Below are 144,179 nucleotides of genomic sequence, written 5' to 3' on the forward strand. Positions count from 1 at the left end.
AAATCAGGCGGTGTAGCGCACGGTTGAAGAAAATTCAACCTGCGGCCCACAGGACGTGGAGTTAAGTAGCACTGCTGTAAAGGATGAAGGCTCTACCCCTTTTGGGCTCATTGAGTTCAGCAGAATGCCCTTCTGGCTATTTAATGGCCCTGGAATATTTCAACAACCGATGGAAAGAATTATCAGAGGCCAGTATCTCCACTCAATGCTACTAGTGATGGATGATATGGTTGTGTTTTCCACTTCCTTTGAGCAACACTTCAGTCTTCAGCTTGTGTTGTCTCAGTTCAGGGAATATAGCCTGAAGGTGAAGTGAAGAAAGCATGTCCCCTTTCAGTGCAGGATATCATGCCTTGGCATCTTTGCAGAGGCAGTTGCCATAAATCCTGAAAAAATCAATGCTGTGTTGAAATGGAAATAGTACGACCTTGTCGAGTAACAGAGTTGCAATTGTTCCTGGGCTTTGCAGGCTTTTGCAGATGATCTGTGATTACTTTCTCTCAGCTAGCTGTTCTCTCTCTTCTCTGGCCTTCCTGAAAGCACATGAATCCTGCCCTTGTCACAGCTCTGGAATCCCCAGACTCTGAAACTGGAGCTCATATCAGCCCCGGTGATTGCGTATGCTGATTTCGCCTTTCTACTTGGTAGTGGGCACCAGCCACCAGGGGCTTGGAGCTGCCTTGTTGCAGCTTGCTGAGATTGGGAGGAGGCTAATTTCCTGTGCAAGCGGAGGAATTGAGGGCATCGTTAACCACAGTACTATGGAGCTGCTGCCGCTGAAGTGGACTTTAACAGAGAAGTTCCTTGAATATTTTTTAGGCCACCGTTTTCAATGACAATAACCCACTGTACTAGCTGAGGACTGCAAAACTGGCCATTTATAAAAGGTGAGTCCTCAGCAGATTTGATTTTGAAATCCAGTACAGACCTATGGCCTGTATGACGAAGCAGGATTTCTGAGTTCGCTGGATAACAGCACTGAGTAAGACACAGAACAGCTCTTTTTATTTCAGTCCATGCTCCAGGTTTGGGAGAGTTACGGGTTTTATTCAGTGCGGTCATCCAGCAACTCAGTAATCCTGCTTTGTGATACAGGCCCCAGAAGGAAAAATTGGAACATGGATGGCATTTCTAGGCAAAGCCAGCCTCCAGCAGATTTTCACAACTCATTCCAGGGTGCCCGCAGATAACCATTCTCAGTGGAAGAATTACGCCACTCACCTTTTGTTAATGAGCTGGGCTCAGCTTCCAGCTGTCCAGTCTATTTCAAGTGCAGCATAGCAGCTGGCAGACCCAGTGATACCAGGGTTGTTTTTTTTTTTTATATTGGAGATGGAGACAGAGGCTGAGTAAAGAGGGCATTGGAAGCTGACAAGACACTGGAGCTGCTATGTCAATGGGACCTATTGGAAGAGGACTAGTGAGAGCTATACTGCCAGCAGGTACACCTGACTCCTGAGTTGCAGAGCCAAACTACTCCCTATCACCCATGGGGAAACGGCCCATGTGAGAGGTTGAACTATACCCTCCCTCCTACCAGCCAAGAAGAGGAGGTGGCCAGAACTTCTAACAAAAGTGGCATTTGCTAGCAACACCATATAAAGTTAAACACTAGTTAAACACCTTATTCAGAACCCCAATCAAATTTATGTTTTGCTGAGTATGGAAGAGGAACAGTGGAAGAGTGGGTTCCGGAAGTTTAAAACTACCCCCATGAGTCTTATCAAAAAACAAGAAGTCAGATATAGCAGGCAGTTGACGCCTGTTGGAAACATCAGGGGGGTCATCCTTCCCATAAAGTGCACTACAGATTAGCCAATTAGCCCATTAGAGGAATACCTTCAGGTGAGGCTGAAGTACCTGCGGATGCCTGTTCCTTTGTGTGTTTTAGCTCAGGCAGTCGGAAGCAAGGCTATCTGCAGTGTAGCACCAATTGATGGGTTTCAGGCACCTGGAATTTACATCACCTGGGATTAAGACCTGGTGGACTTGCATCAGCAAGGCCATCAGCCCATGGGATGTGGGCTGTACTGAGAATGAAGTCCCAATGAGGAAGTAGATTCCATGTGGTTAGTGAGAGAGGCCCCAGAGGAAAGGAATACCTTGGTGAAATCCCCAGAGTCGAGCGATCTCGCTGAAGGAGACCAGCCGGGAGAAAAGCTTGCTCAATCCTAGTGCAGCTGGGTGGATGCTGCAGGCAAATGGCTGGGAGTCGAGCCTGTAGCCAAAGATTGGGAGATAATCCAGCCCCTTCCACTTACTGAGATTGATACAGGGAAGAGATGGAGACTACAGGGCTGAGGATAAGGTAGTGGCACTCACCGATCAGTGTTGTTTCATTGCCCTTAAAGACATTGCCTCCACACTCGTAATTTATTTTACTGAACAGGTTTTCTTCTGTTTCTGCTGTACTCAGGAGGTGGCAGTTCCTGCAACTGCATTCCATTGCTGCAAGCAACGAAAGCACTGTATCACTCTACTCATGTCAGTGTCGTGGCTTTTGCCTTTGTGTGATCGCATACATTAAGTGATTCACCTGCAAGGTTATCCATGTGTGTGGTGTGAAATTGTGCTACATTTAGGAGGCTCTTTATCATTTTTAAATTGTCAATATAATCTTTAATAAATTAAGTCATTCGTATATTGTGCAATGAACGACTATTAATCATTCAATCAAACAGCTAGCATTTTCCAAATAACACATTATGCCCCCTCGGTGCAACAGTGCTAGGTGTAATGGCCATCTCAACAAACCATGAATAAAATCCAGCATACTGTATACAGTATGGTTTTGCATGGCTTATCAGTAAAGAACAGCATTCCTGAACAAAAGCATCCGATGTTCTCTATACCTTAGCTTCCCACTTGGACATTTTTAATCATGTGTTAAATATATTATAATGCTCTTAATTTGGGGTAATCCACTGTTACAAGAGAAAGACTTGCTTTGTTACAGTCACAATGAAATTGACAGGTCTTCCCACCTCTCCATCTCAGACTTCTCATTGTTTATTCCTTTAATTTCCAGTCTATTGTAATCTTTGCATTGCTGTCTGAAGTTCCAAGGAAGTAATACTCTGAAAATATTTCAATTTCTCATCACTTATCTGTTACTAATGAATGACAACCAATTCAAAAGAAACATTTTTCAAAAATCTGGTTTACTTATTTTATTATTTTTCCAGAATGACTTGTCTTCTATCTTCATCTGCATGCAAACAGGTAATAGGTTTAATGTATTGTTATTTTTCAGTGTTTATTTTAGTACATTTCTCGTAAGCATTACTCTATGGTAAGGCCTCTTCAGTCACAGTGGTTTTTACTTCATCATTATAATCAGAGTTGTTGCCCCGACACCCAACATAACTGGGGAAGAGAAGGTTTGCAGTGACTAACAGTAATTCCCAAAGGGGCACAATACTAGACAAGGTCTGCATTATGTACACACATTCTAATACTGCAGATGGTCATGGACACAGTTCTAAGAGTACATTACATTCACAATCCACTCAAACAAAGTTCAGAGCTTCTCAAGGAAACACAAAAGAACAAAAAATACTAATATCTATGTATTAAAAATACAGTTGCATGTATTCATACAGTGTTTTGGATGCAGTTCCATGGCAAACTTAAAATGTGTGTTAATCTTTAAGGGGATGTATTTTTTATTTTTAAAAAGGAGGAACATAACCCTGTCCTACGTAAGTAGTAAAAAAAGAGATTTGTGGAGCTTTTTGTGGCTCGATTAAAATAGTTTATCTGTAAAATGCATAATTATACAGCCAAATATAAGTCACTTCTGCATTTGCATGACTCACAAATGACAAAATCTGAATAGATGGGCTGCTACTAAAATTGAACTACTTTAACAATAGACACAGAAGAAAAAACGCTGCCCTTCAAATTGATTTTATAATCCTGCTGGACTAAAATGAAGTTACTTTTAGCTTTACTGCCAAATATTTAGACTGAAGTATTTACCACAGGACTAAGGTTCTCTATCACTAAATGTTTAGTATAGTGGTATCTTTAGACTTTCATGGTGAAAGGGGGGAAAAGCTCAAAGGACTAATCAAAATCTGGAGTGAGTTTATAGGTTCCAAGCTTTATCTACAAATGTCCTATAATCCACATCTGGGATGTCAACTGTATAGGAACCCACATTTCCCACAATGAAAACCTGCTGGTAAAGTCAGTATATACACAATCACAACACTGGTCTTTCTCAACAAACCCCATTAGCATTAGCAAAAAAAAAAAGTATTTACATTTAGAATTTAAACAACAACAAAAACGAAAAAACGAGAAAAATAGGAATATACAGTATATACCATGTAAATATATATAATGCATATAAAAAATAAACCATAATGCATTCACTCATTCTCTCCACACTGTCTCACCAGACCTACATCCCACACACAGACAGCACAAATAAATAACGTCCACATCATCAGCTCCGTTTCCGTTGAAAGCTTGGAGATTATTGTGTCAGTATATTAGTCCCGATGAAAGGGGGATGGCGAGCCCCTGTTTTAGCGGTGCGAGAAGCAGAGAAAAAGAAATTAGGGATGGCTGGAAATGGAGACTTGAGGAGAGCTCTCCACCTGCTTGAGGGGCCTCCTCCGTGGCCCAGGGGCCCGGGGACTGGCCCCTGACTGTCTGTAAACACCGGCTGCTTTATGGCTCTGCCTGGGAGCGAATGTCCGCCCGGGCCCTATATGTACATCGGAGTCTCCTGGCCAGTTAGGAGTCTGAACATGGCTGCTGGCATGGTCTTCATGTGGATCTGGGTGGGAGAAGGAGGGAGGAGGAAACATCTCTTCAGGGCACCTACACATTCCTTTTGTTCATCAGCCACTGATCTTTCATGTTCTCGATAAATGAACACATTTTTCAACAAATCAAGGCCTAACTGACAATTTTGAAAAAAATGAGTTGGTGTCATAAACATGTTGTTTATAGGGCATTAAATATACACTCAGTGAGCATTTTATTAGGTATTTATTAAACTTATTTAGACTTTTTGGTCTTCTGCTGCTGTAGCCTATCCACGTGTTTGACATGTGTTGAGAGATGCTCTTCTGTATACCACTGTTGTAATGTGTGGCTACTGGGTTACTGTCACCTTCCTGTTAGCTCTGTTTGCTTTGACCAGTCTGGCCTTTCTCCTCTGACCTCTCTCATTAACAACACGTTTTTGCTTGCTGGATGTTTTTTGTTTTTCACACCATTCTCTGCAAACTCCAGACCGTTGTGCGCAAAAATCCCAGGAGATCAGCAGTTTATGAGATACTCAAACCCCCCTGTCTGGCACCAACAATCGTTCCACGGTCAAAGTCACTTTGATCAAATTTTTTCCCCATTCTGATGTTTGGTCTGAAAAACAGCTGAACCTCTTGACAATGTGTGCATGCTTTTATACATTTAGTTGCTGCCACATGATTGGGTGATTAGATATTTGCAGTCACAAGCTGGTGTACAGGTCTACCTAATAAAGTGCTAACAGAGTATATGTGTGAAGTTTTACACAAAAAAATGTTGGAAGTTTGAAAAAAAAAAGCATAATTTCAAAGGTTTTATCTGCGTGTAGCCCATTCACTTTGGTATCTCAAAACCACTCAAAACGCAGATAGAACCTTATAATTCCAAGGTCATGAAATACCAGCCTTATCTTTGCAATTCAGCTGGATCATATTTTGTGGGGTTGCTATGAAGGTTTATAGTCCGCAGAACATTCATGAACATTCTATTGCTGGTCGACGTAGACTGTGGTCATTGCACTTAGCAAAAAAGTGTAAACACTGAATGTATTCAAGACAGCAACTTTGAATACTTATAATCCTCAGTCTATGAGTCTCTAAGTGATAATCAATGCAGGGAATCAACCTATTGTAAGCTTAGTAAGATATGAATATCATACAGCATTTGCAAAACTGAGTGTACAGACTGGCAAACCAAATGCACAGATTGCAAAACTGTGAGAGAACAGATTTTCATGTCGAAGTGTTGTTTTCAACGAGGGTGCTGAGAAGGGGCTCTGTACAAACCTGATTCAAGACCAAAACCCTGTTTTATAGAATCTACAGAATTCCCTTACTTATAAAGAAAAGTATGACAGAATGCAATATTCTCTGACAGTTTGCATTCTGTATCCTTTCGATTCAGTGTGTCTGTCAGAAATAAAGGCATGAAAAGTGCCTAAAAACGTAGAAATGCTTGTTGCTGGGGCAGTACCATATCGGTACATAAAACTGTACCCCTAGCCAGCAATATAAAGTATTATTAATGTATACCTTTTTTTGCTTGGAAAGTGTCCATGTTTGTACCCAAAGAAAACATTACTTTACTTTCAAGGTACATTGGGGAAATTCGAAGAACATGGATCCATGAAGAACAAAAATGTACCTCCACAGTGACTTTATTTCTGAGAGGGTGAGAGCAGGTGTGGAATCCTTCCGTTCCGTAACCCTTCCGTTACCCTTGTATGTGAATGGACACAGTCATACAGCCTGGAGCCATGCTCGTGTGTGTGTTCACTGGTCACCTGGCCCATGCTCACGTGTGTGTGTGTGTGTGTGTGTTCACTGCTCACCTCTCCCACGCTCATGTGTGTGTGTGTTCACTGCTCACCTCTGCCATGCTCATGTGTGTGTGTGTGTTCACTGCTCACCTCTCCCACGCTCATGTGTGTGTGTGTGTGTTCACTTCTCACCTCTCCCATGCTCACGTGTGTGTGTTCACTGTTAACCTCGCCCAAGCTCAAGTGTGTGTGTTCAGTGCTCACCTCGCCCACGGAGTTGGACAGGGCCTGGACGATCTTCTCATGGGCCGTGGCCACCACACTCTGCCCGTTGATCTCGATGATGCGGTGTCCCACACGGACCCCTCCTCGCTCCGCGATGCCACCGCGCATTAGACTGCAGATCTGAGAGAGAGAGGGGGGAGAGAAGAGAGAGACAGAGATTTCATTTCTTTGTCCCCTTTGTTTAAACATTGTAAAGGTATTTACAGAAATAAATAACCTTCAATCCATATCAATGTTTGTCAAATAAATTAAAAAGGGACACCAAAAACGGTTTAAAAGAACCAAATATAACACCCAATAAAATCCTTTTGTAACTAATGATTTTTTTAAATTAGACCTCCAGTAAAACAATGATCAGACCAGTAATACCATAAATAAGTAAAAACACAATAAAACCAACAAAAGTAAAAAAATAAATATATTCAAACTGACTCTTTCCAATTCCACCTGCCTTACCCACGTTTATTTACAAACATAACTTGTAGCCCAAGATAGCCTTGTTAACACAACATATTTTCCGAAAGATACTTAAATTACGAAGCAGAGACAGGGAGTGTGAGAGAGAGAGACAGAGAGAGAGAGATTTTGAGTCTGGGAAAGTTAACAGCTGTCTGCTTTAAATGACTGCCAATTGATGCCCTAATAAGCCCTTACAGTGTTTGAGTGGCTGAGAAACTCTTTCCCAGCCTGTAGCTCTTTTCCAGCCCGTAGCAGACTGGGCCTTTATGGAAGTTTCACAAGTTTCAGAAAATGCCGTTTTTATTGGGACTGCAGCATTAACACATTTCTATTTGCCGCTTTTCCATTTTCTACATTCTAACCAATGTGGTGAATGCAGGGCACTCTTTTATTGTACTTTGTAAAATTGATCACAAGTAAATGTGCAATGAACAGATTTTGTGCAATGTGCAATGAACAGGAACAGGAGAAAGAGAGAGAGAAACAATTAGTTCTGTACTTGACGGGAAATGATTACACAGCACAAAACCAAATGCAATTGCAAGTCTACTATGGACCACAAGGGGGTGAAATGGCCTAGAGAACATCCTGACTGCGATGCTGTGTGTGAGTGGAGTTTAGATACATGTCAGCACAGGACTGAAGGCCTCTCTTCAGACTCACAATGCCGTTCTGCACACTGAAGCCCAGCTGGTACTTCAGGTCCGGACGCTTTATGAGCACGGTGGTGACTGGAGGACAGCTCACGATGTTCAGCTTCACCTGGACCTGGTTCTTCAGGCCCTAACGTGTAAACCCAGACAGGAAACAGTTATAGACCACAGGGCTGCAGCAAAAAACATATATCTCCATTCTTCCCCTTCATTTCTGTCTTATCTCTATTTGAATCATTTATTTGACATGGCCATTGCTTCAAGGCAAAAGGAAACCGACACATAGCAGCATATTTGATGTACACTTTAGCTGTACTGCAGGACTTCCATGTAATTTATGGCATAGTATGCAGGATATCTACCCTGAAAAGATCATTTCTGGGCATGCTGCTCTTTACTGTGTGAGGAAGGGTAGGTGTGGCTACAGAGCCGGTCAGGTGGGATCAGGCTTAGGCTAACTGGATAATGTTGTGATGGAAGTGAAGAAGCGAAAGTACAGCATAGTGAAAAGTTAACGAGTCAACCGTGGAACTGCTTATCCTTGTGGTGACAGCTATTGAAAAAACAGAGATATAAAGGATTTGAAATATAAGAACCAAGATAACTGTGTAGGTAACAGAGGACCACAGCAAGGCGTGAAATCCTGCATAGTATGCTGTTAAATTCCTTATACAGAGTTTCGCTGAAGTACAAGCTGCTGTCTCAATCAAACCAGAAAAAGATAAATAAAAAAACAATAAAACCCAATAAAAAACAATAAACAATAAAACAATAAAATTCATAACAACAATAAATGTCATAGAATCAATAAGAACAAGAACTTCCATGGACTTAAATTCCTTATACTTAGTTTTACTGAAGTACTCGATTCTGTCTCATTTGATGCCACCCAGCCCAGCCCAGCCCAGCCCAACACAACCCAGCCCAACACAACCCAAACCAAACCAAACCCAGCCCAGCCCAGACAACCAACCCAACCCAACCCAACCTAACCTAACCTAACCTAACCTAACCTATCCCAACCAAACCAAACCAAACCAAACCAAACCAAACCAAACCCAGCCCAGCCCAGCCCAGCCCAGCCCAACACAACCCAAACCAAACCCAGCCCAGCCCAGCCCAGCCCAGCCCTGCCCAGACAACCAACCCAACCCAACCTAACCTAACCTAACCTAACCTAACCTAACCTATCCCAATCAAACCAAACCAAACCAAACCCAGCCCAGCCCAATCCAACCCAACCCAGCCCAGCCCAGCCCAGCCCAGCCCAGCCCAATCCAACCCAACCCAACCCAACCCAAACTCCTGCGGCAGCACCTTGATGATGCCCTGGCAGGTGGCGAGGGGCAGCCCCACCAGGCTGGTGTTGTTGATGGACATGATCTGGTCCCCGATGCTCAGCTTGCTGGAGCGGGCTGCGGGGCCTCCGTTCATCATGTTGGCCAGGATGACCGTGGGCAGGATGGAGCCCCAGCCCGACTCCACAATGACCACACCCAAAATCTCCCCCTTCTGCTTCTCAAGCTGCAGCTGTGGGGTAGGGGGAGGGGTTACCATGGAGACCGCAGAGAGAGGGGTGAGTGCTCAGGTCAGAGAGAGAAACATTCATATTGTATTCATATGCCAATTCCTATATCGATGTGTATACTTTGGCAGTATATACCAATGTATTTCATGCCAATAAAGCATTGTTAACTAGATATGGTGCTAGTTCCCCCAAAAGAGGGGTTTACATTGATAGGTTTGAGCAATTAAGGTTAGATTTGTTATAATGTCATTGATCAACTTGTTTTTGGTTTTAACTTAATTCAAATTCACATCCACGCATACACACATACACATACACATACACACAAACACACACACACACACACACACACACACTCACCCACACACACACACGCATGCACACTCTGCAACAGCCCTCCCACTGTTAGGGACAGCTGGCCACATATACGGTTGAACTGTTGTTCATAAGAGTATTACAGGAACAGGAACAGAGTCCCTGGGAAGTCTGAGTCCCATGTATATTCCATCCCGGGAATGTTATTACATTCATTACACCTCTGACCAGGCTACTTAAACCCTCACTTGTGGTTATTGTGCTAAGATTCGGACATAATTAGCATTCCCTCGCGAATCTCCCTTTGCACATCGTAAATAAAGCTTTTCAATTGGAGAGTGGCTGTCGAGTGTGTTACTACGCTGTATCCCCACTTGGTTCCACAAAAGGAGAATACTCCCACCAACATCAACTTCTAATTTGCCCTGGGCCAGAGTGGCATGCGTAAGTGCTCCATCGTTCTGTCTCTGCACAGCATGAAAACAATAAAGGGCTGCTGATTCAGTTCAAGGGGGAGCCCCGTGGTTTGAGGCATGAGGATGCCCACACACACAAAACCAAGTGTGCTGCCCAGTACTGTACAGTTATTCAGCTAATGCTTTCGTACAAAGCAACTTCCAGTTTATTAGACTAAGCAGGAAACCAATGTGGGGTTAAGGGCCTTGCTCAGGGGCCCAACAGCTATCAAGGATCTTAACATTGGAGCTGGAACCGTTACTTTACACTAATGGCATTTGGCAGACGCTCTTATCCAGAGCGACGTACAGTTGATTAGGCTAAGCAGGAGACAATCCTCCCCTGGAGCAATGCAGGGTTAAGTGCCTTGCTCAAGGGCCCAATGGCTGTGCGGATCTTATTGTGGCTACACCGGGGATCGAACCACCGACCTTCCGGGTCCCATGCACAGTGCCTTAGCCACAGGGCTACAGGCTGCCCTGTCACCCATTGGCGCTCACCTCTTTGCAGTTCTCCGAGTTGGAGAAGTGGATGAGGTCGTCGTTGTACATCTCCTGCGTGTTGATGATGTCGCTGTACTCCTTCTGACTCAGGTCCTCAGGGTTGATCCCATTGGCTCTCAGGAACTCTTGGTAGGCCACACTGAATGCCTGTCCGATGGACTGTGCAATAAGCTGTGCCTGTGGGAGAGGAAGCACCGGAATACATCAGTGGCAAAGACAAACAGTCACTGTGCCAGCCATGGAGGGGAAAGTATTCATACATATAGAAGACAAAATGGTGCCACAGGTCAGGTGAAATAATGTGGTAATGTGTTTTCAGTGGACAACAGAAGATCCACCCCGCCAAAAAACAGTAGATATAAAGAAGTTATGATTTAATTGCATTTCCCACCTTGCCCATTCCAAAACAAAGGAAGTATTGAACATTTATTTATTTATGTGTGCAGTTCTGTGCACGATTTGTTCTATCTTCTCCACCAGTGAGTGCTGGCTTTTACCCCTGGCATGACTAACAGTGAAAAGGGAATCTATGAATCCAAAACAGCCCAGCTAAATAAAGTCCCCTTGTCAGTGAAGTCAGAAACCACTGCGTTTCTATAAAGTCCAAGAAGTTTGCACAAAGCAGCCAGGAAATGGGGGGGGGGGGGCAAAGTTCAGTTTAATGTTTCATTGCGACTGTCTCCCTTGGGCACCGTGAACGGAACTAGCTGGGTCTGAAAAGACTTGAATGCAGGCTGAGGAACTGCACTGTTCATAGATTGGTAGTTAAAAGACGGCTTCACACTGATCGCCACAGAGCAGTTCTTGGGCTACAGAAAGCATGGAAATGACCCATCCACGGTCACTGCCAATCAAGGCTCTTTTCTGAGAACATTATGTAAAAAAAGAGATAATCTACTCCCTATTTTTCATCTGGCCCCTGTACCTCAAGTCTAAATCAGACCAAAGTACAGTAAGTCAGTATTCTCATAAGGCAGCACAAAAAATACACTTAAGCCATCTCCCCAATCTGCGGAGACGCATTAAATGATGAATATATAGTTCACAGCAGGCAATTGTTAAAAGTAAATGTAATTTGACCAACGGAACACTCACAAGCATAAAACAGGAGCCTTGGCTAAATGGCTTGCACGCGCAAACACTGACTCATCAGTCTTTAAGTATCGGTCCATCTCATTAAGCCCGGCACAGTCTGAGGAACAACTGCAATGCAGAGGAAGGCTCAGAGGCTCAGCGGAGCCCGGGGACTGGCCAGGGCCAGCCGTCAGCCAATCAGCGCCCGGGTTCCCCAGCCCAGCGCCACATCACCAGGCAGCCTTTGCTTATCACCTGAGGCTAGCGGTAGCGGTAGAGCCCCCTTGTGTGGCTGCTCACTGTTTCCCACTGAGGCTGCTGTTTTTATTAAGCCGTTGCGTTCAGGGCTTAATGTTTTATTGCTGTTACTCAGGGATACTTGGCAATTGCTAGTGTCAGAATGGCAGGTTCCCTACCTAGGGCACAGTAAACAGTACAGCTTGAACACCCTGAAGGCTTCTTTCGTACATTGACAACTGAAATATGCTGCATATTCTTCCTGATATCATAAAGTGATGCTTTCACTTTATTTCTGCTGACAGAAACTGAAACTGAAAAACCTTAGTCTCCTTTTACAAAGCCTGAATAAATTAGGTACCATAGGTCTTACTTTTTAATGTTTACCTTTCATTCCAGGAACTCATTTAGTTGCCCTTTGTACTTTGTAAGAGAGATACAGTACTGTACAACATCAGTACAACATTGGATTTAACCTTTTTGTATATAGTAGATCGTTCCCCTTGAAAAAACACATGTTCAAAGCTACAAGTTCTATTTTTTCAAGAAATAATTATAACGTGTCTGAAATGATACATTCCAGTATTTGATTTTGTAGGTAAATGTAACAGGCCTGTCGTTTCCTTCTTATATTGGAATTTTAGAACCTTGCTTCTAGTCATCTGTTACTTGACCATTTATTAGATATTACAAAGCAAATGGCAATCATTGATTTATAAAAATTATAACGGTGGGTAGCACTGCCGCCTCACAGTAAGGTTGGGTTGGAATCCCGGTCGGCCGGGGCCTCTCTGTGTGGAGTTTGCATGTTCTCCCCGTGTCTGCATGGGTTTCCTCCGGGTACTCCGGTTTCCTCCCACAGTCCAAAGACATGCAGGTTAGGCTGATTGGAGAGTCTAAATTGCCTGTGGGTATGAGTGTGTGAGTGAATGGTGTGTGTGTCCTGTGATGGACTGGCGACCTGTCCAGGGTGTATTCCTGCCTTTCGCCCCAATTTCTGCTGGGATAAGCTCCAGCCCCCCTGCGACCTTGTTCAGGATAAGCAGGCTAAGATAATGGATGGATAGATATCCTTAGTTCTCTGAGCACTCCTGGATATATATGCTAGTGGTTATTGTTATTTTATGATGCTTATATCTATTGTAGGTGCACAGCAAGGGCCGATCTGTTTCAGGATTTTGTGCCAACCTCTGCTCTTAATTATTGAATTAACTGAATCATGTCTAAATCTGATATGTGTTTAAGCACCAGCTACAGTCACAGACTGCATATGTATCCTAAAGATTTTACTGATCCAGTGAAGGAGTGGACCAGTGTAGTCTATAGAGGGCTCAGAAAGCTAAAATTAAGGTAATTGTTTGGAACAAAAACCAGCATGATGATGGGCCCTCCAGGACCGGATTTGGGCACCGCTGCTGTTGGTGTATATTCATATGTGGTAATCGATTACTACTCCAAATTCCAAACTTCCCCGCTCCCCCCTCCCCCATTACACATGCACACACACACCCACAGACATATACTGTACATGCACATACACACACACACACATGTGCACACGCATACACACGCACATGGACATGTACTGCACATGCATGCGCACATACACACACACAAACAAACATACAAAGGCATAGACAGACAAGCATTCTGTGTTCTAATTTTGTAGAGATAACACGCATCAAACGAGAGTGCAACATACAGTACGTTGTCTACAACCTCCTATTTGTTTTGGCCTTTGATGAATTGACAGGCAAGACTCCCTCAGATCGGTCAGATCTAGAACACAGCCAATCGGAAGCGAACAGCAACAGGAAACAGGAAGCACTCACGTCCTCCGACTCGAAGACGTGGCAGATCATCTTGTACTGCTTCTTGCCGTCTGTGGTGCCGGGCGTGGTCTCGATGCAGTCCTGCGAGGCGGTGCGCGGCATGCGGCGGCGGGCCATCAGCACCACGATGTTCCCGATGTCGGCGATGTAGGAGATGGTGCGCAGGGCGTTGTCCATCATGGTCTCCTAGGCAACAACACACAGGATCAACACTCTCAACACGGCCTGCACTGGGGTACAGTGAACACTGATAACACTCCCAACACGGCCTGCACTGGGGTACAGTGAACACTGATAACACTCTCAACACTGCCTGCACTGGGGTACAGTGAACACTGATAACACTCTCAACACTGCCTGCACTGGGGTACAGTGAACACTGATAACACTCTCAACACTGCCTGCACTAAGGTACAGTGAACACTGATAACACTCTCAACACTGCCTGCACTAAGGTACAGTGAACACTGATAACACTCTCAACACTGCCTGCACTAAGGTACAGTGAACACTGATAACACTCTCAACACTGCCTGCACTAAGGTACAGTGAACACTGATAATACTCTCAACACTGCCTGCACTGGGGTACGCCGAATGCTGATAACTGACTGTCCAGCATCCTTGCAAGATGCTGGTCTATGCTCTCCGTGGTTAGTGGAAGACATTTCAACAATGGGACAGGTCAGCAAATACAGTATGATACAAGGATAAAAGCTAAATACTGGATACAATTGAAAATTTTACAATTAAAAATGTGTTGCAAACTAGAATCTAGGTCTTGAAGGAGACGAGACGGATGCCTTCCAGAGACTCTCGCCAGCATGTCCCACAGAGATGACAGTTATTTCGCTTTTATCGAAAGTGACTTACGGTCGTTAAAACCAAACAGGGGCCAATCACCCCTGGAGCAATGTGGGGCTAAAGGCCTTGCTCAAGCTGATCGTATTGAGGCTACACTTGAACCACCAACCTTCCAGGTCTCAGTCAATCATCAACCACTAGGCTATAGCCTGCCCCCGAATGAAAACCAGCAGGATGGTAGATTTCCAGGAACAAGGATTGGACAGCTCTGACTTTCATGAATTTTCAAACATTTGATGTTTGAGCAGATACACACGGGTAGCGTCCTTTTAAAAACATACCATAGGTGAGATGAGCAGCCATAGAGGAAGTAGCGAGAGAACAAGACTGCTCAGTCATCCGACTGGAGCTGAAAGATACATCATTACTTAGACGGGAAAATTAATTAGTCCATTTGTCTGTTCTCACCATGCACAGAGCCTGTAACCTTTACAGCTGCACGCATAGCGGAAATCCCACCATCTGAATATACTGCATACCGGCAGCCACAGATCAGGCGTGGAGATGCCGGTTCTAGGGAAGCCGGTTTTTCAAAAAGCCAAAACAATGGGCTCCGAAATGAAAGGGAAGTGTTGGTGAATCTGCCTTCTGCCTTTCAAATCACATCCCAGGAGACAAATTCCCAGACAAATTATTGTGGTATTACCTCAGTCTCTCGACAGCAGTTTTTATCTATGTGTATAAACCGCCTTGTTCTTTCACCCTCTTATGTCATGCGCTTCTGGCACATTTCCTCCTTCTTCTCTCATTCTTCTCAGTCTCGTTTGTTGTTCATGATGACTGAAGAGGGCATGAGCAAACTGATGCTTACGGCCAGGCACGATTCCACAGTACTTCTTGCCCCAAGACCAAGTTCACATTTTTTCAAGTGAATACAGATCTTTGTGTACACACATAAATACTGTGTATGCTCTTACGTAATTTTTGTGTATTTAATGTTTTTGCTGAAGGCTTCGCCTACTCTGTTTTTCTGTTATAACAGCTCATCTTTCTGGAGCCTTTCTGATGTGTGTGTGCATGTGTGTGTGTGAGAGTGCTTGTATGCGTGTGTGTGTGTGTGAGAGAGAGAGAGTGCTTGTTTGTGTGTATGTGCATGTGTGTTTGTCTGTGTGTGCGTGGATGTTTGTGTTTCAGAAGTCTCACTCTCTTGCTCACATGCCTGTGTATGTGTCAGTGTCTGTGTGCTTGTGTGTATGTGTCTGTATGTGTGTGTCTGCATGCGTGCGTGTGTGTATGGGTCTGTGTGTGCATGCGTGAGTATGTGTCTGCATGCATGTGTGTATGTGTCTGTGTGTGCGTGCGTGTGTGCATGTGTCTGTGTGCGTGTGTGTGCGTGTGCCTGCATGCGTGTGTGCATGTGTCTGTGTGCGTGTGTGTGCGTGTCTGCGTGCGTGTGTGCATGTGTCTGTGTGCGCGCGTGTGTGTCTGCGTGCGTGTGTGCATGTGTCTGTGTGCATGTGTGTGCGTGTGTGTGTCTGCGTGTGTGTGTGCATGTGTCTGTGTGCGCGTGTGTGTTTGCGTGCGTGTGTGCATGTGCCTGTGTGCGCGTGTGTGTCTGCGTGAGTGTGTGCATGTGTCTGTGTGCGCGTGTGTGAGTGCGTGTGTCTGCGTGAGTGTGTGCATGTGTCTGTGTGCGCGTGCGTGTGTCTGTGTGTGCGTGTGTACGTGTCTGTGTGTGCGTGTGTGTGTCTGTGTGTGTGCATGTGTCTGTGTGCGTGTGTGTGCGTGTGTGTGCGTGTGTGTGTCTGCGTGCGTGTGTGCATGTGTCTGTGTGCGCGTGTGTGCGTGTGTGTGTCTGCGTGCGTGTGTGCATGTGTCTGTGTGAGTGTGTGCATGTGTCTGTGTGTGCGTGTGTGCGTGCGTGTGTGCGTGCGTGTGTCTGCGTGAGTGTGTGCATGTGTCTGTGTGCGTGCGTGTGTACGTGTCTGTGTGTGCGTGCGTGTGTCTGCGTGAGTGTGTGCATGTGTCTGTGTGCGTGCGTGTGTACGTGTCTGTGTGTGCGTGTGTGTGTCTGCGCGTGTGTGTGCATGTGTCTGTGTGCGCGTGTGTGTGTCTGCATGCGTGTGTGCATGTGTGTGCGTGTGTGTGTGTGTGTCTGCGTGCGTGTGTGCATGTGTCTGTGTGCGCGTGTGTGTGTCTGCGTGCGTGTGTGCATGTGTCTGTGTGTGCGTGTGTGTGCGTGTGTCTGCATGCGTGTGTGCATGTGTCTGTGTGCGTGCGTGTGTATGTGTCTGTGTGTGCGTGTGTGTGTCTGCGTGCGTGCGTGTGTGCATGTGTCTGTGTGTGCGTGTGTGTGCGTGTGTCTGCATGCGTGTGTGCATGTGTCTGTGTGCGTGCGTGTGTCTGCGTGCGTGCGTGTGTGCATGTGTCTGTGTGCGCGTGTGTGCGCGTGTGTGCGTGTGTGTGTCAGCACTCTCCCTCTCTCTCCTGCCCACTCGCACCAGCTGCCAGAGCCTCACAGTTCATTTTGACAGAAAGAAAGTGCTGAGTGTCAGGCGAGGACTGGGGCAGATCCACACTGCTGCTGAGGGTGCCAGCCATCCCACACACCGATGTTCAGACTCAACACTTCTGTTCAGCCCCGGGAACCAACACGCAGGCTGGCAGCAGCGCGGAACATATACCAGCCCATCATATCTGGGAGAAAATGTCAGCAGTGCTCGGGGAAACACCCGAACCTACACTACCGTATAGCCTGGTCTGGGAAATGCACACTCCAGTTTGTATTTAAGATGCCCTGCCTTACTGCGCTGACATGCTGTAACTGAGGGCACAGCATTTTATAGGGTGTAATATAATTATACCACCCTTATCTTACCTAGGAGTGACTTATGGCTTCCAGTAAGGGTGGAATAATAGTAATAACATTCATCACTTGTCATGTTAAGGGAAGATACTGTGCATCTGCTGTGATGTAATCTACTGACTTCAGTTAGCTTAAAATTGTTCAGTGAAATTGTTCTGTGTTTTACATGACTGGTGTTCCGGGGAAACGTTTGAAATAAAGCTTGTTGACCCTGATGGTGGCTATCAACCACACCCTACATCATGATGAGTCCATTCCCACAGACCATTGTCACAGCTCTCATTTCTTAAATATCACACTCACATGCCGATAGAGGATTTAAGGCCCTAATTAGCAATGCAGCAATGTACATTAGCCCTTAATGAACAATAACAATGTGAGCATCCACATTGATGAACAATAACGTTCTGTATATAGTTCTTGGCTATTTCATTTTGAACATGACGCCCTGAACCCACGATATCGTTCGTCACTGTCCTTGTCATTATAGTTGTAGTGTGAACTTCATCTACTTCAGTGAGAATGATTTTTTAAAATTATATAATGTATGTATAGTTATCGCCATAGTCATAGTTCTTGGTTGTTTACTCACTGTTCTGTACCTAATACACCAGTATCATACCCACATGCTGGTAGAGGGGTTAATCACTGTTCTGTAGCTAGTACACCAGTATCACACCCACATGCTGGTAGAGGGGTTACTCACTGTTCTGTACCTAGTACACCAGTATCACACACACATGCTGGTAGAGGGGTTACTCACTGTTCTGTAGCTAGTACCCCAGTATCACACCCACATGCTGGTAGAGGGGTTACTCACTGTTCTGTACCTAGTACACCAGTATCACATCCACATGCTGGGAGAGGGGTTATTCACTGTTCTGTACCTAGTACACCAGTATCACATCCACATGCTGGGAGAGGGGTTATTCACTGTTCTGTACCTAGTACACCAGTATCACACCCACATGCTGGTAGTGTGGTTACTCAGCGTTCTGTACCTAGTACACCAGCATCACACCCACATGCTGATAGAGGATTTTTCTTGCCGAGTTACAAGCAAAAAAAGAAAATAACAAGCAAAACAAATAAATGACTTGCTTGTTTTCAGCTTCAAAATACGATTGCTCCCTCTGTGTTTTTCCCCCATGATTCATGAATTTGCTCTTACTTCATTGTGTTTTAATAGATTCGTGATGTTCTTTATGTGGTTATTTATTCATAAAAACTGCCCTTGCGGGGAAAGGAACAAGACTGCAGCACAACTGAATACTAAATAGAATTTTCAGTGGTTTACAGTCAAACATCAAATGAGAAAAATGCCTTTACTGTACATGACCTGGATCTGTCTTACTGCTGCAAAGCCGCACTGTGTTACATAAGCAGCAGAATCCGTATCGGAACAAGCAAGTGGTCTGCAGTGAGCTGGGAAAAGCTGTCGGGTCATTGCTGCAGGCTCCACGCAAGAGACAAATCAGTGAAATTCTGTAGCCTCAGGTCAATATCACACAGACGAGCAAGAGCATTCGAGCACAAGCTGCTTCAAAGCCACTACGGTACACAGTGAAATGTTCAGTCTTAACTCTGAGAGAGTACATACGGTCCCTGTAGTTGGACTCATAAGTCCTCGGTTAGAGTTGAATTTACGGTGGACATTTTGCTGCGTAGCGATCCCACAGCACAGCGAAGACAGCAGGCATAGTCATTGGTTTCATATGGATCTGAACTATGCGAGTTCAGGGGATGCATACATCAGAAGGAGCTCAGCTTCTGAAAGGCTCGCCTTCTCGTGAGGAGCGAGTGATGTAACTTCAAGCTCACCAAGCTGAGAGCTTGGGCTCCAGCCAGAGCGGGCTGCTGTTCTCCACTCAAAAGTCTAATCATGGCCCTTCAGTCTGGTGTAACTCTCAGTCTACCCGCAGCAGATGGAGCCTGTGTGCACTGTGGTGCACGCTGGAGACAGGGAAGCCTTCGTGCTCTCGCCGTAATTGGGCTTTCTGAAGATCCCTCAGAGGCCGTTTTTGTCACAAAAAGCACAGAGCCGTGGTGAGGAAAGCGGTTTCAGAGTTCCCGACTTTCATACCAGCTCCTCGGGATGTACTGGCCACCGCTGTTTATTGAGCACCATCTTGTGTTTGCCCTCGGTTTCTCTGAACAGTGCCCGGGATTACGGAGTTAGCTGGGTAACTGCTGTGAGTAAATCCCAAAACACTCCTAAATCTGGAACATGGACCGCAGTAAAAAGAGCTGTTCCGGGTTTTACTCAGCACAGCTATCCAGCTTCCTGAAATACTCCCCAGAATGTGTATTATTCATTTAGGTTCTCCACAGCCTGCTGTGCTGTTGTTGCCCAATTTTCTCCTGTGGAAATGCAGGATTACCCCCTACCATTCCCGGGTGAGGCAGAGCCACTAGGCTGCCTCTGAAATGCGGACCTCTGTGACCTGGTCCCTGTTCCACAAAGCAGGATTACTGACTTAGCCAGATAACGGCAAAAAGAAAACCGAAGAGCTATTTTTACTTCAATCCATGCTCCAGATTTGGGTGGGGTGCAGGTTATTCAGCTAATTCAGTAATCCTGCTTTGTGGAACGAGTGTCTTTACAGCCTGAGCCACTTTCTAAAAAACTGTATGGGAAGTGGGGAGGTGTGTCGGCCATCTTACCTGCGAGTCAGCATTGAGCACTTTGATCCTCTGTGTGGATATGAAGAGGTCCACCTCAGTCAGGGTTTGGGTGTCCCCCTCGGGGCTCTGAGTGGAGATAAAGGGCAGGGAGACCGGTCACAGCGCCTCCTGGTGGAGGCCCAAGGAACCACTCACAATGTCCACATTAAACCTTCATTTAATTTCTTATTGAAAGCATCTTACATGCTCATTCATAAATAATTACACAGGTTAGGTCACATTAGACCGTTGGCAGGAGCATCATCCATATTCAATTTTGTACAGTGGCCAAAATTTCCATACAGAGGAGCCGTATAATTGCATAGATATACATAGCATTTTTACAAAAAATTTAAACCTGATCCAACAACCATTTACCTGATATTTATATAATGCATGCATCCTTGTTAAAACTAAACATATGTCTTTTTTCAAGGGATATTCCATATATAAATGCATCAAATGGAATTCAACCAATTCTGTGATCAGATATAATTTGAGCTTGTGACTCCTCCATACGGTTAGAACTAATTGCAGTTGGCTAATGGATGCTATCTGCTTTTTAACTGAAGTCTCAGCACATACCTTCTGGACATGGAACGTACTGTAGTGGGATGTGATGAAAGGTTTCATAAACTAATTACAGCAACAAAGACAGGGGCTCATAGGAGCTTGCTGCAGCATAAGTACTATTCACTGGAAAGTTACATGGCATAGTCTTCTTTAGAACGGTCCAAATTCACTTTTTCTTCTGAAGGAGGATTTGGCTACAGTAAGCTTGTCCTTCAATAGTCTTCACATTCCCAAATGATGAGTCAATGGAACAATGATTGATTTAAAAATAATCATAATCATAATAATGCTGAAGACCTGAGCAGAAGCAAGCATAGACAGTGGTGGAGACGGCTGCCAGAAGTGAAAAATGGCCACAGGAATACCCAGAAGACACTGGGGCCAAGGTGAGCAGGACTCGGGAGCGTGACTGTACTGGAGAACAGATGGGAAGCAGTGACTGGCGGGGATGACCTCTGAACCCTTAAGAGCCCTCAACGAATCTGGCCACAGAGAAACCTCTGCTTTCACACTGATCAGATTGAGTTCCAAATTCGTCCAATGGTGTTCAAACAAGGTTACTTAATCCAGGCCATAATTTAGCACACAACGCAATCGTTTCGCACAATATACACATGATAATCTGACAATAATAATATTCATAGATATTTTATGTCAGGAACTACAATCTGTGGAACATGATATTTGTAGTATGATATTCAATATTTTGTTGTATTAATTTGCCTATCCTGGCCACACATTCAGCCATTCTACTCACTGGTGCGATACAGGCTGTTTGTGTTGTGATGAGGAGGATCATTTTTGCATACTTTAGCTCAATAGCAGGGCCAATGGTTCAGAGCTCACATAAAACAAGACAGAAAAGAGAGGTAGCATGGTGAGGGTGAAGTCAAGGTAGTCTTTTCTTTTTCATCTTTTCTTTATTTTACACACCGCCTTTTTCTTGATTTTGGCAGCCTTCTGAACCCTCTGCGAAGTGTTGAGGACAGACAGGGTCGTCAGACACAGGAGCAGCAAAGCAGCCAGCGCAGGAATCCAAACAAAGAAAATGAAGATAATAAACACAAAAAAGGAACCAGACACCAGTTCTGACATTGCTGCCCAACAAGTCAGGTGGGGGCGATGGCATAACTGTGTTCTGCATAGACAAATAAAATAAAAACAGCAATTAGTGGCTCATAATTGCTTTTTTTTGCATAAAGCAAACCATAACATGCAAACATGGACTGATACCTTGAGACCAAATTAAAATAGGGGGATTGAATACATGGGTTTTTCTGCAACATCTACAGCTGCCCAACCCTCTTCCCAAGGATCTATGATCCTATAGGCTTTCACTCCAACCACAACAAAGCAAAACCTTGAGAGATGTCGTTGAACTGAATCAGGAGTGTCAAATAAGGGTTTTAAAAAAGCTACTAGAAAGGTAGATCTGCAGGAACCGGTTTGGGTAGCCCTGATCTGCATGCTTTCAGCTACTGGGAAATATGGACAGGGAGAAGCTTAAATTACTAACCCACTCCCATCTGGCTGGACCAAATCTGGACCGATTAGCTACCTACTACCTCATAACAGCCTGAAAATAATAGCACCCATTTAATCCCCACATAGGAATAGATGGAGCTGTTTAGACACCTTCGATATTTATCTAATTTTGCTGATGGTTAATGCATACCATAACCCGATACAGTGTAGCATACATTCATGGGTTTACCATTACAGTCACGTTAAACTCACATACACACCGATGTAGCTGAATGATGCCTACTACTGTAGTAGACAGGAGATATATTCACACTTTACATAACAGCCTGTCTCTCTGCATGGCATCCAGGTCCTTCTACTGGAATAAAGCATTTGGACACGTGAAAACTAGATTTCCTTTTTAGAACACAGAACAGGCTCTTAAACCTCACACCCAGCATGTGTCCTGCCTCACGGGCGATTCCGCACGCGCACAGGGGAACAGTTTGGATGAAAAGAACCGCCATCTGGTAGTCATGCGCGTCACAGGAAAAAAGGAAAATCGGCGGCGGGTTCTGAACCTTTTTCCGACCAACCGGCTCGCGGTGAGCTTTGGTGCGCAACCCCAGTGTGCCAATCCTCACGCGAGCACCCCCAATAAGCCCTCCGCACGCCTGAGTCGGTATGCCCCTCGAAATTAGGCCCAGCGTCCTCCTCCGCTTTCTCCGCAGGGGCCGACCCAGTCCGTCCGCCCTGACGCAGGGTAGGCCGGCGTCCTCGGGCATCCTGCCCCGCTGTGCGTCAAGTGAAATGCATGCCTAGAGCTGAGTAAACACGGCATCGATCCAGGGGAAGGAGTGAGCAACAATAAAAACAAAAAAAAAAGACAATCTGCATAAATAAAGCATAGACGTTGTTGTTCACCTGCCAACATCCTTTTTCCCCTCCAGTTCAGTCGACGGTTCCGGCTGAGCTGAAAGATTCATGGGAGCGTTTAGCGGGGTAATTTATCTGGGCTCAGTGCTGTGGGTGGTGCCGGGAGCCCGTCGCCCACAAACGGGGTGCGTCGGCCTGTCCCCGGAGAGAAAAACGTCCCATTCAGCGCCACACAGGGCCATTATCTACCCCACGTCGTCCGATTCGGGAGACAAAACGAGCGCTGTCCTTTCAGAGGACCTCCTAGACGGCTGACAACGGGACTCAGGAGGACCGGGCCAATAAAAAACAGCCCCAGAAAGGCAGAGAAGAAAAAAAAAAAAGTGACAGTTAAAGCGTTGCCATGGTTTCACCTTGAATGGCTTTTGACTGTGGGGGAGAACAGGGACAGACTGCCTTTAAGGGAGAGGTGAGGAGGCAGATCACAGGAATGACAAGTAGGCCTCACCCCACACCCCCCCCCCCCCAGCTGCTGAAGTGTGAGGGTCACCGGGGCAGTGTGGGGAGTGTGCGTGTGGGGAGTGTGGTCTCAGAGACTCCACACCCCGCACAGCCAAGCGGGAACTCACTCATTGCCATTCCCGCAGCCGTGTCTCTTTTCACGCCCGTGTTCCGTCCTGCAGGTGTTCGCCTCTACAAGCAGACTCCAGCCAAGAGCCCGCAGCACTACACCGCAGCGTTTCAGAGAGCAGCGGGCGGACGCAGAGTCTGACACTTTTACTTTAAAGATGGCGATGAAATACGGTCGATACGTGCGGAAGGGAGCCCGCCGGTCGGCACGGCAGCGCGTGTCGCCATTTCAGAACGATCAGGAGCGTGTCTCCGTTATCACCGCTGGGACGCGCTGTCACAGCGAATCTGTCACAGACCGAACGTATCGCAGGGGTGACTGAGAGTGTCACGCATGACAGCTCACGTGTGCTGTGGTTGAGGGGGGGGTCGATTCAGTGGGTGTAGTCGAAGAACGGCAAAAATAAACACCACCCCGCAATGAACTGAGACTGAGCAATGAACACAGGGACTCAAAATGATAGCAAAATGAATCGAACTAACGGCACGAACGAGGTCACATGTCTTCCCTATAGGAGAGACCATTTAAATCTAATACGTGGCGCATATAGACATCATCATGAATGTCAAATGTATAATTTAATTGAACTTGTTAATATTCGCCACATTTCAAATGGCCACGTGACGAGAAACAGTTTCCTTATAACACACATCAGAGATAGGGTGCGTGAGGCACAAAATTAAATGAAATTCTGACTGTTTTTAAATTAAAGGACTCCTCATTTTTGTGGGGATATGCGTGTGTGTGTGTGTGTGTGCGCCTATGCGTGTGTGTGTGTGTGTGTGTGTGCATATCCATGCGTGCATGTGTGTGTGTGTGCCTATGCGTGTGTGTGTGTGTGCATGCCAATGCGTGTGTGTGTGTGTGTGTGTGTGTGTGTGTGCATGCCTATGCTATGCGTGTGTGTGTGTGTGTGTAACTATGCGTGTGTGTGTGTGTGTGTGTGTGTGTATATGCGTGCGTGTGTGTGTGTGTTTGTGTGTGTGTGTGTGTGTGGGGCCTGGGTTTTCACACCATCAGCATGCACACAGCATACGGATATGAAAAGGAGAAAGCAACAGGAACAGGGGAAGGGCAACGAGCGCACGCGTTGGGCTGCCAGCAATCACATTACCTCCGTCTGTGACACACGCCTCACTGTCCTGTCACAGCGCACTGGGCCTCCAATGCAACCATCACTCATCCAACGCCTAACGCCAGGCCAGGGAGACACAGTGGAAAGGCCCCAGTTGATTTAATGGGACAATCTGGACCAGCCTTTTAATTAAAAGGCCGAGTTAACGGTCAACCGCCAATTATGAAACGCCTTGTGTGTCCCCTGCAAGCTCTCAGGGTGAACTGTACCATTTCATTTTTGAAATGTTATATGCTGTAGGTCTTCAAAGATAAACGATTTGCAGTTGTTTTTCCTCCTGGCTTGCCTGCTGTGTTCTTTGTAGTCACAGGCAGGAACTATTTTCCCAATAAATTTTTCCAGTTGCATTCATAACATTGACAAATGAATGAGCCGCCCTTTTGATACACACAGATCTCAAACGCTAAGATATGGTATCTACAGTTATACTGGTATCCAAATGCACAAATATGAAGAACCATAGTTTCATGTTTTGGCATGCTATCTAGGAAGTGTATGTGTGTGTGTGTGTGTGTGTGTGCGTGTATTTGTTCAGTTCTCATCTTAACAGAAGTGCGCTCTGTCTCTTACCACCCATAGGACCTATTTGTAATTGTAATAGTGGCAAAACAAGCAGAAAATACTGTCACTTCTGGCTCACGAGCTGACAGCTAAAAAGGCCCAAGAGCTACACAGGGGGAACAACACGACTGTCTCCCTCCAGCTCACTGAAATCATCCTGATGCTGATTAGCCTTCAAGCACCCTGATGCATCTCCTACACAAAATCTGTGTCCTCAGACGTCCCCAACAAAGACCGGCAGATAATATCTGCATAATTTGAGCTAGCCAACGGAACGTAGAAAGAGAATTTGGCCAAAGGCGGGCGTACCTTGACCCGGCTGACCGCCTCCTGAGCCTGCATCATGCGGATGTTCTTGGACGGGTTCCTCTCGGACAGCAGCTGGGTGGAGCCCAGGTAGTTGGCGGCGAAGATGATGCCATCGATGAGGTCCTCTGGCTCACAGGGCCCAGGGACTGGGAGGGGGGGAGGGGGGGGGGGGGGGGGGAAGGGATCAGGAGGAAGGGAGAGAGAGTGAGAGAGAGGGGGACGGAGGGGAAGGGGGAGAGAGTGATAAAGAGAGAAGGTTCAATATGAAATTAGACAGAGGAATGTGGTGATTGGCAGAGTAATGGTGAAGACATTGCAAGAGAAGGAAATGAGATTTGAAGAGAGATTTAGAGAGAGAAGAAAGGGCAGGGAGATGAAGAAAGAAGAAGAAAGAGAATGGGGGTGGAGAGTGGGGCTTGCAAAATTGTCTTTATTTTTATTCATATTTTATATCTTACAATAGATACGATTTTTGTGTTAAAACATTGTTACAAGACCATTTCAAATCCCTTCCTATCATTGAAAAAGGCTCACTGACATGTTGACTCACCCTCTGCCTGTGTTTACAGTCCTTAAATTTGGGTTTCAAAATATACAGTTGACGGACCAACACTCCGAAACATTGTATAACTGCACAATAATGAATTACTCATTGGTTGCCACATTGCTAATGGCGTGGGGGGGGTTCAATGTCAGCACATTCACAGAGTTGTGGTTTGAGGGTGTTGCTGCAATTCCTCCTGACCGTTAGAAGTCTGAAATTTGTACCTTTAATACATAGATACAGAAATCCAATAGGAGAAGGTTTTAGTGACTAAACAAACATGCCATTGCATACCCTCTCCCCAATACCAGAATTCTACCCACACCTGGTCACACGGACTCCCCTTTCACTGATACCACACACTTCTTCTGTGGTTTTCTTGCAGACCGTTTTGTTCAATATTTTCCGCTGTGGATGAAAACTAGAAAATGAGCGATCACTTTAAGGTACATCAAACTGCTTTTGTTTTCCTCTCTGCATGAGCAGATGTGCTGTTTAGAGTGACTGGCAGCAGCCCACGTCAGGGCTGAGTCAGCACCATGCAGCAGTGTATATCCTGTAGGCCCAGGCCTAATGAAAACGTTCTTATATTAGCTCCAGTTTCCTAATGCAGTTCTTCCCGCTGTTATTCCGGGGGTATCGCCACGGCTGCCAGATCTGACAGTTTCTGCTTCACGGCTTTCTTTGCTCTAATTCATATTGGGGGTTAGACCAGGACACGGCAGCCCTTGCTCCTGGAGTGCCACAGATGTTTCTGGGGTTTTGTTTTTTTCCCATCCAAGCTTGATTGCACAGTTTCATTGATTACGTACAGTAGTTATGACATTAGATGGGGCTGAAATATCCAGCACTCCAGCACCATGGTTGTCTACCCTTCTATGAGCCAGCAGAGGAACAACAGTGATAAGTCTGTGACCTTAATCTGGAAACTTTACAGAAAGGAAAATATTTAACAAAATGGCGAGCACTCAGACAAAGCTGACAAGATAACCGCAGAAGAAGGAGTGTGTGGTTTCATTCCCCACCATCAGTGCTCTTAAATCCCCATTTCTCTAGATTCTCCAGATTGAAATGTCCAATCAGAAGAATATTGTTCAAAGGTCTTTCGTTGGATTCCTAAGGACGCACATTAGTATCCTCTGAAATACGTATCAAGTATGGATACCTCTTCACTGTGCAATCCGCCAGCTGAGCTGTTGTACTAGAGGACTGCACACCTCATGTACGTTGTTTGCAAAGCAAATCATAGGTGCCCACAAGATCACAGATGTCGCTATTATGTGATGACAAAGAGCAATCTGTTAACCAAAACCCAGGCCCCGCTGGCAACAAAACAGCCTACTGGCTCACTTTCTCACTTGTCCACAGTCTGGTATTGGCAATGTCAGGATTTCGGACACACAACAGATATCGCACTTCTGCACATCACACCTAAGATCCATCACACTACAGTATCAGATGTCCTTTTCTGGTGACCCTCACATAGAAATCAACCCACAATCTACATATTAAAACAACGACATACAACAGTCAGCAAAGCACATTTTGATAACGAAATGCTGTGAAATGGTTTCACAGCTGTATTAACAAGGGGTGTAAAAATGCATTGATGAATCATGATGTTAAGGTGGCAATTCAACTGCATCGATTAGAAATGTTAGAATGGATTATAATCGATTAAAATGACAAAAACACAGTTTAGTGTATTGTTTTTGTCTATATTCCTCTAATATTGAGCACAACAATTTCTCCAGTCTCAATTGTGTATTCAATGTATTTTTCTGAATACTTCTGCAATTAAAAGACTTGAATCACATCAATATAATCAAATCGTGGTGAGATGAGAGATTTCCTGATGCAGTGAATCGTTTGCCAAAGAATGATTAGCAAATCAAATCGTTGTGAGGTCAGAGATTTACACCCATTCTATTAACCCCTTAACATCTCCCTTAACCTGTGCATTACATCTCCCTTAACAGATGGATGTGACCTGCGCATTACATCTCCCTTAACAGACGGATGTGACCTGCGCGTTACATCTCCCTTAACAGATGGATGTGACCTGTGCGTTACATCTCCCTTAACAGATGGATGTGACCTGCACGTTACATCTCCCTTAACAGACGGATGTGACCTGCGTGTTACATCTCCCTTAACAGACGGATGTGACCTGCTCGTTACATCTCCCTTAACAGACGGATGTGACCTGCGTGTTACATCTCCCTTAACAGACGGATGTGACCTGCGCGTTACATCTCCCTTAACAGACGTTGTATTTGATCACAGGTTTTTCAAGACGCATGCCAGTTGAAATGCATTGTGATTCCTAGGCCTTTCTATGGGTTTTCTATAGGGCACCTTAGTCCATAATGGGCTAAAAATGTTTTGTTTTGGGCTGACTTGAAAATTATTCTGGAAAAGAGTAGTTGTTATTTATTCATTTGTTGTTGCGTATGGATTATTTAAACAGAAGTTGAATAGGACTGATTCCATTATATAGATTGAGCAATTTATTAGGAATTGATTACTTATTAAGTCTTATGCTGCTGTAGCCTAACCACTTTAAACACAAGTTTGTGTTCAGAGATGAACCATCATTCCACGGTCAAAGTCACATGTCTTCCCCATCTTCATGGTTGAAGTGAACATCAACTGAAGCTCCTGGCCTGTATCTGCATGGATCTATGCATTGGACTGCTGCCACACATTTGGCTAACTAGATAATTGGATGAATAAGTAGGTGTTCAGGCATTCCCGAGAAAGTGCTCAGTGAGTGTATATCTACAATAGGTTATTCCAACATCCAACATGTATTTTGTATTATCAAAACAAGAGGTTGTGCATTTAACTGCCATCATGACAAGTGTAGCGACAGTAATGTGTCTGTGCGCATAATGGGTTGACAGAGTATGGCGACAGGCTCGGCCGCCATTTCGGCTCTGCGAGCGCATCACAGCGTCGGCGACAGAGGCACTGAGGAGAATCGAGCCGAGAAATGACCGGCACGGAGAGCACGGGCGAACAAAGAGATTAATGCGCTGGTCTGATATGTAGATGCGCACCCTGTGACTCCCTCTGATGGACGGGCAGCGCTGTCACCATTAGACCCTGTGACTCCCTCTGATGGACGGGCAGCGCTGTCACCATTAGACCCTGTGACTCCCTCTGATGGACGGGCAGCGCTGTCACCATTAGACCCTGTGACTCCCTCTGATGGACGGGCAGCGCTGTCACCATTAGACCCTGTGACTCCCTCTGATGGACGGGCAGCGCTGTCACCATTAGACCCTGTGACTCCCTCTGATGGACGGGCAGTGCTGTCACCATTAGACCCTGTGACTCCCTCTGATGGACGGGCAGCGCTGTCACCATTAGACCCTGTGACTCCCTCTGATGGACGGGCAGCGCTGTCACCATTAGACCCTGTGACTCCCTCTGATGGACGGGCAGCGCTGTCACCATTAGACCCTGTGACTCCCTCTGATGGACGGGCAGCGCTGTCACCATTAGACCCTGTGACTCCCTCTGATGGACGGGCGCGCTGTCACCATTAGACCCTGTGACTCCCTCTGATGGACGGGCAGCGCTGTCACCATTAGACCCTGTGACTCCCTCTGATGGACGGGCAGCGCTGTCACCATTAGACCCTGTGACTCCCTCTGATGGACGGGCAGCGCTGTCACCATTAGACCCTGTGACTCCCTCTGATGGACGGGCAGCGCTGTCACCATTAGACCCTGTGACTCCCTCTGATGGACGGGCAGCGCTGTCACCATTAGACCCTGTGACTCCCTCTGATGGACGGGCTGCGCTGTCACCATTAGACCCTGTGACTCCCTCTGATGGACGGGCAGCGCTGTCACCATTAGACCCTGTGACTCCCTCTGATGGACGGGCCGCGCTGTCACCATTAGACCCTGTGACTCCCTCTGATGGACGGGCAGCGCTGTCACCATTAGACCCTGTGACTCCCTCTGATGGACGGGCCGCGCTGTCACCATTAGATAAGGAGGAGGCGATCCGACCTCTGCAGCGCGCCGTCAAACACGCCGAAAACCTTCAGCTCCTGACCGCCAACATCCGCCAACTGCACACTCTCCCGTTACCCTTGGCCTCCCACACACTCACCTCTGCTCAAGGGCAGCATTCATTTTGTCCAGTAATTTATTTTTTTACCAATAATTAATGGTTTTGGTGTACAAAGAATTCCTGCTTTTCACAACGGTGACCTGCAACTCGACCCCCAGAAGTTGGCAGCTCCTTTGGTTTGATTATGAATTGTAGCCAGGGTTTATGTTCTTGCACTTTTATTCAAATGTATTTATATTGTAATTGCCCTGCTGAACTGCATCTGTTGCTTTGCCAGTTGCAATGGATGGAGGGATGTTTTCCAAAAGGCGCATTGAATTAATGTAACAAGCACAAGAATAATACGAATGAACAGCCAGGCAACATTCAGCACTCTTCATGGTCACACTTAAAGCCATGAAGCCTTTCATTACAGACTTGCTTTGATTTACTGTAGATGTGGTCTGAAATACAGGAACTGCGGATGATTTGACCCCTGACTGTTGACCTTCATCATCACAAATTCTTCATTTTCTGCTTCTCAACAGTCACCCGAAGCAGATAATCTGCCTTTGGATAAGGTGTTTCTTCAGCACTGAGCAACATGGCGCTGACATTTCCAACACGGCGGCATTTCCTTTCAGATTTCTCATTAGCGCCGACACTGTGCACTGTCACTCCGCATAACCGCTGTGCAAATCTTCAAGGCGCTTGAAACGGAGATAAAGAAATCCTAATTTCCGCAGAACGACTTCTGGATTACGACACGTCACAGCACCCAACGCATTTTCGTAAAGGCCCCACGACATTGTGAATTTTGCCTATTGCATTTTTTCCCCTCTACTTGAACAGACTACTTTTGTATTTAGGCCTTATTTTCCCAGGAAGTCCCACTGAGATTCAAAGTTACTTTTCCAAGGGAGGTTTGTCCAAAGATGACAGCCAAGTAACACAGTAAACATATAAAACATGCACAACACAGTAGAAATATAAAAGTAGTAAGATTAAGTAAAAGTTATCGGTCACATCTACATCAGTAACAGGAGCACACATCTTGCATAAAGTATTTTGTTTTAACTGATTTAAAGGAATGAATCGATCAAGCTGGAGCTTTGACTGGATATTATTCCAGGACCAGGGCACAAAGCAGCACAAATGCCTTGTTACAGTACCAGAAACAGTTCTGCAGCTGAAACTATCATGTTAGGCATAGGTAAGAGAAGAAAGGGAAACAGACTTACCATCCACAAAGCTGGGGAAAGAAGCGGTCTTCTTTGTTTGCTGAAAAAAAGAAATAAATTATAGTTTATTAATAGTTTATTGATCTCCCCGCCCTCCAGAGTTGATGAGTTTAGGAGAAAATATGCAATCATCCTAACTTCTGATTTTCACAAAAACGATAATGAAAAAACCTCCCAGCATTCAAGACACCCATGTTTTTCACCCCAAGAACCAATTAAAATGCTCAACTAAAATAACAAAAAAGACAAAAATATTAATGAACTTATTCTGAAGGAAACTGATATTGCAGTATGGCTCAGAAACATAATTCTCTCAACCAAGTTTCTTGGTCCTTGATGATATTGAAATAATGATAATGTTTAGTAAAATCTAAATAAATACTATGTGTTGCAATAAAATGCACTTCAAGGAAAGTTCAATTTGTTTCAAAATTGCATCCAGCAGCATACACAGCAGCATACATACGTGTCACTGGTTAGTAGTTGTCAATTGCAGCGGGTGGAAAATCTGTTTCATTTACATATTTTCAACCTCTGTGACAGAAGTTCTGCCCTGAGCATTCCCACCCTAAATAATGGCCACCAACACAATGCCAGCCAAATGAAAAATCCCCCCATCAAGAAAATATTTGTTCTCATGAATTACAGCCAGGAAGGGCTGTCCCAGTTCAGACCGCCTCCATGTTCGACATGGTTTGACCAGCTCAAGCTATGTCCTAGCTGGATTTTACACAACGGTTTATACAGCTGGATATTTACTGAAGAGATTCAGACCAGGTACCATACTCAAAGACAGCAGTGCCTCCCCTGGGAATCAATCCTGCAAACACCCTGGCCTGTGAGTGGATGAGCTGGTGAAGGCACTCCCTGTTCAAGGCCTGTAGCCCACACGCTCCCTGCTACAGCATTCTATGTCCTACAGCCAAAACACTTCCTGCAGAAGCAGTCTATGTCCAATAGCCAAAACACTCCCTGCAGAAGCAGTCTATGTCCAATAGCCAAAACACTCCCTGCCAAATCAGTCTATATCCTATAGCCAAAATATTCCCTGTAAAAGCAGTCTCTCTGCTACAGCCAAACACTCCCTGCAAAAGCAGTTTATTTTCTCCAGCCAAAACGCTCTCCATAAAAGTAGACTATGTCCTATCACCAAAAGTCATTGCAAAAGCTGTCCTATCGTCAAAACACTCCTAGCTAAAGCAGTCTGTGCTCTAATCAGGTTTGAGAGCTGTGCTGGCCCTGGGCTAGGCTAAATCACACTCTAAAAGAGGACAGCACATAAACGAAAACACAATGACTAAAAGGTGAGAATAATTATTTTCTGGAGTGGAGCATATGGCAGAACCCAACGTGTAATCTGGGAAACCCAAGGTGCAGCTCCACAGATGCCCAAGGTGCAGCTCCACAGACTTTCACTAGGCAAACATATAATCGATGGTGCAATCATATTTTTGAATTGTGTGACTGCAAAACCGTTAATCATTTTCCAGAGGATTTTGAGCACACTGGGCATAAGTGAAGCACAATGTGATGCAGTAAAACATTTAAATGTAACCTTACACTTTAGCTTTAGGTTCACGGTGTCTGCCAGGTCAAGCCCAAATACTGTTATCTGCCTTGAAGTTTTGATGTTTACAACACAGGATTTCCCTTCACAACCATGAGGCAGAGGCACAGGTGTGGACAGGTATGTACAGTCCCCTCCAAAAGTATTGCAACAGCAAGGTCAATTCTGTTGCTTTTATACTGAAGACAATTGAGCTTGAGGTCAAAAGATGTACATGAGATGACAGTTCCTAATTTCATTTATTTTCTATTTCCTAGTATTTTGATCTAGATTTGTTAAACAACTTAAAACATATCACTTTTTGTATCAGACCACCCAATTTTTCCGTATTAGTATTAGCAAAAATATTAGAACATGTGAATGACAGGTATTTCCTGTGGCCCAGATTTGACCTGTTAGATTGATTGGCTAAACAGTTAATAATGTCTACTCTTGGTTTTATAGCCTTGGGTTTTCCCTCGTAAGACTGCATTTGTGTTAGAAAAGATCTCTTTGTGAGAAAAGCAAGCCATTTTGAAGCTTAGAAAAATGGAAAAATCTTTGGGGATATCTTGCACAACAACCAACTGAGCATGCATTTCACCTCCTGAAGAGGAGATTGAAGAGAAAACCCCACAAAACAAATAACAACTGAAAGAGGCTGCAGTAAAAGCCTGGAGAAGCATCACAAGAAAAAGAATGCCACAGTTTGGTGATGTCAATGGGTCACAGGCTTGATGCAAGCAAAGGATATGCTACCAAATATTAAGTGTTATTTACATTCATTTACATAAATACTCTCTGTTCCAATACTTTTGCTCACCTCAAAATTGGGTGGTCTGATACCAAAGCATCACATCTAGGAGGTAAAAGGCGAATTGTCACGTTTCATGCTTGTCATGTCACGTTTCATGTTTAATTATTGTCTTAGTTACGTTAGCGTCATGTCACGTATTATGTCAGTCTGGTCTCGCCATGTTTTTATGTTTTATTTCTTGTTACGTTTCATTGTCTTGTCATGTTATGTTTCATGTTTAGTTCTTGTTACCATTTATTCCTTAGTCTTGCCATGTCATGTTATATAGTTTATTGTCATAATTTTGCAAACTTGTTATGTCAGGATTTATGTTAGTTTCATGTTATGTGGTTCTGTTCATTGTTTAGCATACACTTTTTTGTGTCTTTCTGCAAACCTTGCATTCCTGCTTTCTCTCTCTCCCTTTCTGTCACTCACAGCCAAATTGTTTCAATTTCCCTTGTCTTCTCACTAATCTACTAACTTTAGACCAGGATTGGGTAATACTAACATTCTAACCATCATGTTACCTTACGCTTCCTGTTCGTCAGCCATGTAAAGCACCGCTTTAGTGTCATTGTCAAGCCATTACGATCCAAGCCTGTTTATTGACCAAAGATTATTGACTTCTGTTTTGTTGACCATTGCCTGCCTGTACCACGACTTTGCCTGCTGTTTTTGTACTTTTGCCCTGCGGAGCAGACTTCGGTCTTGACTCTTGCGCCGTCATCGACCCTGCCGTCCGCCTGTACTTCTGTCCCGCTTACAGCTTTCCTGGCTACCGGACGTTTTGCATGGTGTACCGATTACGAGACTGCCTTCCCCCTCGGTACTGCACTTTGGTTTTGGCTGGATTTTACGTGTACAAACATTGCTTGTTTTTTGATTACGCTCTCTGGATATTCCCCAAATATTCCTTTGTTACACCCCTGTTTCTGAGTCGTGCATTTTGGGTCCAACCCCCCCACGCACCCGTCTCATGAATGTCTGAACTCTTTTCTCGTGTTCACATTTTTATCTCAACCCCAAATTTATGCCATGTATTGCAAAAACAAAGGAATTGGCCTTGCTGTTCCAACACTGTGTGTGTCTGTGTGTGTGTGTGTGTGTGTGCTTGTGTTGTGCCTGCAAGGTTAATTCTGATTTAACAACAGTCCTGAGCGGTCTAATCTCGGGGTACAGAGCCCCTCCAGGCCCCTCACCTCAGGGACGTTGTTGTTCTCTGCCGGGCCGTTGAGATCGGAGCGGTGCTGCCTCCTGGGCGCCTCCACATGGTCAGACCCCTGCACCAGGAATAAAAACAAAAGGGGTCAAAATCCTTCCTGCTGTAAAATCCAGCAATGCCAGCTTGACCAGCCTGAAAACTGAGCTGGTCAAGTTGGTAATAAGCTGGTGAAGCGGGGTATGTGCTGGTCAACTAGCTAGTGCTGGTAGCTTGTCTGCTCTGGCAGCGGTTTCAAAATATAGGTTGTGCTGATCTGAATTGGTCAACCAGGTACCAGCGGTTTCAAAACCTAGCTTGAGCTGTTTTTTCCAGCAGGGCCCATGCAAATATAGTGGTTAATGTTAAAGAAACCCCATGGCAACACTTTATTTTACAGTATATTAATTCCCTAGTATTTAGGTATTTGAGTAAATACACATCTACCTGTGTAGTTGTTAGGCAAGAACTTTGATTTCAGTGGTAAGTACTATGAAACAAAATCAGCAAACACGCTGAAACAAACTGGTTTGGTACTATGCAAATACATTTCACGGCCCGTTTCATAGCACTTTTGTACCTCTGAATATTTGCCTAATAAGCTCCTGGTCTTTACCCAGTAAATACTAGGTAATTAGCAGGCTGTAAAATAAAGGCTTACCAAACCCATGACAAAGAGCATGAGGGCAAAAAAGCAATGCACTCCTACAACGTACAGGATTTCCACAGAACTACTTAGGAGAACGTAAATACAAAAAAGCAAAAAACTGTGGTCTTACACTTACAGTACATCATAGCAATACCACCATCCAATACATATCCTGTGATTTGAGTGTGTCACTATATATCGCTACATATTACATTTCTTTCATCTACATACATTTAACACGTCTGCTAAAGTGAGGGGTCTGGAAGTACAGTGCAGTGTTCGCCTTCACTCACATCAAACGACTCAGGGACGAAACGACACACACAGCCTCCTTTCTGACTAAGACTCTAAAGGTTCTTCGGCACACGGGCTGGGTCCTGCAGGCTAAGCCTCTATAATTAGAGTCTGCCCATTATCGTTAGCCGGCTATGAAAGGAAGTCCACTGTGGCGGGAAAGAATTGGTTTTGTTCCACCGAGGTTAGAGCGAGCTGCTGTCAGCCAGGGCTGCTCCTTTTAGTGCTGTACAAGGTTTCCACGCTACTCTCCTGTCAAACTATTGTGTGGTTTGTGTTGTGTTGCAGGATGCAAGTCAGTGACTGGAGAGCAGGTGCATCTCCGCACATCCGTGCCCTGTGTGGCTGCAGAGGGCACAGCAGTGATTCAGGGACATCGTATTACACTGCACAAATAACAAATAACAACAATTTTTGTCTTCAAATCCTATTTACTTTTTTTGCTAAATAAGATGAAGATATTGCCAATGAGGTAAGAATGGAATAAGAATATTGCACTCGTCAAGCAAACATTAACTAAAAACAAGCTAATATTTTGTACTTATAAGATCATACATCTTATTACAAGGCTTTTTGCAGTGTAATGGGTATCCTGGAAGAATGAGCAATAAGACCCAGCCTGGCATTTACATCAGACAGAGCCATACATAGGACTGGTGTTCTGCCTGGAGTTGTTCAATTTCACATTTGATTCCATCTCAAAATAGCAGGAGGCTTCTGATGACCCACTGGGATCTGCAGCAGTAGCTGTAGTAGTTACCTTGAGGAGGTCAACAGAAACTCAACATTGCATTTTACTAAATTCTCTCTTTTTCTACATACAGTATGAGCAGTATGTTCATGTACATGTACTGTACATCTAGTAAGTTTGTCTTGCAAGGAGATTTCAAAAAGTAATGTTTCGAGCCCCAGTCTATCACTAAAATGTGGGCTTCAGTCCCACACTCTAACATTACAGCCCTATTCGTCCTTCTGACACTGACAAGAGAAACTCGCTCTTTGTTCGCGGATGTGCTGAGATCAAGGATCGAACGTCCTGGTGTTCCCGTCCAATCAGCCGAATGCAAATCTCAGGAGCGCCATCAGACGGGCAGGAGGTGAGCCGAGGAGCCCTGATGGATTCCCGTCTTCCTGTTTTATTCATGGCCCACTCCTTCAGCTGCTACAGGCTCTTAATTAGACGGCAGGCCTCTCTCCTTCTTCAGCAGATCAATGCTAATGGCATATTTATCGAGTCTGCTGCAGGCAAACAAAGCAGGCGGTTTGCATCTCTTCATCCCCGAGTGTCAATTTACTCACCGGCACTGTATCGCATGTTGAAAAAGATTATTCAAATTTCTTATTTAAATGCACTTTCTATTTGACGGTTGTCATTATTAGACATGCACAATACTGCAAAGCCCACGCTCCTTATCTCAGCGATAATTAATTCCATCTTTTCAGTTACCATTTAATGAACCAGTAGAACATAATTTAGCTGGATAAATTAAATTAATTTCTTTAAATGTAATGAAATACAAATGTTATGTAAAAGTGAAGCTGGAGATAAGAGGCGAGTTACACAGCGCTTACACTGAGTGATGAAGGGGGTGAGTAAATGAGGAAACGCGCTGTAGAAAGGCTTCCCTTCCTTCCAGATGTTTCCGTCTCCAGGGCTTCCGGATTAATATTCGGCGCTTTGACTGCTACTGTACACTCAGCTGAGCAGGAGTCAAACAGCTTTTTGTGAAGTGTTTACCTTCGGAGATCGGTGATGGATACTCTTCGCTTACATGCCCTGAGATGCCAGCAGTCGTGGGGGCTACAGATATATCAGCACCGCTGTCATTCGCTCACTCACTGCATAGTCACACAGTTTCAAAGAAACGCAACAAAGAAAATGACAAAAGAAAAAGGCTAAATTCGAAAAAAGAGCCCATTTGCGTCCCTGCTTTATAGAAGAATACCATCTGTGGCGGGGGCTATTTAAGTGTGACACTTTTGAGAAATTGACTTTTTGAGCTACTTTGTGCTGAGCAGGACATAGAGAGGGCGATGCAATCGTCCCCAGTGTGTCACTGTTGCCATGCCGATCGCACACCTACACCGCAGAGCAGGTGTGGCTCTGTGTGAGAGGCCCTCTCAGGCCATGGGGGAACAGCAAGCCAAACCACCCCCCCACCCCCCCAACCCTACCCCCCTCACCGAACCATCTGTCAGACCAGGAACAGAAGAACAGTGCAGGAGTTAATGACAGGCAGGGGGCAGACAAGGATTTCTACGCTCACAGAATACCAAAGCAGACACAGGGTTCAGCTATGTGTAATGGGTAATAGCTTTTCTCTGGGCATCCTAAAAGCCTACACAGTCACTGAATGGGCTTCTGCAGGTGCTTAATAATTACTAGTAGTGTAAATCTCTGACCTCACAACAAATCGATTCCATTACGATTCTCAATGCATCATGAAATCTCTCATTTCGACACAATTTGATTAGATTATTTTGATATGATTCAATTCATTTCATTACAAACCAATTCCTAAAAATACAATGAATACACCCAAATGAGACTGGATAAATTGATGTGCTCAGTATTAGTGGAATATAGAAAATTAAAACAATATGCTAAATGAAGTTCTCAGCACATTTATTCATTCATATGGCATTCAAGTACCATATTTAAGTTTTTTATTGGAATTGCTATTTTAATCGATTATAATCAATTCAAACATTTCTAATTGATTGGCAGTTTAATTGCCACCTTAAGATTTATCATTTGTACACCTCTAATAATGACGCATTATTAAATAACATAAAATATATCACAATAAATAATATAAAATCTGTAACTAGTGAAAATTCATTTGACTTAATCATGTGAGCTCCAATTATTACAGAAATAATGAGCCTGACCTTAGCCTTGAATTGAGTATGTTTCAATTGGCCACTATTTAAACTGGTTCCGCTTCATTGGTCAATCTCCACCAAACCTGGAAAAGGCAGTGATTTATAGATAAATGTGCATTTTGTGAGGATAAGCTGTCTGTCCAAGTGCAGCCCCCTTCCTTTCAGCCATACACTGCACCAAAGACATATTTTATGCTCACATTGTGTTGCTTTTAAATTAAAAGGATTAAAAGATTGGGCCAAGGTGCCATTTTGGCCCCGCTCCCAGCAGATGCTCAGATAAAAGCAGCTCCCAGCCTGGCTGGGAAAGGCAGGACATGCTCATGCCAGGCCGAAAGGTGAATAGACAGAGGTGGGGGTTGGAAGTGCTGTTGGGGAAGGAATTGGCAGAAAGGCAATTACAAATCTGTCACCGGACCCACAAGCACATAAACATCTCCCCGTCACTAATCTTTTCAAAATCCTTTTCACCAGCTGTGGAGGAAGGCAGGGTCAGAATGTAAAATGGCCAGGATACACATGCTTTTACGGTGCATCAGCAAGAGATCAATGCCTATTACACACACTCAAATACAAGATGACTAGAGGTGGCTGTGCCCTTAATGGCTTGAGATAGCTAGGTTCACTGTTATTGCGATACACTGTAAACTACGATTTCTGAAACACCTTCCAGCCAAGCAGAGACTGGTCAACATTGTTCTCAACAGAGGCAGTTCATAAAATGTTCACAACATGAACAATCCATGCTGTGCTTTAATACACAATACAGGCAGTACCAAGAAAATGTAATTGGAGTGTACATGGCAAGACAACAATAAAATCCCAACAAAGTCAGGGACTTTGAGAAACAAAAGATCAGATACAGTAGATAAAGATTTTAACAGGCATAAAGTAGGAAGGCCCTGAATATACTTAAATATGTCTAATTAATGACAAATATTTGAATTACAAACTGATTATCTAACAGGCTGCCCTAGCCCATAACCCACATTTTCTCTAATTGAGAGAACAAATCTTGTCTTATCACAAGACTAAAAGGCCTGTTAAGACAGTCACTTTCTGCAGTGCACTGTAACTCCTAGCTCAGTCACTTCACTACTGCAGAGGCAGGTATAATGAGCACCTTTCTCTCATCCTTTGAACTGCTGTTTCATTGAAAGTTCAGTCACAGATCCAACCTCACTGATTTGCAATCAGTACTACTACATAGGTCACCCTTCCCCTGAAGATATTATATTGTACTGTGCAGAAGGCACCCTAGACTTCATTATATATATGTACATTGTTTTGTGTGAGTATGTGAGTTAGTATAAAAGAACACATTAGAGATTTCCAAATATTCCAAAAGATTTAATTTTACAGAGACATTGTTGTATTTAATTGAAAAAGTAACATTACTGTGAGGGGGCAGGGGCGGGAGACCAAGAGTGACCGGGAAGGGATCACAAAGTTACCCATGATAAGTTGGATAACCACTGAAATAAGCTAGGAACCCCTCACGAATGTGTGGGGCCACTAGGAGAGGAATATAAAAACCGAAAACGGGAGAGAAACTCCCTGGCGAAATGCCAACTGAAACAAAACCATAAAATCGGTCGAACAGGAGTGCAAACTAGCACGGAATGCCTGAAGAAATGGGCAAGCTTTGTGTGAAAAAATAACTGAAAAAGGGAAGCAAACTCCCCGGTGATTCGCCAACCGAAAATGTGACCTGAACTATAACGGTCAGGAAAAGAACGAGATTCCTGAATGGCAGAGTCTCGAAAGGGCTAAACTCCACCACTCACTCCTCTAAACAGAAGAGGGCTTAAGCAACCAAAATAGGAGAGGTCCACGGGAACCAACCAACCCAAGAGAAACTGAACCGAATGGTGCGAAAAACAAAAAACATCCAGTGAGCCACAGTTCTGTGGGCAAAAACGCCTTATTAATGAGAAAGATCAGAGAAGAAGGGCCAGACTGGTCAAGGCTGACAGCAAGGTGACAAATAAACACATTACAACAGTGGCATGAAGAAGAGCATCTCTGAACACACAACGTGTCAAACCTCTAAGTGGATAGGCTACAGCAGCAGACCAATCAGTGTAAAAGATAAGCCTAATAAATACCTAATAAAGTGATCACTGAGTGTATGTGTGGTAATATAGCAGATAAGAAGACTTTCTGTTTTTAAATATCAGGCTACGTTTACTTGTGGTACTTTTTAAAGAGATATTCTGGTGTAAAATTTAGCTTTGCCAGCTTGAAAATTGATCTGGTCAAGCTGGTCATAAGCTGGTCTTGTACATGATGCACATGATTTCCACCCAACTGTTAAAAGGGTCATTTGTATGTGAAGTCTTGTTGTCACTGTGTCTTGTCGAAACTGGATTCCTCATTTTCTCATTAAGTCATTCAGGACACCATTGATTTGTCTTCATTTTTGTGTAAAAAGCCTTTTCAGGCTTGGATCTCAGTGTTGTGCAGTTGAACTAATTAATGGATTTACAATGGATGTCTCCCTTCATGCCCGTCGTGACTTAAAAGGAATACTTGATAAGGAGTTTTAATAATTCTTTTGTCAGCTAGTCAACCCACATGGCCAAGCGCATCATAAAGCTGGTGTAGCTGGGTATGAGCTGGTCAACCAGCTAGTGCTGCTAGCTTGTCTGAGCTGGTAACCAGCTCAAAACATAGCTTGAGCTGGTTAAACCATGTCGGTTTTAAAACCTAGCTTGAGGCTGTTTTTTCAGCAGGGTTACCTTTTAGTAGATTTTACATTTTGATGCTTTGATTAGCCATTTTTAAAGTATTTCATTAGTTATTTTAAACTCAAGTAGTCATGAGCACATGTCAGGAATGCCTCCAAACCGATCCCATCCTCTCACCTGTTCCTGTGCCCACTTGGACCTCTCGTCGGGGGTGCGAGCCCTCGCCTTGAAGCCCCTTGGCAGGTCGGGGTTGCCGTGGTGGGCGGGGGGGATGTTGAGCGATTTGGGCCGGCCCTCGTGCCGGTGAGGGGGGAAGGGGGCTGGCTCGGGCTTGGCGGGGGGCTCGGGGAAGTCGTCGGGGGGGATGGGGTCGGGGTCGGGGGGCAGCTCCTCGGGGCTGTGGTCCGTCCCGCTGCTCAGACTGCCCATGCTCATGCTCATCTTGATCTCTGCCACGATCTGGTCGATGTCCTCCTCCGTGTCCTCCAGGCCCTCGCCCTCACCTCCCTTGCGGACCCTGTAGGGCGACGCCCGCAGCGAGTTCCCATTGTCCTCGGGGGCATAATAGTCGCCCGTGTAGTCGCCGCCATCACCCCCTTCCTCCTCGTTGGGACAGTACTCCTCACTCTCCTCCTCGTACTCCTCGTCCTGGGGGAGGGCGTCCTCCAGGGGGGAAGGGTGTCGGTCCAGGACGGGTTCGGGGCTACCGCCGTACCGCTGTGCCTCATCGCCCCGCCCCAGGGCCTCGCCCCGCCTGTCTGATTCCGCCCACTCCTCCACCGCCTCCTGGCATTCGTCGGTTTCCGCGGGCGGCTGGGGACGGATGGCTCCGTAGTCGCCCTCGTTGCAGTCCATGCCCTCCAGGTAGCTGTCGTCCTCGGGGCAGTAGCGGATGTAGTAGGTCACCCCCTCGTCCTCCTCGGGCAGGCCCTCATCGTAGTCCTCCTCCTCCGAGGTGTTGTTGACGTAGTCAGAGCTGGAGTCCCCGTCCACGCTGTCGTGGTGGGCCCGGTGGTCTGTGTGCCCGTGGTCGGGGGTGAGGGGTGTGGTCGGCCGGCTGTCCTTCAGCCCGCGCTCCTGGGGGCTGCAGTAGGGCGCCTGCCCACTCCGGGGCTCCAGGTCGCAGTCCTCCACAGGGAAGGGGGGCGGTCCCGGCCGAGCTCTGGGCTCTGACATGATGCCGCTGGTCCCTGGCCTCTTCCTGTGAGCCATGGTGTGCTGCTTACATGCCATGCATCTCCACTCTCCTCAGTCCTGCAAGCACAAAACAACAGGCATATGAACGGCATATAGTCTAAGTTAGCGGCTGTCTAGCGGCTTGACTGAGACTCAGAAGGTTGGTGGTTCAAGCCCCAGTGTAGCCACAGTAAGATCAATGCAGCTTGAGCAAGGCCCTTAACCCCACATTGCGCCAGAAGGGATTCGATTCGCCTATGAGTAACAGCCAAAAGTCTTGTGGAGGGATCATCAAATCAAGGTCCTCAAGGTCTGAGAACTGCTGGTATTCCACTCTCCCTTTACCTGTGAGTCAGGTGTGAAGACAGCCTGGCCAATCAGTAGCACTAATTGTTCAGCTAACTGGGAGACAAGGCCCAGATTTGGTGAATGCTGGTCAAGCAGCTAAATTGCTTGACAGGGACCCATAAGGTTGGTTGTTCAAGCCCCAGTGTAGCCACCATAATATCAGCGCAGCAAGGCCCATAACCCCACATTGCCCCTCCCTAGTCTGATCAACTCTAACTGCTAATCAGCTAAATAACTGTAAGGTAATGGAACAGTACAATCCAAAAACACTGCAAGGCTATATGAAGCAAAATGCTGTTATTATCAAACCAAAATACTTGACAAACAGTACTGTTTATGTTATGTTTATGCTAGATCCCCAAGGTGTCATTGAAAGTGTGCAAAGCCACTACACCATGTTATATTCTGCCAGGGCCTGCAGATGCAATCACACTGACTTTTAACCATTCAGACCGAAAAATTCCAGTTGGGAAAGACAGAAGGGCATCATAAATCATCCTTTCAGCTTTGGATAAAAATGAACTTTGAAGGAACAATGAGAATCTATGAAGGCCATTGCCCTCCACATTACTGTTCTCTTTCAGCTCACTACGATTAACCACAATATCTTTACCATGTCATCAACCTCCAGCAGAAACAACACATCTCCCAGTCTGAACAGGTGTTTCCCAGTGCAGCTGTGCATCAAACCGACACCTCGCTGAACATTTACTTGGTGGGTAACTTTCCAGTTCAACATATTTATTTGGGACTTGAAATTCACTCTACGGTTCCACATAAAGAATTCGATAAGCATTTGAAAACGAACCCTCGGCAAAGTGTGCTTTTAACCACAGGCCAAGTCAACAGCCCATAAAAAGTCTGGTTTGTACAAATAGTACATCTAATCAACAACTTTCCCGAGGTTGTGATTTCAAGCTGAGCCACCCTCTGTGTGTGAGAAGAGGGTTCACGAGGGGCTGTGGTTACATAAGGACTACGCTGCAAAAAAACTCAAAAAGTATTTTAGTCTTATATTGAGACTTCTTTTTTGCTAAATAAGATGAAAACATTGACAAATGAGATAAGACAGTTTGACTCATTTCAAGATTTTCCAGTGGAATAAGAAGATTTCACTTGTCAAGCAAACATTAACTTAAAACAAGCTAATATTTCTACTTGAGAGAAAAAACGAAAGATCATGAAAGCATACTATGCAGGATTTTCACCTTGAAAATATTATAAAACAAACATGCTCAGTCATAACTATGACTGGCAACCTGTCTGTGTTCGCTTCTGCCCAATACCTTGTTTGTCTACTTGTATTTGTCATTCTAAAAACTCCACAGGCCACTTCTGGGCTTGGCCTTTTTTATTTTCGCACTGTCTCTGAAAAGAGACACTGAACTCCAATTTAAGGGGGGGCAAGAGGAGATTCTGTGTATGGATTGAATACTACAGTGGTGAGCTGGGTTTGCCAGAGATTTGCCTTGGTGGCTAACCATTAAGCAAGTGGTTGGTTAACCTTTGTTAACATTACAGTAGGTTGCTGCCGGTATTAGCTAACTAAATCCAGCCTCATATGCCAGCTGCCTGGCTGGCCATGATAGCTGGCTCCCACTGCTCAGTATTGCTGCTTATATTTTCGGGAGATTCTACCAGCTTATTTCCTCTCCTGGGCAGGGACCTCAAGCCTAAATCCAGAAGACTCCCAAACTTTCTGAAAACTTGAGTTGTTTGACAAAAATAAAAGCAGTAGTGAATTCATGTGTTTGTGAGAATGTTTCAGAATTGTGCCATGCTTCCTTCCTGAAAGGTCTGTGAGTCACAGTACCAACCTCACTGTTTTGCAATTATCCGTACATCCGTACTATGCAGTACTGTAGCTCAGAACCTGCATCCTTAGTTCAAACCTTATGCTTACCACAATACTTTCTATTAGTCTGTAAAACATATAAGATATCGAGGGATATGTTCAGTGTTAAATCAACAGAGTACATACTGTATGCCCCCTGATTGGACTCAGGTGTACTGTGTTAGAGTTGAATTAACAAATCAACCAAAACCAAAAAAGAAATAAAATTTAGCCAATGGTGTGAGAAATTTCATTTGTTAAGCAAAGAAAAATGTAAAGCAAGGAAATATTTTCTACATTTATTATTCTATTATTTATCACATCACAAGGTTACATGTTTTTTTGCAGTGTATGCTGCTGTATATACACTCACTGAGCACTTTATTAGGTATTTGAGAATAACCTTTATTATATTAGAGACTGTTGTGAGATTAGCAGTGTCTGAGATACTCAAACCACCCTGTCTGGCACCAACAATCATTCCACGGTCACATTTCCTCCCCATTCTGACATTTGACCACATCTGCATGCTTTAAAGCATTTAGTTGCTGCCACATGATTGGCAGATTAAATATTTGCAGTAACAAGCTGGTGTACAGGTCTGCCTAATAAAGTGACCACTGAGAAGTCGGTTCAAAGGCGAAACGTAAAACACAAGACAGAGTATCACTCTCAGTTAATTAGGCTCCTGCTCAACACAGACAAGCACACGATCAATATTCAAACTGGGAGCTCCCCTGGAGCACAGAGAGGGAGCATTCGACAGAAGACATCTTTATGAGGGCTTCATTCCCAGATTTCTAATCTCTGTGTCAATCAGGGCCATGTATCGATCGTCACACAACACAGCAGACACGGCACTCCCAGGCAATTCTGATCAGCACCTTCAATTCAGATAACTCAGAACCGCTCGTGTGATGAGGAGCTCAGCTGGATCCAGAGGACAAAGGATTAATGGGCGCTCTTTAATTATTAATTATTATTAATTCACACCAGAGAAAACCTTGTGCGTTCGTCACAATATACCAGAGCGATGGAGTGAGATGGATCCTGTCCTGCAGTCCTGGACACACACAGTTACAATAATTCACACACACACACACACACACACGCACACACACACACACACACACACACACACACACACACACAGCACACACACACAGCACACACACACACACATGCACACACGCACACACAGGCACGCACAACCACACACACACACTCACACACACACACACACACACACACACACTCACACACACACACACACACACGCATGCACACACACACACACACACGCACACACAACCACACACACACACACAGCACACAAACACACACAGCACACACACACACACACACACACAGCACACACACACATGCACACACACACACACACACACAGCACACACACACGCACACACACACACAGCACACACACACACACACACACACACAGTACACACAGCACACACACACACACACACAGCACACAAACACACCACACAGCACACACAGCACACACACACACACAGCACACACACACACACACACGTGCACGCACGCACGCACACACACACACACACACACACACAGCACACACACACACACACACACACGCACACACACACGCACACACACACACACACACACACACGCACGCACACACACACACACACACACACGCAGACCCACACATGCTCATTCTGTTCTGTTCAAATAGAACATGTAGCAGATATTAAACACAGTTGAACAAAGAAACACATAGCATGTCAGGAAATACAGTGACACCATTTTGGGAGAGAAAGAAAGAGAGATATAAGCCAGCCAGCACTTCCCCATTCACCATCCGCCCCCCTCCCCACCCCCCACTCAGGCTACCAGGCACTGCTCTCTCTCTGAGGGCCTTTTGTTGTCGCCTTGGCTTTCCCGCTTGGTCCTTTTTCCTTTCCAGTCATACTTTCCGTCGCCAGTGATTTCCGCGGCTAATTACCGCCACGCTGTACAAAGAGCGTCCCTCTTCTTCCACATGGAGCTCGACCCTCTCTCTGCTGGCTGACTGTGCCGGCTGGCCAACCGCGCGTGTGTGTGTGTGTGTGTGTGTTGCCAACCGCAAGCCCAATTAACTGCCAAACAGCAACTGCGAGTGCACAGCGGCTGCCTCGGGTACCTCTCGGGGGCGCAAGGTGGACCCCCAAAGGTCTCCCTAACCCCGTGTTCACAACAGCTCCTAATCAGCCACGTCAGGCTCCTGTAGTTCAGCCGCATGCGCCCACACTGGCCCCCGGGTCATTGTTTTCCCTGCTTGCCTTGCCGTCACAGTGGGTAAATCCATACTCAATCTATTCCTGCCATTTGTGAGCTTTCTTGACTAAAACACAAGAAGGCTGCCTTCGCAATAGCAAGCCAGCAAGCAAACTGCAATGTACGGCGATTAAAATGGGAGAGTGGCCTACCTGCCTTCCCGATGCTGACAGCGGCTGGTGTAAGACAGGCTTCCTGTGGGGTTGTCTGATAGACCTGCTCTCCCCTCCAGCAGCTGCTATACTCTCCTCCCCCCGCTCCATCTCACATCTCCATCCAAACAGCACGCCCCACCCACTTCCCACAGGGAATTATTGGTTACTAAGGGTAACTGCCTCCCATGGGTACCAGTGACCTATGACCCTGTGCTTTATTAGTTTGCAAAGCTGTGTCCCGGCCCCTCCCTCGAGGCGTGGCTTGCGTTGTATCTATGGATACCACATCATGTTTATTGCAGCACAAGCAAGTGGAAGAGCGTAGCTCTTCTCCTCTGTGTGGCCTGGGGACCGAGTGGCGTATTTGCATCGTAAATTCCCCTGCTTGCCGGTGTTTTATTAAATATGAATACATTAGCATGTCAATGACTACTTCATAACAGTAATACAGGAAAACTGCAGCCTGCCCGCTCTGTTCAATTTGACTGAAGTCAACATGTGCCCGAAAACTCAGAGGAGAGGGCTGGAGCCTCAGAGGGGCAATTTCAACAGGTCAAAATTGAAACTGAAATGGCTGTTCTCAAAAACTGCTCTCGCTTTTAGGACAATGTTTTTCATGTTGCGTTAGACAAAGGGGCCTGTCCAGGCCTGTCGAAAAGCAGAGCGGTAATCTGCCCGCAAAATGAGCTGCCAGAAATGACTACGAGGACACAATTGTGAGTAAAATCACTGTGGGCTTCTTCGAATGCTGCCAGAGATGCTGAGGCACTGCAGTTGTTCAAGGGAGAATGGAAAGTGAAATTTACATTTGTACTGTTAATTAAACATGTTCCATTTGCCAGCGTACTCGATTAGGTTTCGTAAAAGCAGCATTTACCAATAAGGCCTAATTAAAAACAATAATCGGGGATGTTTTTTATATGTGGGCCGATGAACGATATTAAGAATGTTTTTGTTCCCTTCCGTTTATTGTGCAACTGATGCAGACAATGCACGGCAGCAATAATGATCTTGTAAACTGAATGTGCACGCGGAGTTAAAAATTAAAAAAGTAAATAGGCACAGTGGCTTACTCTGGAAGACAACCCGCCTGGCTTTAAAATGAATCTGTGGTAATTGCTCTAATTATGTCCTTAACAGCGCATCAGTGCTGGTTAATTTAAACATCCATAAAAAAAGCCACAGGGTTGGTGCCCCTACAGGATGCTTTTATGGCGGTTCCTACAAGGCATGTGACATACAACACATACACAGTCATCTCAGGGTGAAAAGGCCACTCTGAACATACAGTCTTTGCATTCCTATCTGGAGGAAGCAAAATACTGCACTCTGAATGTGTTGGGAACATCTAGGAGAAATTGGATTTGACAAGATTGTCATCTCATGAGCAGAACACAGAAGCCATTGAATTCACGTAAATGAGATGTGCATTGAGTGTGTAAACATTTGCGAGAATCACATGAAAGACAAATGAAAGGATCTGGAAGACCAGCGGCGTTCTGCATGCTGAAGAAGAGGAGGAACATGCTGAAGGTCATACAGGTTCCATCATCCCTCATCCCTCAACTTGGAATTCTCAAGGGGAATCAGTGTCTTGTCATCTCTGAAGCCACTCTGACCAAAACTGGGCATGGTCTCCGGCAGCAACAAACATGGTACTGTAAATGGACTCCTCTCATTCACCCATTCACACATATACTCACATGCCAATGGAGAAAGGGTGCCGTGCAAGTATTGTTCAGGGACCAAAAACAGCAACTCTCTGACAACTCTTGCCTCCTGAACTTATGTCGCCCCCACATATGTACCTATGATGAACTGTTGCAATATGGGGCAGCCCCATTGCCTTATGGGATGGAGATGAACACAAGGGCTGGATTTTCTTCCTATACTCAACACCCTCAACTTACCCATCAAGGCAGCTTTCAGAAACCTTTTAAGAGTGAAAGGCATTACAGCCAGTTTCAAATTATGGAAATTGTGCAATTGTGGCACTTTCAGTAAGAGGTTTCAGTAGCTTGGCTGAAGATTCCACCAATTACAGCCTTTAGGATCAGGAGAAAGGGGTATGAGGCATGGAGTCCCCAAAATGGGAGCCATTATCACACACTCCCCCACCCCACCCAAACTGATCCACCTACAACCATACAGGATATAACCACTCAAATATTTATAAAAGGAAATGATAGTTGGCCTCCGTGATCTACACCGGCTGCATACATTCTGTACATTAAATATAAATGGATCGTAATAAAAAATAGACAAAACCCAATTGGTGAAAATGAGAGACTTATGTTTTTTTTTTTCTCGTAAAGTGTTGCCCATTCCCCAGTGATGACTGTTCTCCCGCTTCCAAACACATTCATCAACACCTGGAAACAAGCGACCCTACATATTAGACCGTAGGAGTGTGATGCATGATTTCAATTTAAAAAGCCAGAGATCCAATAAAATTTAGAGTAGATTTACTGCAGTTCCCTGCCTCTGCTGACAAATGAAAGCAAAAACTCCTCTGAGGGGTGCAGGACTAAGCCTGCTCTGCTCATCCCACGTAGAGAAAGAAAAAGCAATACTCACTCAACAACCAACACCTTTCCCCATACCGAACAAGGTCATTGCCTGCTGGAAAAAACACCTCAAACTAGGTTTTAAAACAGCTAGTAGCTCGTTGACCAGTTCAGGCCAGCTCCATGCTCAACATGGTTTGACCAGCTCAAGCTACTGTATGTTTTGAAACAGCTGGTAGCTGGTAATATCAAACTGGTCATAGCTGGATTTTGTTCATTCATGATAAACCGCTCCAAACTCTCTCTCACTCTGTTCTGAATCTGCTGCATAAACTGTTTGAAGGGCTTGAAGGGTTCGAGTGCCCAACTGTTTAAAAACTTCAAAGAGGATATTTAAATTTCCTGTAAAAGCTGAGGTCAGTGCGTGCTTTACCCCCTGTAAACACCAACCCGCCAAGTTTGTCTAACAGCCGTCACGCTCGATTTTCCCTCTCACGCTACGCGCCAGGCGAGACGTGGTTTCAGCATGCCAGAGCAGATGTCTGCTAAATCCAGGGGGGGTGCGTCACACTGACAGTTTAATCAATCCCTACTCTTTTGTTGCAGGCATCTCAGAGACTCTTTCAGAGATATCAGGACGCATAGATACCTGCCTGAAGAAGCCGTAAGCAAACGGGCTTCGGCCGCATCTTCGTGTTATGACAGAGATGGTCGCAGAATGCTACGCACGGGTGAACCAACCAAGAGAACATCAATAAGAGCTACTCGGAGTGGCTTTGAGCAGTTGGCGGCTCAGTTAATCGCACCCCATGAGTCTTCAACCCAGCAGATTCTACACTTGAGTCTTCAACCCAGCGGATTCTACACCCGAGTCTTCAACCCAGCAGATTCTACACACAAGTTACGTTACATTACATTACATTATTGGCATTTGGCAGACGCTCTTATCCAGTCTTCAACCCAGCGGATTCTACACCCGAGTCTTCAACCCAGCGGATTCTACACACAAGTCTTCAACCCAGCGGATTGTACCCTTCATTCTGGGGCTTCTTCAACAAGAAAAAACTTCAGTTTCTGTCATTTTGTCAGTCAAGGCCCTTCTGCGGTGTAGTAACAGGTGACAAGTGACATCTCGCAATCAGACAATCTCACTCCTGATGGATTCTCTTCCATTTTTACTCTGCAAGCCTCTGTTGCAGCTTTGAGCCAAAAGGCAACATTTCTTTGAGATATACCGAGATCATTGTCACACGCGACAGTTATCTAGACTGAATACAACTTTGGTGACGTCCTGATCAGCAGTAACTGAATGGCAGCTTCGCTTTTCCATCAAAACATGTATCCCGATTTCAAATATCTGCCTGCACTACTGCCATAGAATTATGTATTATATTGGTATATACTGTATAACGCCTACGTACATGGCTATACTTGACAGAACCAACAACATACAGGGATGAGCTTTTTAAAAGTAAATGAACGCTGAAATGATGAGCAGGGGGAAGTACACACAGAGCGGCCATCTTACCAGGGTAAGAATCTATCCTGCATCTCACTGGAGTCATTTCAGGCTCAGCTGGTGACACGGACACTTCCTTGTAAGGAAGACTTATTATCGGGGATGAGTTACAGCTTTGGATTAGTCAGTGACACCTTCCTTGTTGGGTTTGACAATGCCTCTTCACTCCCTGTCCTGTTGTTGGCTGGCTCTGAGGGGGAAATGCATCCCCGTCCTTCCTGGTTCTCAGAATAGGCCTTGCTGGAGCAGAGGCAGAGTAGAGGCACAGCAGAGCAGAGGCAGAGTAGAGGCACAGCAGGGCAGAGGCAGAGTAGAGGCACAGCAGGGCAGAGTAGATCTGTTAAGAGGCACAGCAGGGCAGAGGCAGAGTAGATCTGTTAACTGCTCAGTTAATCGCACCCCATGAGTCTTCAACCCTGCGGATTCTACACCCGAGTCTTCAACCCAGCGGATTCTACACCCGAGTCTTCAACCCAGCGGATTCTACACACAAGTCTTCAACCCAGCAGATTCTACACCCGAGTCTTCAACCCAGCGGATTCTACACACAAGTCTTCAACCCAGCGGATTGTACCCTTCTTTCTGGGGCTTCTTCAACAAGAAAAAACTTCAGTTTCTGTCATTTTGTCAGTCAAGGCCCTTCTGCGGTGTAGTAACAGGTGACAAGTGACATCTCGCAATCAGACAATCTCACTCCTGATGGATTCTCTTCCATTTTTACTCTGCAAGCCTCTGTTTTTTTCAGCAGAGCAGAGGCAGAGTAGAGGCACAGCAGAGCAGAGGCAGAGTAGAGGCACAGCAGAACAGAGGCACAGCAGAGCAGAGGCAGAGTAGAGGCACAGCAGAGCAGAGGCAGAGTAGAGGCACAGCAGAGCAGAGGCAGAGTAGAGGCAGAGCAGGGCAGAGGCAGAGCAGGGCAGAGGCAGAGTAGAGGCACAGCAGGGCAGAGGCAGAGCCCCATCCATCTGCTTGATCAGAAATAAGCTCATGTTGCCAACACCTCAATCTTACAGGAAGCTGTATGTTCTACCCAAGCTTGTTTGCTGTATCCCACATTTTACATATCAAATGAGGATCTGAATTGGCTTTGTGGATATTAAACTGTCAATCCATAATTTTTCATATTGAAAAATAACATTTGATACCTTCTCATGGCATAATGGCATTTTTGTAGCAATATCGATTAAATGTGTTTGCCTTCTTGAATTGCTCATCTATATGTTGTTTTCCACTGCTTGTGCAACATTCCCAGCACGTATTCAAATTCAATAACGTGTCACCAGCTAGTGAGCGAGAGATTTGCTCAAGGTCGCAGGGAATGGAAGAACAGTCAAAGAGCGGTTTTGAAATTAGGTGTGGTATCTTGCTCAATATTACCATGTCGCTAGGCAGTCTTTTCCAAATACCCTACTGCTGGATTATCTTCTACAAACAAACATACAGTGTGTTCCTCGTAGAGATCTTTGTTTCGAACGGATATTAAGAGTGTGAAAACATTTTATGACAACCAGCAGTGACCACAGATCACTAAATCCACCAAAATTATGGATAGACACTTTAAGTTACAGACAGAACATAAAACATATTTTTGAACCCAGTACCCTACGCATTCATTGGATTTTACACTCATTTTTGGAAGGCTGGCGTTTTTTAGGCTTTGAGGTGTCCAAATGTGTCAGCAGGTGAGAGATTTTCCTCCCAATAATAACGGTGAGAAGGCTGAGAGAAGCCCAGAAATGGACAACTCTGACATACCAGTCAGAGTTCTGTCGTATGAACTAGTCTTAACCTGGCAGTGTCAGACAGCATAAAACAGAATGTCAGGAATATGGTAATAAGAGAGGAATAACTGTTGTAAAGTACGTCACCGAGCTCGCTTGACGATGACATTTGTAATAGTGACAACAACGCACATCACAACAAACAGTCTCATTTGCAATGCATCTGAAGCTAGCAAGGATGTGTGAAGACAGAAAGTTTTGAGTTGTGCATGTTTTTAATGATTGGGAGGTCGCTTGTGAAAGTCTTCACTGTTACGTGTGTGGTTCCTGAAACTGGAACGAATGCAGCATCAACAACTAACTTTTCAGAAGTAAAAACAGCCTGTATTAGCAAAGGTCTTAACAGGCCTGCCATTCTGACGTTACTTTATATGCAATGAATACAATATTCAGTAAGTATGATTGTTACAAGGTTCAACAACGTAAAAGAACTGGGCAAAATGAACAAGGGTTATAGTTCCATCTTGAGGCTCTATTAATGGAATATTGGGTGTGTCACACAACAACACTAAAAAAACGGAAGTTCCATGGGTCTACTGAAACCTTGGGTTTTTACAGTCTTCCCATAAAGACATGGTGTGTGTTGTAATGAATAACCACACACAGGTAAATGAGATTAAGTGTAGACTACTGTTCACCATGTCATGCATCATTACTTCTATAATGATCTGTCTACTTCCACCCTTGTACTATTCTCTGTAATCCTGAATGTGAGTGATATAAAATGTCAAAAAATGGAGAAAACTCAAAGCTGCTTTGGAACACAAAGTTATATGCTGGCGTGGTATCTGCTCTGCCGGTTTTTGCTGTCTCTCCATCTGACTGGCCCAATTACCACACACTGAGTTAGAAAGGTACCTCAGCATAGCCACTGTCAGAGCTTCGGGGCCTTTTTGATACTCATTCCTCATTACAGTGTGTGGGTTCTTTTTTCCCCCTTTTTTTCCCAAGCTACTTTTCCTGAAAACTCAGCCACACTCATACTCTAAATAAAGTGTGGGCAAGGTTTGGAATTGTTGGAGGGATGCAGGGCGGAATAAAGAATAAAGATTAATGATTCAATTTCTACTTATCTACACCCCATTCTCTCTCCAGCACTATTTTTTTGTGACAACTGTTTATACAAAATGGTGTTTGGAACCAATAAGTTACTCTTTTTGGGCTTATTGGCTTTTCAACAAGTAATACTTGTGAGAATACCAAAATAAAAAGCCTAAATAGTAGCTTTGACTCTATGTGATGTATCCCAAATATATGTAAAGGTTTCAGCTGGGTGTAATGTGTAGATAGCTCACCAAAGGCTCACTGAAGCCTGAACAGTTGATTTATTTGTTTAGTTTAATGCCGTAAATGGACTTCTTCAACTTGCAGATACTTGAACTTCAATCTGGCAATCCTGTACTCTAGCCAATGTTTTTGACCTCAGAAAACCCTCAGCTACATGTTGCTTTTACATGTTACATGTTGTTTTTGTTGTTGTTGTTGTTGTATTTCTTGCTTTCTAAGAAATACTGCACATAAGTAAGCATTAATTTAAAAGCCTGCAATTAACACAGAGAGCAGATTGCTGGGATAAAAACCGTCTCACCACTCGGCAGCAAGGTTCAGGACGCATTCAAGGTGCCTTCAGCAACTCCACCCCTTGTGGCCTCATGCTGAACATGAGCTGCCAGATGCACGGCCTACAATGACTGGCTTAATCAACCGTAGCTGAATAGTTAAATGGCAAATTAAAGTCGTGAGATGCAGCCAACCGAATTAGAACAACAAGAGAAATTACAGGACAAATAAACGAGGGGAATTTAGTCAGAGAGCTGTAAACGTTTCTAAGCACGTCACAGGTAAGTGGCACCTGGACGAGTAAGCATGTCTGACAGACAAAATTGCTCACGCCAGTTTAAATTTACACACTTAGCCTTTCCTAGGAGAGGTCTTCAAATGATAGTTTTTATCACAACACCCGCACAAAGTCTACTTGTGCTGTGTTTGCCTTTTGAGAACGTAAAATCCCAACACAAACCGCAATACAAAAAGAACTCTTGGCGTCCCCTCTGAGGAGGGAAAAGAGAAAGAAATAATTTGGTGAGATAGGAGAGGTCTTGGGCTGCTCACTGCTCACCCAAGCCTGAAAATTGGCTCACAAAATGAAATCCACAGGAGCGATGATGGTGCCTCTTCACTGACACTCACAGCCTTTTTTTTCCTGACTGCCTCTCTGTTTCACAATCTCTCAATCTCCTTCACATTGTCTGACGTCACGGAAACCTGTGCTGGGCCTCGGACAAGTCCTCTCACACGAATGAGGAGCAGGTCGTTGTCTAAGCCTTATAACAGCCCTCAACTGTCTGACTCGAATCAAGTGCAGGGTTAAAGGCAACGTGACCACTCAGAGACAAGACCCTCCTGTTCTCCTGTCACGGACAGGTTTATGACACACTCCACTTCTTCCTCTGTCCCTAACGAACGAAGGTGTCTCCAAACTATATCTATTATATCTATAATGCATTCATCTATTCATCTTTCCTTTTTTAATTCACAGGTGACCTCAGTATAGAGAACTATAAGCTTGGTTGCACTGCTGGAAATTAAGTTTCTGAAACATTTCATCATTAAAGGTGTTGCAGGTGCGATAAAAACACCGAAAGTATCAAAATGCACAGTCCCCAAATAAATCCCCACAATCCGTATAAACAAACTGTGCATTTAAACAAGCTGTTTGGCCTTCTGTAACTATGACATTAGAAATGTACACTAATAAGCATTCTGTATGTCCGTTTTCATTCCATTCAGTTTGTGTTCATGAACAGAAGTTCATTGATATCAATGCGCCTTGAAGACACAGTCACTAAAGCAGCCTGTTCTTGGTAACGCACATGGAGACTGGACATGTAAAATTGGGTTGAGATTGTTTTTGGTACTTAAAACCACAAAAACATCTTCTTATCGATTCAGGTCCTAAAATAAAACACTGGAAAGCTGTGCTATAAGGGTCCTTTAAAGTGACTGTTCTGATACGATACGAGGGAACAAACTCAGGAGAGCGGGGGGCAGCAGACGTCTGAATGGGGTCTCTGTTGAGCGCGTGAATAAAGCAGCGGTTTCCTCGCATTGAGATTCCGCAGCCGTCGCCATCGCCGCCTCTGCGGGCAGCGGGGGGCGAGAGAGTCAACGAGGGGGCCAGGAGCACACAGCCGTCCGGGCTCCACACAAGCCTCTCCGCGCTGTCGCCCCGGCAACCCCTTTGTTTCCATGGGCGAGGTCAGCCCGCGCTCGGCGAATCAGAGCACGGAGCCCTTCTCCGCAGAGCAGGGCCCAGACACTGTGCTTCAGGCCACATAAATCTCACAAGGACAAAAACCCCACTGGTTGTTATTATGGGCCTCGACAGAAGGACAAACACTGTATATTTGCTGGGTTGTAAACGTCTGACTGAAATGGTAAACGCGTACAAGAGGGACGTGTAGCCTCGTGCACTGACACGGCCGTAACGCCGCCGAAAAGCGTCCATCTCCAGACACCGGGTAAGTGTGAATGCCCCTGCCACATGAGATACGGCTTTCTAATCTGGGCCGTCTTTCATTGTGTGAAAGCCTGCTGTGACATCTGCTTATCTTTCAGAAGAAAATCACACGACCACACAAAATAAAGGTACGAAAAGTGCCAAAAAAGGTTCAAATGCTTTTCTCTGGGGAGGTACCCTATCGGTACATAAAATTACACCCCTGGCCACAATTTGTACCTTTTCTCTTTGGAAAATATACTCATTTGTACCCAAAAATAACATTACTGTAGTTCCAGGGTACATTTGATCCTTGAAGGACAAAAATGTACATCTACTGTCACTTTATTTCTGAGAGTGTGTAGAGATTTCAGTCTAATCTGAACACAGCAATACAGAGGGGCAAATCTGTCAGTAGGAAGAGAATCCAGCTCAGAAACGCATCACCTGTGAGCTATACACAAGGGTTTAGAGGGGGGGTGCATGTTGAAATGCTACAAAATGGCCGCCTATAACCATGACAGTACACTGCCACACAGATATCAGTAGCGGAGCCTTTGCGGCCCCAGCATATGGTACCTGGAGCAGAGGGAGGCATCGCTCTAAAGCAGAAGGGTCTCAGTGCTCTTTACCGGGACGAAGTGTCTGTGTCGGCCCATCTGCTCTGCTGTACTTAGTGACGGATACGATGGCTCCTGAGGCTCTGATCACCGCAAGCCAGCCGGAATCCCTCCACAGAGGTGCAACCTGCGGACTCCTGTTAGCGCCGTTATAGAGATCGATTTAGCTGCTGAGGCTGTCATCAGTGAAGCACAGACAGGGAGTGTTGCACACTAACACTTACACTTGCACACTCACAGGCATGTACATGGTAACGCTAACACTACAGGTAAAAACAGGTAAAGACACTGGCAGTCTTCTCCATCTCTCTCGCACACACACACACACACACACACACACACACACACACAAACACACACACAAACACCTGCTGGGGGAATGACACACTCCTTACCAGCATGGGGGACCTCCAGAGAACAATAACAAACAGGCCCTGACCAATATCCCCTCCTGCAGCCTCTGGGCAGGAGCCAGCGTGGACCACAGATGGTTTTATGACGATAAACAGATCAAAGGGTGGAAAATAAAGGAAGTTAAAAAAAGGAGTGGGGGATTGTTCCAGGTGCGAAATGAAAAATGACCCTTGTGCACATGGGTCCAGGCACCTCAAGATGCCATGTGGGCAGGGATGGGCAAGAATACCTTATTTTAATTTATAAAATAAACTACAGAATACTGAACCAAAAAATTTATAAAAAATAAAATTCAGCACTTTATATATTGGAAATACAATACATTTCCTGGACAGCATTTCATCATTGTTTCACAAACCTCCAATCTGTACACAGTACCCTCCCAAAGTATGGGAATGGTTGAGTGAAATTCTTTATTTTTGCAATATATTTAAGATCAATAGAAAAGTATGAGACAAATTTACAGACAATCAGCTTCTATTTCATGGTACTTACATACGTATACTATGTTCAGCCATTTTACAGAAGCAGTTGAGTTCCTCCATTTTAAGCTGTGCAAAAGTAAGTTACTGTAACAATCGACTAACAGGTGCTAACTGCTGTTCAGGTGTTTGTTTTTGCATGGATTGTTCACACATAAAAGAGCAGTGGGTGTTTAGTCTTGGATTTAGCCTTTGTTTTCATCTATGGAGACTGCACTTAGAGTCAGAAGACCATCGTTCAGGCCAAGAGGCCTAACAACTCATTTGCAAGCTGAGAGGACTGAAGAATTCATAGCCACAGGACAGAACATGGTATATCAACAACAGTTTGGGAAGTCTTGAAGAAGAAAGAGCCACTGGTGAACTCAAACATTACATATCGTACAGGTTGGCCAAGGAAGACAACTGCAGTTGATCACAAAAAAAAATGAGCCGTGAAGACAAATCCTAGTCAGTAAGTCAGTGACCAACAGTCTCCAGAAGGCAGCCACCATACAGTATGTATAAGACTTTGGGAGCAGAATTATAGTCTACACTGCAAGGTGGAAAACTCTCATCTGCCACAAAAATCTAAATAGGCAGATTAAAAGACAGAAGGTCAACGTTTTACGGACAGATGATACTAAAACAAACTGAAAATTATACAAAAATGCTGAGAAGCTGAAAGCTCTGGAAAAGGCACAACCCATGGTGCAAAGCACCCCCCTCATCTGTGACATATGGAGGAGGTAGAGTCTAAGCCCGTTCAGGCAGCGGAGGTGATCTGCAGTGGCACACCGCGTGTACCTGCCACTGGACAAAGCGGCCATCTTGGCCACCTGTCATCTCCTCACAGCTATGTGGCGATTCAGCAGCGGCACAGATTGTGTAGCAACTGAGCCAGAACAGGAGAAAGGTGAGGCAGAAGTTAGGGAATGTACAACGCGGTACATTCATAGACACTGTGTGTGCCTTCAGTTCACAAACCAGATAACAGAAACAAGTCTGTTAGGATGGGATATTTACCATTTATTCAAGTTACCCAGAGCACTACAGTAAATTCCCCAGGGCTTACATGGAACATGGAAAGTAAGACTACTTGTTTTTTATTAGTGTGCTTATTATAATTATTATTATTTTATTACTACAATGGCGTCTTTCAGAAATTGATTGCCGCACTGAGTTTATTTAATTGAGTTTGGGAAGAGGAAAGGTTTTAAGTGGTTAATGAGCACGATGATGAAGTTAAATTAGTCACAGTTGGCTGGCATCACAAGAAATTTGTTCAGAGAGTGGTTTGAACTGATTTAATAAAATAATGAGAACAATCTACCAATTCTGGGTTTTAACTATGCAATATGTTGGGCAGAAGGTAGACTCGTTAAAACTTTAATGTCGGCTAATTGGCTTGGCCATGAGCTGAATGCTGAGAAAGGGGTTGCACTAGTCAGAATGAAATCACCTGAATACTCTGCTCGACTGCTCCTGGCAGTAAAGAGGCTCTGACTGAATGTCAGGCTTTCCTGAAAGGAGACAGTGACCTTTCTCTAGAGCAGGGCGACTCAACTCCAAGGCCACAGTGCCTGCAGGTATTTGCTTCACCCATGTATCACACCACCAGGTTTGTTACAGTTATTTAGCTGATGCTTTTATCCAAAGGGTTAGAGGCCCAGTCCCCCTTGGAGCAATGTGTTAAGGGCCATGCACATGCGGGGCGGCCTGTAGCGTAGTGGTTTAGGTAAATGACTGGGACGTCTGCCAAATGCCAATAATGTAACAAGGGCCCAACAGCTGTACTGATCTTATTGTGGCCACACTGGGGCATGAACCACCAACCTTCCAGGTCCCAGTCAAGCACCTTAGCCACTAGGCTACAGGCTGCACTAATGAGCTTACTTCCTGAACCAAGGAAGTAAAATAATGAGTGAAATGTGGTGGTGTAGTGCATGGTTGGAGCAAACCCCGGCAGGCCTTGTACAGTAGCCTTGCTGTAGACCAGGGATGGGTCAACACCAGTCGTGGAGGGCCGATGTGTATACATAATTTTGCTGCCACCAGATACCCTGGCTCAATCAGCTAATTAGCTATATGCACCAAATGTGCTCAAATTAGACCACAATACAATTCTGCAAGACGCAAACACTTATCGGTTGCTGTTTACAGTATATCACAGAACGTGACTAAAAATGACAGATCATGCAAATGATTTGGCTAATTAGACAATTAAGAGCAGAGGTTGGTCTGAAATCCAGAAACAGATGATGCAGCTCTCCTTGACCATCCCTGCTGTAGACCATCCTGTCCCCTTATCGCCCTGCATTGTTCCGTCTCCATGCTTTGCCTCATAATGCTCCTGCTGATGCATATCAAAGGTAAAGGACACCGATAAAAATGTTATTGTCTTTTTTTATATATATATATGTGTGTAAAAACAAACCAACCTTGGCGACGCATATTGCCCGATGGAGCTACCGGCCAGTCAGTACTGTCACAGTTTGGGTTTGAGTTTGAGAATTCATTGTAAAGAGGGGAATTATTCCATAAGGCACTGTACAAAACCAAACCTTTGCTGGCGTGTCATGGACAGATATTATGCAAATGGACTGTATTTATATACCACTTTTATCCAAAGCATTTTACAATGAATGCCTCTCATTTGCCCATTCACACACACACTCAGACACCAACTGCGATAGACGGCCATGCAAGGCGGCGACCAGCTCATCAGGAGGAATTGCGGGTTAGGTTTCTTGCTTAGGGACACTTCGACACACCCAGGGTGGGGGATTGATCCAGAAACTATCTGACTGCTAGACGACTGCTCTCACTGTAACTGACTGTAATGTTATGCACTGAAAAAAAATGGCTGTTTTAACAAGCGTTTTTAGTCTTGTAATAAGACAAAAAAATGTATCTCAAGTAGAAAATATTTGCTTGTTTTGTTAGGGTTTGCTTGACAAGTGAAATTCTCACCCCATTAGCAAACCTGGTTCAGTCTTTGGCATCTCAGATTATTGTTGTGTTCATATTTATATTATACAACAACTGTGAAAACCGCAAAAGAGCAATGCCAGATTTGCTAGCGAGAACAGCACTTTAGATACTAATTGCAAAGCAGAGCAATAAAACTCTAGCCTCCCACTAGCCATGCTCATGGTTTACAAGCCTCACCACATCACAGACATACAATCTTTGATACCATTTCTTGAAATTAAAAAATCATGTTCCAATATAAGAACAAAATATACAATTCAGAAATTGCATGAATGAACACATTGTTTTGTTTTTTGTTTTTTCTTAATTCACTTGTATTCCATCTCCAGCTGACTTATTTCCAGTTTCGTAGAAATATGTTTGTTTTGTAAATTTGTAAATTTGTAAATTCAGTCCCAGTCAAAAGTTTGGACACACCTTACCCTTTTCTGCTTTCCCTGATTAATGTTTTATTCCCTCTGTTTGTAGTCAAACAATAAATATAAGTGCAGTTTATCAGCTTTTATTAAAGAGTTTTTTATACATTTTGGTTTCATCATGTCATAATTACAGCACTTTTTATAGATAACTCCCCATTTAAATGTTTGTGACAAATTAATAATGTCAAATACAATATTCATGTTTTGTATTTGGTTCCATATACTCTGTATATGTAAACTGTATGTACATACTCTGACATACATTTGTTTTCAAGCCTCATCTTTAATTTAAGTCTTCAACCATGTGTGTACAGTAAATAGTTTTTGAGATATTGATATTTTTATATGACTAGTATGGAAATTGCCATCTAGTGGGGGGAAAGTGGAAAAGGTAAAATGAGACAAACTTTGTCACCTCATTGGCAGGTATTGTTTTGTCTCATTTAGCAAAAAAGGTAATAGAAATAAAAAAAAGTCTAAATATAAGACTTAGATACTTGTTATTTTTTGCAGTGCAACTGCCAGAGCACTGCTCTTACCTCCTGAGCTAGTGTTGCAGCTCGTTATGTGTATTACACACATCCCCTTTTTGTAAATGCACTGTCCTCCCGTGCTGGGCCTCGCGCTGGAATCGATATCAGACATTAAGAGTGTTTCTGTGGGCCTGCAGCCCTGCTGAGAGACTGATGCATGGGGTCCACATCCCTGCAACAGCCAGGCGGAGAGAGAACGGCCACTCCGATTGGCCTTCCATGCACAGTGTTCAAGATAACAGAGCCTAAAACAAGAATAACTCGGAGTGAAAAAGAAGCACAGTAAAGTGGAATTTGAAGCGGTTTTCTTTTGAGGTACAAAGTATTTGTCAAACACCACGCTAAGGACCGTCTGCTTGGTGTGCACACAGCACATCCATACCAACACATTTCCTGGCTGTAAAATTCAACTGCATTTTGTCATGTATGGATATCTTTCCAGACAAGGCAGTACTGTATGTGTCCCGGAAGCTTCACGTGGGCGGTAGAGACAAGGCAGTGTGGGAAAATGTAATGGGCAATAGTGTCACAGTAAATAGTTTTGTGTTATAATAGTGTTATGTTCTCAGGCAATAGTAATGTGATATTGACTGCCTCAATCAAACAAACGAGTCAGTGATCAGTGGGTTTCAACTCCAATAGTAATTCCTTTGGTCACTATTAAAATTTGTATATGGTTACCCCCAGAAAAAGGTAAAAATGTTTAATTAAATTGACTTCACGAGACAAAAGCAACTTTCACACAAGTACAGACATGCATGTGCAAACGCACAAGCATTTATACTGACATCTTTAATGAAGGACGATGAACTGTCTCGGTAGCTGATGTGTCATTTGATGCGTGTCCTGAGGTTTATGTCGTATATTACTGTGGAGAACTGGAGAGTGTGTAGGTTAACTATCCCCCAGCCCAGTCTTTCTGATAGTCTTTGGTGTCAGAGCAAGAGAATAAAGCCAGAATAACATGAACAGAAAATAAAAGAAAAAAGGAAAAGTGAGAAATTGTTGTGTGTGTGTGCGTGTGTGTGTCTGAACGAACACACTGAACTAACTGTCTGAATAGTACAGTATAGTGTAAGGTTGTAAATTCTGTCTGTATGTGTGTGGTCTGTTTAAGTATATATGTTTGTGAATAGTATGGTACAGTATGCAGTCTAAGCTTGTCAGTGTGTATGTTCATGCCAATATCTATGCAAAACCTTCAGTAAATAATTGTGTGTGTGTGTGTGTGTGTGTGAGTGTGTGTACGTGTGTGTGGGGGTGTGTGTGTATGTGTCTGTGTGAGTGTGTTTGTGCCTGTATGTGTGTCTGTGTGTGTGTGAGTGTGTGTATGTGTCTGTGTGTTTGTGTGTGTGTGAGTGTGCGTATGTGTCTGTATGTGTGTATGTCTGTGTGTGTCTGTGCGTGTGTGTAGGGATACATAGGAGTGACAGTTGTGCAGCGGTGCACACTCATGCATACCAATGTGGTTGTGAGTGCAGAGTGAGAATCGATCTCTCTCAGTCCCAGAAAAGATCAGAGCGTGATTTGTGACAGTGTGTGGCAGGTTCTGGAGTATCCGGTGATACTCTGTATCTCTGATACGTGCAAGTGCTCCCTGAGGGGGGGAAGGGGTTCATATGGCGTCCTCTGCCACATGCTGGGGGGGGGGGGATGTGTCACCAGGATAACACCAGATTTCTGGAGCAAATCAGTGCATCCATTCCATAGAGAGAGAGAGAGAGAGAGAGAGAGAGAGAGAGAGAGAGAGAGAGAGAAAAGATCTAGAGCAAATCAGTGCATCCATTCCATAGAGAGAGAGAAGAGAGAGAGAGAGAGAGAGAGAGAGAGAGAGAGAGAGAGAGAGAGAGAGAGAGAGCGCTCCAAAGAAAAGATCTAGAGCAAAAATGCACACAGAACAGATAAGGGAGTGGTTTCAGAAAATGACTTCAGATTTCAACCCAGTTCCCAAATTCGCCAAGGTGGCGCAGTGGGTAGCACTCTTGCCTTGCAATAAGGTCTTTGGTTTGAAAGGCCAGGCCTTTCTGTGTGGAGTTTGCACGTCCTCCCCATGTCTGTGTGGGTATTCTCCGGGTACCTTGGCGTACTCCTGCCATTGGCCTTGACCAAGGCACCGGCCTCAGAACTAGAGGTGGTCCCCGGGAGCTGCACTATGTCTGCCCACTGCTCTTAAGTTACTAGGATGGGTCAAAAGCAGAGGACACATTTCATTGACTTAGAAGGCAATTACAATAATATCTCATCAAAGTCAAAACAGTAAACACCAGACTATAAACTCTGTGGTAAACACAATCTGACAGTGCTGTCGGTCTGAGCACAAATAATGCATGATTAAAGCTCATTTAAGAGGATAGGTCTACTGGTCAGTCCCATTCAATTAAACTCATTAAAGCAAGCACATAAGCCAAAATTACTGAAGGGCGATTTGAATACAAATCCCCAGAGGTCGTTCTGATGGCAGTTTAGAAGTTTTGTCTCAGGGTGTAAGGCATGTACATTGAATAAATAGTTGCAGTCTTCACTCAATGGCTGTGGTGCTGAAGCTGGTCACCAGCTCAGTCCGTGCCATGCGGGGTCATGCGTCGGGCCGTGTGCTACAGAATTAGTCTGGACTGATAGGGCATCGCAGCAGGAAATACTGTTCATCAAACAAATGGTGGCATTACGGAGAAATTAATGTACCGACTGCACACCTGAACGGTGAATATTTGTGCAGACTATGAATGAAGTTGTGTGTGTGAGAGAGAGGCTAAGAGAGAGAGAGAGAGAATTAGAGAGAGAAACAGAAAGAGTGAGAGAGACAGAGAGAGAAAGAGAGAGACATAGAGAGAGAGAGAGAGAGAGAGAGAGAGAGACCTAGCTTCAGCGTACTGCAGCAAACATAATGTAACAAGCACTGGTCAAACACATATCAAAGAGGCAGTGACATGGGCTGAGTTTTCCTTTGACCTTGTACATCAAAAGGGAGCAGAGATGCGATCAGTGTGCATGTACGGTCCCCTGTGGAACAGAGTTATAGCACGATGACGTAAAATGGCTGCCCTTCTGGGAAGAGGTAGCGTGGTCATGTGATTACAGCAGCACAAGCTTTCCGTGACCGCCTCTGACATCACTCATTCCCACCATTTTTTTCCACATAAATCCCCTCTCCCCTGTTCTGCTCATCGCACACGCCACAAACTGTTTATTCACGTGTGATGTTAACTTTACAAAATTACAATAAAAGAGTGCACTGCATCCGCCACATTCCAGCACTTTGGTTAGAACGTAGAAAATGGAAAATGCCAAAAAGAAATGCGTTTAAACTGCAGTCCTAATGAAAAGGCCATTTTACTGAAACTGCCAGAAAGGCCCAGTCTGCTACAGGCTAGAAAAGTGCGGGAGTTTCTCAGCCACTCAAACACTGTAAGGGCTTATTAGGGGATGAATTGGCTTTCAGTTAAAGCAGACAGCTGCTAACTTTCCCAGACTCAAAATCTCTCTCTCCCTCTCTCTCTCTCTCTCTCTGAATAAATGTGATTGCAATTGTTTCAGCTTCCACTGAACAACAAAATGTCCATTTACTCAAATATAAAAATCGCCACTTCTCCCTCTGATCTAATTCATTTGGTATAAAGCAGGACCAGCCTTGGCTGCCTGAAGGGCTTTTAAACAGAGAATACATGGCTTTATGTAAGGCTGCCATTTATAATATACTGTATATACACTACCGTTCAAAAGTTTAGGGTCACCTTGTCTTTTTCTGACTTCATATTTTATTTTCTCTGTTTGTAATCAAACGATTCATACGCGGTCAAAGCACAGCCTTGTATATGTAATCCTCCATGTCAATGTTTGAGACAAAGTAACAATGTCAAATAAGATAGTCATGTTTTGTATTTGGCTGCAATGACTGTAATTACTACATGGTGAAACCAAAACTAGATATAATTTTCTACTGGAGAAAAAAAAGTCTTATTACAAGATTAAACGCTTGTTAAAATAGCAGTTTTTTTGCAGTGGTGGCTGGCCACAGTGCATCAACCAACAGCGAGCACAGGTAAAGAGATGGGTAGACTTCGTGTTGAGAGGTGAGTGGGGAACCGCTTGCGCTGGGAACAGCTGATCTGCATGCAAATAAAAGCATCGCAGTGTACAGTCCCGGGGGGGTGCTACCAGCTTACACAGGGGAGTGCTGACATTTGATAATAAAGTCGCTTTTTTATTGTCCTTCGGAGAGTCATTTAACGCAACGCTTTTCAATCGATGATTAATGACACAGGTCTATAAAAAGAAGACACAGCATTAACATTTACAGACATACAAGACTCAGACGGACAGTGAACACCGCCTTCGACTTCCTCCCTGCGCGGATTCCCAACAACGTTCCTCAACCTGCATGGGCGATAACGCACATGACATTCCCATACTCTATCAGTGACACACAGATGGCAGGGAACTGTCGGGAGAGGCCGGATTTCGGGCTTCCGTATATTAGCTGCCTGTTTGTAGCGTCAATGGCTGGAGGCTATCTGGCTCTGACACGTCCTACTGGGAGTACCATACAGTCATGTTCAACTTGTACTGCACAGCAACTGGAGCCATACAACTGAAACCGCTCATCTTCCAGCTCATAATCCTCTTTAGTGCTCAATCAATCCTTGTCTTTTTTTTGCCCCCAAAGAAAACCCAAATCCACTTTATCCGGGAAAAAAATATTTCTCCCGGAGAAAAGCACACATTCCGGCAGTATTTCATTTGTAAAAAAATAGCTGTTTTTGAATTCCAGAAATACCACCGAATGTGTTTACATTACGAATGCCTCCATTTGCACTTCAAAGGTCATTGATATCGCTCCATATTTCATTGTAGTCTCTCCCGGTGGAGTACGTTCAAAACTCAACTTTATATATACCTGTATACTTCTATGCACATGTGTGCACACACAGATGAAAGGAAACAATTTGAAAGTCATCTCACTAATGAGAGAGTTGAAAATATTGGGAATCATACACAAATGGTTTCCTGTCATATCAGCACAAACGCCAGTTCGTACTTAACAACTATTGCTGCATAGCTAGAACTGACAATGCTCCTATCACCTGCTGCAAAGCCATATTGATCATAGATGACAGTGCCACATCCATGGCTGTGAGCTGCTGGTCACGGAGACGAAGATAAGGGCTTAGAGAGCGCAGCCCTGTGAAGCCGGCACAGGCCTGCTGGACCTGACCTGTGGAGAACAGCCACACTCAAGCGGGTCTGAGCCATGCTGGACAATCTGACAACCGCTGAGCTGTCACCTCTGAGAATTGCTACATGTCAGTGCGGATCAGGGCAATCTCTGGGGATCTGTTCTGCTCTGAGAGGGGGATTGTACGGAGCCCCCCCAGACAGCCTGGGTAAAATTTTAAACGCAGAAATCCATACTCTCGATACTGTAAGCCATGCGCCGTGTTTGGTTTTGCCAACCCTGACTCTCGGTTTTGCAAACAATGCGCTCGGTTTGCCTTTGCAAAGACAGAGGGCGCGGATCAGCAAACCGAGCGCGTGGATTGCAAAACCAAGAGTATGGATTTCAGCATTTTAAAATATTGTTTTAACCGAGGGTGTCGAAAGACACTTCCATTCTGTCACACACAAGTGTCCATTTGCTTCTGTGCTGGTGAAGACCCACCACGCCCTGCCAGGGCCATCATCATGTACACTGTGAGTCTGCTCTTTTGAGATGGATCTTATCTCCACCACCCTGAATGAGTAGGGATGTCTATGCCTGTATGCTTGTGTGTATGTGTATGCAGAGTGTGTCAGACTATTGTGTGCTTGTGTGAGTGTGTAACATGTGTAACATGTGTAACATGAGTTTGTGTGCCTGAGCGTGTGCTTGCTCGCATATGCGGTGTGTGCATTCATGCGCGTGTGTGAGTGTGAGAGTGTGTGTGTGTGAGTGTGAGTGTGAGTGCATGTGTTTCTACCATTCACATCAGTTCCATGACAGTCACTGTCGTTTAGTGACAGGCTGGTACTACTCTTGAGAGCACAGTTCTCTTCCGTCGCCTCAGAGGATGGCACCATATAAATATTCCAGTGAAATATGAATAAGTAATGGGGGGAAAGCTGCATTGCAATTTGGGCCTCTCAGCCCTCATTTTTCCCCTCTTCTTCCCCTTCTTCTGAGACTTTTCCCACAATACCCCATTCTCTCTCAGTCCCCCCTGTCTCCCACCCTTTCCCTGTGTGAGAATAACACAAGTCAATACAGCACCACTCCATTTCCCTGTGTGAGAATAACACAACTCAATACAGAACAACTCCATTTCCCTGTGTGAGAATAACACAACTGAATACAGAACAACTCCCATTTCCCTGTGTGAGAATAACATAACTCAATACAGAACAACTCCCATTTCCCTGTGTGAGAATAACATAACTCAATACAGAACAACTCAATTTCCCTGTTTGAGAATAACACAACTGAATACAGAACAACTCTATGTCCCTGTGTGAGAATAACACAACTGAATACAGAACAACTCCATTTCCCTGTGTGAGAATAACACAACTCAATACAGAACAACTCTATGTCCCTGTGTGAGAATAACACAACTGAATACAGAACAACTCCATTTCCCTGTGTGAGAATAACACAACTGAATACAAAACAACTCCATTTCCCTGTGTGAGAATAACACAACTGAATACAGAACAACTCCATTTCCCTGTGTGAGAATAACACAACTGAATACAGAACAACTCAATTTCCCTGTTTGAGAATAACACAACTCAATACAGAACAACTCTATGTCCCTGTGTGAGAATAACACAACTCAATACAGAACAACTCTATGTCCCTGTGTGAGAATAACACAACTGAATACAGAACAACTCCATTTCCCTGTGTGAGAATAACACAACTGAATACAAAACAACTCCATTTCCCTGTGTGAGAATAACACAACTGAATACAGAACAACTCCATTTCCCTGTGTGAGAATAACACAACTGAATACAGAACAACTCAATTTCCCTGTTTGAGAATAACACAACTCAATACAGAACAACTCTATGTCCCTGTGTGAGAATAACACAACTCAATACAGAACAACTCTATGTCCCTGTGTGAGAATAACACAACTGAATACAGAACAACTCCATTTCCCTGTGTGAGAATAACACAACTGAATACAAAACAACTCCATTTCCCTGTGTGAGAATAACACAACTGAATACAGAACAACTCCATTTCCCTGTGTGAGAATAACACAACTCAATACAGCTCCACATTTCCCTGGAACAAGCTGTATGGGCCACACTGTACCAATCACTCGAAAATGCGCAATGCAACAGCCAGACGATAGCTTCCGGAAAAATGCCTTACGCTAAACGCATTGTCTAACATCTAATCGCCTAAATTTCATTTGTTTAGGGGAGCAAACAGGCTTTGTTTTATTTAATTATCCATCTGCTTGTTGTCACCAGTGTTGTCTCTCCTGCACTCCAACAAATAACCTGAAGCGTCTGGCTTCAAAAAGGCACAAAATGACAGTTTTTATTTAAAAACGTCCATCCCGTGCGCACAAAGGAGCAAGAGTGAGCAGGCAGCTTACCGCTTGCCGAAGGGGGTCGGTAGGATCTGGTGTTCCAGGCGCACATCTCAGCATAACCGAGAACAGAGAGATCAAGCCAACTCAAGGATTCGGATAACCAGGAAAACGTTTCTTATAAAACAGCAAAAGCCTCAGCTTTAGCTTCCTTCCACAACAATAATGTCATGCATACTGCAGCTAAGAATAATGCAATGCACACTGTTTTCAGTCATACTGTAAACCAATTTCTGAGAAAATATTCAGGCACCTAACATTTTGAAGTTGGTTAGCGCTGTAATCAATGTTTATCACTCATGTATACTGGATAATATGTCGGACAGTGGGGCAGGAATGAAAGATTCTTTTACATCGCCAATTTGATGGGCACAAAATACTGATTATATGATACAGTAGGTACAAAAGTGGTCGCGTCATGACTCAATGTTGATTTGTCTTGTAGCCACGACGCAAGTCAACAAATTGTTTGGGGGAGAGAGAACCCTGGTGTAAAATCCAGCTATGACCAGCTTGAAAATACCGGCTATCAGCAGTTTAAAACATAGCTTGAGCTGGTCAAACCATGTTGAATAAGGAGCTGGTCAACCAGCTACCAGCTGTTTCAAAACATAGATCGAGCTGTTTTTCTCAGTAGGGGATACTGCAGTATGTGGAGTGGTCTCAACAGTCTAATGGCCTCGCCCTGGACGTCTGAGTGACAGTGGCATTTGAGCCTTCGGGGACTAACAGGCAAACAGGTCCGTCAGAGCAAAGAGAGGCTGCTAGCGCGCGCTAATTGCAACTTGCTGAGGCAGAGTTTCCTGGACTGAATCATTCAAACCGAATGCTTTCAGGAGAATAAAGAGTTTATCAGCTGGACTTGAGGAGCCTGCAGATCTGTGATTTAACAGGGTCTGATTTCTTTCGAGCTCCTCTCCACCGTCAAAGGGTGGGGGGCACCAGGGGGTGGGGGCAATCGGAGACAAGCAGTGCAGAGAAAGTGTGAAATTGAGCACAGAGGGGACACTGATTGCCCATGTTTATCTCTTCATACCCCTCTCTACTTCCCTCTTTCTCATTTCATTTTCTCTCTCTCATACGAGTCGCCATCCATGAGTCACCATCCGTACATGCATGCAATCATGAAATCGTCCACATGCACACACACACATGCACACACACACATGCACACACACATGCACACACACACATGCACACACACACATGCACACACACGGACACAAATATACTGTGTTTCTTTGGTGTGGACATGTTTTCTATGCACATGTTTTAAAATGTTTTCCCGGATGATAACCCCTGAATGCAGACCAAAGCGATTTGGCAAGACTTCCGGCACCTTCTCTTGCAACTTACTTTATCTCATTGCTTTAGCATGAGCTCTGATAAGGTGTGTGTGTGTGTGTGTGTGTGTGTGCATGTGTGTGTATTTGTCTACTTGAAAGTGCATGTGTGTGTACATGTGTGTGCATGTGTGTGCATGTTTGCACTTGCAAGGGTGTGTGTGCATGTGTAGCATGGTTAGCTCAGCTAGTTCGCTAGTAAGCACGGACGGTGCAGTGAAAGCGAAGGCTGGTAGCAAATTACCTCGACAACACTCCCCGATGACGTAACCCTCAAATTCAAAAGAACGTTGTTGCCCTTGGCTAGGGGCGAGTTCGTCTTTAGCTGACTGGTAACGCGTTCGTTCAACAAATAATTTGGACAAGTGAGAGGCCGGGGTTCAAATCCCACCTCGGACTCAGGCAATTTCTCACCTGTTACACATGTGTGTGTTTGTGTGTGTGTGTGCATGTGTATTTGTGTACTTGCAAGTGCGTGTGTGGGTGTGTATGTATGTGTGTGCATGTGTATTTGTGTACTTGCGAGTGTGTGTGTGTGTATGTGTGTGTGTGCTGGGGCCTGCAGCATCCTCTCTGCAGTGGGCGGGCTGTGAAGGGCAGGTCACCACCAACACCTCTCAGGGGCACACAGAGAGAACAATACAGTAAAAGTCGTGCTTCAGCGGTGGGGGAGTGGAGGAGGGAGAGATATTTCGGGACGGGGGTGAGGTGAAGATCGATGAGCGTGCAGTGAAAGCTACTGCTCCACCCCCTCAGCTCGGTGGAGAATCTGGGGCAGAACTATTGGAGACCCGCAGCACCCAAAAACCTGTGACCGAACCAACCGGAAAAAACCCAGCCACACACACACACCATCCACACGTCAAACAGCTCCATGCTCTGATGTATTGTGTGGTTGCTTAGTTACTGGTGTCACATATGAGACGTTATTATACAAGAAGTCCGGTTTTTGATCAGACACTGCCTACGAAGCCGTACGGGCAATGCTTGGTTCAAATAAACAAACTGCTTCTATACGTTGTTTTTAGATTCACCGACATCTACAGATGCTGAATGTACATGTTCGACATGTTCGCAGCCTATCATAATTTATTTTAAAGTTAGTAGCCATGAAGCTGAAAATGGTTTGTGGTATTGATGGTATATAATGGCCCACAGACCAATTTGTTCGTACAGGCTTTGATGTTGAATTCCTGATCTTCTCGTGCGGTGTTGACAGATACGCGTGTGAAAGTGTGTCCATGAAAAGCCTTGGCAGAGAGTGGTCACAGCGTGTAAGAGCAGTGGAGGAGAGTGGGAAGGCGGAGACGGCGCAGACGACAGTGACATGGCGGCCGATGGGGCAGGTGACAGAGGCCGTGATTACGGTGTGGCAGAGGTGGCCCCTGTCAGCCGCCAGTCGAGCACAGGGGCCATTATCACACACGGCCGCCGCGTGAGGTGACAGGTCCGCTCTCCTCCCCAGCCTCCCGGCCCACGGGGCTGTGTGTTTAATGCCGCTCTCCCTGGCAGACCGCTAAATTATGCATCACAATCTGTCCTGGCTGGATGTTTACTTCAGCTCCTCGGCACAACTTATTTTGTTAAAGATATAGGGCTTGAAAACTATTGTCAGCCTCTCCGAACAACCAAAACAAGAGCAACCGCCACAATAAAAATGTGAATGATAATAATGGTGGGCAGAGAGCGATTGCATTTTTTTTTTTATAATTCAGTCTCACCATCGGCCGCCCGGAAAAGCCCACGGATCCCTACTCCTTTGCGGTGAGCGTATGGAGAACGCGTCTCCTTAACCAGCCACACCGCAATTTCCCTGTGATCTCGCACTGCGAATAAACTGCACGTCGTTTCTGTTACAGGAGGGCAATGCACTGTAAATATGCAAACAAATAGCGCTTCGATTTTTCCTTCCCAAACGGGGGCCTGCCAGTCAGGCCGGCAGTGGAGAACGGGTTTTCTGAGCGGCTGAAAAGCGCTCCAGGAGCCGGGGTCCCCCGGGAGCGCGCTTCTGCGGAGGAGGATGGAGAAGAAGCCTCACGGCAAACGTGCAACCGCCCAGGAAAAATCCATCACAGCCGTCTTCTCTCACCGCCGTCTTCTCTCGCGTGTGGCTTCTCCCGCACGCAGCTTCTCCCCGTGTGTTACGGACACAGACACACACACACACACACTCATACACACACGCACACACACGAGGCAGGGTGGCCGTGTGTCATTCAACTTTGACGCCAGAGCAGTCGAACTGCCGCCAAATTTGACAACCTGCTCTTAAACATCTTTAATTGCTCTGCCTTTGTGAGTGATTTCGTCTCAGGTTGTCAATTTTACTTTTTGTGGGTACTTAAATCTCATCAGCAGTGCTGTTATGGGGCACTGCCACTGTATGATTACTGTACACAAGGGTTAACTTGAATCACACCTGTAGTATTGACAAGTAGCTAACAGCTAACATTATTAATAACTCTACTCAAATGGAGCAATTAGCCTACACCAGATCAGACCGGGTCAAATGCATAATTTCTATGGATGCAAACTACACTTTGCTAAACTTGTCTGGTGTATGGAACCTAGTCCCCCCTAGTCCCCACCTAGTCCTCTAGGCTGGCCAATTGCACCAGCCAAGATCAATCAAACACAGAAAAGTGAATCCAAAGCAATTACATATTTGACCCAGGTCTGCACCAGATTGCACTCAACATCAACCAGGCCATAGTGCACCTACACTGGGTAATCATAGTCGCCATGGTGCAAAATGTGGAGCTACCACTTCTGGATGAGTCCCATCCCAGTTTTCCCAGTCATTCCAATGCAGTGCCTGTATCCCACCTGAATTCCCAAAGCTCCTCATCCTAGATCAGTGGTCCTCACTCCTGGTCCTGGAGAGCCGCAGGGTGGGCTGGCTCTTGTTGTTACTCAGCTCTTATTTTATCAACTATAGTAGTCAATTCCAGTTAATTCAACTCACCTGGCATCTTGGGTCTGAATTGGATTGAATTGAATAATTGAATCGGACATGAAGGGGAAAACACAACCTAGCACACCCTGCGGGTCTCCAGGACCAGGAGTGAGGCCCACTGCCCTAGAACACTTACCATGAACATCTCGGGGGATGGGAACGGGAACATTTTTAAGGAACATTTTATTTTCAGACACGAAAAAGGCTGGTTAGATCTGCTTTTAAATGCCATCTGCACAATCAGGCTTACAACTAGTCAGAAGCTAACGGAGGAAATATTCACATGGACTCATTTGCATACTGCGGGCGCACTGTATTTCTCAAAAGGCCGATGCAGAAAGAGTGCTATCAGCACAATGTCGCCGCTAACTCCGCAACGGTCATACAGAGAAAGGTCAGGACGCAATAAGTAACACAGATTTAATTCCCTTTGACGCTTCTGCCACCGAATCTGCATTATCAGTGGGGAGGTTGGGACAGACCTCTCTGTGAGGAGATGCAGCTGATGATGCAGCACCGCCGTCGATATCCCTCTCATCAGCATGAGCGGGGTTAGCGGGAGCAGGCGCTGACACCGAATAAATCACCCTTTCCATACACCTCTGTCCCCACTGCGCCACACAGGGCCGAACAGTCAATTTCATTAGAACCCCCTTTCTCTGAATCAGTACAGTACAGCTGTCTGCCATTTGCAATCTGGGAAACGGTGTTTTCAGTAGGAGAGGGGGAGGCAGCGAGGGAGATAGCGTTGCCTGGAGGAGCCCGGCTCCTGTAGCCTGGTGGCTAAGTTGCTAGGCTGCGACCCAGATGGTAGGTGGTTCAAACTCCAGTGTAGCCTCAATTACGTCTGTGCAGCTGTGGGCTCAAAGAAGAAAGGCCCTTAACCCTACATTGCTCCAGGGGGGGATAGTCAAATTAACTGCATGTGTGTTGCTTTGGATAAAAGCATAAGCTAAATAACTGTAATGTAATGTGTGTGGTGAGAAGTAAGGGTTTCTCCAGGCCAGGTGAGAGCAGTCTCAGGACCAGGAGTCTCTGTGTAAGTAAAGGTCACAGGGTCATACTGTAATTTATGTAAGTTATCATCAAAGAGCTGGATCTCACAGGAAAACGGTGGTCTGTGCATGCCTGAAAGACTCTTGAGAGACTGACAGCTGATATTTGATATTAATCCCAAAGGAAATTTGTTTTCCACTCAGTGTGTGATTTCCTTCTTTCTCTTTTAATGATTGTTATTTAGGCACTTACAAAATAAGTCTTACCAATCGCAAGAAATAATATCCACAATCTACAAAGCAGGGAAAATCTGATTGCCAAATTGCAATTGCTGAACAGAAAAATGATAAGAGGCATTTTGGGATGCCTGAAACTCTTCTCTCTTACATCGACTGTAGCAGCAGTCAGAAGACATTTCTCTCCATTACAAACACAGGCGGTGGTGTCGGTGGATTGGAGATTAGAGTGAAACTGCGAGTCTAGCAATAAACAGGCAGCGATTAGTCAAGATGGTGCGCATTGACCAACAGCAATTTGGCTTCAGTGGAGTCCAGTGTAGAGAATCTGCCCTGCAGGAGTGTTCCCATCTCCCTCTGCACCTTAATGAGTCAAAATGGCCGCCGTACGAGAGAACTACTGTCCCTAGCCACCCAAGTCTGGGGCCTCTGAAATTTGTGGGTAGAGCTGCGCAACATGAAGTATCCCATAAGTCATACAATTTACTGCTTGTTTATCTTGTTAAGGGAACACCAATATTTTCTCCCCAAACACGTCGCATCGACGCAGACACCAAAGATAGCCCGGACAAAGGGACACATTCCCCTGGCCAACATCTGATCTCGGACCTCCGTTAAGAGAAGGCTATCCATTAAAATGTCCCCGCTCCTCAATTCGACGATAACTGGAGTAAACCGAGGGTGACAAGCGGCAGATTCGGCCCGGCACCCTGGCGCTGACACAAGCACTTCTATTATTTTGAACTCATTAACTCCTAACTTCAAATTGCCTCTCTTAATTCCCTCATTAGAATGCATGAGCCGCTCCAGTGTGGCTGGAGCAACGCGAGGGCAGGAGTCTCCGCAGGACGTTCCGACGGAGTCAGACTCGCCCAGTCGATCGCTATTCCTCGCAGGGCTCGCGAAAAGATAAAAGGACACTATGTTGTTTTGGTTTTTGGTTTTTTGAGGTTGATTGGTTAGCTGGATCGTTCCCTCCGCCGGGTGCTAGGATGTAACGTTATCAGCTCCCAAAGAAAATCCCCGTCAGATTCACTTTCATCTCCCTCCAGCCCGCCGAGACATCAGGAGGCAGCAGCTCACCGTACCGTGTTTCTCTAGTCTTTTTTGGGTTGTATAATTTTTGATTCCTTACCTCAGATGCACTTGAATTCTGTTGGAGGCTGTCACGCACGCCGGAGGAACAAAAGTGTTTGCGGTGGTGCTGTTGACATCCACTTAACACCCGGCCCCCTTGCCACATTCCCGGGCGCATTTGATGGTTCCTCCCCGCATCATTAAAACAATCGCTTCTGCGGTGTGACAATGCGGGGCACACACCTGTCAGCTAGCATCGTGTTTTGTTGTGAAAAGATGAAATGCTCCTCTTGAACCACAGGCACTACACACGCTTTCCTGCATGGAGAGAGACCTTTAGCAGCACAGATGAGCTTCACCCATTTCATTTGCTATAAAGTGTGTTTTATTTGATCATTTTTAGCCCTGTGACTGAGCAGAATAAAATATCAGCTTCAGCCGTGCTTCAAGATCCAGTCCATTAATCCTCCTCACAGAACCAACATACACTGCCCTTTCTTTCCATTTCCACAACCTACCACCATTTTCCTCCAGATCTGTAGGTTTCTCCAACCGTAATATGGCACACCTGGCTCTACTAATTAGCAGCTCAACAGGATCTTGAGCTGTTGAATGAGTTGTGCTCAGTTGGGGTTGGAGTGAAAACCTACAGGGTGGTAGATCGACAGGAACAGGGTTGGGCAGCCCTGCTCTAGCTGTTCAACTGGGTGGGCTTAGTTGGTGTTAGAGTGAAAACCTACAGGATCCTGCTGATCTCCAGGAACAGGGTTGATTATCACTGCCTCAAAATCACCATCACCTTACACTGCTCCCTCCAATCACTACTGCCTATACTATACTGGCACAGATAACTGGGCCCTACTCCTCCCACAGATGACCAGTGCATCTCCCACTCTAATCATATCATCACACTCCCAGCAGCCTTCTTCCTCACTGTAATCCATCAGCTCCCCACCCCTCCCATCAGCTCCCCACCCCCCCATCAGTTACAAAGCACCAGCACAGGATCTATATCTGTATTCATTTAAACCAAGCAGCCTGGAGTCTGGCCTTCTGAGACATGGGAGTGTGAAACGCACACACACACACACACACACACTCACACGCACACACACACACACACAGACAAACACACACACACACTCACACGCACACACACACATACACACACACAGACAAACACACACACACACACTCACACACACACTCACACACACTGCACACACACTCACACGCACACGCACACACGCACGCACGCACGCACGCACACACACACACTCACACGCACACGCACACGCACTCGCACAAGCACACGCACACACACACACACACACACACACATACTCACACTCACACACAGCACACGCACACGCACACACTCACACACACATACTCACACACACACACAGCACACGCACACACACATACTCACACACACACACAGCACACGCACACGCACACACTCACACACACACACAGCACACGCACACACTCACACACACTCACACACACACTCACACACACACACACACATACACAGCACACGCACACGCACACACACACAAAACGGATAAACATATGCTTGACACATGCACATGAAACACAGACAAACACAGATAAACATGATAAACATTTCAGGGAAGCGAGGATTAAGTATAATAAATTTATTTAGCACTCTAAAAACCAAACACAAGTGGTGCTAGAACCTCACGTACCCTCCATATGAAATATACTTGTTGTGATTTAAATTAATAATTATTTTTAAGAATGACAATTATCAATTAAATCACCACATTCTTAGGTCAGTCTGCAGTAAACCAATCAACCAACAAGTCAAAACAAACTCTATATCGGATCTTAAGATTAAATTCATTAAGAAGCCAAGAATGTAAATATTGAATGTTCTTTATTGATGTGGGCTCACTACTTCTAAGAAAACAGGAGACATTAGAAAAGACATTACATTTCATATACCAGAAAGTCAAGAGAGAGAGAAACAGATAAGCCACAGGAACAAAGTAAATAAACTGGAAAACTCACAGCCAAGGAACCACCACCAAAATAGAAAGGAAAATCCTTATTCTCCAAAAATCCAAATTCTAACACACAAACTTGTTCCTGTGCCATTCTTCTACTGCTGTAGCCTATCCACTTGTCCAGTTGTGATGCCTTTTGTGTTCAGAGATGCTCTTCTGCATGCCATTGTTGTAATGTGTGGTTATTTGTGTTACTGTCACCTTCCTGTCAGCATTGACCAGTCTGGCCATTCTTCGCTGACGTCTCTCATTAACAAGGTGTTTGTCTGCAGAACTGCTGCTCACTGGATTTTTGCACCATTCTTTACAAACTCTAGAGACTGCTGTGTGTGAAAATCCCAGGAAATCAGCCATTTCTGAGATATTCAAACCACCCTGTCTGCCACCACCAATCATTCCATGGTCAAAGTCACTTAGATCACATTTTCCCCCCATTCTCATGGTTGATGTGACTTAACTGAAGCTCCTGACCCATATCTGCATGATTTTATGCATGGAACTGCAATGTGACACATGCACATATATAAACATACACACCCAGACACACATCTTATCTTATGCAAGACACATGCACACATACAAACACACACACACACACACACACACACACACATCTTATCTTATGCAAGACACATGCACACATACAAACACACACACACACACACACACACACACACACACACACCCAGACACACATCTTATCTTATGCAAGACACATGCACACATACAAACACACACACACACACACACACACACACGCACACAGACAAACATATGCATGAGACAAATGCACAAATACACACACAGGCACATGCATACAAACACACACACTGGTACACACAGATAAACATATGCATGACACTTACAGTAACAAAGCTCTGGAAAGTGCATCTAGCAGATATAACTGGAATTGGACTTTTCAGAAATTGAGAGAACACAACAGCTGGAAACAACGGCAATAATGTGGAAGTGATTTAGGTTAATATTCACAGCAGGCTAGTATAGTATTTGTGAGACAATACAAACACAAAAAGTGTGCACTGTTTATAGTTTTAAAAATGAATTATGTTTTCACCGTGGAGCCATTAAAGCCTGGTGGTGCTATGGCATGTGTATATAATTACTTCAGAGTAATGCAATTATGTTTGTAAAACGTTGTTTGCTAATAACGGCCTCCCTGCTTTGCAGACCGTCCCATATAAAAGAAAAATCCAGAAGGGCCGTTCTATTATACTGGTTGTCAGGCAGCCAGGAGTTTACAATGGACTGTCCATGGTGCTGAGTAGTTCATTCAACACTAGTCACAGGTCATGAACAAGTTATAACTGTAACAATCTTATAATGAAAAGCCAAGAGGAAAATAGGTGTCCACCGCTTACTATGAACAGAAATATTATGGAACAAATCGTGTCTGCATCATTCAGGGTAAAACAATCCAACTCAAAAACATAGTGTGCAGTAGTAGGAAAGCATATTCTTCTGAGCTTTGTAGATCAAAGACTGTGTGAATATATTGACAGTTTGCTGCCTTGTAAAGACGCCTTGTAAAGGTGCCAAACAAAAGCGGATTTAATTTTTGAAGGAAAACCGCAATTCTCTATCGCCTTTTTCTTCTTCCCCGTCTTCAGTCGCCTGAAAATCAATATCTGTTTTACACCAAACCCGCTGGCTTCAAAAGCAGGCAAAGGCAGAGTGATATCTCAAACTCACAGCATCAAAATTCAGAGGGTGTCGGAGCTTTGGAGTGGGAGAGGAAAGAAGGGGCATTTAAATGCGAGGCGCTCTCCTCGTGGGTCTTGAGGAAACCGCTGCTGCTCTTACTGAACGCGCTATAGGTCACATCCAGGCTGGCCCTCAACCACTAAATCATTCATTTATTTACAGCGTTAATTCACACAAACCCGAATACCTCGTAACAGAGAGTAAACAGGAAGCCATAATGCAACGTCGTGCCCTCCAAAACCAAGTCCACATCTGTTACCATTAAACTTCTAGAAATGCTATAAAAAAAAATAATAAATAATAATAATAATAAATCTTACAAGAAAAGGGTGAGTGGAGGGAGAACTGAGGCTTTTAATGACTGCAAAAAGCATCGCACAAAATGTAAAAGTTTACTCAGCAAGGCGTGAAGGGAAAGAGCAATACGACCGCAGGCTCACCTTCTTTCAATCATTATAATGGATTGAAGACACTAAGTAGATTATGAGAACTGGGAAGTTAAAAGAAGCCTGTTCTTTGTGACTGTCTGTATTTTGATCGTGTCCCCTCGTTAAATCACACAGGGCTTTACCGTACTATCAACCCCCTGACATTTCATTCTCAGCTTTGCTGGAGCTCAAAGCCGAAAGAGATTTATGTGCATAATTTTGTATTACCGGAGAGGGGCTTGTTGAAATATGCAGTCAGCGGGTCAGGGGTCGAGAAAGGGAGCGATCGCGAGCGGCCGTGTGGCGTGTGTGCAGTCCTGTGATCTTTCCCCCTCCCCGGTCACTCCCCCTCTCCGCCCTCCTGTCGGAAGTCTTTTCAAAAAGCAGAAAACCAGTGGTCAGCTTTGAAAGCGCGTCGCGTTCGACGCGAGAAGAAGGGAACGCCCCGAGAGAACCGGCTCCACACCTGAAAACAGCCGTTAAACCCACCATTGGGGATTTTTTTTTTGCTAAAAGCCCACATGCAACAGAACATTACAGTGGAAAATTGCCTAAAATCAGCGGCGGGTTCTCTGATGACTCACAAATACAAAGTTGCACTTTCGCAGGCAGTGCGCTAACCCTGGTAATGCGTCTTTATTAGGCGCGTAAAGGGCCGGCGGAGCGGGTATCTCTCAGCGGCGCGCCCGAGGAAGTACAGTAGCACATCTCAGCAGGGACGCACGGCTTCATCTAAATGCTAATGCGATGCGCCTCCTCGCCGCGGCCCGGCGCCTAACGAGCGAGCCCGCTGAATAAATTGAAAGCCTAAGTAGTAATAATGACATAACGGAGACGCTCAGAAGAGGAAGGTGTAATCTCCTGACCTGGCGCGCGAAAACCACGCTACACAAACGATACATCAAGGTCACGCGCGCGTACAGGAACACGATCGCGCAAGGACGCCCGTACGGGAACACAATCACCTACGGATGCGCGAACAGGAACACAATCACATACGGACACACGCGCAGGAACACAATCACGTACGGAGGCACGTACATGAACACAATCACCTACGGATGCGCAAACAGGAACACAATCACATACGGACACGCACACAGGAACACAATCACGTACGGACACACGTACATGAACACAATCACCTACGGACTCCCACACAGGAACACAATCACGTACAGATGCGCACACAGGAACACAATCGCATGTGGCAGCATGCACAGGAACACGATCTCGCACAGACGCGAGTACAGGAATACAATCACATAGGGAAACCGGTACAGGAACACAAGTGCCTGCATAGGAACACAATCGCCTACAGACACACTTTCAGGAACACAATCTCATACAGACATGTGTACTGGAACACAATCACATGCGGACAAGGGGACGTACAGACAGGTGTTTACAAACAACAAACAGCTGTGTCGTGAGAGCTGTGAGTTTTTTGACAGGGCGGCTGATGACCCAGAACTTGGAGGTCACATACCTTGGTGAGCTACCTCAGGAGGACATACGTTTGAATTCTGTCTCTGTCCTTGAATCGCCTGCCTATCGAGGCTTCACAGTGCTCTCTCTCTCTCGTTTATACAAAATGCTTAATTATCTGGACACAATCGCAAACCAATGCAAATAATTGGCACTCAAAGCACTTAGGTTTTGGAATGAATGAGAACATTTATTCCAAAACCTAAGTGCATGTGTCGTGACAACTTTTCCTGCTTTTTAAATTAACCAGCCACCATGATTTTCAGCAAACAATATTTCAACAATTAAGCTAATTTTAAATGACTTCATTCCAAACCCTCTGCCCAACGGCTCCTGTCAGCTCCTGTAATAAAAATGCGCATTGTACCTGAGCCTTACACTAATTTCAAATATTTATTCTTAATTTAGCAGGCTCACATGCATTTTTTGACACTGAAATGTTTTTTTAGTTTCTGCAGTCATATACTAATTACCTTTTGTGAAAACAAGTGGATGATCATTATTATTTTTTAAAAGGTTATAAAATTCTATAAATGTGCCATATCTAGAAACCCTGTGCTCAGCTAGGCATTGTTTTTCAGCCTCAGAGAAGCTCACGCTTGGAATGCCAGTCTACTTGTTTCTTTTTTCTAGTCCATTCATAATTTATGCAGGCGTGAATGAAATTCTTTATATACAAGCACAGGAATCTGATTTGCTTCAGTGTTTTCACCTCTTTTTCTCTCCAAAGCCTGATTCATTCAACAAGATTCAAAAGCCCACCCCCATCCCAAACTTGGCCAAATGGAGCAACTTCATTTAAATGCTAATGCGCCGCGTTCTAACGTAACAAGCGGCTATCGCACCACGGACCCTGAAAGCGGCCGGGCACTGCACATCACACAAGGCATCTGAATTCTGGATTACTTAAAGCCGGGGAAATTCAATCACAGCGTTCCTCCCACCTAAATTGCGCTGAAATGCCGCAGAATGAATCTGCTCATAAGAAGGAAATTACGCGGCTACAGTGAACAAGGGCAGCAGGATGGTGCAGAGATGAGGTTTAGCCATGGAGATAGAGTTGGGTGAGCACGGGAGACAGAAGGAAGTGTTCCCTTAAGCCTGCAGCTACAGCTTGAGCAGGCAGCCATATTCCATCATGAGCTCTAGCTCCACTGGAGCACCTCTTACACGTCATAGAGCAATGGTAACCAACCCTGTTCCTGTAGGTTTTCACTCTAACCCTAACAGCACACCTCACTCAACAGCTACAAATCTTGTTGAGCTCTTCATTTCAAGAGCCAAGTATGCTAAATTTGCGTTGGTGTGAAAACAATAGGATGGTAGATCTCCAGGAACAGGGTTGCTTACCACTGCCTTACAGGAATCTAGTTGCCACCAATGTTTGAGAAACATGACCCCATCCCCACTGTTCCCCACCTATTTTCTGAATTTGCTGGCTTATCAAGGTTAACTGTGACACTGTTTAGATGACATGTAGGAAAAATGACCCCCACCACCCACCCCCCATCCAATGTCACTGTCAGGTGTGATCCAACAACATTTAGATGAGCAGGGTGGAATCTGACCCCACTTTAATGCTGGCAATGCCTTGGAAGTGAAGTCTTGCCCTGCACTCTCAGAAATAAAGTGACTGTCCACTGTGGAGGTACATTTCTGTTCTGCAAGGATCACATTTCCCAAATGTACCCTGAAAGTACAGTAACGTTCTCTTTTGGTATTGTTGGTTATATATTTGTGAAATATTGATGGCTAGTTTCACGTACCTACAGGGCACTGCCCTAGCGACAAGCATTTGGACCGTTTTAGGCACTTTTTGCACCTTTGTTTCTGAGATTGTACGGCTCCACAATGCGTGAAATGAGCCTGCATCCTGCGTGTGTCTCACATAACACTAGTCAACCAAACAGGCATAATTACATTTCTTCCAAGCTGGGGAAAAAAGAGGCTGGATTTTTTCCCCTTCATTTGAATCTCTAAGTTGGGGGAAGGGAGATGTTCCTCGGTTGAAAGCAACAGAGAAAAAAAAGGAAGTAAATTGTGGGAGTAAATCACACGTGAGGGTCTGCGTTTATCCTGCTTCTGAAAATAGCTCACATCAAAAGACGTCCTCCGCTTATAAGATCAGCACCAAAGACTGTATTGCAGGTTTTCCCCCAGTCCTTCATCCTCACAAGCAAACAGCATGTTTCAAAATGAGTAAGAAGAGGGTTTGTCTTAAATACAGGAGGTTAACCAGAATACTGTACCAGCAACAAAAATATCATATTCCAACAAGGAGAATAGGCATTTCATGTCAGGATATTCTGTTCATTTTCAGTCCCACCATCAAAGCTTTCTCCCATCAAAATGGCCTCACTTACATGCATATTAGCTGTTGAGAGGGAAATGCCATTTGGTTTGAACAATAAGCTGTGACTGCAGGCCCTTCATTAGCACATACGTCGGGTCACTGTTGATTAAACAGCAAGTCTTTGCTGCAGTACTTTAAAATGTCCGCTATTTGCTTAATAGATAAAACCTCACTGCTCACAGAAATATAGGAGTTCCCTCACAACGCTGAAGGAAATGTGTCTTGTTTGCAAACACATCGCAGAACACAAGCCCTTATTTATTCGCATTTGCAATAACATACTGATGACAAATCTGACTGTGACGATTCAACTGATGCCAAAATCCTGCCAAAATTCCATCTTGATACTCCTTCAATTCAGTTACGCTTAACGTCTTTTAGATCAGGCACAGGGAAAAAGGAGAGGAAAAATGAGGAAAAAACTATTCTCTACGCAGTTTTTAGACAGAATAAGCCAAAAGTGGAAGGAAAAACAATTTTGACTTGAGGATTTGAGTCATCTCTTGCTGGACCATCCACTGCAAGGGCACTTGGTGAGTAATGTCTGCTTAGAAATCCTCCACAAGAAGGGGAAGATCAAATTAGCAGATCTTTCTGGCAGTGCACGATTGTGGCTGAAGACTTTAATTGCTGCAATTCAACGGCTTGACACGCCAGCACGTTTCATTTTATCTTTCTTTCTTGCCATGACAAAAGCCCTAACTCTCAACTGAAAATACACACAGCAGTGTGCCTGTGCGCTTTGTTTGGAAAGCCATCTCTATCTGTGGATAGAACAGTCCGATGGTCAGCAAATAGAAAAGGCAGAGAACTAGCCTGACATAACAAGATTCAGTTACAGCATAATCACATCTGCATGATGAAAACTGGTGTGAAGTACACAGAAAAACATTACAATGCCACAAAAAGACACAATTTTTAAGGAAAAAGGAGTCTTCTCATTAGTGATCCTTAGTTTGAATTAAACTGCCAAGCTTATTCATAATGAAAAACAGATCAAAAGCAGTTCTAAGACTTGGTAAGGTGCCTGTCTTCACTGTCTCTTGTTAAAGGGCATCCACTCTCAATAAGCACTGTTTGATTCAAGTGTTTGATTCTCATTATATTCACATATTTTTCATCTTCTGCTGTTCTAGGTTGTCATGAAGAAAGCATCATGACATCTCTGGCTATCAGAGGAGCAGAAAAGCCCAGTTCATCCTGGAGGAATATTCCATATGCAGACCCTGGACAGTCGGAGGAGGGAGAGAAAAGAAGGAAAAAGAGGGAGCCTAACATTTCTCCCAAACTGAAAAGGTGAATATTTGAATTACTGCTTCTTGCTTTCAGTCTCAAAGGTGAGGGTATCTTACCAGGTGAGGTGCTCCGGTCCTGTGTGTAAGCCTGATTTTGGGTCGCTGTAAAAAGTCCTTTATTTGCTCTATTTAAGAACCACATATCCCTGTGCAATATTATACCACAAAAAATTAGACTTCCACCATAAAAGTCAAGAGGCTTTTAACTGTATACAATCCACAGTAGAGCTAGTGTTCAAAGTGGCCCCCTGGTTTTTGCCCAGCGTTATTATGGAGCCGAATAAATTAGTTCATATAAGCTGGCATATTTAATACTGGAAAATAAAAAAGCTGATCCCAGGCGATAGCTTCAAAGAGGATATTCAATAGGCCACTGATTATAATTTGAGCCCAAATACTTTTCGGCAACTCTCCTGTGGCACAGTAGAAGCACACAGCAGATATTTCCTGCAGGTTTAACGTCCCCTACTAGTTCCTACTTAAACTTCAGCCAAGCTAGAACTGAAATTTAACCATTTGAGAAATGTACAAGGAAGAAAATGCAATCTCTAACACATACAACAGCACGTGCCTTTGGCAATGCAAATCACTACATCCACACATACTGACTGCTGTGGTATTTGTAATTTAGCATATTATGCTTTAATTCTAACATTTCTGTTATTTTTAATCTTCCTTCTGTGTTACACAAAACCATTGAGTATACAACATTAGGCACTACTGTGTTAGAACACTGCAAAAAGTCTGTAACCCTGCTTCACATTCACCGATTCATAAACACACTCACACATCAACAGAGATTGGCTGCTATGCAAGGCACCATCAGGAGAATTTGGGAGTTAGGTGTCTTGCTCAGGGACACTTCAACCCAGGGCGGGATCGCACCAGCTCTTGCCGCCAGAGCCAATGTCGCAAAAGTAGAAAATATTAGCTTGCATTAAGTTAACGTTTTCTTACTCCATTGGCAAATCTTGAAATGAGTCAAACTGTCTTGCCTCATTGGTAATATTTGCATCTTATTTAGTAAAAAAAAAAAAAAAATGTCAATAAGATTTTCAGTCTAAATATAAGACTATATTTTTTGTTGCCCTTTTGCAGTGAAAACAGCAGGCCAGACCCAGCATCGCTTCACCCAGTCCCATTACTCATGTCAAGCATGGGGAGTGTTTTGGTAATGGGCCCATCGGTCCCCACAGTGTGCGTGCAGCAGCCCCCGGTGCTCTCCGGCTCCTCCCGGCCAGAGCGCACCCTCCTCAGCCAGAGAGCCGGCGGACTCCTGCCTGAGCGACCGTCACAGAGTGGAGCTCTGCTGCACCCAGACCGCTGAAGAGGGACAACGTGAATAAATACATCACAGGCCTACGTGTGAGGGCAGTTTAAGACACCCAGAGAAGAAAGGAAACGAAAGCTAAAGCCCGCCCGAAAGAAGACCAGCATGCTTAACGCCACCCGGCAGTGTACTGTATGAGGCTATCAGAGCACCACCATCTCAATCTACTGTACACTAGAACCGAACGTCTTAATCCCAGCTTCTGCCATGTCACCAACGGATTATTGGCAATATGTATCTAATATCCCTCCTTTCCTCTCCCGTCCTGGATTGTAGTGACACCTCGACCGAATACAGGTGAGCCGTTTGCTCGTCTGTTCGTAACTGTCGTTGTCACCTTCGTCATCCTGCGAGGAAGAGGCTCAAACTGCACTCGGAGCAGTGACCTCCCCTGACATCCCCCGTGTCTCTGCCCGGCTCTGATTTAGGGTAGTGCTGCTGGTGCATGAAGAACAGCCCGGAATGCTCCGGTAGCATCAGCTCTGTCCTTCACACGCAGGACCGTAACGAGCGTCCTCTGTGTGTGTGTGTGTGTGTGTGTGTGTCTGTACAGTACGCCTTCACACCACAGCCTCCTGGGGTGCCCGCTTTAAACCATGTCTGCAAAACACAGGCAGCACAGTGCATCTCGCCTCTCCTGCTGTGCCCACTCGTGCTGTTGCCTTGGTGCCAGTGAAAGCACTTTTGAGCTTAGACGCAGCAGTCTGACATGTAAACAAAGACACAATCCAAAAGAGTAAAGCGTCCTTTTGGAATTTCTACATTTGACCTCATTTAAGTGTTATTGTTAGCTGGTATTGTTTGGCAGTGGAACAGCTAAAGTATGTACTTTGTAAATTAGGCTAGGTTTTTTATATCAAACCATTGTTATAAAACAAATTATGAAATGATTATATATACACTCAGTTGAAAAATCCTGTTGAAAAAAGTGCTGTACTGCAGTGGAGTTCTTAATGTTACATATAACGGGATTGTCTGCTGGAAGCTTTGTTTCTGCAAGTCAGCTCTAAAATTTAATGTTATAAGTGTCAGGGCAAAACAAGGAATTTGCATTTGGTTTATTGCAGCAGACACTTCAAAGAGAAGAGAAAAATACTGCAGGGAAAAAATGTTAAGATTATTTTTCACTGACAATCTGCTTCCCTTATTGGTCAAGACACAATACTGTATTCATATGAACAAATAATGTACAACCTACAAAGTCTTGTAAATATGCGACTGAGGATGAAATATACACTTACTCCTGTGAGTAAAATATAGATTATAGATGTATAGATTACGCTCCAATTGTTCCTTTCGCCTCATTCTTCAATACAATTCTATGGGATAATGCATATTTGAATGTAAATATCAAACCTATATAATAGACCAAATTTAAGAGATATACTGGTAAATTTAAAGATGCAGACACGTGATAAATTATCTGGGTCTCACAATTATTGTAAAGCTCAGCGAATGCAACCTATGCGCCTTCTTGCAAGCCTGCCTGTTTATGGTTTCATTTTCTCTGACATGCGCGTTTGAAGTATAATTGACTACTATAATAAACGCGCTATGCAGTTTGAGGTTTCATTCGGATGACCTTGCATCAGAAGGCTTGGTCAATTATATTCGGAACAGAGGCTGGGTGAGACCTTGCCACAATGAAGGATGGACCTTTTTACAGCAGGCATAGCAAAAAATATATAAATAAAACCGTCTCCGCGAAAAGGGACGTTGTAGATGGTTGGGTGGTAAGCGCAGCAGTTCAGTCATGTAATGTTGCGTAAATGTGATCCGTGATCCCGTATAGTCTACTTAAACATCACATAATTTCAAAATAACCAAATTTTGCCGCGAAACGTTATATATCTTCATACAACAGCGATTTAAACTCGAAAATATATCAAGCAAAACTTTAAAACACGGTGTTGTAGTTCGGATGACGTTTACAGGTTTACACTGACTACGATGCAAAAATGTGCCAGAGAAAGAGATAAGTGCAGTGTAGAATTGAGTATATTTAAACGAAGACTTCGATCGAGATCTTGTTATGCGAAATAGCCAAGAAGAACACTAAACACGGGCATTCACTATCTCCTCAACGTGCTACCATGGGCTATTTCATTTAAGTACAGCTCGCTTTAACACGTAGCCTAATTGCTAAAATTAAATCGTAAACTAACGCGCGCACGCATACACATGCGCGCACGCACTCACACACACACACACACACACACACACACTATTGCCTCTTGAAGGGAGGCAATATTGAACGATTAACATTCTTTTAAAGTTGACAGCACAATTGGATTGGTCAGAGAATCCCGACTCCTGGAACTTCAGTAAAAGGACATTTTTTTCTGTTTTCACGTATCAAATCCAAGTCCAAGTGTTAGCATCAATTATAAATCACATCTTATTTCCCTTGCCTCCCTTGCCTTCTCACGTAGCCTACTCCAAGGATGATCGCAACGGTCCATGTGCAATTCGGCAGTTTCCTTATTTCATCATTATCAGCTTTTCAAATGACGAACTTCATGGACCGAGAAAATACTCTTCAGGTGCAGTATTCGTCTTGAAAAAACGCTCTGGCCACGGGTTAAAGTGGCCGGTTCATGTAGCAATATTTCATTAATTAGCAAGATGCTTATCTAAATAAAATCAGCCTATCATGCGCTACGATTATTAGCAGCAATGACTTCTCAAAAACATTACTATGTAGGGCTACTTTTTTTCTCTAGCAGGACGGGAAAAACCATGTAGATAATTAACGCGATGATTAAAATATTTTCAATTTCTGGTTTATTAATCACGTTGCTTTCTGGGACACGGGCAAGCCACATACTGGCATCGGAGATGGTATAAGCTCGATTTCAATTTATTCAGGATTTACTTCACATTTAACCACGACACACTAAAAAGGAAATCGTATCAAGCGACTTACCTGCAAAAATTAAGAACGCAGATTTTTTAACAGAGCAATGTTCCTTTTGCGAGTAGTGAAAGTAATTGCTGCCTAACACACTTGCCGATGTACCCAGGATCACATCAAGATCGCTAATGGACCCCGGAATCTGAAGAGGATAAAGAAAGGCCAGTAGGAATCAGCCCGGAAACGTGTGTAAAATAATATCCGCAACGCTGCGGTTCCCTGGCAGATCGTGGTTGAGCAGAAACAGACTTCTCCGCCAACGAGCCGCGTTGGAGACACGGGAACGTGTTGTATAAGCTTCTAAAAATATCAACCATTGCTTAAATCTCTCAAAAGCCCTTAGTTTTTTATTTTGTGTGACCAAATACTGTTTTGCTTTGCAAAGTAAAAAAAATCCGACGCTGAATATGTAGTTAGCCTATAGTTAGAAATACAGGGTTGTGCATATAAACCAAATCATTATTGGTATGATTTATATATATATATATATGTATATATATATATATATATATATATATATATATGTTGCATTCATTCATTATTTTGGTGGCGATTTAAGCACTGCAGATTTTCAGTTTTCAGTCATAGGATCCACATATCTGTTTTAAATCCACCCAATCAAGAACTCCCCCACAGAGGAGGAATTAAACTCTAAGCCTCTAATTCCACCTAATGTACCGCTGTTTCCAAAGCTAAATAAATGTTTTATTTTAAATTGATGTTATACAACAAAACAAGTGTCATGTTTATCCCATTTTATACAAAAAAAACTACCATTTCAGTCCCTCACATTTGGCTCTCCTCTGATGCTGCATGACACAGTTAATATCCATACTGTTCATAGGGGTGAATGTAACTAAAGAAAACATGCCCAAGCATAATATATCTAAAGACTGCTACCAAGGTTGTCAAAACATTCTGAGCACTGTCTTATTGTGCCTTCACAGCATATCATTGCAGTACATAATTGCAGGACATAATTTCACAGAAACATAATTGTTATTAAATAATTGGAGTCTGAAATTAATTTGAAGCCTTGTCAGGAAAGTAAACACCCATTTAAAAAGATTAGTGAGACAAAACCAGGAAAACTGCTTTTCAGACCATGTCCGGCCAAAGACTTCCCTTTGGTGTTGTTTTTTCATAAATCAACCATTAACCTTTATGTTATGTTGATACTAAATATTTTTCCATCTCTCTCCAAATTTGGAGAACCCAGTTGTACCCGTAAGCAGTCATACCCCATCACCGTGATAAAACTCTTTCAATTCAAGAGAGTGCAGATGCACTTGTATTCTCTGAGGTTCTTCCTGGCCGTGAAAGCTTTCCACTCTGCCATCCACCGGTTGAGTCATTGCATCAGAGGACTACACTGGACTTCATGCTCTGCTGGCAAAGGAAAACCACAGGTGCTCGGTGAACACGATAACTGCACTTGTGTGACGAGATGGGAGAGACCTAGGTGACTACATCCATACTGTCAACACTTAATGCAGCTAATGCACATATTTAAATTAGCTAATCAACTAAATGCATACAAGCAAGACATAGTGGTTCAGATATTTTTCAGCCCAAATGACAGAATGGGGAAGAAATATTATCTAAGTGACTATGGAATAATTGTTGGTACCAGACAGGGTGGTTTTGGTATCTCAGAAACTGCTGATCTCTAGAGTTTGTCTGCAGAGATTGCAGAGAACTGTGTGGAAAAACAAAAAACTTCCAGTGAGCAGAGATTCTGTGGGCAAAAACACATTGTTAATGAGAGGTCAGAGGAGAAGGGCCAGATTGAGTATGCGGAAGAGCATCTCTGAACTCACAATGCCTCAAACCTTTAAGTGGATAGGCTACAGCAGTAAAAGACCAATAAGTACAACAAAATGGCTGCCCTTTGTCTCAATTTGCCATCTGTGAATAATCTGTAATTCTCTACCATGAGAGTGAACCTGCAGGAAGACAGAGTTGTCAAATTAAGCAGCCATTGTTTAAATGGCCTCCTTTAGCAGATATTTACAAAATCCTTGTTGGTGGCCTCCAGTCCTGAGCATGGAGCTATCGATCTGCTCTCCGATAAAACATAGATACATAAGGTTTTGTATTTATTTAAGCCGCTATGACATTGACTTATTATTAAAGGTAAATGTTTTCAGTAAAATGTTGAGTGTTAAATCAACATTTACTGAGTATACATGGCCCTTGAAGAACACAAATGTACCTTCACTGTCACTTGCACTGAGAGTGTGAGTTATAGAAACCATTGGGCAGGTTGACTATCTCAACAAGGGCATTTATACAAATTGGCAAACATCCATCCATCCATTATCTTAACCTGCTTATCCTGAACATGGTCGCAGGGGGGCTGGAGCCTATCCCAGCATACATTGGGTGAAAGGCAGGAATACACCCTGGACAGGTCGCCAGTCCATCACAGGGCACACACACCATTCACTCACACACTAATACCCACAGGAAATTTAGACTCTCCAATCAGCCTAACCTGCATGTCTTTGGACTGTGGGAGGAAACCGGAGTACTCGGAGGAAACCTACACAAACACGGGGAGAACATGCAAACTCCACACAGAGAGGCCCTGGTTGACCGGGATTCAAACCCAGGATCTCCTTGCTGCACACCGTTATGCCTTTCCACCAGGAGGAACACATTGTCAATGCTCAGTGGGATGCTAAATCTGAAGCTGAGTAAAGTCCCCTAAACTTCATCTACTCATTTATTATATAAAGATATAAAGCAATACATACTGGAAGTGCAACCACAATTTAAGAGTGAATGTTCTCTTCACTAAGCAAAAAAACATGAGTGGTGGATGCGAGAAATCATGCACAATCTCTTCAGCCCTGGTGGGAATTTGTCACAAAAACCCATCAGAAGCAACAGCATTCTGTTGTCAAGGTAACATCAACTGGAAAGATTCACCAAAAAATGCTTCATTTGATCTGGGTTTCAAAATGAACTGCATTTTTGTAATTAACTTTAAAAATCTTTATATACAAACATGCATAACATTATAACACAATTGAGCAATGTACAGTGGGATTGCTTGCTCTCTGGCTCCAAATTCATAATTTTAGAAGGAGTGTTGACTGTTCTCCATTAATGTATTCATGTTCAACAAAATGCCTTGGTTTCAAATCAAATGAGTGACTGTTAAACCACATCCTGGGTTACTAAGAATAGTCAACTGCCCTTTTAAAACTCGGGGACTGTGGATCCAGTGAGCCTCCACCATGTTTGCAACAAATGTCTCGTTGCTTTTTAAAGGCAAATATTAAAACCAATTTTAAAACAGGAACCAAAATGAGATATCCATAATTTACTTTTTGTTGTAGTGGCATTTGTTCTTTTCCTGTGGAGGTGCCCAATAAGAATTAGCTTTTTTTTTTTTACTCAACTCCAAAGTAATAAATGATAAGAAAAGAAATAGGAAAAGAAAGTTTCTTTCTTTTCAGTTTTCGCACAACAAGATGAGTTTGGTTAATTCTGAAATTAATAATAACATTTGTGCACCACAGGAAAAATGCATTGGGATGCTTGCTTACATTTATTGTGCCAAATGAATAATGAAACATATGCAAACATATTCCTGTAAAAGTTCTTGCAATAACAAAATTACTGCAATGTGAAATCCAGTAGTTATATATTTGATTTTACTAAACTTGGTTTTTTATCCTCCCAAGATTTTGCAGGAACATCTCTCCCTCATGCTAGTATCAGACAAATGCCCGATGGGTACAGAAGTAATAAAGTGTCATTTCTTATTCATTATTTGGTGCAGTTATTTTATTTGTATTTTTATTTTTTTTTACAAATATGCGCTTATCTCACATAATACAAAATGAAAACAATCTCAGCTGCTCTTGGCAGCATGCAGGCTGTCGGCTGAGACGGAATTAGAACTCACCGTCTGCCTTTGTTTGAGAGTCTCTTAGCTGCAGTACTTGTGGGTATCTTTGAATCAGAATGGCTAACAGATCTGAATGGTTGTGAGTGATTTCTGGTGGATCTTTCATGCCGTGCTGCCGGTGGCTACTGTCTGACAATGTGACACATCACAGGTCTGGCGCAACTCTCTAAAACTTGGCCACACAGGGGCTACTAAACCAATGAAAAACCTTCTTCTTCTCTCTATTGGAAGGGAAAATGGCGAAATAAGGTCAAAGACATCTTACAAACATGGGCAAGCTCACTGGATATAAATGAAATAACACAATCCATTAGAAAGCTCATTTCTTACCACTTTCACGTTGGTCACACAGGGGTGACCAAAAGACATGAACATCAAACCGATGTAATCGCTCTTTTGTCTCGTGAAAAGAAAAATGGCGAAAGGTCACATTCTGTATATGGATTAGAGATTTGAATTAAATCTGGAACGTTCTGTGGTCAGTACCCACAGATAGTTTCATAGAGATACTCTGGGAATGACTAGCACTGGAACATGCCCAATATCCTCATTGTTCATGAATCTCATTGCTGGAATTAAGCATATTATGGGCAGATTTCACAGACAGAGATTAAGCTTTAGTCCAGGACTAAATTGAGTTTTGTATGGAGAATCACCATTATAAATTTGGTTGTAATTCCCAGTTGTTCCCATCACTCCATCAATTCAGGCTAACACAGGCTGGCCCGGGCAACCACTAAAGGACCTGCAGTCTTGTATAAGTCACCAGTTCTTCACACTTTGAACAGCATGCCAGAGGACTGCACAACATGCATCCACTGAGTGATAAGTGGGACATCTGGGTAACAATCTAGCCAATTATTTGTAGCCCTGCAGGAATGCCGCAGATAATCATGCCATTGCTTGGATTTCACCCAATGAAATGCAGAGCAAAGAATATTGATTGGTACATGAGAGTCTGTGATTGACAGAATACTGTAACCCCACCCTTCATGGCAATGTAGTGAAGCCTCACTGACTGTATAATACAATTTGAATAATTTGAATGTTACCTCCTTAATTTGAATGTGACAGCCCCCATTTGTGTAGATATTTCAGATCCCGAAGGACCCTTCAACCGGATATTTAAGATGTGATTTACACCTGAAAATTTTCAAGTATTTCTAATTCCCAGAACCAGCCAGATGGCTCATTTTTTAGCACCAAATTATTTCAGTAAACAGTCTCTGCCCAGTAAACAGATAATTGAAATTAATTGCACATTGGGGAGTAATGCATTATAAAATATCAGCATTCCTACAACGTGTTTCTGTCCAACCAGCAAATCCTTGAAAATTGTTAAATTGTCTCAGTTATACAGTTATAGTTGCTACTGTGTAAATTAAGATTCAATTAGATATGAATGGCTGGATAAAAGAAGCAAGAAATATATACTTTCATGCTTCTTTATATGTATTGACTGTAGAAAACAGTTCTTGATGTTTTAGATAAATTGGACATGCAATGGGGGGATGATACAAAAAAATGCCTGAAAGCAACTAAAAGAGGGAAATACTCCGGGAGGTAAGAGGTGAGAAACTACACAGATGACAGTTATTACAGCATTACAAAATTGCCTGCACTTTACATGAAACAAAAGCTTGGAAGTTAATTGAGGATCATACAAAGATTGATCTTCTTACCATGGGCTGGTGAAATAATTGAAAGTGTCAACGCAGCCGAATGAACAGTTTTCACAGGGATACGCTGAGACAGAACTACGCTAATTGGAAGTGATGCAGACAGTGTTGTGAAAACCTGCCATTAGTCCAGTCTATGCTATATGCTGAAGGCTTAGCACTTATATTTATGCTTTCCAAAGTTTCAGTGCAATTTCACACCGGGTGCAATAATAAACAATGAAGGAGATTTTTAAACCTAGTGCAAACTTCAGCTATGACCAGCTTGAAATACCAGCTACCAGCAGTGTCAAAACATAGCTTGCCATTTTTATATAGCAGGGTAGATATTCAAGCTATGGAATGCCACATCATTTGGGACATATCTTTATACATTTTCATCTGCATGATGAAAACTCTGTGCAGCGAGACACAATCTGTGCTGCATTTTCAAACACAAGCAAGCTCCCTCGATGAAAACAAATTTCCTAGATTAAAACTAATGTCATGAAACAGCTTTGGTCTATAGATACACATGTTTGGTACAGAACGGCAAACGATGAAATGATATCAATTAAACGATAAAAAACTGAAAGATTGCCACGACACTGGTATTGGCACCCAAATCAGTGTGAAGAAATAATTACATTTTACTCGCCTGTGATAAATTGCTAGTGCCCACATTAGCCAATGAATGATGACTTTAATGCTTAAGAAAAGCCACTGTTCCTTTTTCACAACAAGAGTGCTGTTTGAGAACATCAGAAGTGCTATTATCACCAAACATAAGACCTCTAAAGGGTACAAGGCCATGGTATACCTTGGTATCACTGTTTCAATAGTGTGCAATGTTAATATGTTTGCTAACCATGCAACTGTCAAGAAACTCCCTGGACGTGGGAGGACATCTTCAAAGGTTGGTGCAGACTGGAAAAATATTACAAATATTAAGGAATGGTACCTTTATTACTGTCCCAGTAAATTTCTTCTTCAAAATTACTACATGCAAGTTGAAAAATAATGGGTTTTTTTGTTAAATCACTTAGGACATCCTATTAAAATATTCTGATTATACAAATTTGGTACATTCACATTTATTTCTCAAAAAAATTCAAGAGGGCCAATAACGGTGACCAGAAATGTAAATCCAACCAATCAGACACTTTCAGTGAAATGCAGAAAAAAACAGGATCTGAACCAAAAGAGAAAGCACAGCATTCTGTCAGCTGGGAGGGGAACCAAATGTTGTTGGATGTGGGAAATGTTCCAAGCCCTTCCCAAATTACCTAGTTGTGCTCCAGGCTGTCCCCTCCTGTCCTCCTGGCCAGATTAAAGGTGCGTAATAACAGAATAACCTTTATGGCCTGCTCCTCCATCATCTTAACCCACTTAATGAAGCGGGGGGAAATAAAATTACAAATGTGCAATTACAAATGAGACTGTATTTCAAGGCTGAAAATATTATGCTCACTTTGTAGTCAAATCATGTCTTGTAATTACCTACTGTACATTTGCAGATGCTACTGCCATAGAGTAAATGCACATACTGGGATACAAATTCAATCAAAATATTTGCTCACCTCAGTGAATCATAGATTTAAATATACCCAACATCACGAAAATCAGATACTCAAACGGTACTTTCGAGTCTCAGCACGTTTTATTATTTTCCACCGATCAAGCAGTACATCCCCCAAGGTCTGTTGAAGTTTGAGATTGGCAAAAAAGCTCATGTTATGAGAGGAACACTGTCTGCACATAGAATATCTCTCATTTCCAGTACAGTTACCTGTAAGACAAGATAAATTACATCATAACTGATTAAATTACACATTCTGTATAACTAAATTTCCATATTACAGATAAAAATCCCTGTGCGTTACTGACAGTAATAATTGGAACACCATGTTGTGCAGCAGATGATTGTAGCCCTTGGATGCAGCCTTGGCGGTGGGATATAATCTGGTTATGAACTTGGACAAAGACCGTAAACTCTAGTTCAGTGTTACCATCACTGAAACAGATAGAATCTCTCTGCTCAACTCCAGCCATCTTCATGACAGGAGACAGCCTATAGCCTAGTGGCATGCAGGTTCTTCCTGTACAACATCCGGAGAATCCGTCTCTTCCTCACCACCTACTCCAGTCAGCTCCTCGTACTAGCAATGGTCCTGTCCCGCCTGGACTACTGCAATGCTCTGCTGGCTGGCCTTCCAGCATCCACCACCAGACCCCTACAACTGATCCAGAAGGCCACAGCCCATCTGGTATTCAATGTCAGACATTCACATGTCACCCCCTGCTCAGCAACCTCCACTGGCTGCCTGTTATGGCTCATATAAAGGGATAAGGGATCAGCCCCTGCATTTATTCAATCACTTATCAGAATGTATACACCAAAAAGACCCCTCCGTTCACACATGGCACCTACCCCTCACGACACCTGCACTTCTTGGTCACAACTTGCTGTCTGTTCTGGCCCCACCTTCCTATGGATGTCAGAACAGCAGAGTCTCTGAGCACTTTCAAGCGCAGACTGAAGACTCATCTCTTCAGGCTGCACCTTTCCCTCCCTACCTCACCACCATGATTAGTCTTGTGCATGCCATGGCCCTTATATATAGTTATATATAGATATATATAAATTGTATTGTGTTGTGTCTGCTTGCTTTAAATTGTATTGTGATGTGTTGCTTTAACTTGTGGAAGAACCTACGCACTTGTAAGTCGCTTTGGATTAAAAGCGTCTGCCAAATGACTAAAATTTAAATGTAAATGTATTGTTGTACTCTGGGTATTCTAGCTGCCAACTGTGGTTTGCTAGTTTGCATAAGTTGATGTATTCTTCAAGGGTTCCAACTGTATCTATATGGGCACGCTAGGACTCGGAACCGTACTGTCCTCTAGGGTCCTCATCACACTTGTCCCTGTGTTTGATCTGCACTTCGTTATACATCGCTCTGGATAACAGTGTCTCCTAAATGCGTGTAATGTAATGTAATGTAAAAACACAAGGAGCACAGATATTTTGATGAACATTCAGTGACCACGTTATTAGGTAGACCTGTACACCAGTTCTAAATCAGCCAATCATGTGGCAGCAAATCATGCATAAGATCATGCAGACACGATCAAAAAGTTCCGCTGATCTTCAGACTAAATGTCAGAATGGGGAGGAAATGTGATCTAAGTGACTTTGACCATGGAATGATTGCTGGTGCCAGATGGGGTGATTTCAGTATCTCATACATGTATATATCTCTTGGCATTTTCACAGACAACAGTCTCTAGAGTTAGAGAATGATGCAAAAAAAACATATTTCAACAGTGGTATGCAGAACAGCATCTCAGTGCACACATGTTAAGTGGATGGGCTGCAGCAGCAGAAGACCAGTAAGTCCAAAAAAATAATAAATATCAATACCTAATAAAGTGCGTACTGAGTGTGTAACACATCGCATTATTCCTTTGCCTGCGAGGCACATTCATTAACATTACATTTGACTTCCTTTAAAATGATCACAGCTGCATGTTTACTGCAGTTAAACTCTTTGATCAGGGAATACGTCGCAATGAGAGGATAAAACACTGCTGTGTGAATGGCCCAGTTTCACTGTCACCAATCTACACTGCCACCTATGGGCGAACAGACGGTTCATTTCAGGCCACGGGAATCAGGACGGACATAATCTGGTCATGGGTTTGATCCAAGGTTTCATTTGCAGTATAACCACTTCTGAAATGAAACCTCATAGCAACTTGCTGTGATGATGTATACATGAACAAGCAAACACTTTTAATGAAAAAAAAAAGTTTAATCCGGAAAGAAGACATGTATTTGCTATTACTATAGAACTTCGGTACAGTTCTAGGACATTCTTGGCTATTACAGTTCATTCGAAAGTAGCAGCAGTTAAACTGTTCCAACATGCTCCGACTATGGGGCAAGTTTAAACAGCATCCAAAATGTGGAAAACGGACTGGTAAATGCTTTGTTTTAATACCAGTCAAAGGTTGGTGAATCCAGCATTTCTTACCGTATGCATTTTCCTTCTGATAATTGTCCTGTTGAAATTATGTTTTTCCTAGACTAACCGCATAACCGCATTAATATGTAACGAATGCCTGGGAAGGAATGGTGCGAGTGCTAAATAGGACCGAATAAGTGCATTGTACACATGGAACATACAGCATTACATTAAACGTTATTGTGGCTGATTAATTTATAATATGCGGGGGCATATTGGAACACAGCGTGGCCCGGCTGTGCTAGTTGCACTCTTGCATGGCTCACAGTCTCTGCTTGCTAGTGAAATGTACCAGAACGACACTGATTTATAACCAACACGACAGTGGTTTAAATGATGTATAGTTGGAGTCTGTGGCGTTTACACATCCTCAGTTAATTGGAAAAAAAAATCTAAAGTGTGAGTAATACATAAGTGAAAATAAACCCATAATTCTTGCGCAAATTCAAATATGCAAAATCCCATGTTTAAACGTGCCCCGTATTGGTTTGTGCCCCGGTCTCCCCTATACAGAGCTGGATGATCAAACGAATTAGATTGATGGATTTGCATTTTTCTTTTAACTCTAAAGAGGTAGCAACATAAATGAACAAACTCCGCCGTCATCAGTCCCTCGCCTCCGGAAATTGCACCTGCTACAATTTGATGCAACTACTATGACCTGTACTGATGTAGGGGTGTATTAAAGGCTCTTATTAAATCCGAAAGGACGGCGAATGAAACAGCGCTGGAAATTAAAGACAAAAAGAGAACAAAAGGTTTGGCGTAACACAGATGGCAATCAGCAAAATTGCAGTAGGTAATTAAAGCAAGACCGGACGGCCGAAAGGGAAAAATCAGTGTGCAGGAACACAAGTCTGGTTTCCAAAAATATAGCTCTGATACAGGGAAAGGGTGGGAGGGAAACAGGCGTGAGCGAGCAGAATACAAATTATTGTTTTTAAAAAGACAGAGAGTACGCTGACAAATTCAACTTGTGATATGTTCAGAGCAGACTCCGCCAAAAAAAAGTATCAACCTCTGGATTGGAAGCTCAAAAAGCGAATACATGCAGGCAGAATTAAAGAGATGCGATGGAAAACTGGTGGCAAGAATGCGCTGCTTTAATACAGAATCGAATAGCAAAGGCTAAACGTTACACGCAGACTAGCGCATGGTAGCTCCGCATGGTAGCTTTATGCTCAGACTTTTATTGTGTTCACGATACAGAAGAGGTGGCTGACAGTCCCGGTCATCTGGTATGCTTTTAGACCCAGCCAGTGTTGTTTTGTTCCAGTGATGGAAAATGTATTTACAGCTGGTAGCTAGTTGAACAGTTCAGACCGGTTCCCATGGACCAGCTCAAGCTATGGTCTGAAACAGACAGCATTAGTTGGTTGACCTACCTCATACCCAACAATACCAGCTCATACCCAGCTAGACCAGTTAATGACCAGCTTAATTTTCAAGCTGGTCAAAGATTCATTTTACAGCAGGGTATTGTAAAAGAGTGCTTTCACTAGTGTTAAATGTGCGTAATATTGGAGTGAGAATGCGGAGGAGGGACCTCTATTTCTTATCCGTGAAAAGTAAGATCCATTTTTAAAATTCACTCACAGTACCAGGAGCAAACCTTTAACGTAGCAATGCCTTTAAATACAACAATGCGTCATTCCCCTATGGCAAAATAACCTTCACATTTATGCATGAATTACTTCCCTATTCATTTCATCATTTTTGCAGCATTTCTATACATGCTTCGTTGCTTTGTTATTTTAAAGAGGAATGTTTGGAGGACCCATTGCCAAAGGAGTCTTTTAGGACCTGTCTGAAAGGTGTCTGAAATCAGTGCAGGCAGCCGTAATCCTGTGCGTACATTATTTTGTATTTATTTTTTTTATTTTTTTTATTTTACAATCTGTCTTGAAAATAAAATTGTGACAACAGCAGATCCTGTCTTTGGATACTTTTTTATTGAATAATGTGCTTGAGATGCATTTTTGGCTGCGTCCACTCTCTAACGTTACCCTAAGCAAACGAACACTCGCTAATTTTGACGCAAATACATTTGAAGGCCGATGATTGGTGTTAACGTCATAGGTCATTGCAGGATGAACATTTCTGGCCCTTAATCGTGACGTTGGCAATGTTGGATTTAGTCTACCGGTATCTTGTGTGTTAGCAAGCAAATAAGTAGCCTAGAAATGAGCAAACGAAAGCTTAGGTTAAGGTCTCGTCTGTAGTGTCAGTTGTAGAAAAAAAACCTCTCGCACTGAGTAGCTGCCAGAACAGTCCACGTAGCGAACTACAAGGGTCACCAGCTCACACGAGTGCACAACTGTGCGCAGCTGAATTTCTTAATGTTGCCTTGGGAAAGAGCCAGTCTATCTATTCCAAGTTAAATCGCCCACACCAATATAGCGCAATAAATATGGACTCAAAGCAGTCATTGATCTAATTGCCGTTTGCGCACAGCAAAACATACCCATTCGGGGCCACACGGATGAGCGTAGTAATTTTCAGGCGCTTCTGAAATATCGTGTTATATCGTGAAATATCGGAGATCAGTTGCTGAAACAGTATGTTGAAAATGCGCCAGCTAACGCAAAATACTGTAGTAATCTAATTCAAAACGAGCTGATTGAGATATGTGGAAAACAGATTCAAGACAACATTCTCCGCAAATGCAGGGATGCCAAGTGGTTTTCCCTATTGGCTGATGAGACGGCTGATATTAGTAACGTTGAGCAAGTGGCCTTTGTAGTTCGGTACGTGGACTGTTCTGGCAGCTACTTAGTGCGAGAGGATTTTGGGGGGATTTTTTTCTACAGCTGACACTACAGTCGAGACGTTAACCCAACTTTGCGCGTTATGCCGACTTTTATTGCACGTTTCTCTGGGCTATATTGTAGCCTATTATTTAGCTGGCTATCGTTTTTCAGTTGTATCGGTAATGTTAGTGCAAAAAAAAAAAAAAACGTGAATAAATCTCTCTCTTGCTCGCTCACTCGCTCGCTGAGTAGACTGCGTATGTGCGCGCGTGGGAACCTAGACGTTAAAGGTAACCTACAAGCAGGTTCTTGAACGTACTATGGCGCCACTGTCTGAAATGTGAATTGTATGTGTTTTAGTTTAGCTAAAGCAATTATGCCAAGGAAGCCCGTAAGATAACTAACAATGGTTACATTTACATTTTAGTCATTTGGCAGACGCTTTTAATCCAAAGCGACTTACAAGTGCATAGGTTCTACCATAAGTCAGAGCATCACATCCAGAAACTAGCAAAATACACAGGAAATGCTCTTCTAAACATAGTTGTCATCAGAAGTGCATTTTTTTTTTTTTTTTAATTTTTTGGGGAGGGGGGGGGGTTAGACAAGGATAGGGGTATCAGAAAGGAGGGGCAGGGGAAATCAGGAGGGAGGACTAAGGTAGAGTTTGAAAAGGTGGGTTTTGAGTCTGCATCGAAATAGGGGGAGGGATTCTGCTGTTCTGACAGTGGTAGGCAAGTCATTCCACCACTGAGGAACCAGAACGGAAAACAGGCGTGAACGTGCAGCTCGACCGCCAGGTGCACGTAGAGAGCCTGAAATGCCAACACTAGGGCCTTGAAACGGATGCGTGCGGCAATAGGAAGCCAGTGGAGGCCAATGAGAAGCGGGGTGACATGAGCCGACCTGGGCTGACTGGTGATCAGGTGGGCTGCAGCATTCTGGACCAGCTGGAGGGGCTTGATGGCACATGCTGGGAGACCGGCTAGGAGGGAGTTGCAGTAATCCAGGCGGGAAATGATGAGCGCCTGGACTAGGAGCTGGGTGGCTTTCTCAGTCAGGAGATGACGGATACGGCGTATATTATACAGAAAGAACCTGCAGGTTCTGGCAGTGGAGGATACTTGCGGAGCCAGGGTGAGGCAGTTATCAAGAGTCACCCCAAGATTCTTTGCCGTACGGGAGGTCTGCCCACTGACTGCACAATTAATTGACAATGATCACATGATTTTCTTATCTTATTAGGAAAGGTGCAAGGGGTGTCCTTTCTCAGTGTCGGTTAATTGGTACCAACAAATCATGACACCACCATATATTTACTTTATCTAAATATGTATTGTTATTGTTATCAGCTCTTTCATGTGTATTTCAGTCAGCATATACAGTTTTGAAAGACATTTCCAATAAATGGCCATGCCTATTTTCTATTATGGCTGTAATGGGGTGGAAAGCTGACAGTGAATTTTACAGATACTGTGTCGTGATAAAGTAAGGTATCTGGAAGTGCTGATATGCTGCCGACTGTTGCAAAGAGGACACTATGGACACTGCCTATACTGTCTGAAAATATGGATATGAAAGAAATGTAAGAACGGATTTCTTGCAATCTTTTTTTCCAACTTGTTTTTCCATATTCAAAATAAAAAGAACAGTTCACATTTGTATCAATAGCACCAAAGGGCACATCTTGCAAGCAAATCATAAATATACACACTTGATATAGGCCTAATCCATGTCTGGGGGAAAAAGGAAAAAGCAGTAAATTCACACTTCATTACCGGAGAACATCGATCAATTTTACAGTAGGCAAGACAATCCTTTACTGGAATATTATCAGTAAATGTTGCCTGCTGCTGTAGTTTAGGTTATGGATTATGTTATGTGTCATGGACTTCCAGAACATAAACAGGGTTTGAAGCAATTTAGCCAACACGATAAGGTTTTTAAGCCCCAAGGAAATGAAATCATTAAAACAAATGGAAGTGGAACAACACTTTATGATATTCACATAGGACTGAGCTGAGGCTGAGAAAACACTATTCAGATAGTCACAAACAATGTGAACCAATTTTCCCCACACATATGAGTAAACAAGCACAGCTTGCTTCACACACACAGGTGCAAATACTGATTCAGTACAGGGTTCAGTAAAGCCCATTTTTACACCTGTATTTCTACACAACACTGCCATCTGATGTTTCCTTTTGACCCTTGCAATCAACACTGAACATAAGTATGGGTTGCAAGAGAATCTAAAAGGCACAGTTTGATTTAGTTGGTATTAAATATCTTGTTAAAATGGTTTTTACTCCACTCTATCCCTTCAAAGATGAAAAGCACATTAAAAATCCATGAAATGCGGGCTGTGTGTCTGTGAAGTACAGAAGTTACCCATGAGGACGTCACCCATGAGCAATAAATACGGCAAGCAGAGATTGCATCAAAGCAACGGTCCAGGAGTATAGATACTGTAATACATATTGAATGAGGGATTGCATGAATCACACACTGTGGTGTACATCATTATATCATTAGACGCAAGGGAGGCCATTGTCACAGAATCTATGGTTCTTAATATGTGCAGTGTGGTTCTTTTATAAACTAAAAGCCTTGTTTATTAAATGGTACAGTACATCTTAGAAGAGATTAGGATCTCAGGAATAATGCGGTAGTCATTTCAGTACCTCTTACCCTTTTTATGTATTATGTATTTTTCCAGCATAATCTGTGTTACACCAGGGACATATCGTCTTCAGTTTCACTACAGTTCTTGCAGAGACAAGGTGAGCATTCTAGGCAGTAAAAAAAGACAACGTGCACAGCACAGCAATTGGTTTCAAAGTCGTGGGCACCTCCTGAACTAAAAAATAATTTAATGCAGCATCATGCAGGTTTGACTCAATGTTTACAGGTTTTTTGGTTTCAGTGACCAGCTGGCCCCATTCTTCAATTAACACCCTACTGATTTCATCCTTAAATCTAGAATTTAGTCAATAAAAAATGCAGAGAATTCCTCACTTCAGGTCTTGTTGGCCATCACAAATATGCCTCGTTAACTACATTCAGGAAAGGAGACCAGCACCAGGAAAGGTTTGCTGATAGTCATATTATGACAGAACCTGGAGGTATCATCTGTCCAGGACACTCAAACCATTCTCAGTCTAATCGGTAATTGTGCAAAGGTCGGTATTCCTCACAACACTGGCCTGATGAACCCTTCGGACGAGACCAGAGATGACTCTTAAGGGTGGAACAGTGCAGTGCATTGTCTGAAACAGTCATCAGTAACTACTCAGAAACAACTTCAACAACGTGTATTCAGTAGCATTAGTTGGTAAGACCAATTGCTAGTAGTCGCTATAATAAATGCAATACTGCCTGTGAATTATGCATAATGCCGTTTGTGGAACACTATCAAGATGCCTTTGGTAAATCAGACATGATTAAATCAGTGGTGTTGGATAATGGTGGTGGGTTTGGACTTCTGAGCTTGCACTTCGGTAGTAGACCCGTATATGATCCCAATGACCGTATTCACAGAAGGGAAATTATCACAGTCTGGGGCTCGAGAAGGCATGTCGTTCTCTTTCCGGCCACCGGGGGGCAAGGGTTGGACCAGTGTTTCCTCAATATATACTCACCAAGCACTTTATTAGGAACATTATATTCTTTATTAAAGGCGGGTAGGGTAGCACTGCCGCCTCACAGCAAGGAGGTCCTGGGTTCGAATCCCCGTCGGCCGGGGCCTCTCTGTGCGGAGTTTGCATGTTCTCCCCGTGTCTGCGTGGGTTTCCTCCGGGTACTCCGGTTTCCTCCCACAGTCCAAAGACATGCAGGTTAGGCTGATTGGAGAGTCTAAATTGCCCGTAGGTATGAGTGTGTGAGTGAATGGTGTGTGTGCCCTGCGATGGACTGGCGACCTGTCCAGGGTGTATTCCTGCCTTTCGCCCAATGTATGCTGGGATAGGCTCCAGCCCCCCTGCGACCCTGTTCAGGATAAGCGGGTTCAGATAATGGATGGATGGATGGATATTCTTTATTACACCTACTTACTCATGCGATTACCTAATCAGCTATTTGTGTGGCAACAGTGCAATGCATACAATTATGTAGATAAGGGTCAGGAGATTCAATTAATGTTCACATCATCAGAATGGGGGAAAAAAATGTGATCAAAGTGACTTTCACCATGATTGTTGGTAGCAGACAGGGTGGTTTGGGTATCTTAGAAAACTGCTGATCTCCTGGGATTTCCACACACACTAGTCTCTAGAATTTGCAAAGAATGGTGCAAAAAACAAACAAAAAAATCCAGTGAGCAACAGTTCTGCAGACAGAAATGTCTTGTTAATGAGAGACGTCAGAGGAGAAGGGCCAGACTGGTCAAAGCTGACAGGAAGGTGACAGTAACGCAAATAACCGCACATTACAACAGTGGTATGCAGAAGAGCATCTTTGAACACACAACGCATCATAACTCTAAGTGGATTGGCTACAGCAGTAGAAAATAAGTCTAATAAATACCTAATAAAGTGCTCATTGAGTGTACATGAGTGATTGAAATATACAGTATTGCCACCCTAATTATGAAAAATGTGAGAAAATCAGAAACAAATTATTAACATCAACCCACCCCCAAATCCAAACAAAATCCCAAAAGCTCAAAGGCACACAAGGAGAAACGTTATTGATCTGTTTATTTGCATAAAAGGGAACCTGACGAAGTAACAGTTTGAATATGGCTTCTTGGTGGCAAGTGGTGTTTGAACCAGTGTATGTCAGTCAGTGAACATTCCAGAACATGGCAGTTGAAAATGTAACTGGACAAGCAAAAGAGGAGACTCAGCATTTTGAATGAATTGTACAGCTCGAGCTCAAACTCCCCTTTAAAGGCACACGGGGTTCCAGGGTCCCAGGTATTTGCATAACTGAATAAATATCAGTTCCATTATCAAATTATGAGAAAACAAAAAGCATAATTGTCATACATTAACAGCAAAGTGTGTCTACAAAGAGAATCAGTGTTAAACAAATGCAGCTCATTTAAAAAATGACAGTACATTAACAGCTGCCATTTAAAACCATTACAAAGGTTACAAAGGTGCCAAAGGGGGGGGGGGGGACAAAACAAAAATCTACATTTTGTTCACAAAACAAAGATCAAACTTTCAAACATACAATCATCCCAACAGACCGTGTGAACAATAGTTGATTTGTTGAAAAGATGAGCTTAATGTTCCGATTTTGGTGTGGATAAAGAGGAATGCTTAGCGATTCAGATTTGGTTGTATCTAAGGCATGGTGACAGTTCTGACTGATGGAGAAATGCAGTCAGTGAGATTGCACAAGAGCACTGGCAATGTACCTGTGGCTTCACAACACGCCACAAAACCACGAGGCTGAACACAAACCTACAGCTAGTTCCCCTACTCACTGGTCAAATAGAAACGTGAGCAGTTGTGTAAAGACAGTTCTCCAAAACAGAAGGCTTCCGTTGTTTTGAAAGTGTCTCAAAGCACTTACACCACAAAAGGGGAAAAGCACACCACATCAGTGGTGTAACATGGATGCCAGTATTTTCAATGACACACGCTTCTAACCCATATTTTAAGGCATAAGCATGTAAAATAAAGTACTGTTTGTAGCTCTGCTGACAGACCACTCTAGTTACAGCCTGTACAGTAATATCTTCCTCAAAGTCAATCCATGTTAGGTACACAAACCCTGTCATTTCCTTGGTATTAAGCTAGGTATTAGCGTGTCAACAAATACCTAAGTCAACAGGCATTCAAATTAAATTGCCCTACCCTAACTCACCAAAACAAAATGCTTTTTAGAATGATGTGGTAGTATACTTTTCAAAACGGCAATTGCTGCACCTTAACAGAAGGTATCTCAAAAAACCTCTATAAAATGCTTTAAAAGGCTGAAACGGTGTAAATCACCACATTTTAAAAGCATTAAATCAGTTAGCATTTCTCTCCACAAGTCTCTTCAGCTCAGTATCTATGCACAGTCCGACCCTGCTGAAATTCCAGCGAGTAGCTCTTTCTATACCTCGATACGCAATACATCTCACACCTCAATATCTCCCACCCTGAAAACCAGGTACACAGCAAGCTTACTCAGGAAAATGTGCGACTTGAGCGATTTAGTGAATTATGCACAAAAACAGCCCAAAACTCTTAACCCTCCTTTTACAGCGACGACTGCGGTCCTTCGCCAGTGACCGGGGATTTAACCCTTTCAGCCCCACGAGTGCCAACCTTATACCTTTTGAACTAATCAAAATGTCTGCTGTACCATTGTTTTGAGTCCCTCTGAAAACCCAACTTTCTCAATTTTCTCTGCCAAAGCCACAACCCCATGGCATTTGGGTGGAGCCACTTCATATTGGGCGTGGGACTGAAAGGGTTAAGGAAGCCCCCTCAGGAGGGTGGGAGGGGGGGTCAGAGCGTCTCATTGGCCAGTGTTTCGGTGGAGAGCCAGGTCTTGGCTCCGCTGAGGAACTTGCTCAGGGGGGTGTCCAAGACACTGCGGCGACACAGGTTCCCCACGGGGGAGAAGGGGAAGGAGGAGGAGAGGTACGGGGGGGTCGAGGGGGGGTCGTTGGGAGAGTCGGCTCTGAAATACATCCTGCGGGGCTCGGGCTGGGGGAGGCCGGAGACGGGGGCGCCCTTGTTCCCCCTCAGCTGGAGCCTCAGCCCCTCAATCTCGTCTGCCAGCCGGGACACCTTCCGGAAGGCCGTGATGGGGCCGCCGCCCGGGATCTGGGCCTCCGCCACCCAGCGCAGGAAGTAGAGCCGCCAGAGCCGCAGGTGGGAGGGCAGCAGCTGGGGCAGGAGCAAGCCCTGCAGGTCGGCCGGGCGGGAGAACCAGTCCCCGAAGAAGCGCTCAGACGGGCTCTCCAGAGCCTCCCGCGGCTGGGGAGGGACGGGCCTCTGCCCCCCCAGGGCCAGAGAGCCGCGGCGCGGGAGGGGCTGCAACTCTCCCAGCATGCCGTTCTTCAGGGAGGGCACTCCCCGCAGCGTGGAGCTGTAGTTCTTCTGGAGGACCGCACCAGAGCACACAGGGCATTACATTTGTTTTTCAGCTGACGCTTTTATCCAAAGTGACTTACAGTTGATAAGGCTAAACAGGGGGCCCAACTGAATAAATATCAGTGCCATTTTTCCATTATCAAATTACGCAGAAACAAAAAGCATAATTGTTATACATTAACAGCAAAGTGAGTCTTCAAAGAGAATCAGTGGTAAACAAACGCAGCTCATTTAAAAAATGGCAGTATGTTAATAGCTGCCATTTTATACCATGACAAAGGTGCCAAAGGGGGGGAGGGGATCTACATTTTGTTCACAAAACAAAGATCAAACTTTCAACCATACAATCAAAAGTTGATTAGTTGAAAAGATGGGCTTAATGTTCAGATTTTGGTGTGGAAAACGAGAAATCCTGTCAGTGAAAGGCAGTCAGTGAGATTGCATAAGAGCACTTAACAAGGCAAGGTCACTGTGGCTTATGATTCACAACACGCCACAAACCCACGAGGCTGAACACAAACCTACAGCTAGTTCCCCTGCTCACTGGTCAGATAGAAATTTCAGCGGTTGTGTAAAAACAGAAGGTTTCCATCGTTTTGAAAGCGTCTCACTTAAAACCACAAAAGGGGAAAAACACTCGACATCAGTGGTGTAACATGAATGCCAGTAACATGTGACTGCGCCTGCAGACCTAAAGTATTTTCAATGACATTCTTCTGACCCATATTTTAAGGGCTAAACATGTCAAAGTACTGTATGTAGCTCTACTGACAGACCACTCTAGGCCCAACAGCTGATCTTTTTGTGGTTGCACAGGGGCTTCAACCACCAACCTTCCAGGTCCCAGTCAAGAATCTTAGCCACAGTTTCAGGATTTCAGTTATAACTGTACATTACACCTGCCTTCACTTTAAACTAAAGAGAACAGATGCACGCAGGGGTCAACAGATACACACTACACAGGGCCCTACAGATACACACTACACAGGGCCCTACAGATACACACTACACAGGGCCCTACAGATACACACTACACTGGGGCCTACAGATACACACTACACAGGGCCCTACAGATACACACTACACTGGGGCCTACAGATACACACTACACAGGGCCCTACAGATACACACTACACAGGGCCCTACAGATACACACTACACAGGGCCCTACAGATACACACTACACAGGGGCCTACAGATACACACTACACAGGGCCCTACAGATACACACTACACTGGGGCCTACAGATACACACTACACTGGGGCCTACAGATACACACTACACAGGGCCCTACAGATACACACTACACAGGGCCCTGCAGATACACACTATACAGGGGCCTACAGATACACACTACACAGGGCCCTACAGATACACACTACACAGGGGCCTACAGATACACACTACACAGGGCCCTACAGATACACACTACACAGGGCCCTACAGATACACACTACACTGGGGCCTACAGATACACACTACACTGGGGCCTACAGATACACACTACACAGGGCCCTACAGATACACACTACACAGGGCCCTACAGATACACACTACACTGGGGCCTACAGATACACACTACACTGGGGCCTACAGATACAGAGAACAGATGCTACGCAGGGGCCTACTTTAGTGCGCCTGAAGGTCTTCACCGCTCCATTCTGCACACAGGGGGCACCCTTGCCCACATACAGGGGGCTGTTGAACAGTGCCTGGTCCCGGGGGCTGAACTGCTGGGACCAGTCCCACACGGGGGGGAAGCACAACCCCATGTCGCCCCCCGAAGGGAGGTTCTTACTCCGGGCCAAGTCCTGCAGAAGAGAGAGGGGATCAGCCACAGACGGACCGTGCTCCAGTCATTCAAATGACCTTTGGCATGCACTTATTTTATGTCACTTTGGATAAAAGCTTCTGCTAAATGAAATGTAAGGTAACATAGTGCCTGAGGTGCTTGGGGAAAGGCTCAGGTGGGCCTCAAACAATGGGCGTGGTCACTGAAATGGACAGGGGCTCTGGCGAGTGGGGCGGGGCCTCACCCTGCAGTGCTGGGTGTGCTGTCGGGGGCAGTTGAACAGGAAGGTGCTGAAGACCGGGAGCCACAGGCTGTCTCCCAGCACAGTCAGGTAGGTCTCTGTGAACTCAAAGGCTGCTGGGTACTGGCTCAGAAGCTGCCACACACAGTCCAGGAAGAGGAGGAAGAGCGGGCACTGAGGAGAGGGAAAGAGAGGTCCTTACAACACCACCGCAGCCTTTACATACCCGGCAATTACAATTCATATGCGCACTGCGTGCGTGTGTGAGAATGTGAGAATGCTGGAGTGTCTGTGCGTGTGAGAATGTCCGAGTGCATGTGTGCCTGCACGCACGAGAATGTGGGAGAATGCGGGAGAATGCGGGAGTGTGTGTGCCAGTGCATGTGAGAATGTCCGAGTGTGTATGTCCGCATGCATGAGAATGCGGGAGTGTCTGTGTGCATGCGTGCGGGTGTGTGTGTGTGTGTGTGTGTGTGTGAAAATGTGTGAGTGTGTCTGCGTGTCTGCGTGTGTGAAAATGTCCGAGTGTGTTTGTAAGAATGTGCTAGTGCCTGCTAGTGTGCATGCAGGTGTGTGTGTGTGTGTGTGTGTGTGTGTGTGTGTTTGAGTAGGGGGGCAAGGGTTAACCTCATCCATCACAAAAATCCCAACTGGTCATATGCCAACACGCGGAGGCAAGCATTCTACTCGCCCAGTTAAAATGTGGGACACTGAAAGTAGTGTAGGAAGGCACACAGCAACGTGTGTCTGCGGTCCGCTGCGGCCAGGCTGACCAACGCTACCTCCTCTTTGGCGCTCTTCTTCAGGTGGTTGCAGCGGTCCAGGAAGCGATGGCCGGCCGTCACCCACTCCTTCTGCAGCAGGCCCTGGAACCCGGTCAGGCCGCGGCAGTGAGGGTCCAGCATCAGCTGCGCCAGGGAGGCGACCACGCAGGCCAGGTCCCGGCCCTGCTCCTCTGCACGCACAGGGGGACAGGCGCGGTGACGCGTGCTGACCGCAAGGGAAACGCACCGCTGTCAAACCTGCGGGTTTCTGCCACTTTCTCATTTTTCTGCCACCGTTGCCCTAGGCGTACCCTTCCGGGCCGGTTCTCTGTAAAGCTGCTTTGTGACAAAGCCCCTTTGTTGAAAGCGCTATTTAAAAAAAAAAATGTTTTTGATTGATTGAGATATAGTAGTCGGATGGATAGATGGATGTCGATGGATGGACGCATGTTCTCACAGTCAAAGGGCTTTACAGTGATGAGCGAAAACTCATTTCACCCATCTCTAGCACCCATCTCTAGCACCCATCTCTGCTTTTCACCATATCAGCAGTGCCAAAATCTCACGGTAAGGCACTGGTCAATTCTCATGTTTCATCGCATAATTCACCAGTTTACACAGTTTACGCACTGGTTGTTGATCAACGAAACCCAAATCTTCATACAATGCAATTTATGGGATTACGTATAGCTATGAGAGGGAAAATAAGTTATGCATGAAAATGTATGAAAAACAACAGAAAATGATAACCCGTTACAGAAAACCCAAGCACTTTCACCCCCTGGAATTTTCCACCCTCGACATCAAACACACTGGTTCTTAAAGAGCAGTGTGAAGCCCGTTTGGTTTGAGGGTCTACCTTTCAGAATAACGGAGGCCTGCTGCCCATCCAGCATGTACACCACCTCGGCCGAATGCTTCAGGAAAGCCCTGTAGCCGGACACACAACAGCACAGAACATTTAGCGTGTGGTGACAGGAAGGCACCAGCACATTACACTCTACAGTAAATGGCTCTTAAGAAGTGTTTTTAGTCTTGTAAATAAGACTTAAGATCTGTTTTTTCTCTGAAGTCGAGCTTGTTGGCTTACTGTTTGGCTTGACAAGTGAAATTCTCACCCCATTGGCAAATCTTGAAGAGTCTCAGGAGCGGCCGCTACAGTGAAAGGAATCTTCTCTCTGTGCCAGTGCTAAGGACACTGGCACCCTGTCGAGAGCGATGTGTAAATATTTGTGCGTACCTGACATACTCCAGCCACCGAGAGCTCTCCACGGACGCCAGCCACTTCTCCTCAGACTCCTCGTAGGGCTCTGGGAACAAACACGCAGGAGGTCAGCAAGCGTCCTGGGACCCCTCCGTGCACGGTCATCCTGAGTCAGAATGCAGGTCTGGTCATGCTGAACACATAAAGTCTTTGTGCTTACAGTAAACCACCTGAAGTCTTTGTGTTCACAGTAAAACTTGGACAATATGGTTGACTGACGGCCTCCCATCCCGGGGTTACTGTATTTAAGAATAAGAATTAAGATATACTTTATCGAATCCTGTGAGGGTAATTTGACCCATCCTATGCAATGCGTTTTAGGGCTAGTAGCCACAGCAGCCTCTCATTGGGCAAGGACGTAGTACCAATGGGGAACCTCATTTCACTCATTGTACCAGTGGGGAACCTCATTTCACTCATTGTACCAGTGGGGAACCTCATTTCACTCATTGTACCAGTGGGGAACCTCAGTTCACTCATTGTACCAGTGGGGAACCTCAGTTCACTCATTGTACCAGTGGGGAACCTCATTTCACTCATTGTACCAGTGGGGAACCTCATTTCACTCATTGTACCAGTGGGGAACCTCAGTTCACTCATTGTACCAGTGGGGAACCTCAGTTCACTCATTGTACCAGTGGGGAACCTCAGTTCACTCATTGTACCAGTGGGGAACCTCATTTCACTCATTGTACCAGTGGGGAACCTCATTTCACTCATTGTACCAGTGGGGAAGCTCATTTCACTCATTGTACCAGTGGGGAACCTCAGAACATAAACTCGACCAGCCATCTAGAAGCCCGACAACCAAGCAATCGTATCGTTGTAAACGAGCATGCAAGTAAGAGATGAACACTGAGTCCACAGCTCCCAGCCCTGACGGAGGCCGCTCACCCATTACGCAGATCTGACGCAGCCGGAGGAAGGCTGCCTGGATGTCCTGGATGTTGGGCAGGGCCTTGTCCAGGTCAGACTTCAGGACATCGCCACGTTTGGGATGGCTCTTGGTGATGGCGTTGCAGATCCTACAGCCGGGGGGGCAGAGAAGACAGATGGGCCCGTGTGAAGGCCAGTTTGTTGCCCAGCAACAGAGCGTTGCTGCAACTGGCAGCGTGCGATGAAGGTAACCCACGTTCATATATTTTTGCTCAGGACAATGACCACAGTCTACATCCGGCGATAATAGAATTTTTCACAAACATTCTGCAATTTCAGTCGAGCAACACTCAGTCTTAAGCGTTTATTGTTGAAAGTATTTGACAGGGCCAATTTGTTCATTTTCTATTCTGTACATAACAGACTCATTTTATTTTTCTAGGGCTAATATAGACACAGATGTGCACAGCAGCATTGGAGACTAATGTCATGAAAACGCATGATTTGACTATAAATAGGGAAGGAAACATGTCAGATGACTATAACAGTTGCACTATAAAAACATCAACAGTAAAATTCGAGCCCTGAAGTTCATGCATAATGAAAGTGCAGCACAGAAGGGTGTTTTGCCGTGTACCTCTGGTCCAGCTTCCTCTGCTGTGCCGGGTCACTGATGTTGGCCATTCGGACCAGGGCACTTCCGTTGACATGGTTCCAGCACCAGAACTGGGAGGGGACAGAAGATCGCAGCGGTGAACAGGTGCACACTCAGGCTACATACTACCTACACACAGCAACATTTCAGAAGATATGGGGGAAATGTATCGCACAGCAAAAACAAAAACAAAAGTATTTTAGTCTTATATTGAGAGTTTGGCTCATCTCATGACTTGCCAATGGAATAAGAACATTTTAAGTCATAGCAAACAATGACTTAAGAAAATAAGATGTTAAATCTTAGCACAAGACAAAAACACTTTTTGCAGTGAACTGCCTCTCTCAGATATTTGTTATCCTGTTGTATATTTATCATTTTATCTTCAAAAAGTACATATATTTACAATATAATGTTTCTCTTTCTGTGAAGGACATCAGTGGTGTCTGTGTGAGCTAGGTGAACAGATGCTCCAGAGCTCTGAAAACCACAGGCCCTTGAAACGGCGGCTTCATTTAGAGTTCGGACAGTGAAGACGTTGGAGGAAAACTCACAGGGAGACGCTGTCCCATGAAGAAGCCAGAGTACTGCTTCAGGTCCTGGTCAGCCAGGGATGCCGGAACCACAAAGTACTCTGAGAGACTGCAAAATGGCCAGTGTTAGCCATTAGCCAGAGTGGTGTGTGTGTGATAGAGAGAATGAGAGAGAGTGAAAGAGAGCTAGAGAAAAAGATGTAGAAAGACAGAGACAGAGACAGAGAGAAGCTGCCCTCATGATTTTTGCAGGCCCAAGTTGGCCTGATTTAGTAAGGTTGACGTGCAGCCAGCAGGCTTAATCACACGTTATTAGACTATCAAAATAATGTGTCTCAAACTGCCATCTGCACTTGCGTAGGAGTATGTGTCGATTCTCAAGTCAAATGGATCATTTCAGTCAAATGGATCATTACTGATCAGGGAAGGGGAGGGGGGATTTGGCAGGAAAACACTCTGAACCTGCAGGGCACACACTCTCACACACTTTCACACCTATCGACAATTTAGATTCTAATTAGCTTGACCAACATGTCTTTGGACTGTGGGAGGAAAGTGGAGTACCCAGAGGAACGCACACACACACAGGGAGATGGGATTCGAGACGACAATGCCAGTTAGAAATCTGATTAAATTTGAGACTGTTGTTCTTTCAGGTACACAGAACATTAGCAGCAATTTTCAGGTAAAACATCAATCATAGAGGTCTCTAAAACACTATTTATTTAGTCTCTTAACCAGGTAAAATAGCTGTGAACTTTGATTACAGTTAATGGTACTGCTATGGGTTCTCCAATGGAAACATTAGTGCTGAGTACTACAGTTCAGCATCTACCATACATTTGGACTACCACATACAGCAATAAAGCCCTGAATAAATAGCTATTCTTCTATGCTACTGTGGCTCCAATTTCACACTACAAGTGCTTTTGACATACAGAAGCTCTGCCAGTTATGCAAGTCCATTATATAAAACGCAGCATTTGCGATTATACTTAGGACTGCAGATCTGCAGTCATCCAAAAGCAGTGCACATGCAGATTTCAAATTTGGAGCTTTTGGTTGTTGCTTGTATGGCCTGCACAGTGGGTAACCTCTCTTGGTCCTCTCGAATCCAAGCCGGGGCCTCTCTGTGTGGAGATTGCATGTTCTCCCCATGTCTGCGTGGGTTACCTCTGGGTAGTCCGGTTTCCTCCCACAGTCCAAAGACATGAGGTTAGGCTGATTTGGAGAGTCTAAATAGCCCCTAGGAATGAGTGTGAGAGCAAATGGTGTGTGTGTGCCCTGTGATGGATAGACAACCTGTCCAGGGTGTATTCCTGCCTTTCCCCCATAAAGCTGATACACCCACCTCCCTCAAGCCTGATCAGGAATAAGCGGTTTAGATAATGGACAGATGGATGTTTTGAGGATTAACCAATGATCCATTTGACTTCAGAATCAACACATACTCCGACACAAGTCGTCCAAATACAGTGCTAATGCTAGCGTTAATCCGTATTGCTTTTTTTTTGTGCGTGTGAAGGATTCTGGGAGCTTCCCCCCGTGCTCTCAGGGCCTCACCTGGGAGAGACGGCGTAGCCTTCATTGATAGAGCACACCCTCCACTCGGACGCTCCCGTGCGCTTGATCTCACGGTCCCAGTCGCTGGAGCGGTCAAAGAGGGGCGTCTGTAGGCTGCTGCCGTGGTCTGTGCCGTTGACCTGGTCACCTGGCAACCGCGGGGCAGATCACATCAGCAATTAGCGACATTAGCTCAGGAGGTAAGAGCGGTCGGTCGTCTGGCAGTTGGAAGGTTGCCGGTTCAATCCCCTGCCCTGGGTGTGTCAAAGTGTCCCTGAGCAAAACAGCCCCAGTTGGTTGCGATGGGCTGCTTATCGCCGTTGGTGTGTGCGTGTGTATGTGAGTGGGTGAATGTGTATGAATATAAATGCAGTCCATTCCATTTAAAAGCTACATTCATGATGCATTTCTCATATTAAAATTAATTTGGCCGCAACACAGCTGGTTCTCAACTAAAAATGATTATCATTACTATTTATTTGGCAGGCAACCATTAACCATTGAGACTTGCAAAGCAGAAAATCCATTCAAGTACAATACATGCACAGAGCAACACACTAAAATACGCGGTAAGAGAAATATTCAACACACGTTGTGCTCCATTAACAAACACTGAAGGTCTAAAATACAATGAGAAGGTTAACTATTGTTAATGTTATGAGAAATCTGGTGTGTTCAAACACGTACTCCATCCATTCCAAGTAGGAACTGCACTACCCTCTAGGGTTTTCAGCGCACTTGTCTCTGGTTATGGGTATGCACTTTGTTGTACATGGCTCTGGAAAAGAGCATCACACACCTGAAAGGTAAACGTAAAGTAAAAGGGGATCCAGGGTGTACCTGGAGCATGGTGCCTCTTCCCAACGTACTCGAACCCGAACAGCAGCTGAGGATCGGCTGGCTGGGAGTAATGGGCGATGGCCAGACACACCTGCAGAGACCAGAGGGAGCGTCCCAAAAAAAGAATGAAAAAATGCAGCCAACACAACACTGTTCCCACAAAACCAGCCACTAAATCTGCTGTAACAAGGTGATAAGCCTTCTAAGAAAAGTGACTGGATCAGTGGTACACAACTCCAGTCCTGGAGGGCTGATCTACTTTCTGGTTTTTCTTCCAACCAGTTGCCTTAACATTTTTTTTTTTTTTTTTTTAGTTACTCTGACATCATGGTTGGGGCAGTAGGGGCAGACAACATGTTTCTAAATTCTGAACAAGAACAAGATTTTCTTGAATTTCATGAAAGCTGAAATAGTGGCGTGGATTAAAATGTTTCACTATAAAGTCGGCAAACAAACGCAAACCAATGCTTTTAAATCTTAAAAAGTGATCTACAGTGTAATTACATATTTTAATGGTCTGCTGCTGGAAACCACACCCATGAACTGGCCTTTCTACAATGAGCGGCTTTCTCTGCTCACCTATTCCTTGGATTTCAGGGCTTTCTTTGGCAAAAGGCTTTGGGTACACCTTGGAAACTCTCACTTCAAGCTGCATTGGGCCATTATATTTGTGCTACAAAAAAGTCCACTTTCTTATTTTACCATGACATTTGGATTAGCTCCAGGACTAAATCGCTTCACACAGAAATGTGATTCAACAAAGACGGAAAGCTGAAGTCAGCAAATGTGAGACGTGTCAGTGTTCATCGACAAATTAAAGGGAGTGTTCACACGCAAGCCACCTCTCCCATTGCTTTTGGTAATGGAGACACACACACACACACACACACACACACTTGTAGCTTAATTGCGCTGCTAATAAAAACATTAGAAAATATTTCTGGGCAGAATTATTATGTATTTATTTTGGGTTTCCACTATTAAATATTTTTTAAAGGGAAAAGGAACAGCTTGCATTTTTGGGAGTGGTATACACTCCCAAAAATGCAAGCTGTTCCTTTTCCCTTTAAAAAATATTTAATAGTGGAAACCCAAAATAAATACATAATAATTATGCGTTTCTGTCTTCAGTGAGGCTTTCCTGCACGTGGTCAGAGGGCCCAGAACCCGGGCATGAGGCCCACTGTTCACGGCCATCTTGGACCTGTAATTCTGACAGTGGCAGCGTCACTGGTCTGCACAGTGAGGCTGTTCACGGGAGGACCTGAGACAGGCACAGGATGCGTGCAGGGGAAGGGAAGCGTGTGTGTGACAGCAGCTTCCTTCCATAATGAGCCCTCAGACGTGCCGTTAGACAAAAGAAAAACAAAAATAGGAGCTCTGCTCCTGCTCCATAATCAGTCCACAGGGCCATAGCAGCTGTATCCTTTGCTTAACATTAGTTGCATTACAGCTATTAAGCGTATGCTTTCTTTTAATGCAAAGTGACCTACAGTTGATTAGACTAAGCAGAGGCAAATCCCCCCCCCCACTGGAGCAATGTGGGGTACCTTGGCCTTGCTCAAGGCCCCAACAGCTGCAAAAATCATATTGTGGCTACATTGGGGCTTGAACCTCCAAGCTTCAGGGTCCCAGGCAAACAACCAGTAAACCACAGTATAGGCAGCCCCTACAGGTTTACCCACATCGCCTCAGCTTCGACACCCATTTGCAGTGCTAAACATGATTGTGGAGCCTGAGTAAAAATGTGTGCACTGAATGTGATAGATTGTGTGTTCTGCACTATACACACCATCTACAAAGTGTTCACTGTCTGGGCAAGACTGGTATACTAGCAGCCAAAGAGCTACCGCAAAGTAGTGGGCTCAGTGCGTTTTAGGACAACTGTGAGCCCTTGAGCTACGTGACTGAGATCAGAATTCATTTCTAGGACAAGCCTCGGCTTTTGAGGATTTCTGGAACACAACCACTTGCTGAAACGCATCCATGTCCGCAGGCTGGTCGGAAGTACCGGCTGAATGGCCGTTTTGTTCTCCGCCAAACCCCTAGACTCTCGCGTACCCTCTCAGGGCCCATGCACTCGGAGAAACTGGCAGCTCCCGCCAAGGGCTCTGGCACCTGGCTGGTCTTGGTCTGGCACATATTTGTAGTTCATTAGTTGTTGTACTTGTAGTTCATTGTTCATGTTTGGGGGCAGCATTAACTCAGGAGGTAGAGAAGTTGTCTGGCAGTTGGAGAGTTCCCCAGTTCGATCCCCTGTCCTGGGTGTGTTGAAGTGTCCCTGAGCACCTGACACCTGACCTCCATTTTCTCCCCACGAGCTGGTTGTCACCTTGCATGGTGGGCGCCATCGGTGTCACTGTTGGTGTGTGTGCGTCTGCGTGCGAACGGGGGAATGCGAGTCATCGATTGCAAAGCGCTTTGTGTAGCCCTAGTTTCTGGAAACGCAGTTCATTTAACATTTAAATTTCCTTTAGAACGAAGAAACGAACACATGCCTCCTCAAGTGTTCCACCGCTGCCTTGCCTGGCCTTTTCTGGCTCACAGATGACACATCTGAGCACTGTAATTTACTCCTAGAGTCATGAGTCAGAGGCAGTGTGTGGAATCTTCATTTCACATAAGTACCAATCACCCGTAGCAACCAAATCTGTAAAGCCGCGAAACAAGAGAGCACGCTGCGTTCTGTGAGTCATCGTGTTTCACTTTAAACATGAGGGACTCAGCAACCAGCGGTAATGCAAGTCAAAGAGGTCAGGTGAAACACAGGCAAAAGAAAACAACGTAAAATGTGTTTGCTAGCCTCCGCCCAGAGACCGCCGGACAGATGGACCTAGACCTCCCTCAAGAGCTCTCCCAGACAGACAGACCTATGAGGCGTACAGACAGAGAGAGATAGAGGTGTTCAGTAATTCTGGCTCTATTTAAGGCTGCCTGCCAGATGGGAAGACAGGATGAAAGAGTTGCTGGCTAACAGACGGAATCATGTCTGGATGAGAGGGAGAGGGAGAGTGCATGGGAACACAAGGCTACCACAGGGCCTCTCTGGAACAGCACCCTACAGTGATAGCAGGGCACATTCTCCGCTACATCCCATGGTACATCCGTACATGACAGATCTACATCACCACGAACACTGATGAGATGAGCCTTCAATGTGAGATTATCTTAAAGCCCAGCCTACATTAAACAGCCATCTTGAGAAAAGATGAGACCAGATGGTTTTAGAATGTATTTTGAAGAAAGTCTGGTGCGTAGTGTCCAGTTTTAGAATGTCTGCTCTTGTCGGCTAGAGTTTCTGAAACTGCCAAGTCTCGTCTCAAGTTGACTGTTTGTTGGAGTCTGGGCTTTAAAGATGATGTCATATGAAAGGCTCAGCTCGTCAGTGTTTGTGGTGATGCAGATATCTGTCATGTTATGTTGCTAAAAAAACCTGGTACCAAACAATAAATATAGACAATACAACGTTAATGTTAGCTAGTTAAACAAAACACGCATATAAAGGTCACGAGAAGAAACCTAAACCGTCAATATGTTTACATGGTGCTTTGATGTGGACTTCCTAGTTCCTCCCATCTCATCTTGTCGGCCCTCGTCTCAAGTCGCTGTCGGATATAGACTGGGCTTGAACAGCTATGAGGAATAAGTGACATTTCAAAACTGATATTCAACCACTTTGTTGAGGGAATTGGGTATTACAATTGCTACAGACATTAGGCGCAACCAGCATCAAAAACAAAGAATAAGCAGGAACAGCACTGAAACTGCTACTGGAGCTGAGAAAAAATGGCTGTGATTAAGATGGATTTGGGATAAATATGAACTGAGTGAACTGCATCCTTCTGCTTTTGGAACCGACAAGCCCAACATAGCCTGCGTGGAATACCATGGCCTATTAAATCTGGTTCCTCTCATAATAATGAAATAGGACTGAGTTGGAGCAGGGTTCTCGTGCCTGCCTTACCGCTCAGTTTGCCTGGACGGATGGACAGACCCCACGTACCTTCTTGGCGCTCTCAGGCCCGGCTTCGTCGAAGCGGAACCTGATGATGCGGAAGTCCTTGCAGTAAACAATGAGCTCGCTGGGACTGAACTTCAGCTTCTGGTTGGACCCCAGAACTTTCCGCTTCCCCTTAGTGTCGTTAACTGGGAACAGAGAGAGGAAAACAGGAAAACGGACATGGTCACAGGATTAATTAGCAGTAATGGAAGACAATGCCCATGATTTAGGGGGCCTTGGGAGGGGGGGGGTAATCTGCGCCATTTCAAATCTAACGGACAGTATGTGTTCTCCCGTGGGCGGAGGAATTTCACAGCAATGACATTCTGCCACTTGGATAAAACTCTATATTGTTTGTGCCAGTTTACTGAAACAATAATGTACAAAAACACAGGTAACGTGGCTATACTGATACATTACCTGCACGGAAGTTGAATTTCCACCAGAAAAGAAATGCTTTGGCTTGTCCAGTACACCTGTCCAGTAGGCACAGGGGATACCTACAGAGTGGGGATCTACAGTACCAGGCATGAGGCCTTTGCTCCGCTTGCCAAACTCTCCCACTGTGATACAGGGACATACCGCAGAGGGGGCCAAAATGATCTCACCGTTTTTTGCACTGCTGAGTGCTCATGATGCAACTTTGCAGAGACTAAACAGACCAAAACAACAGCTTCACGCTCCGTCAGTCCAGTACAACAGGCCCGTGCTTGAGGCAGTGTCAGCAAAAAATAGCCTCAATGACCCAATGCAAACCAGATTAATCCTGACCAGGCTCTTCCACCAGGGAGGCTGAGCTGTGACCTAATCTGAACAGGAAAAATGCTCACAAACGGATTCGGTCAAAACGCTCAAAACGACAAAAATCTACAATCACGGCAGTGCAAAAAGGCACGATGGAACAACTGCCTTGTGTGTGTGGCAGAGATGTGGGCTAATCTTTATTCCATAACAAACCGAATCCAAGGCTGTCCTTTCAACTACAGATACCCAGTACACAGTTGGAAAAACAAAACCAGCCCTATAGTGTATCTAATCTCCAAAAACCAGACTTTCGTTCAGTAGTGCACCAGGGCAGATATGGTGAGGAATGATGTGTGCGCATTTCAGGGACATCGACTAACAGTGGGAGGGTATTTCACTGGTTAGTCATTTTACATACTAACATAACATAATCACGAGAACAGGCCATTCAGCCAGGCAATGCTTTTCCCTCATGGTTAGTTTGCCTAATAGTATCTAACACAGTATCAAGCCTGGTCTTGAAGACCCCAGGTGTTTATGCCTCCACTGCATGTCCTAGTAAGCTATTCTATGCAGTGACACAATGATCACTCTACTTCCTAATATCTGTATGGATTTTTTTAAATTATTTTTTTTATGCCCCCTCGTTCAGCTAACAGAACTCACCATGAAGAATTGCCTGTAGTTCACCCTGAATAACTGTCTGTAGTTCAGACACGCTTACATCCAGCAACTCATTCCTCTGTCCTGTTAGGAACCCCACTCCACACCATTTTGGGAAGAACATGCACACTCCACACAGAATGGCCTGGACGGGGCTTGACCCAGGACCTCGCTGTGAGCCAGTGGTGCTACCCACTGGGCAACCTGCACATATACTACATATCTCCATTTCACAGGGGTTAGAGAACAGGTACCAATGCCTCCCCTGAAACCATACACTTGAGACAGAATGAGAAGAAGGCACTGCGTGTCTGGTAAATTTTTAAGTGCCAGAGAAAGAGGACTCCTACCTGTAACCACCTGGTCCACGCAAGCCAGCGGAACATCATGCTCTCCAAGCAGTCTGTTTACATACTGGCCTTTCTGAAGACGGCAAAATCAGTTTCAGTGCCAGTCACAGATGTGTGGGTAAAACAGCAAAAGGCTAGGCTTCAAAGGGTTTAAACAAACACATTCGAATGGAATTTCAAAGCATATTTAATGAGTACAAATGGGCAAGAACCCTTCAGTGAATTACAGCACATTTCCAAAAGCAAGCCGAGAACTTAAAAACAGATCTATCACTGCTGACACACACAAAAAAGCAGCCCTTAAGGCAGAAAAACAGCATACAGGATCGATCTACTGATGTAAAAGTTCAAAAGTTTGTTGAGGAAAAAAGTTACCAAAAACCAGGTTTACACAAGTTGGAAAAAATGTAAAACATTGATTTCTCAGATTCAAAATGTGGCTGAACTGCTAAGAGCTACTGACAAGAAATGGGGAGATTCATACCAGCGAATTGGACTGTGGTTAGGAGTGTACAGAACAAAATTCAATTTACTTTTTTTTGTACTGCATTTTTTATAGTGATGCTAGTCAATTAGACATTTCTGTTTGGCAGCTCCTGTATGATGCCATTTTGGGATTTTAGCCGACTTCTGCTTTGGTTAGCACGGAAACACCAAACCCGGTGCGTCACTTACGACGCACTTGACCCCCCCCCCCAATACGTCCTACAGGGAGAGGAGTAAAGGGCAGGGCATTTGTGCTTCACAGTTTTTTATACCACTGAAACCGATGAGATTCAGGCTGGGAGCAGTTTCCACACCCTGACTCACTGTGGCTGGCGAATGAGCAACAGGCTAAGGCGGGGAGATACTGAAACACAGAGGCACCAGCTAGTTTACATAAAACAAATAACTGGGTAATTTAGCAAACATATAACAGCAGAACTTGTAAACAATGTTGGGCGGGAAAGAACATTCGACTGACTTGACTGAAGCTCGATTTTATCTTAAACATACATGTTCTCTCCAAACAATCAAGATGGAAATTCCACAAATGCACAAAGAACACGAAGTTCTAAAACGGATCTGTGGCCAAATCTGGATTAGCACTAAACTGGGTGACCACGGCTCTGTTCCAGCAAACTGGAAAACTTCCACCTCTGCCAACTTGCCTCCTCCATGAGTCAGTCCCCCCACCTACAGTAACTCAAGACATGACTCCTGTGGGCTGGAGAACAGATGATGCCTTCACACCGCGTACCTGGCAAGGCGGCGTGTCCTGGGTGATGAACGAGATCTTGAAGTTGGTGCAGATCAGCTTCCCCCACAGATCGTCCTGGCCACTGTCCGTACCGATGCACTTCCTGACGAAGCTCGCCTCATTCACCACAATCTCCCCTGCAAACATGCATATAAAATAATGGGCCAGATTTCTCATACCCTCATCCAAGAGTTCAGGATCACCATGCAAAGAAAGCAATTTATTTTATTTTGTCACCATCTACTCTGTAACCTATTCCAACTGTTGGGCCAAAAGTCAAAAACCGGTATAAGAGATTTATTGATATATTCTCCATATACGATTCCCACAAAACATATGCATTTTTTGCACGTGACTACTACATTTGTTGGAATCATGTTAGAAAAGCAATTTGACATATAAAATGCAACAGCACCCAACAGCCAATATCGACAACAGTCTACCAAAATGTGTTCACATCAAGATGCGCCAATGCAAAAACGTGCACTTGAAATTTGAAATGCTTGTAATAGAAGACGATTTAAAGTAGAAAAAAGAACATGACACCAGGCAACAGCACGAGGCAGGAGCCAGTAAGAAGGGCGGAGTCAGCAGGCCTGCTTTACTTATTCATTCCTCCACTGTGGTATCTAGAGGAAGACGAAAACTCTCATTCAAGTTTCCTCCATGGGCATACTATTTAAATATTGTAAGGAGGGAAGAAGCGTTAAATATTATGTATTTACTGTATGTATGTATAATTTTATGTCTGGAAAATCAGCGATTTAGTGGACAGAATAACCGATGTTAGATGCTACAGACAGGTTTCTGCAGACAGATCGGGGGAGGTGCTACAGACAGGTTTCTGCAGACAGATCGGGGTAGGGTGGCACCATATGCGCCCGTATTGACCGGCTGCCACTGATCAGGGTGCCCTTCAGCCTGTGGGCTCGAAAAGCAGTTTAATATAAGACTCACTAAGTCATTGTCCTTTCTATTCCAAGGGTTCACCGAAAGTGGTTCAACACACAAGCACACACACTTCTTGCTATTACAAGCCAAGAGGGGACACATGACCTAACGGCATCCATTCCAGTGTTCTGTTGGGCTATATGAATGACTTTTCTTCTCATTGGGAGAAAATTCCTAGTCAACAGAGACATAATCTTGAGGCAGATGGTGAGGACGTATGTATTGTGCCCAGTTTCACTCAGAAAACTCAGAAAAGAGATTCCAGTCACAGTCCCCTTCTCCCACACTGCAATCTTCAGGCTTAAACGGACATCAAAAAGGACCCTTTCATTAAAAACATGTGGGTTGTGTTCACCAAGCCACAAGAAAACTCTGCCCTAGATAGCATTTTATTGGCTGACTGACGCACATTTCAAATAACAGAACCATCAGGATTTAGCCAATGAGTTGCAGAAGTTTCCTTGAAGAAGAAGGAAGGTATGCTGGACATTTAAGATGTCTGCAAGGAGCACAGGCAGCCATTTAATTTTGATACCACATCACATAATGACATAAAAGACCTGTGGAAAATCACCCCTGACTCAGTGCAAGTGCCCCGCAGAATGTGGGCCAGCACACTAGTGTTTGTAAACCAAGAGAAAACCAGCTAGCTACCATTAAAAAACAAGAAAGAAAATCCATGTGTAACCATTTCCAGATCACTACTCGTGTGCAGCCATACCAAAACTCACACATTATCAGCTTGTTCTTGATGATGTTGGAAGTGTTGCTTAGGAAAAAAAGCCAAAAACCGAGAGTCTTCTCCTTTGACTCAACCTTTCAGATGATCAAACGGGGCCAAACTGTCACGTTTCTCTGCCAGTTATGCTACTTCACTCTGGAATGAAACAACCCTTAACATTATGACAAAAAAAGTTGTAGTTGTAGTAGTAGAAACAGGCTGCTCTTTCGACAGAAGAATATCAACTTATCCCTTTCTCACTCATGGTCCAATTGAGCAGGAGCTATCCAGATGTTTAGCCATCTCCCGCCAGCCAATGATTCCCACTTCTCACAAGTGCTCACAAGTTTCAATTACTTCCACTCGAACGAATGGCTTCATATGTCCCAAATGGCTGCTAATTTTCATTAACTCCTCAAGTTTCATCTGATTATCGGCATCAGTTCCCATTCTTATGAGCACTAAAAAGCTGGAAAAACTGAACGCAAATCCAGATGCCAAGCATCTAACGCAGAACTAAAGTGAAATTTACGATGCTGATTGGTCTTTGGAGATGGGCTGCGATGGAAACTTTCCACAGAAACTTTAACGCGGGACTTTTGCTTTACTGCAAAAACACAGACTACCAGGTCCTCTTATGGAGAGGGATGCATAAACATTAACCCATCTCCTAGCTGCTCCAGAGTGAGCTCTTCTCACTCCTGATTAAACAGGATAGCTTGATTAAAAAGGTACCTGACTGTACCTTTTGATCTTAATACTTCAACTTTTTATAATATTCTCTGAAGGAGGACATCCTGTTAAAACCATGACAATGGCCAGCAGCCCTATAGCACAACACATAACCTATATAAATACTCTATACACATAACTCTATCGTTGAGCAGGGATGATATGGCTTCAGTCCACCATGTGGGACAACATCTTGTCGAAAAACAACTCGAATCAACCGATTCCTCCTGACGCCCTTCCTCTGACTCATATCCATGTAAGCAGAAGTACAGTATGACAGGAACTGGCAGCTGACATTGAACGCTTAGTAGGACAGCAGAGTATGTGTCAAGGAGTTCCATTTATGGTCTAATTCCATGGTGAAGATGGTAAAATAATCGACTGAATTTTGATTTTCTCATGCAATGTCATTTTACAATATTAGATTTTAGGCTCAGAAGACAATGAGCATAGTGCAGTTTGGTGTACCTTGTTGCCATTTTGTCCACAGACATAAAATACCTTTAATGTTGCTAAGATAAGTATTTCTATGCATTGTTTGGAAGACTACAAACTTGCCTATTTTGGCAGAGAAATGCACTGGATTCTGTAGATGTAAAGATTTGTGCAAACAAGATTTGTTGCTTCATAAAATTCTAAATCTCTCAGCTAGTGAGAAAGAGAAATGGGCAGAGGAAAAAATAATTCACTGGAAACCCCTGCACCCATTTAAAAATGTTCAGAAATCGGGGTGGAGGACAGAAGACATCAGAGCAGAAGCAGACTGGTGGAGGACCCCAGTAGGGACAGAGCAGGTGCTGAGGTAAGGCCGGGATCTCCTGGGAGGGATCTCTGTGCCATGGCGCCCTGCGGTCTACCTTCTGTGGTGGGGATTAAGCAGTGTTATTAGGCTTTGAGTCATGAATGGCGGTCTTTGTCAGAGTGGACTGCTGACGCGTCAGAAACGGTGCGGTGAGTCTGCCCCGCACACAAGCCAGCGCGTTAGCAAGTCAACATGCGTGCACCTCACAGCCCTGAACAACCAACGCATCCCTGTGCATGCGCTGGTTTCAGGAATTCACATGCAAGAATGATTGGAGAAACCGTTCTCTTGAGAGGAAAGTCACTCTTCCTTCTATAATTGTGTGGTCAGATCATACAATACAAAATGGGTTAAATACTATAAATACAAATACAGATAACAAAAAAAAATCTAATTTTATCATCATTAACATACATATAAATATAGGTCTAATCGCGAACTATAAGCAAACTGTCCTTTTCCTTTCATAAAATAAGGTATTAATAATGCTGGCATGTGGCAATTCTGCTCTGTATGAAACCAGTTCCCTTATAATGCATCCAGGATTAATCAGTTATGGCCAAGCAAATAATGCTCCATAATAAGGGCGGCCTGTAGCGTAGTGGTTAAGGTAAATGACTGGGACACACAAAGTCGGTGGTTTTGTATTGTCCTCCCTCTCATCTTCCTTTGACTCTCTGTGTCCCCTCACCACCAAACTAGCTCGGGCCTCCCCCCCCAGTCCTTGGCTTTCTGATGCTCTACGAGCTGTCCGAACCAAGCTGCGGGCGGCGGAGAGAAAATGGAAAAGGTCCCGTCTCCCCAGTGATATGGCTTCCTTCCATGCCCTCTTATCATCTTTCCATTCCTCTGTCTCTCTAGCTAAATCTTCCTTCTTTCACTCGAAAATTAACGCAGCCGCCTCTAATCCCCGCAAACCGTTTTCAACTTTCTCCTCTCTTCTGGCCCCCCCTCCCCCCCCACCCCCCTCATCACTCACACCTGATGACTTCGTCTCCTTCTTTGAAAAGAAGGTCGATGCTATTCGCAATTCCTTCTCCCAACCCTCCACCCCTGCTGACCCTCCTACCCTCCCCAACTCCCTAACCTCCTTTTCTCCCCTCTCTGACGCCGACACACTGAAACTCCTTACTTCCCACCGCCCAACCACCTGTCCTCTTGACCCCATCCCCTCTCCCCTCCTACAATCTATATCTGAGGACATTCTCCCTTTTCTCTCCTCTCTAATCAACACCTCCCTCTCTTCCGGCACCATGCCCTCTTCCCTGAAGAGGGCCAGAGTCACTCCCCTCCTCAAAAAACCTACTCTTGACCCCTCTGCCCTGAACAACTACCGGCCTGTCTCTCTTCTTCCCTTTCTCGCTAAAACCCTGGAACGGGCGGTCTGCTCCCAACTGTCCACTTATCTTCTCCACAAGAATCTCCATGACCCCAACCACTCTGGCTTCAAGAGTGGCCACTCCACTGAAACCGCCCTGCTCGCGGTCACTGAGGCACTCCACTCTGCTAAAGCCAAATCCCTCTCCTCTGTCCTCATCTTCCTCGACCTATCAGCCGCCTTCGATACAGTCAACCATGAGATTCTGCTCTCATCGCTGTCTGGGATGGGTGTCACAGGTTCTGCACTCGCTTGGTTTTCCTCCTACCTCTCTGGTCGCTCCTACCAGGTGACTTGGAGGGGCTCAGTCTCCGACCCTCAACCCCTACGAACTGGAGTCCCGCAGGGCTCGGTTCTTGGGCCTCTCCTCTTCTCGCTATACACGATGTCTCTTGGTTCTGTTATCTCTTCCCACGGCTTTTCTTATCACTCCTACGCTGATGACACCCAACTCTTCATTTCCTTCCCCCCCCGACACCCAAATCACCACAAGGATCTCTGCCTGCTTGGCTGATATCTCTGCGTGGATGACTTCCCATCACCTGAAGCTCAACCTTGCCAAAACTGAGCTTCCCTACATCCCTGCTAAGTCCTCTCCGTCAATCGACCTCTCATTGACTGTTGAGGACTTTGTAGTTTCCTCCTCCCGTACGGCAAAGAATCTTGGGGTGACTCTTCATAACTGCCTCACCCTGGCACCACAAGTATCCTCCACTGCCAGAACCTGCAGGTCCTTTCTGTATAATATACGCCGTATCCGTCATCTCCTGACTGAGAAAGCCACCCAGCTCCTAGTCCAGGCGCTCGTCATTTCCCGCCTGGATTACTGCAACTCCCTCCTAGCCGGTCTCCCAGCGTGTGCCATCAAGCCCCTCCAGCTGGTCCAGAATGCTGCAGCCCGCCTGATCACCAATCAGCCCAGGTCGGCTCATGTCACCCCACTTCTCATTGGCCTCCACTGGCTTCCCATTGCCGCACGCATCCGTTTCAAGGCCCTAGTGTTGGCATTTCAGGCTGCTAAGGGGACTGCCCCACCTTACATACAATCCCTGATCACTCCCTACTCCCCAGCTAGACCACTCCAGTCTGCCAGCTCTGGTCGCCTTACGGTTCCCTCTCTACGTGCACCTGGCGGTCGATCTGCACGTTCACGCCTGTTTTCCGTTCTGGTCCCTCAGTGGTGGAATGACCTGCCTACCACTGTCAGAACAGCAGAATCCCTCCCCCTATTTCGACGCAGACTCAAAACCCACCTTTTCAAACTCTACCTTAGTCCTCCCTCCTGACTTCCCCTGCCCCTCCTTTCTGATATCCCTATCCTTGTCTACCCCCCCCCCAAAAAAAAAAAAAAAAAAAAAAAAAAAAACACTTCTGATGACAACTATGTTTAGAACAGCATTTCCTGTGTATTTTGCTAGTTTCTGAATGTGATGCTCTGACTTATGGTAGAACCTATGCACTTGTAAGTCGCTTTGGATTAAAAGCGTCTGCCAAATGACTAAAATGTAAATGTAAATGTAAAATGTTCTAATCCCGGTGTAGCCAAAATTAGATCTGCACAGCCGTTGGGCCCTTGAGCAAGGCAATTAACCCTGCATTGCTCCAGGGGAGGATTGTCTCCTGCTTAGTCTAATCAACTGTACGTCGCTCTGGATAAGAGCTTCTGCCAAATGCCAATAATGTAATGTAATGTAATAATTACTGCCTTTCTTCTTATTTTCACAACATACACACACTCATACATGAGCGAATGAGTGAATGAATGAACAAACAAACAAACAAATGCACAAAGGAACTAACAAACAAACAGGAATGAAGGATCTTCACCTGTTGAATTAGGTCAACAGTTTACAGAATGTGACCAGCTATTCCATGTGGCACAACTCACAGCAGCAACATAATGTGCAAAAGGTTAACCTCAAGGAGAGCCAGGTGATTTCAAATTAACAGCATTCTTAAAGGAAGTCAAAACCTTAAAAACTTCATCAAAGCATGGTGAAGTACAAACTAGGAAACTATTTACAACCAAACTTTCTCATTTTGAAGCAGTGGTAAGTAGTGAAAGAGGCCATGTCCACATTATTAAATATGTAGCTCAGTTAGCCTTAACATATAGGGCCGTTCACAGTTTTATAACGGTGTTATAAAGACGACCTTGGCAAGAATCAAATGGCAACATATGCATAATAACAAAAAAATAGGAAGGACCAAGGAGAGAGTATAATGGGTTCTCTTAAATCTTTGAACAACTGAATACCCACAGTAGTGCACCAAACAAATCATTCAAGGTGTCATTCAACACTCTTACTGGATGGAAGGGGAACCAACGATAAACTCTAAACTGGGGTCCCACAGGAAAATAAAAAAACACTGGAAGTCAAAGTTGGGCTGTAGTCAAGCAATGTGTGTGAGGTATGGCCAAGAGAGGGATAAAGAGGAAGACTGTGGAAGAACAGAACAGCGGAAGCAGGACATCCAGGGGAATAAACAAGATGAGAGTCGATTCTAGGAAAACTGCAGGACGGAGACAGAGGGAGGACAGAGAATGATTGAGGGAGATAGGGAGGGCACAGACTCGGACACAGAGACACATTCTGAGGAAAAGAGGGGGACAGTTTCGGCCCCTTTGTTCAGACGACTCCGTCTGACTGAAGTCCACTGTCTGTATTTCTTGGTGGGCTGCATTGGGTCTGAATAGGCTATTCAGTCAGGGACGGTGGCAAATGAAATGCAGTCAAGTCACGTACCAACACAAGGGCAGCTGAGAGCCGATGGAACCAATGAATAAATAATATTTCAACTGCAGATCCCTATGATGGCCTTAGCCAGGGAGAATACATACACCTAGATAAGCTACAATGTGCTACAAAGTGAACATGGGAACGCAAATTTTTTTAAGTGCATTAAAACAATCATTACATTTAGCAGAAGCTTTTAGCCAGAGCGATGTACAACAAAATGTATAGGTGTGCTGAATAACTTAGAGAGAAGTGCAGTTCAAAGTGCCAGAAGTGACCACAATAGGGCCCTGTCAAGTAACCTGTTGGGAAACAAAAATAAATAAAATAAACACTATAAAATGCCATGTGATTTAGCCCACAGGCCCCATTCCCAATGTAATATTTCACAGAAATGCTGCATTAATCCCATAGGAAAACAGCACTACTTTCACAGCAGATTCCTCAGATTCATTTTTAACCTCATATTGAGTGAGACCAAAACAAGGTCACTCATATCTAGCCCAACTTTTTAAAAATGTATTAAAAATAAATCAACCTGGCCAAAAGACAATATAAAAGAAATATGCAAATATAAGCTGCTCAGACATTTTAGGAAACTTAATTTGACTTCCAGATTGGACAACCAGACAAGAAGGGTAGAACCTTTCCCAAATTTTTAGAGACATTGTATTATAATTAATAACACCAACTTCTTTGGAAAATTGACAGTTGGAAATTGGAAGAAGACATTTTACTATAACGAGTGCAAGGTAGAGTTCCACAGCAAAGCTGAGGTGGATGAGAATGAATTTGGAAAACGTGGTTATTCCTTTGTGTAGAAACGCATGTATGAATACTATTGCTGGACTAAGCAATAAAGCAGGCACCAAAGACCAAGAGATCCACGCATCCAGTTAATTTCTAAATAAAGCATAAGTGACTAATCGAGACTAGCCCGTAATTTCTCATAATGTACAGGATAAATTAACTGAAGCGCTCATTACTTACCTGCAAGTAATTTTGCCTCTAACTGCAGGGGGGTTTTCGTCAGATCTGCCTGTGTGTGAAAACGTAATTCATATGTAAATGCAAGGCAACTTGCAGCATTATACACCACTTTATTAGGTATTTTTATTACTTTTTTTACTATTATTATTGGTCTTCTGCTGCAGTAGCCTATCCACTTGAGAATTTTGACGTGTTGCGTGTTCTTCTGTATTTACCTGCATGTGGTTATTTGCCTTAGTCGGGCCCTTCTCTAACCACTCTCATTAACAAGCCGTTTTTGTCCACAGAACTGCTGCTTACTGGATGTTTTTTGTTTCTCGCACCATTCTCTTTTGAGACTGACATGCATGAAAATCCCAGGAGATCAGCAGTTTCTGAGAAGCTCAAACCACCCTGTCTAGCACCAACATTCATTCCATGGTCAAAGTCACTTACATCAAATTGTATTGGTTTGTGAACATTAACAGAAGCTCCTAGCCCATATCTTCATGATTTTATGCATTGCACTGCTGCCACACTATTGGCTGATTAGATAACACGAATAAGTAGGTGTACAGGTGTTCCTAATAAAGTGCTCAGTGAGTGTACATCACCTAGCTAGCCAACATCGGTATTACAATTGACACAAGGAGTTCAAATGTATTTCTCCTGATGAACGTGATTTATGATTGTAGTTGCCCGATTGGCTATGGCAGAAAACTAAAACTCTTCGATTGATGTAAATTGGACTAATAATTATAGAGAAAACGACAAATAACTAACGTAACACAACTGTCAATGGGGAACACAATTACTTTGTCACTGTAGGAATTAAGGAATTAAACTTTACACAAAAACAAAGCTGATCTGGAAGTAAAGTTAATGTATTATTTATTCATCACGAAAGTAGCACTGTTCCGAACATCGTGAGCTAACTTGGCGTTCGGAACCCGCGCATGTGCACCCATCCTTTGGCAACTAATTGTTGTTGACGTAAGTAGCTTTTCTCCGGCTAGTAAACTGCGAAATTGTAACTCACAAAATGTAACCTCTCAACTTGACAAAACACTTTTCAGAATTGTTGAAAATGCTTACCTGTAAAGGCGGAAGGTATGACTTAAATGTTGGTTTCAATGGTTTGACGGAAAACATCACAGGCAGGAGTGCGTGGCTGGCAAGCTTGCCAGCTCACTAGTTCACTCGTTACGGTGTACTGTGTCGTTACAGGTGACTAGCCAGGTTAGACAATCACTTAGCGTTGACTGAACTATTTCCTTTAACCGACATTGACATTAACTTACATTGCTGAGACAGTAATTCAGTTGCTTCCTTGTCTAAAGAAGGCAGTCTCCATTTGTGCAGTTAGCAAACAAGCCTGATATTTTAATTTACTGAGCCAGTTATCACTAGATGAGTTGCTACGACGCCTCTCATTTCAACCGAGCAGACACACTAGTGGTAATTTTGTTAGCGTGCTATCGTTGGACCACAGTGGTGGAAAAACAGTACCAGACAGTAAATACGTATAAACAACATTTGCCACTAAATTATTCACGCGTTTCTTGCAACGAGCTTTACATATTCATAATGTACAACATCGGAAATATTCAACAGAGAGCGTTGGTAAAGTAAACTGATTCACGTTAGACTGGCACAACATTCCCCATTTCTGGCTTCGTCTGGTCGTTCCAAATGCAGAGTGAACAGATACATTTAATCTTCTTATAGGAATGTTCTGGGCGTACCTTCCATGTGTTCCGAGCATCGATATAACTGCAGCCTCCCCTTTCCGGTCCCATGGAGAGAATGAAAGCGAAGACACCCGAGATATCTTAATTTGCGTGTTTCTTTTGGAAAGAGTTAGGATTACGGATGCATGAACTCTGAAAATATGGAGAGTGAGGTGGAGGGGGGGTAAAAGGAAAAGGTCAAATGAGTGGAATCCGAAGATCATGATGAAGAGAGAGTTGGGGAGCTACCGGAGAGTATTTTGTTAGATTATAGCTAACAAAATACTCTCCGGTAGCTCCCCAATATGAGAGGGTTCCACGAAGGTGTTATTGGTGTCAGGAATACGCACATGTAGCTGCACTAGCCTATGTAGGAAAAGGGTGAACAGATGTAGAAATTGTAGAGAAGTGTAGGTTGTCTAAAGAGCAGGCTGTGTGTTTTCATTGTGTGGGAAATCACGTGTTGGGAGTAAAACATTGTGAGAGAAAGAAATTGTAATGTGAAATTGAAAAGAGTAGAGCTAAGAATTAAATGTCATATGCGGAGGCAACAAAGAGGGGAGAAAAGAGGAGGAAAGAGCAGGACAGATCTGTGACAGTGGAATAGGAAATAGCCCAAATATCATACAAAACCCCCTTTGGTAAGCCCCTTCTAAACCAGCTTCATTTCCCTAACGTTTGACTCCCACCAAACTCTTTTTTCAAACTCCCCTGTATCTCGTCCCCTTTCACATCAGAAATGCCCCAAATCTCTTTTGCTGCGTGCACCACTAAATCAGTCAGTTTGTCAGGTCCATTTTTCATGATTTCCAGTGACACATTTTTCCACATTTTGTTAGCCATATTTTATTGTTGTATTTTATTGATATTTAGGCCAAATCCTATTCATTTCAGTCAAAAAATCGAAATTGAAAAAAATCTTATTCTTCGATTTGGACAGTTTGTCAGGTCTGGGGCGTATCATTTTTCCACTTTGCTGTAGCCCAAGGTCTAGTTAAGGGTTTGACCACTAGACAACCAGCTACCCAAAAGTGCCAAAGTTTTAATGATGCCAAACTTTTTTTTTTTTTTTTCAAGCGAACTCATTTACATACGGAAAGGGGAAAGGAACTAGACGCATGAGTGCTGCCAAAGAAAACAACATAATAAAACAGCTCTAACTCAAGCAACCCACATGCGACTAACTAATTACGCAGGAGAAGCCGGCAGGCAGCTTAAACGAACTACTCTATCAGTAACAAAAATAAAATGGTGTCAGTCACCCCCTAACATAGAGTGTCTAGACAACCGACGTGTAAGTGTCTTACCTATCTAGCTCCCAAAGTAAATGCGTTCATTTCTAGGTACATACACACACAAGTAGGCTACAAGTTAGCGTATCATGGTCACAAAGACAACAGACGCTCGGAACGAATACAAAGTCCCTTCCTCCCTCTTAGAGCGGGAGAACAAGTTGTATAAATTGTTGGACTATCAAACAAGGAAACTGCTGATTGGAAAACAGTAGCGGGGCAGGTGAACAGGTGGACATCCCGACTCTGTCCACTAGCGCCATCTACAAGACACAGAGAAGAAACAAAGCACACACATACAGGCCAGCAAAAGTAACAACTTTTTGATTACATTTTCTTGCCCATATTTTATTGTTGTCATGATATTTGGGCTATTTGCTATTCATTTAAAAAAATCTATTTTAAAATGGATTTGGTCAGTTTGTCAGGTCCGGGGATTATCATTTTTCATGATATCCGGTGATAATTGAGAAAATTCTTTTAAAAAAAAAACATTCTCTGCCATTGTCTAAAGATATGTAATCTGGTGCCTATTTATATTGTGAAAATGACGTTTTGAAACTGAAAAACTGTATTGCCGTAGAACAAAAAGTATTGGCAGTATAGGTCCAAGAGGTTAGATTGTAGGGATGAGAATGAGGATGAATGTGCACCCTTGACAGCCAGGATTGAGATAGTTGGTGATTGTAGAATTGTAGATGTCAGACCATATGATCTATTCATTTTCACTATTGAATCCAGTGTGAATATGAAGAAGCTAAATGATTAATCAACACATTCAGTCAGTGAGCACTATTTTTTAGACTTATTAAATCTTCTGCTGCTATAGCCTATCCACTTAGAGGTTTGACGCATTGTGTGTTCAGAGATGCTCTTTAGCATACCACTATTGTAATGCGTGGTTATTTGCATTACTTTCACCTTCCTGTCAGCTTCGACCAGTCAGTTTTGGCCCTTCTCCTCTGACCTCTCTCATTAACGATGCATTTCTGCCCGCAGAACTGCTGCTCACCGGATGTTTTTCGTTGTTCATACCATTCTGAGTAAACTCGAGAGACTGTTATGCATGAAAATTTATGCCACAGTCAAAATCACTGACATCACATTTTTTCCCCATTCTGATGGTTGATGTGAACATTATCTGAAGCTCCTCTCCCGTATCTGCATGATTTTATATATTGCACTGCTGCCACATGACTGGCTGATTATACATGAAGAAGTAGGTGTACAGTTGTTCCTAATAAAGTGCTAGGTGAGTCTTGATGGTCATCAGACATGTATTATTTCTACCAATTTTCACAAGCATTCCTACTTGATTTCCATTGCAATGGACATGAAATAAAATAGACTTTATTATTATTTATTTTTTTTATCTTAATTTCTACATGTAATATGAGTATGAAAAAAAAAAATGTTTTCCCATGGCTGGAAGAAATGCAGGTCTGAAGAAGTCAAAGCACAAACCCCGAAACCGTGGCACAGATGCTAATGGCATGTCTAAAAACAGCTGTTTTCAGGTGTACATGATGGTCTGTGGTTCATTTACATCTGCTGTGTGTGTCGCTGATGCTCTCATACACATGGGCCCCTGGGGTGACCCCGACTGTGGAGTAGAGCTCTGTCGGGGGCTTAGCCTGGTCCCCCGCTGCACTGTGATCTGCAGGCTTATCTGTCAGCTTCACCACAGAATATGGCTCAAATAGTCTTCCAGCCACTGTGTAAGGGGAAACTACAGCGACATGAGAGGGAAGTTTATTTATTTGTTGGTTTAATTAATTGTTGACAACAACAACAATGATACTAGTATTAGCCTACTACTATCAGGGCTACACATAATTAAAATGCTGATAAAAATATGAAACAGGTTAAACCCAATATAATCAATGGATAATATAATATCATATTTTATTACATTTATTTTTAAGTAACTCACTTTCAAGGTTGATTGTTTCATCTTCATTTTGGTGTCTGTAATAAAAAACAAACAAACATTAAAACACACCTCCTGCATGAATTTAGTTCAGGATGCTACATATAGCTGATTAATAATCATAATTATGGTCATAATTGTATCCCCAAGCTGATAAATTAAAACATTACCTTTGATTGCTCACAAACTGGGATTCTAGGGGAAAAGAGACATTGTGTAAAGTAATATTAAATAAAGAAAAATATGAAGTAAAAACATTTTCACACAAAAAAACAAGAGAAAAAACTAACCCTTAGCAGCAATGTTGCTCTTTTTCTTCATATAAATGACAATGACAAAGGTACCAATGATTACCAGGGCTACAGCCAGATACAAGGGAGTAAAATATGCTGCTGCAAAAAAGAAACATACATGACAGTTTTAGTGCGCTTGAAGTGACATGAACAGGAACCAATTAAGAAATGCTATCTTGTGCCGATGCAATATTTATTTAAAAAATGCAACAAAATTGTGATTTTAACAAACAGTTCCACGTTTTTTAGTTGTTATTGTTATTTTGTTATCTTTCTATCATCTCCCAACTGAATAATGTAATATCAGCCTGTATGTGTCAGTATGAGTCGAGAAACAAAGAATAGATTTAATCTAGAATTAGATTACCTTTTGAACGAGTTGTATCTTGGTTTGATAGTTCCTTCTTATGTACAGTTACGTCAACAGTAGAAATTACCACCCAGTTGCCTTTATTTTCCTTTATCACATTTAAAGCGCACACGTATTGTCCACTGTCCAAATGTGTGCTTCTGTTGATGGTCAGGTTATGGAGGCCAATGTTTGTCATGGGGTCGTGTGAAGAAGTGTTTGAGATCCTGGTGCGAAGATTGTTTTCAGAAGAACAATAAAAGTTGTATTTTATTTCTTCTAGATCAAAATCATAAGAATAAATGCATGTACTGCCCTTGCCACCTGTTTTGATCCAGTACACAATATAAGGACAGTTTGAAAACTCGTCAGAGATAGAGAAATGGCATGTCAGAATAATGGGCCATCCCTCGTGTATAATGTGTGTCTGTGTTTCAGGCTGAGACTTCAACACTGTGGGAAAAACAGAATGAAAGACACTGATGATTAAAGTAGTGAAAGTCACCAATGGCGATTGGATATTGGCAACCACTTATCATTGCAGATAAAGTGAATGTGTATGATTGTTGAAATAACCTCACAATAACAGCACAGCAATATAATTTGACCATTCCAAGCCATGAAGTGCATATACAATGAGCTCCATAATGTTTGGGTCAAAGACATATTTTTTCTTGACTTGGCTCTGTACTCCACAATTTTGGTAAACGATTCACGTGTGGTTAAAATGCAGCTTTTCCCAACTTTTATTGAAGGGCATTATTATACATTTTGGTCTCAACAATAATTGTGAAAGAAAAGTAGAAAATACACTCCACTCCAAATTGCACCTCTCTTGTTGCTTTAAAGGTACGATTTGTGTGCTAAAACATTGTTACAGTAAATCCCTTCCTATCATTGAAAAAGGCTCACTGATATGTTGACTCACCCTCTGCCTGTTTTTATAGTCCTTAAATTTGGGTTTCAAAATGTGCAGTTGTCGGGCCAGCACTCTTTATCAAAACATTGTATAGCTGTACAAGAATTCAAGCTCATTGGTTGAAAATTTGTTCTAATTGCCACAGCCAATGGCGTTTCAACATCAGCACGTTAACAGAGAAGGGGTGGGATAAACAGTGTTGTGGTTTGAGTGTGTTTGTTGCTGCAATTCCTCTCTTGACCATTAGAAGTCCAAAATTAGCTATTGTTTGATTTTGTGGATCGGTTTCATTGAAAAGCATGCATTTCTTGTTCAAACAAATATTTTTAATTCATAGAAACCATTAGTATTCCCCAGAGTACTATCTATCCATCCAGACAGTTTTGCTGAGATGTGACACCAACCAGTCTGGCTTCAAGAGTGGCCACTCCACTGAGACCGCCCTGCTCGGGGTCACTGAGGCACTCCACTCTGCTAAAGCCAAATCCCTCTCCTCTGTCCTCATCTTCCTCGACCTGTCGGCCGCCGTCGATACAGTCAACCATGAGATTCTGCTCTCATCGCTGTCTGGGATGGGTGTCACAGGGTCTGCACTCGCTTGGTTTTCCTCCTACCTCTCTGGTCGCTCCTACCAGGTGACTTGGAGGGGCTCAGTCTCCGACCCTCACCCCCTACAAACTGGAGTCCCGCAGGGCTCAGTTCTTGGGCCTCTCCTCTTCTCGCTATACACCATGTCTCTTGGTTCTGTTATCTCTTCCCATGGCTTTTCTTATCATTCTTACGCTGATGACACCCAACTCTTTATTTCCTTCCCCCCCGACACCCAAGTCACCACACAGATCTCTGCCTGCTTGGCTGATATCTCTGCAATTCCCTCCTAGCCGGTCTCCCAGCGTGTGCCATCAAGCCCCTCCAGCTGGTCCAGAATGCTGCAGCCCACCTGATCACCAGTCAGCCCAGGTCGGCTCATGTCACCCCGCTTCTCATTGGCCTCCACTGGCTTCCTATTGCCGCACGCATCCGTTTCAAGGCTCTAGTGTTAGCATTTCAGGCTGCTAAGGGGACTGCCCCACCTTACATACAATCCTTGATCACTCACTACTCCCCAGCTAGACCACTTCGGTCTGCCAGCTCTGGTCGCCTTAAGGTTCCCTCTCTACGTGCACCTGGTGGTCGAGCTGCACGTTCACGCCTGTTTTCCGTTCTGGTTCCTCAGTGGTGGAATGACTTGCCTACCACTGTCAGGACAGCAGAATCCCTCTCCCTATTTCGACGCAGACTCAAAACCCACCTTTTCAACCCACCTTAGTCCTCCCTCCTGATTTCCCCCGCCCCTCCTTTCTGATATCCTTATCCTTGTCTAACCCCCCCCCAAAAAAATAAAATAAAAATAATTTGCACTTATGATGACGACTATGTTTAGAACAGCATTCCATGTGTATTTTCCTAGTTCTGGATGTGATGCTTTGTGGTAGAACCTATTCACTTATAAGTCGCTTTGGATTAAAAGCGTCTGCCAAATGACAAAAATGTAAATGTAAAAAATGACACATTCTAGATTTTATAACATTTTTAGATGCAGTGCACTCTGACATAATTGACCTCTATGGACCGTTTCTTTTCTTGTAATCAATGCGCTGACAAAAATATAATGCCACAGTTATTCACAAACATCAACAGAGCTCAAAAATGCACATTTTAATCGAGAACTATCTCTTCTATTGCCGGTACTCACCAGCTGTCTGCACAAGCAGACCTTTCCGCTGAAGCACACATTCTGGGGGAAAGTGTTCCTGTCTTCTTTGTAGTTTCATATTGCAAGCTAAATGAGTTCCTATAACATCTTGGCACAATTTTGCTAACTACAATTCACAGCTGAAACGCTGTGATCTTTCGATATGCAAGCCAAGCGCAGCATAAAGTTGGCTAAACCATTGAAACTTTGCCCTGGAATGCTGCTTAGGTGGAAACTTCTGCTTGTGCAGACACAGTTGGGATATTATTCGGTCATCAATTGTAGAGGTCTTCCCTTGTAGGAACTAGGACTTCAAAGGCAATTCTGTTATTGGTTCAAAAACCTCAATGCTCTCATACCTGCACTAAGAAAACTGAACACACTTGAATAATCAGAAACACCTGGAAAGTCATATGTCCCAAACATTACAGTGCCCTGAAATGGGGACTATGTCTAAAATCTGCTGTAATTGCTACAAGGTGAAACCAAAATCTGTAAACTATATGATGTCATTGTCATTGTCCTAAACATTATGAAGCTCACAATAAGTGCATTGATAATTACTTACAAAATAATTTCTGAGCAGTCTCAAGCATTATTATAAAAATAATTGGCATTATAAAAATGTGGAAGAAAACATTTTTAACTCACCCTTCGGTTTTGCGAATGCTAAGATGAAATAATCATTTTGGTCAGCAGATTTAAATGGATATAAAAATTTTGACTGAAAATTATCAACACAAGCAAAATATCCATTATTTTCTTCAGGCTTAACTGCTAAGCAGCTTGTTGCCTTCTCTGCTTGTGTGTTGTTCCTGGTGCAGTCTTCTAGGGATTTTTTTATGTTCTTACATTTATTATCATGACTCCTTTCTTCACTACTTTCTTCACTACTTTCTTCATTGCTTGTTGCTCTACAATCCACCTTGTAATCATAGTTAATGTCAATTTGCCAGCGTCTGTGCTTACAGACCATTATTTCCTTGTTGTTCTTCGTTTGATAAAGGAAATAAGTTGCTCCTTCAAAAACAAAAACGCATACGGTACAAGATTTACTGTATAGATAGCACTTTATAGGACTTTATAGACATCACTGCAGTGTCCTAAACAATTTGAAATATTTGGGCAGTAATAGATGGCTCATTTTCACAGAAACAAATTGAGAACGCCTGATATTAATGAAAGTAATACTTGCTTATTTTTTTTAAACATAAATAATTTCCACAAACATCACTCAAATCACAAAAATACTGTAAACGAAAAACTAATACTATTATTGACATGAACTTAGACATTAACTAAGGGGATTTTCCATGCTTGTTACCTCATTTTTACACTTTAGTGAAATGGGAAGTTATGGAATTACACAATATCATTCATTTAGAGTGAGATCAACTAAATTAACAAAAAATGTATTGCCTATTGAACTATTATTTACAATAATTTTGAAAGAAGCCAATCATTTTGACACCTATGATTTTCTGAAAAAACATTGAAACATGAGGGTAATTGTATTGAACTAAAAGTATATCGTTTTCTGATATGTTTCAAAATAAGATAGAATATCATCTCTGCTGTTTATTATATGTCAATAATTCAATATCTTGAATTTTCTGGTAATAAATATAATAATTTGTTTACCTTGAGCTTGACCTATGAGAAGTAGCAGAAGGCTTGCATACAGCAGGTCCATTGCTCCTCTTGGTTAAGTGGTCTATCAGTGAATACTCTGTAATAGTCTATTGTTGACTCCTTGTTGACCGTAGCTACAACAGAGGTAGCTAAAACAAAATAAACGTTCTCTCACTGAGCTGGGAGTGGAGGCTATTCTGTACAGTTATTTCCTGTGCTATGCCAGCCAAAATGTCATCTCTAAACACACATTGCTTAAAGTGTGTTAAGAGTGCTTGAATAATATTGCACAAAAAGGAAGTTAGCCAAACCAAGAAGTTAGTCAAGAAAATTATGAATTTCCACTCAGTGATGACATCTATTATGAGAGGCAAACAACAGATCAAGTTTCTTTAGTGGATGGAAAAATAGAGGAAAGGGAAACACATAATATATGTATTTAGCAATGGTCCAAGTGTAAAAACGGAAAAAGCAGAAATGATGGTATCAGCAGCCTTTCCTTTTTCTCACTTCTCCATTTCCAATCAGTCTGTTGCATCGCAAAAATAGACATTTTTCTGTTATGTTTGAGAAAGAGTTATCAAGTTATTCAGCATGTCTTGCCACGATAAGCATCAGATATTTTATATAAAACACTGTACTCTGCTACAGGGCAAAGATTAGCTCTAACTAATCTGAGCCCAGGATGGTTGGTCGCCTTGGATAAGAAATGAAAAGTATTTTATAATTGTAGCTGAGTAACCAGCAGGTGGCGATAGTCTCATTCTGAAGATTTCAGTTGGGTCAATTTTTCTGCAGACAAAGCAATCCTCAACCTGGTACATGCATAACCTCATATACAGTATAAACACAACATTCTCAACAGGAAAAAAATCGAAAGTAGGACTTGCATCTAAAAAAATAACAGCTTTTTCAGAGGAATGTGTTTTGAAATATTTAATTTCAACGAATGTGCACCTAATTCATCTGAGTTTGGATGCAAAAGCACCACGATATGTTACTGTGAAAGGCATATACTGGATTACACAGAGCAACTTTCTTATTTTCCGTACTTCCCTTGGTTAAAATACAAGAATAATGTATAATAGTTTCTTATTGCT

General features: G+C 44.1%; 3 protein-coding genes across 6 annotated transcripts; all 3 read right to left on the reverse strand.

Moving 5' to 3' along the window:
- Positions 1-3,155: 3,155 nt before the first annotated feature.
- Positions 3,156-90,123, reverse strand: LOC133131455 (amyloid-beta A4 precursor protein-binding family A member 2-like). Of its 2 annotated transcripts, XM_061246827.1 has the most exons (13): positions 89,996-90,123; positions 41,840-42,916; positions 35,145-35,225; positions 31,601-31,640; positions 25,748-25,893; positions 21,705-21,740; positions 20,199-20,285; positions 13,866-14,051; positions 10,720-10,899; positions 9,238-9,450; positions 7,931-8,050; positions 6,788-6,928; positions 3,156-4,789 (listed from the first exon to the last, which is right to left on the reverse strand). In XM_061246827.1, the coding sequence occupies exons 2-13, from the start codon at positions 42,893-42,895 to the stop codon at positions 4,718-4,720; spliced, it is 2,358 nt and encodes a 785-aa protein (XP_061102811.1). In that variant the 5' UTR covers positions 42,896-42,916; positions 89,996-90,123; the 3' UTR covers positions 3,156-4,717. The 2 variants fall into 2 exon arrangements, with proteins under 2 accessions (XP_061102811.1, XP_061102812.1); XM_061246828.1 differs by lacking the exon at positions 21,705-21,740.
- Positions 90,124-107,021: 16,898 nt separating this feature from the next.
- On the reverse strand, positions 107,022-135,114 carry LOC133130867 (myotubularin-related protein 10-like). Of its 2 annotated transcripts, none has more exons than XM_061245805.1 (16): positions 134,945-135,114; positions 133,221-133,269; positions 124,909-125,045; positions 123,669-123,741; positions 121,915-122,057; positions 117,912-118,002; positions 117,072-117,219; positions 115,530-115,617; positions 114,958-115,046; positions 114,339-114,469; positions 113,421-113,490; positions 113,040-113,110; positions 112,199-112,371; positions 111,420-111,590; positions 111,012-111,194; positions 107,022-109,387 (listed from the first exon to the last, which is right to left on the reverse strand). In XM_061245805.1, exons 1-16 carry the CDS (start codon positions 134,996-134,998, stop codon positions 108,791-108,793), a joined length of 2,268 nt encoding a protein of 755 aa, XP_061101789.1. In that variant the 5' UTR covers positions 134,999-135,114; the 3' UTR covers positions 107,022-108,790. The 2 variants fall into 2 exon arrangements, with proteins under 2 accessions (XP_061101789.1, XP_061101788.1); XM_061245804.1 differs by lacking the exon at positions 134,945-135,114 and adding an exon at positions 134,295-134,917.
- An 855-nt stretch (positions 135,115-135,969) lies between these two features.
- On the reverse strand, positions 135,970-143,441 carry LOC133131295 (uncharacterized). Of its 2 annotated transcripts, none has more exons than XM_061246587.1 (7): positions 143,089-143,441; positions 142,099-142,467; positions 138,812-139,246; positions 138,442-138,540; positions 138,322-138,346; positions 138,155-138,189; positions 135,970-137,950 (listed from the first exon to the last, which is right to left on the reverse strand). In XM_061246587.1, the coding sequence occupies exons 1-7, from the start codon at positions 143,138-143,140 to the stop codon at positions 137,760-137,762; spliced, it is 1,206 nt and encodes a 401-aa protein (XP_061102571.1). In that variant the 5' UTR covers positions 143,141-143,441; the 3' UTR covers positions 135,970-137,759. The 2 variants fall into 2 exon arrangements, with proteins under 2 accessions (XP_061102571.1, XP_061102570.1); XM_061246586.1 differs by having other exon boundaries at positions 138,442-138,543; positions 143,089-143,439.
- Between the last annotated feature and the right edge of the window lie 738 nt (positions 143,442-144,179).

Source organism: Conger conger, chromosome 6, assembly GCF_963514075.1.
Source record: "Conger conger chromosome 6, fConCon1.1, whole genome shotgun sequence".
Lineage (NCBI taxonomy): Eukaryota > Metazoa > Chordata > Actinopteri > Anguilliformes > Congridae > Conger > Conger conger.

Excerpts from the sequence above, each read along its gene's own strand:
- LOC133131455 (XM_061246827.1), bottom strand. The coding sequence starts at position 42,895 with ATGGCATGTAAGCAGCACACCATGGCTCACAGGAAGAGGCCAGGGACC. Across the intron at positions 31,641-35,144 it reads AGAACAACAACGTCCCTGAG|CAAACAAAGAAGACCGCTTC; the intron begins GTGAGGGGCCTG and ends TCTTTTTTTCAG. Across the intron at positions 6,929-7,930 it reads TCAGTGTGCAGAACGGCATT|ATCTGCAGTCTAATGCGCGG; the intron begins GTGAGTCTGAAG and ends TCTCTCTCTCAG.
- LOC133130867 (XM_061245804.1), bottom strand. The coding sequence starts at position 134,351 with ATGTTTTCCGTCAAACCATTGAAACCAACATTTAAGTCATACCTTCCG. Across the intron at positions 118,003-121,914 it reads GGCCTGAGAGCGCCAAGAAG|GTGTGTCTGGCCATCGCCCA; the intron begins GTACGTGGGGTC and ends TGGTCTCTGCAG. Across the intron at positions 111,591-112,198 it reads AGAAGAGCGCCAAAGAGGAG|TGCCCGCTCTTCCTCCTCTT; the intron begins GTAGCGTTGGTC and ends CCCTCTCCTCAG.
- LOC133131295 (XM_061246586.1), bottom strand. The coding sequence starts at position 143,140 with ATGGACCTGCTGTATGCAAGCCTTCTGCTACTTCTCATAGGTCAAGCT. Across the intron at positions 138,347-138,441 it reads GAGCAACATTGCTGCTAAGG|AATCCCAGTTTGTGAGCAAT; the intron begins GTTAGTTTTTTC and ends CTTTTCCCCTAG. Across the intron at positions 137,951-138,154 it reads TGAAACAATCAACCTTGAAA|TTTCCCCTTACACAGTGGCT; the intron begins GTGAGTTACTTA and ends ATGTCGCTGTAG.